The 137,225-nt window shown below is 47.6% G+C and overlaps 2 protein-coding genes across 3 annotated transcripts; one reads left to right on the plus strand and one right to left on the minus strand.

Moving 5' to 3' along the window:
* The first annotated feature begins 49,171 nt into the window (after positions 1–49,171).
* FABP6 (fatty acid binding protein 6) lies at positions 49,172–63,376 on the plus strand. Of its 2 annotated transcripts, XM_082379903.1 has the most exons (4): positions 49,172–52,618; positions 53,748–53,923; positions 55,885–55,974; positions 58,466–63,376. In XM_082379903.1, the coding sequence occupies exons 1-4, from the start codon at positions 52,552–52,554 to the stop codon at positions 58,517–58,519; spliced, it is 387 nt and encodes a 128-aa protein (XP_082236029.1). In that variant the 5' UTR covers positions 49,172–52,551; the 3' UTR covers positions 58,520–63,376. The 2 variants fall into 2 exon arrangements, with proteins under 2 accessions (XP_082236029.1, XP_082236028.1); XM_082379902.1 differs by lacking the exon at positions 58,466–63,376 and having other exon boundaries at positions 55,885–57,187.
* A 23-nt stretch (positions 63,377–63,399) lies between these two features.
* On the minus strand, positions 63,400–121,087 carry CCNJL (cyclin J like). The gene is given in 9 exon segments (XM_082379894.1): positions 63,400–67,029; positions 68,549–68,708; positions 70,289–70,591; positions 91,326–91,539; positions 120,229–120,343; positions 120,722–120,735; positions 120,737–120,819; positions 120,822–120,864; positions 120,866–121,087. Coding segments are annotated over 9 exon segments (1,473 nt in total). The 5' UTR covers positions 120,983–121,087; the 3' UTR covers positions 63,400–66,605.
* Between the last annotated feature and the right edge of the window lie 16,138 nt (positions 121,088–137,225).

Genomic DNA, 137,225 nt, shown 5'->3' on the forward strand with positions numbered 1-137,225 from the left:
CAAGGAGAAGTTTAAACTCGCGGCAGCTGGCTGGAGGGAAGCTTGGTCCTCCGAGAACGCTCTCTGTACCAGCCACATCTTTTCACGCTCCATCTCTTGCCTGGTGTCATTGTCTCCCTGACATCTATCCTCACCTGAAATTGTTCATGTGTATACTCATTGGTTTTATTCTTTCCCCTTCCTCCACCAGAAAGTAACTCTGACCCACTCTGGCTCAGCAGCTAGGGCTGGATCTAGCACATTAATGGCATTTAGTAAACGTTTGTGGAATAAATGACCCTCAAGAGTTACTCTGGGGTTAGATCAAGCCTCGTTTCTTCAAATTGCCATACAACACATGGGCACTTTAGGTAAATTATTTCAGTAACTGTTGAGAAGTCATCAGCCTAAGAGAGATACATTTAGCTGTGTGGACCAGAAGTAGTTCATATCTCCAAGGCCTAGACAAGGAGAGGAAATAAAATGAAGGCCTCTGGTACCAGTCCCTCCTTTGCTGGAACCCAGTGTCCAGGTAACGTGGGAGAAGCACTGGGGTTCTGAGGGTAGAGGTGGGAAGAAGATGGTTGTGAGGAGGGTAAGGCTGAGTGGGGGGAATCAGATAACCCAGAGTGGGGATTGGCTTTTCTAGGATTCTGACTCTTGGCTGTGCAGTACGTTGCAGAGTTGGGTACTTAGAAATCACTGTATTGAACCAGGACATCATAGTAGTGAAATACATAGGCTCGGGTTCCAAACCTAGGTTCATCCCTTACCTCCTGTGTGATCTTGTCACCGCAGAACCAGTCCCACACTGGTCCTATTCTGGTTCTAACAAGACATTGAGCTGTTTTTCAGAGACGACAGAACAAAACCGCAAGTCATGCAGCCAAAGCCTGTGCAGAGGAGAAAATTTTGACCTCAAACAAATTCGTCCCCTTCCCCCATCCCCCCACCCCCTCAAGAAGCCAAAGGACCTGCGACATGACCAGAACTTGAATGACGGAACCGAGAAGGGAAGGATCCATTGTCCAGGAAGATCTGGTGCTGAAGCCCCTTTCCGACAACTTTTACCCTAAATGCCCAAGTTTCAGAGCCCTCCAATCAGAACCTGCCTGGCCAGAGCTTCAACATACCAACCCTCCTCCCCTAATTCATAAAAGTTTGACAGAACCCCAGATGGGGAGACAGATTTCAGCTGTGCCTCCTGTCCCCTTGCCGGCCAACCTCGCAATAAAGTTCTTTCTTTTCTCAAATGCCGGTGCCATAGTATCGGCTTCTATGCACGTAGGGCAGTAAGCCCTTTGCTCAGTAACAATCTGGAGTCAGGTTTGTTTCCTCTCTGGGTTTCAGCGTCCTCATCTGTGAAATGGGATGATAATAATACAAGGTACTTTAAAAAGTTATCCCCTGGTTAAATGAGATCAGTCACCCAACAGTTAGCGTACTGTGCTACTGAATACATTTCTAGTCCCAAGATGGGGTCACTGCCACCTGGGGTGCCAAGTCAGCAAACCAAAACTTAGATAACATTCATGTCCCAGCAAACGCTGCACCTGACCAGAAACACAGTATACCAAGGCAGCCAATCCCCAAAAGCCAAGCTAACTCTGGGCTCTATACTTATTTCCTTGTTCCTTATTCATTTGCTAATTTCCTCTTCCTTGTTCCTTATTCTTTATCCTATAAAAGCTTCCTGCCTTCTGTCCCATTTCGCAATTCTTTGGAACCTTGGGAACCGAGACTGCCTGCTTCATGAAGTGTTAAATAAAGTGTTTGCATCACCTGAACTGTCCTCTTTTTTTTTTTAAATATTGATTTATTTATTTGGCTGCACTGAGTCTTTGGTGCAGCATGCGGGATCTTCATTGCCACGTGCGGGATCTTTAGTTGCGGCATTCAAACTCTTAGTCGCGGCATGCGAGGTCTAGTTCCTTGACCAGGGATCGAACCCGGGCCCCCCCTGCATTGGGAGCGCAGAGTCTTAGCCACTGAACGACCAGGGAAGTCCCTGAATTGTCTTCTTTACTCATTTTTAACAGCACTCAGCACAGAGGAGCAGCAGAATCATTCTTAGCTATATTTTCATTCAGATGAAATGTTGAGATCTCGTGTAGAGACATGACTCCAGTTGGTGGCAGAGCTTAGAACTCACTGCTCTCGGTTCATGCTCTGTCCTCTATCTGTGGGGGCTGCCATCTCTTGTCCCCAGGGCCTTGGGTCTAAGAGGGGAGCCTGAATATGTAAAAAATAAATCTCAGGAAACTACAAGGATGACAAATGAGGCTTAGTATGTGTAGTCAAGTAGGCCCATGCCTTGTGATATTAGGATCTTCAGAAAGAATCCCCTATCCAGAATGATGGTAACGAATACAGTTTATTGAGTGCTTTCTCATATGTACCAGACATAGTCTGAGTGCCTAACATGATTATGTTATTTATTCTCCAGAGCAACACTAGGAAGTAGGAGCTGTCATGACTCCCATTTTATAGATGTGGAAATTAAGACTATAAGAAGTTTAACTGGTTCAAGGCCATATTAAGAAAGTTCTAGGGAATTCCCTGGAGGTCCAGTAGTTAGGATTCCGTGCTTTCACTGCCGAGGGCCCTGGTTCAATCCCTGGTCAGGGAACTAAGATTCCACAAGCCGCACGGTATGACCAAAAAAAAAATAAAGATAAATAAAAATTTTTAAAAATTAAAAATAAGAAAGTTCTAAGTGGAACTATGTGGCATTCCCTCCTCGCCCCACCACAGGTTGACATTCCAGTATTAAAGAGTCCTGCCTAAGGATCACAGCATCTATTTTTTTTACCGCCAGGGATCATAGCATCTTATACGCTATACTTGGTATAGTATATAAGACTATACTAAGCCCTGGCAGTTATGTACATATTCAAAATGTATGAATCTGTTCACAGTAGAATCTCAGAGGTGACAGGAGTATTAGCAATAATAACAGCTAATACTATGTCAACTATTGTTGTAAGTTCATGTAAACTTTAAAAGCAAGACTACAAAGTAGGAACCATTATTATTCTTGTCTAACAGAGGCATAGAGAGGTTAAGAACATGGCCACTGGAACGGCGTGGCTTATGGTCAATAAGTGGAGCAGGGAGCTGAACCCAAGCAAGCCACAGGCAATCTTGTGTCTGCACTTTGCCCTGTTCTGCCTCTTGGTAAATGACCTGTCTAGTTGCTTGATAACCTGTTGGTAGGTTGTTTGTAGGCTCAGGTGACCCTTTGTGAATCTGAAAAAAAAAAAGCCATAAATACTCTCTTCAGACACATAACTCTCTGTGATTTTAGGGGCTTCCCAAAGCCTCTGTCTGATATGTATCAGAAAACCTCCAAAAAGTAACCTCATTTCAATCCAGACCCTCTACCTCTAATCTCCCCATAACACCCTCCATCATTGTCCTTTAGCCTGGCTCTACCATTTCCAAGAGTGGGAATGTCCTACCTCCCAGGCAGCTCATTCTTCAATCAGCAAGATTCAATAGAAACTTCTCCCCTCTGGTGAGAAGATGTTGCCTCCCAGAGCCTGCTGCACAGAGCCTGGAGCCTTGGAGAGCAAGTCAGCTTCCAGCTCCCAGACAGCTCTTCAGATGACAGCTCTGGGTCCATCCCATCCCAGCCCTGCTTCCTGGAAAGCTTCTGATAGGCAGGGAGCCCAGGCCTCTCATCTAGTTGCTTGTCCCCCTCTTGAAGCAAGAGAAGTAGAGATGAGGGTAATGCTGCTTCACAAAGGATGTCCTTGTCCCTGCTGAGAGCAGGTATGGATGGAAGGAGCCTAAAGAGGCCTCCTGATCCAAGAAGTGCAGGTGTGGATACCCTTCTGCTGGCTTGCTGTGCACCCTTGGTCAGAGGCTGGACTACATGTTTCTGGGCCCAGGTTAGTCTTTGTGCAAAACTAGGGTGGGGGGGTGATTAGATTGAGGTTGCAAACCCAAAAGCTCATTGAGGTCAAGCTAATGATAGAAATATCTAGGAATATTCATTTGCTCTACAAAGAAGAAGGTTCTCTTCTGAACCTTCTTCAAAGAAGAAGGCCACTCTCTTTTTCTATTTCTGATGGAGCCCTGGAGGCAAACTATCTAAAGTAATAAAGACAAAACTGCCAGCGGTGAAGAAAATGGCAACGAGCACTTGGTCTCAGTGGAGGGGACCAAAGGGGACTGTCGCCCACTTCCTGTCTGCAGGGGCGGCTGTGGGATGCCGACTCTTTGTCTATAGGAGTGTCTGACACTCAGCATCACCAATGTGGACACACAGACCTGCTGATAGCAAATCTTACCTACTTTTTTTTTTTTTTTTAAATAAATTTAATTATTTATTTATTTTTTGGGCTGTGTTGGGTCTTCGTTGCTGCGCACGGGCTTTCTCTAGTTGCGGCGAGCGGGGGCTACTCTTCGTTGTGGTGCACGCGCTTCTCATTGTGGTGGCTTCTCTTGTTGCAGAGCAGGGCTCTAGGTGCTCAGGCTTCAGTAGTTGTGGCTCATGGGCTCAGTAGTTGTGGCTCACGGGCTCTAGAGCTCAGGCTCAGTAGTTGTGGCTCACGGGCTTAGTTGCTCTGCAGCATGTGGGATCTTCCTGGACCAGGGCTCGAACCTGTGTCCCCTGCATTGGCAGGCGGATTCTTAACCACTGCGCCCCCAGGGAAGTCCCTTACCCACTTTCTAAAGAAGCCAGACACATGAATTTTTATGTGAAACTCCCAATTTTTAGAACGTTGGCTCAAATTTTTCTTAAACAGTGGGAGGGCCAGATACATGTTCTGAACTGTGATCCACCGGTTTGCAATCTCTGGAGCCGGTGTTTTGTTTTTTTGTTTTTTTTTTAATGTTGAGTTTCTTTAGGAGTTTTTGTTTAAATTCCTCTACTTTTTTTTTTTTTAATTTATTTATTTATTATTTATGGGTGTGTTGGGTCTTCGTTTCTGTGCGAGGGCTTTCTCTAGTTGCGGCAAGTGGGGGCCACTCCTCATCGCGGTGCGCGGGCCTCTCATTATCGCGGCCTCTCTTGTTGCGGAGCACATGGAGCCGGTGTTTTTAAAGCTCCCTTTCTGCTGGAACATTCTGTGCAGGGAGAAGTGAAGAGAGCAGGAGGACAGGAAAGAAGGAAAGATGGCAGGAGCCGCAGGGGAATCTCTCTGAGACCTGGTTTGGCCTCTGCTGAGCCTCTGAACCTCTGCTAGTTCAGCAGAGGGGAGCGGGAGGGGGAGGAGGAGAAGGAGAGGAAGGCCTGGCCTTTCTAGGCTGGGAGGCTGTGTTCAGTAAACCACCGTTTCCTATTGTTTTCAGCTCTCACTTGGGAGAAGCATAATGGCCCCAGGCCTCAGGAGTGTCTGAGCAGGTCTGAACAGGAGGCTCAGGTCTGTGGCTGGAGAGGCGGTGCCCTGGCTCCCAGGGCTGATGGAGAGGGGGAGGGGAGCGGGCACTCAGCATCCTAGGCCAGAGGCGGGCCCTGGGCCTCAGCCTCAGGCTGGACTGCTGCCTGCTCCCTGGCTTGCTTCTAGCTCCCAAGGAGCCCCGGATATCTTTCCAACTGGGCCTCTGTGTCAAGAAGGGAGTTTACAGCCCATGGTTAGCATGGCTGACCGCCAGCCTGGCAGATGGCCAGAGCCCAGAGCACACTGGGAAGAAGCATAAACAAGGCCCCTGGTGGGCAGCTGTGACTCAGAATCTTCCAGGAGAACAGAAGTAAGCAGGGAGGAGGAACACCAGGGGGACCCTTCCCCTGACCTCTCAGGCTCCCTGGGCTCCGGCATCAGCCAGGGACGGGATGCTGCTCCCTGAGGCACCCGGCAAGCAGCTGTCACGAAAGGGCTGCAGGAGTTCACTTTTAAGGGGCCTTTCAACCTTCTGAGGCTGTGAGTCCATGACTACGCTTCAGCTTTTCTCACACTCTAGGTGTCTCTCTGTATAGAGGACATCTGTGCCTTCCCCTCGCCTGGAATCCACTTCGCCCGTTTTGTCAGAGGCACCCTAGTCATCCTTCCGGAAACCATCTCTCCTCCACTCTCAGTCCATGTGGATCAGGTGAGGCTAACCTGGCCTCTCTACCTGCCTGGCTCCAGGACGGGCATATGTGCCAGGCCAGGCCTGGCTGATCAGCCGACTTCTACCTCTGCTGGGTCCCATGAGACCACCCTAAGGAATCTGGCTGGAACTCCTGGGAAAAGAGACACTGTCAGCAATCAGCTTCCTGCACATCTGGAGGTGCTGGAGACCATCTGGCCATGACACCGGAGGAGCTTCCTTGAGGACGACGCCATCACAGAAGGAGACCCCATGGAAAGAGAGGGAGAGAAAGAGACGGAGAGAGAGGGGACCAGATAGATGGATGCATTGATGTGTATAAGAGAGAGATACAGACCTGAGACTTGATGAAACGGTTAAAGCCCCTGGATCCAGCTTTAACTGATGAAGTATTGGATCCCTGGACTTTTCAGTGAACCAGTCAAGAATATGCCACTGTGGCATAAAAATTACTTTGAGCAGAAGGCATTTGAGTTCCTGATATTTTTTATCTGCTTAAAAGCATAGCTTCTCAAAAGAACTCAATTGTGCTAAATCCCTCCCTGGGGAGCAACAAGGGAAGATTGACTAGAGACTAGAATTACCCACCTAAACAGACACTGTCATAAAGTGATCATATCTCCCATCTAGTCTCCTAAGGGCCCATTTCTCTTTCCTCATAGTAATTTGTTTTCCTGTAACTGCCCTTCTCCCTCCTCCCCTTCCCCTATTAAGATGGTATATAGGGACTTCCCTGGTGGTCCAGTGGGTAGGACTCCACACTCCCAATGCAGGGGCTCTGGGTTCGATCCCTGGTTGGGGAACTAGATCCCACATGCATGTCGCGACTAGAGTCCACACGCTGCACTAAGAGTCCGCATGCCACAACTAAGAATCTGCATGCTGCAACTAAGACCCAGTGCAGCCAAAATAAATTAAAAAAAAAAAAAAAAAAAAGATGGTATATAAACCCCAAATTCTTTTTTTTTTTTGGTCGCACTGGGTCTTTGTTGCTGCTCACGGGCTTTCTCTAGTTATGGCAAGCGGGGGCTACTCTTCGTTGCGGTGCGTGGGCTTCTCATTGTGGTGGCTTCTCTTGTTGCGGAGCACAGGCTCTAGGTGCGTGGGCTTCAGTAGATGCGGCGTGCGGGCTCAGTAGTTGTGATGCACGGACTTAGTTGCTCCGTAGCATGTGGGATCTTCCCAGACCAGGGCTCAAACCCGTGTCCCTGCACTGGCAGGTGGATTCTTAACCACTGTGCCACCAGGCAAGTCCCTAAACCCCAAATTCTAACCACCTCCTTGAGTCACATTTTTCTGTAAACTTCTGTATATTATGTGATTAAACCTATCTTTTTTTCTTACTAATCTGTCTGTTGTTGGTTTAATCCACAGGCCCCCATTTACATAACCTAAGAGGGCAGAAGAAAAGTTTTTCCTCTCTTACATCAGTTATATAAGCAAAAAAAAAAAAAAAAAATCTACCTCTGACATCAGCTTCCAGGACTCCAACATTCCACACGAGATTATATAATTATATTATGTAATTATACAGTAAATCTGTGATTTACTCTATAATTTGCTTAAGGAGTAAATTCTACTTTACCCACTTTTTTTTTAGGACATAGAGAAGCCAGCAATAACCCAGGCCTCTGAAATCCTGCCCTGGTTGACTGAAACTAGAGGAATTTGCCCAAGAAGCCTCAAGGATCCTGGCTGCATTCCTGCCCTGCCTCCACGCCCAGCATACACCCTAGACAGCCCTGGTCAGTGCCGAGACCTGCAAAAGAGAATGTCACAGGTCCCAGTGGTGCCCTTTATTCACTCATTTGCTAATTGAACACATATTTACGGAGCACCAACTGTGTTCAGAAACGATGTTCTTATCCTCAGAGATCTTAGAATTTGGTGAGGAAGACAGACCAGTAAGAAGAATTTCATCAGAATGTGATGACTGCTATGCTAGAAATAAACACAGAGGAGGGACCTCTAGACTGCAGAGAGTGGCAGGCATGTCATAGAAACTTCCTGAAGGAAGTGACCCTTGAGATGAGTTCCACAGGATGAGAAGGAGTCAGCCGGATAGGGGATAGAGGAAATGCTTTCCAGGCAGGCAGAAGGAGCAGCATGAGATACAAACTCCAGGGGATGGGAGAGGCTGCGGCCTGTCAGTGGGAGTGACTGGGGTAGAGACGGAGTGGGGGGAGGTGCAGAGGATTCCCATCAGGGAGCAGGGCCTGTTTGACAAGCTGGCTTTGATGAGGACTGCTTCCTGCGCGCATACGATCGCACAGATGGCTCAGACCCGAACCTGAGGCCAGGGCAAAGCCTGACTCATGCCGCAGAGGAAAAAACAAACTGGAGGAGCCCCAGCCAGGGCCCCAGGTCAAGGGTGTGCAACAGAGCCCTGCCCACAGAGACAGCCTGGACCTCCCTATTGGAAATGAGTGAAGGCAGGGCCCAGAGCCTCACCTTCCATCTCCTCTCCCACTCCCGATTCCTCCCTTTCCCACGCGTGTCCTTGAGCTCTGCAGGGTCTGTAAGGATGGGAGAGATCATGGGTAAAAGTAGGTACTTTTGAAGTCAGGCAATCCTGGGCCCCAGTCCTAGCTGTGTCATGAAGCGTGGCCTTCTTCCTCAACCTCTCTGTGTCTGTCTCCTTGTCTGCAAAATAAAGCTAGTAATAGTACAGATTCAATAAAGGAATGCCGATCTGGTGGCACAGTCATGCATTCATTCATTTACTCTTTCTTTTTCTGTTGTCTCTTAGCATCCCCTTCTTCGGGGATCCACACCACTCTATGTGTTTTGTTAAGATTTTCAGGGGACTTCCCTGGTTGTCCAGTGGCTAAGACTCCGCACTTCCAATGCAGGGGGCGCGGGTTCGATCCCTGGTCGGGCAACTAGATCCCACATGCCGCAACTAAGAGTTCGCATGCCGCAACTAAAGATTCCACATGCCGCAACGATAAATAAGTAAATAAATAAACATTAAAAAAAAAAGACTGTTGGTCACAGAGCCTTGGCCTCTTCCAGGCCACAGGGATGGGGCGCGGACTATGTCCAGCCAGTCATGCTATCCCCTTCTTGGCAACAGTGACTGGTCCCTAGGGTGGACCTGAGATTCAAGCAGGCCAACCAGAGTCTGGAGTTCTCTTCCCCGGTGTTACTGAGCTGGAAGAATATGAGTTTGGAGAGAGAGCGCATCTACCTGTGGGTGACGTCACTTCTTACAAGGAAATAGAGCCAAGATAACAATGATGACGATAATGATGATGATGACGATGATGATGACATCACCATGCTTTGCTTGAAGCCAAATCTGTTCCTGAACTTCCCAGTCTGAAGAACATATTCATTCACATTTTCCTTAAGCCAATCTAGTTTGGTTTCCTTTATATGCAGCTCCAAGACTCTTAAAGCCAGTTGGCATGTGAAACCCTGACCACAATATCTGTCCCCATAGGAAGAGCTCAGTGAACTGTCACTACAATGAAGTGGGTGAAAATATCTTAAGCTCCTTCACCATCACCCCCTTCACTCCCAGAACACAGTCTCAGCCCTTACCTTCTGGCCTGGGGAACAGGCTACTAGCTGTGTTGGCTTCCCATCTGCAAGAATGGCCTGGGGGTGAGGGATATGGTGACAGGCAGGCCAAACACCCAGTGCCCACCAGTTAGCATGGGAGCTGCAGCAGCCCCGCCGAGGTCCCCAGCTGCCCACTGAATGTGATTTGGATCGACTGCCTGGTACAGTGGCCATCAGCTGGAGTCCCACTGGCCTGGTCTGCATCCCGTCACTACAGAAGTGTGTCTCAGTCACTTTATCTTTCTGGGCTTCTGTTTTCTTTTCTATAAAACTGGCACAATAAAAGCCCCTGTCGCTCAGAGAAGTTGTGAGGACTAAATGAGAAAAAATTAATAACAAGCCTAGTATTGACAGTATGCTCGATATATTCCAGGCATTGTTCTAACCACTTTACAAACTATTAGTCCAATTGACCTCTACAGTAAGCCAAGGGGATAGGTACTATTATTATTCCCACTTTACAGATGAAGAAACTGAGGCTCAGAGAGGTTAATAACATGCCCAGGGTCTCAAAACTAGGAAGGGGTAGAGCTGGGATTTGAATCCAGGTATTCTGACCTGAGTCCACATCAGTAGGGGTCCAGGCAGGATCAAAACCCATGCCAGAGGGTTGAAGAGAAGGAATTTAATAGGGGCAACTAGTTAGAGAGGGGCTAAAAGAGATGAAAACCAAGGAAAGATGGGGCAACCTAGAGGTTAACAACTGTAGGAAATCACTGTTTCCCCAGGGCTGATGGGACAAAGGGAGGAGTCAGTGTCACTGCAGCCCAAGGAGAGCCTTGGCTGCCTGCTAGGAGCTAGGGCATTGGAGGAAGGGGCCATCCTCTGGAGTCACTGCCAGAGGCTGCAGGAGTGGCGGTGCCAGGGGTAGGGGATGGGGTGGATGCATCCCAACTTCTCCCCACCCCCTGCTCTCTAATCTGCTGGCACCTCCCATTGGCCAAACTGAAAAGGAAGCCAGTGGGCAGGGGAGCCTGGGAAACATAGTCCAGCCCCCTAGATGTGAGCCCAGCGGAGGAACGGCAGGGTATGGGTCTGAGAGCAAACAGTAAATGACCTGCATACCCACCATGCCATACAGCCTTTTCATCAGAATGCAGGGCACATAAGGGCAAGTGCACCCATAAATGGGAATTGTGAGGACAAGAATTTAGGTCTCTGACTCCTGGTTCAATGTTGTGTCTGGTACAGGAGCAGAACCCAACAGTTACCGGCATCCTGTGACACTGAAAAGCAGAGGAAGGGGCAACTGGGGCTCCTGATGGTGCCTCCTGTTCTTGGCCTTTGCGCATCTGGAAGCTTCCACAGACGGCCCTACGCAGCAGAGTGCAGATCCGCAACAAGAAGCAAGCACTGTTTTTCTCTTTAAAGGGTATGAGAGCAACCTGAATATCCCCAGCAACTGCTTTGGGATCTGAGAGAAACAGATGCAGCTGCTGCTGAAAAACAGGAGGCAAATACGTGGGGTGAGGTGCCCTTCAGCTCCCCAAGCCCTCCTTTTGCAAAGGCCGTCATCTCTGTCCCTGCGGAGTTCCCTCATTCCCCTCACCCCTGTAGGCCCCATATAACCTCGGTGAGTAGCTGGGAAGCAGCTGCCACCTGCTGCCCTGGAAGCCGGCAGGATCCCACAGGTGACAGCATGAGCAAGGGCAGAAGGTCCAAGCCAGAGCACAAGAGATGTGGAGTTGAGCAGGTCCTGCCAGGATGGAGTAGAGATGGTCATGGGAACCCTTCCCTTTGACCAGAATTCTGCCTCTAGGGATTTATCACAGAGATAATCTTACACAAGCGCATAAAGACTTCTGGACAAGGCTATTCACTGCAGTGTGGGTTATGATTCGCAGAAGACTAGGAAAAAAAAGCCAATCGGAGGTGATATGATTAAGCAAATAATGGTGTACTTCAACAATGGAACACTCTGTGCACCTACAAGGAATGAAACATCTACATATGCTGAAACAGGCTGATCTTCCAGACAGGCTGTTAAGTAAAAAGGGCAAGGGTCAGAACAGTGTGTCTAATATGCTGGGGCGGAGCCAGGGGTCGGGGAAGAAATGTTCTTATGTGTATTTATGCAAGCACCTCTTGCTATCCAAATCTATTTGGTTTCTGAATTCAGATAGCAGGGGTTCAAAGCAAGGGATGCTACATCATTGGAATATTTGACTCCTGTCTTTCATTTCCGATAGCAAATAGCAAGAGTTCATTAGTAAACAGTTCATCCAAGAGGCTATCTGAATCTATTTTGTTCCTGAGTTGGAATAGCGTTTGGATAACCACAGTAGACAGTAGGGATATCTGTCTATGTAAAGCTCTCACCCTGTGTACGTGTGTATTTTCTCTCTGGGAAGATACACAGGGAATTGGTTAGCAGTGGTTGCTGCTAGGGAAGGTAATTCAGCCCTGGGAGAATGGGGTAGAAGTGAGACTTATGTTTCAGTTCACACATATGTTGTGGTGGTTTTAATACATGGCCCCGCAATTCTTTAAGAGGTGGGATCTATGTCCTGTCCTGTTCCATCTGAGGGGCTTTGCATCTGCTTAGACCAGTGAAGAATGGTGGAAGTGATACTACATGACTTTGAAGGTTAGGTCATACAAGGTCATGCAGCTAGATCTGGGACACTGTCACTCAGACCCCGGCCACCATGATGGGACAAGTCTAAGGCACGTGGAGAGGCCCTGTGCAGGCACTGTGGTCCACAGTGCCACCTGGGCTCCAGCTCCAGCTAACATCATATGCAGCCATGTGAGTGAGCCATCTTGAAGTTCAGCCCCCATCAAGCACTCAAATGACTGCACCCTCAGCTGCCATGTGACCACATCAATGCCAGAGACCCCAAGTGAGAACCACCCATATGAACCAAGTCAGCAACAGAACTGCAAGAGACAATAATACATTGTTGCTTCAAGCCACTGAGTTTTGGCGTAGTTCTTTGTATGTGAATATTAACTGGACCATATATATCATCACACATATTACCTATTCAAAATTAAGAATATCAGGCTTCCCTGGTGGTGCAGTGGTTAAGAATCCGCCTGCCAATGCAGGGGACACGGGTTCGATCCCTGGTCCTGGAAGATCCCACATGCCACGGAGCAACTAAGCCCGTGTGCCACAACTACTGAGCCTGTGCTCTAGAGCCCGCCAGCCACAACTACTGAGCCCACATGCCACAACTACCGAAGCCCATGCACCTAGAGCCCATGCTCCGCAACAAGAGAAGCCACTGCAACGAGAAGCCTGCGCACCGCAACGAAGAGTAGCCCCCACTCGCCGCAACTAGAGAAAGCCCGCGCACAGCAACGGAGACCCAACGCAGCCAAAAATAATAAATAAATTAAATAAATAAATTTAAAAAAAAATTAAGAATATCTTCCTTGTAAACATACAGGGGTGGTGCTAAATGTTAAATGTACAGTATCTCATTTATTCCTCACAAGTTCACCGTAGTTATCTCCATTTCACAGATGAGAAAACTGAAGCTCTGAGGGGTTCTCTGGTTACCTGCCTAAGATCACACCTCACAAAAAGCAGCCCTAGGATGAGAAACCAGGAGGCCTCTCAGTCCCAGGGTAACTGTCCCTCCCGGGACCCTGCTCTCACTCCTACCCACTGCAGGCCTCACCTTCTCCAGTGAGGGGTTGGGAAGAGGTGAGGGGTGGAAACTCACAGCCCACAGGGGCCTGGTCAGTAACACAGAGGGGTGAAGTGGGCGTGGCAGGCTCAGCTCTGGTAAAACCAGCTCAGAGTTGCCAGATCGTTGGATTTTTTGAATAGACTCCAGAAATCAGATTTTTACGTGCAGTTTATTTCTGCTTTAATGTTGGCACCTAGTTATACGTGTGTGTGTATCGTTATTTTTGTTTTTTTCATTGTGTAGACTGACAGGCAAAACAAAAACAAAAGCCTGCGGATTTGCCTCTCTCGACTAGAAGATCTCCAAGGAGTCTTTGGCACAGACATTCTGACTTTCTGCAGAGCCTCTCCGGGGAGGCAGCGCAATTCCAATCCCAGGAGGCTCAGATCTGAGAAAGGAGAGGGGTGGTGAAGACGGAGACGCCCCAGCCTCTCCAGCCGTGGGGAGGGGAGGCAGGGGGTGCCGGGAAGCGAGGCCACAGGGACCCACAGCAGTGCTGGAGGGCAGCTGAGCCTGTGGCCAAGCAGCCGCCATCAGCTGCCCGCCTTCCCTGAGCTGTCGGTCTGCTCCCCGGGGCCGCGGAAGGCAGCCAGGGCACCGGGGGAGACTGAATTTCCATTGCAATGGGAAAGCACCTCCGCCCGCCCACACCAGCCATTTTCTCCACCTTTTCTGCTCACCCCACTGCTTTTCCAACAGGAACCCTGCCCCCACCTCTTCCCCATCGACCCTTCTTAGCGGAGGGGGGGATGGATCCCGACCTCAGCTGTCTCCCTGGGCCTCTCCCTCCCCACTCCCCACTCCCCAGTGTCTTCGATTCCCTCCTGAGCTTGCGGCCCATTCCATTTTCAACTGACTTGTCTTCCTCTGAGATCCAGCCTGGCAGAGCGGCGTGAAGTGATTGATGAGCTAGGGAGCTCTGGCTGGCAGGCGGGTGGGCAGCCAGCCCGAGACGCGGCTCTCACAAGACAGCCCGGCCGCCCAGGGAGAGCCCCCAGCTACCGGGGTGCTCCCTGAGGTCCCCCCGCCACCACCCAGGTTGACATGGCAGCCGCTCTGGACAAAGCAGATCACCACAAGGGCCACTGGGTACAGTACCTGGCACACAGCAGTCCCTGAGGCAATGAGAGCGCTCTATTCTCCACTCCAAAAACAGACCCAAGACGATGAAGACAGTGAGCGTCTTAAAGCTGGGAATGTTCTCATTCAGCCATGCCTCTCAGTCCAGGTGTTTATAATTTGTACACTCATTCATTCATGCAGCCTGAGCCTTTGCTATGAGGATCAGCACTTCATTCTAATTGCTAGTGTGGTCTTGGGGCACAGGGTGCTTTGAATCCAGGCTCCATCGCCTCCTAGCTCCGCAAACTTGGGCTCGTCACTTCACCTCTCTAAGCTGCAGCTTCTCTCTCAGGGTTGCTGCCGTGAGATTGTTAGATAATACAGAAAAAGTGCTTAGGACAGACCCTGGCATATAAAGGAGATCAAGACATGTTTTCAATTGGGGCTTCCCTGGTGGCGCAATGCTTAAGAATCTGCCTGCCAATGCAGGGGACATGGGTCCGAGCCCTGGTCGGGGAAGATCCCACATGCCTCAGAGCCACTAAGCCCGTGCACAACTACTGAGCCTGCGCTCTAGAGCCCACTAGCCACAACTACTGAGCCCATGTGCCACAACAACTGAAGCCTGTGCGCCTAGAGCCCGTGCTCCACAACAAGAGAAGCCACCACAATGAGAAGCCCACGCACTGCAACAAAGAGTAGCCCCCGATCTCCGCAACTAGAGAAAGCCCGCCTGCAGCAACGAAGACCCAATGCAGCCAAAAATAAATAAATAAAAACAACAAAAAAGAAATGTTTTCAATAAACAGCAAATAAATGAGGGCCTACCACGTGCCAGGTTCTGGGGCTCCAGCTCTGAGCAAGGCAGATAAGATCCCTGCTCTCATGCAGTTCACCTTGGAGAGAGTCTGGAAGACCAACAATAAACAAATAACTGAACGGACAAACAGGAAATAGCAGGTAGAGCTAACAGGGCATAGGATGGAGAATGGCAAGGAACGATGGTGATGGGGGGGATGGCCTGAAGGCCCCTCCATGGAGGTGACACTGGAGTTGAGTTGGGACGAGGAGGACAGGTGAAAATCTGGGGAGACAGCATTTTAGGCAGAGGGAACAGCACATGTAAAGCTCCTGAGGCAGGAGCAAAGCTTGGAATATGTAAGAATCAGAAAAAGGAGAGAGGGGCCCACATGGCCAGAAGAGCAAAAAAGAGAATGTAGGAGATGAGCTTGGAGACCTAGAAAAGGCCAGAGCAGCAAGGACGTGTAGGTCAGGATGATGGTTTTATTTTAAGCACAGTGAAGTGACTATGCTTTTGTTTCTGTTTTGCTTTTCAGTCTTCACAATTTAAAAAAAGAAAATGTCACAACTAAATAGCCCGCATGCCGCAACGAAGATCCCGCGTGCCGCAACTAAGACCCGGCACAGCCAAAATAAGTAAAAATAAACAAATAAATAAATATTAAAAAATAATAATAAAATAAAAATTAAACAAACAAACAAACAAAAAGCATTAGTTGCCAACATTTTAAGCAGGGGAGTGGTGTGATGAGGGAATAGAAGAGGGAGCAGCTGAGACGTTCTCATGGTGACTTGGACCAGGGAGGTGGCCACGGCAGGTGCAGGATGGTCTGAGAGGTGGCAGGGACAGGTCTTTTCCTAGATTCCCAGGAGGAGAGAAACTGGACAAGGTGTCCATGATGATTCCTGGGGTTTTCATTTGAGCTGCTGGATGAATGGTGGTGCTGTTTACTGAGATGGGGCAGCTCCATAAAGCGTATTTTGTTTTATGCCATCAGTCAAGAACAGCAGGCACAGCACTTAACCAGAGGTGGTCTCTGTCCTTAGGAACTCGTGGTCTGGACGGGGAATCAAAGAAATGAGCAAGCGATGACGATTTAGCATGACAGGTACTATGACAGGGAAGGAGAGGAGGAGCACCCACCCAGACATGGGGGAGAGGCCCAGCTCCCCGAGTAAGGACCTCTGGGCCGGTGTGCTCCAGCCCTGCCCTCCAGCCTCCCTCTGCCCTCCTCCCTCACTATACTCCAGCCACACTGATCTTTCTACTCTTCTAAAAAGCCAGTTTTGGGACTTCCCTGGTGGCGCAGTGGTTAAGAATCCACCTGCCAATGCAGGGGACACGGGTTCGAGTCCTGGTCTGGGAAGATCCTACATGCCGTGGAGCAACTAAGCCCGTGCACCACAACTACTGAGCCTGCACTCTAGAGCCTGCAAGCCACAACTACTGAGCCCCCAGGCCTGGAGCCTGTGCTCTGCAACAAGAGAAGCCACCGCAATGAGAAGCCCGCGCACCGCAATGAAGAGTAGCCCCTGCTCACCGCAACTAGAGAAAGCCCGCACACAGCAATGAAGACCCAACACAGCTAAAAATAAAAATAAAAATATATAAAGTAAAAAAAAAAAAAAAAAGCCTTTTTCTTTCCTGCCTCTGAGCTGTGCACATGTGGTTGCATCTTCTCGGAGTGCCCACTTCTATCTCGGCCTGTTTCTATCCCCCTCTATGTTCATCTCAACTTAATTTTTTTTCCTGCTGAAACTGTTGAATTGACCATCTCCTCCTATAAGAATCTGTAAGGGGATAGGAACAGATTTGTGTCTTATTCACTCCTGGATCCCAAATCCTCAGCGCAGCCCTGCACACGGTAAGTACTCTATAAGTATGGGGGGACTTTCTTGGCGGTCCAATGGTTAAGACTCCACACTTCCAATGCAGGGGGCACAGGTTAGTTCCCTGGGGAACTAAGATCCTGCATGCCACATGGCGTGGCCAAAAAAGAAAGCACTCTATAAGTATGGGTTGAATGAATGAGTGAACAGATGAATGGAGGTAAGGCCTGAAAAATGAATTGAGTTTGACAGGCAAAGAGCAGGGGAGGTAAGACTAGTCCAGGCAGAGGGGATGGCTTGTGGAAAGGCCAGGAGGCAAGACAACACAGTATAATCAGAAAACCAAAAGGACTGACAGATCTGCAGCTACCTGTATTTTCTCCATGCCCTCGGCCTGGCCAGCACACAGGGCATCCTCAGTAAGCATGGAGGCCTCCCTGCTCTCTCCCGTGTGGTGAACAGAGAAACTGCAGCAGGATGGCCAGAGCCCAGGAGCTCCCGGGGTAGGGACTGTGCCTCACTCTGTGCCAGGCCCAGACCAGCACATCATAGGTTCTGGATGTTGACTGATGCTGGGAGGACATTCACACCTCAGCTACAAAAGTGATGGGACTTGATAATTCCAGAATGTTAGCTCCAACAAAGTCTTTAGAGCCCAACTTGCCCCTTGCTACCAATGAGGAAACTGAGGCCCAGAAAAGGGAATGGATTTGTGCAAGCTCACACAGCAAGTCAGCGAGATGGGAGCCCAGATGTCCTGGCTGCTGGTGCAGAGCCTCTCCCACCCTGTCCCCACTTCTACCTGTCCCCCTCCTTCCCTCTCCAGCCTTCTGCCTTTCCAGATGTTAGAAACCAGCAGATTGGAGCCAACAGAAAATCCCTGAGTGCCTTTTACCAGGGTGAAGGCATTGTGTTACAGGGAGGGCAGATGGGGAGACCCATTAGCAAGCAAACACTGAGTTCCTGTGGGTTCCATTAGTGCTTCTAATTATCCCATTAGCACCCACTGGAAACGGGAAGCACAGAGACCCCCAGAGGGGATGAGTAATGGAGTAAGCCAGCTTTGATAAGGCCAAGGGAGCAGAGTTGGAGAGACAGAGAAGGGGTCTTTCCTCTTTCCTTAGAAGGAGACTTTCCTTGGAGAGGGTGCCAGGTACTGTCAGGGATGAAGAAGACCAGGCAGGACTCAGAAGCATGGCATTTCAGAGCTGGAGGGAGCCAGCTGAGCTGACCCTTTGTACAGATATGAAAACTGAACAACAGAGAGGAAGAATGTGTCTCTGAGTCACTCATGGAGAACCCAGGATGCCTGGCCCTCACACTACATTACAGGACTCAAGCGTGCTACAGGAATTATGGCTAAAAATACAACCAACCATTATTGGAGCACCAAGGTAACTGCTTTACATATTTATCTTATTCTCACAGCAATCCTGGGAGGCAGGTACTATTACCTCAAAACTGAGGCTCAGAGTGATTGAGTAACTGCCCCTAATCACACAGTTAATACGTGGAAGAGCCAATATTCAGACCCAGGCAGACTGATCACCAAATTCTCATCTTCATCATCATGCCATCTTGCGGAGCAGCAGAAAGAGACAGAACCACCATTTGATACATTGTCTGCAGAGCCCTTCACTCCGTCATGCTTTTTATTTTAAGCACTTGAAGATGATACTATTGTCCTATTTTACAAGTGGAAAACCCAAGGCACAGTGAGGCCAAGGAGCCCACCTAATGTCACACACACAGATACTGTCAGAATCAGGGTGCAAACCCGTCGATCTCACTTCATCGCCAAGGCTCTGGGCCACTCCACTGCATGAGTGTGAGGACAATTACTCTAGGACAACCGTGTAAATGTGCCTACCTCTCTGCTTGGCCTCCAGACTGATCCTTCTACTTACTCGGGGAACCACTGAATGAAACCGCCTGCCCTGGCCAGGCACCATAGTAAGCACTTGTATGAATTATCTTAAACAGGCGGTCCTGGGAAGGAATGCGGAACTAACGAGCCACCACCAACCGGAAGAATTTGGGAAAGGTCAAAAGGAGAGAGGAGACTCCAGTCCATATGCCCTACCAACCTCCCAGAATCCTTCTCGCTGGAATCCATCTTGGCTGAGTGATGCGTGCACCACCAGGAAGAACCCCGAGTCAGAGTGACTGGCCAGAGACAAGCCGGAAACTAACCCCATTACCATAAAACCTGAGACTGCAAGCCACACGGCAGAGCAGTTCTCCTGGGTTTCCTTACCCTGTTGCTCTCCACCCGGGCCCCCTTCCCAATAAAGCGTCTTGCTTTGTCAGCACGTGTAGCTCCTCGGACAATTCATTTCCAAGTGTTAGGCCCACTCTCAGGCCCTGGAAGGGGTCCCCCTTCCTGCAACATACTTGTTCATCTATTCATTCACTCAGACAACAAATGTAATATTGCGTGCCTGCTGTGTCTGCCAGGCCCTTGCTTACGAGACCAGTGGGATTCCAGCACTTGTGCAGCTACCATTCTACTTGGGGGGCAGGAAAGACAGATAGCAATTCCAACAGGGTAGGGATGAGCATTGGGTGTCATGGCATCACCTAGTCCTAGGGGACAGAGAAGGTCGAGCTGAGTCTTGTAGGCCAATTAAGCATTGTCCATGCAGAGAGGAGCTAGAAGCAGCCCACACAGAGGCCCAGAGGTATAAGAGAGCCCCAATTCCAGTAAAAGCTGGGTGCGAGCTTTTACTGGAGGAGCCAGGTGGAACTGGAGAATCAAGAAGTGGCTGGAGTGTGGACTTCACCCCCAAGACAATGGGGAACCACTGTAGGATATTACATGTATCATGAAGATTTGCATTTAGAAAGCCTGACTCTGGAAGAAGGATGTGATGGGCTGGGGGTAGATGCCTGGAGGTGGGTTTGGTGATGGAGTTTCCAAAGATAAGGAGGACTAGGGTGATTGATTTGATCCAGGAGTGAGAGGCAGGGAAGTGGCCTGTTACTGACTAGGATGACAGGAGAATCAGGGTGGGGGTTGGGAGGATGAGAGACAAGTTCCTTAGACCTGCTGAGTATGAGATGCCTAAGGGCGTCCAAAAGACTCTGTCTAGAGCATGCCTGGACTTACTGGCCTGGATTTCAGGCCTACTGGTCTTAAGATTTTGCATAGAACTGACTCCAGACCATCTTACCCTGTGCCTCAATTTCCTCATCTGGGGACTTCCCTGGTGGTCCAGTGGGGAAGACTCCTGCTCCCAATGCAGGGGGTCTGGGTTCAATCCCTGGTCAGGGAACTAGGTCCCACATGCATGCCGCAACTAAGAGTCCACAAGCCGCAACTAAGAAGTCCGCATGCTGCAACTAAGAAGTCTGCGTGCCGCAATGAAAGATCCCATGTGCCGTAACTAAGACTCGGCACAGCCAAAATAAATAAATTAATTAATTTTTAAAAATTAAAAAAAATTTTCCTCATCAGTACAATGGGTAATAACATGATCTCATAGAGTTGTGAAGATTAAAAGGATACAAAATATATAATTAATGTATAAAGCATTTGACACAGTCCCTGGTACATGGGGATGCTTCATAAAGGTTAGTTGAATACATATATGAATGGATGATTCTTTGGGCTGTGGCTGCTAGAAGTTATTTGGGAAGAAAGAGTTGATTTAAAAATTCGTGGACCTTATTCATACACCATGATCAGGTGGGATTTATCCCAGGGACGCAAGGATTTTTCAATATCTGCAAATCAATTAGTGTGATACACCACATTAACAAATTGAAGAATAAAAACCATATGATCGGGCTTCCCTGGTGGCGCAGTGGTTGAGAATCTGCCTGCCAATGCAGGGGACACAGGTTCAAGCCCTGGTCTGGGAAGATCCCACATGCCACGGAGCAACTAAGCCCGTGTGCCACAATTACTGAGCCTGCGCATCTGGAGCCTGTGCTCCGCAACAAGAGGCCGCGATAGTGAGAGGCCCGCGCATCGCGATGAAGAGTGGCCCCCGCTCGCCGCAACTAGAGAAAGCCCTCACACAGAAACAAAGACCCAACACAGCCAATAAATAAATAAATAAGTAAATAAAGTGAAATTCTTTAAAAAAAAACCCCCCAAAAAAAAACCATATGATCATCTCAATAGATGCAGAAAAGGCTTTGACAAAATTCAATACTCATTTATGATAAAAACTCTCTAGAAAGTGGGCATAGAGGGAACCTACCTCAACATAATAAACGCCATATATGACAAACCCACAGCTAACATCATTCTCAATGGTGAAAAGCTGAAAGCATTTCCTTTAAGACCAGGAACAAGACAAGGATGTTCACTCTCACCACCTTTATTCAACATAGTTTTGGAAGTCCTAGCCATGGCAATCAGAGAAGAAAAAGAAATAAAAGGAATCCAAACTGGAAAAGAAGAAGTAAAACTGTCACTGTTTGCAGATGACATGATACTATATATAGAAGATCCTAAAGATGCTACCATTAAACTACTAGAACTCATCAATGAATCTGGTAAAGTTGCAGGATACAAAGTTAATGCACAGAAATCTCTTGCATTACTATACACTAACAATGAAAGATCAGAAAGAGAAGTTAAGGAAACAGTCCCATTCACCACTGCAACAAAAAGAATAAAATACCTAGGAATGAACCTACCTAAGGAGGCAAAAGACCTGTACTCAGAAAACTATAAGACGCTGATGAAAGAAATCAAAGATGGCACAAACAGATGGAGAGATATACCATGTTCTTGAATTGGAAGAATCAATACTGTGAAAATGACTATATTACCCAAGGCAATCTAAAGATTCAATACAATCCCCATCAAATTACCAATGGCATTTTTCACAGAACTAAAACAAAAAAATTTTTAAATTTGTATGGAAACACAAAAGACCCCAAATAGCCAAAGCAATCCTGAGAAAGAAAAATGGTGCTGGAGGAGCAGGCTTCCTGACTTCAGACTACACTACAAAACTACAGTCATCAAAACAGTATGGTGTTGGCACAAAAACAGAAATATAGATCAATGGAACAGGATAGAAAGCCCAGAAATAAACCCATGCACCTATGGCCAATTAATCTATGACAAAGGAGGCAAGAATATACAGTGGAGAAACGACAGTCTCTTCAACAAGTGGTGCTAGGAAAACTGGACAGCTGCATGTAAAAGAATGAAGTTAGAACATTCTCTAACACCATACACAAAAATAAACTCAAAATGGATTAAGGATCTAAATGTAAGACCAGATACTATAAAACTCATAGAGGAAAACATAGGCAGAACACTCTTTGACATATCTTTATGGATCCACCTCCTAGAGTAATGAAAATAACAAAAATAAACAAATGGGACCTAATGAAACTTAAAAGCTTTTGCACAGCAAAGGAAACCATAAACAAAATGAAAAGACAACCACAGATTGGGAGAAAATATTTGCAAATGATGTGACTGACAAGGGATTAGTCTCCAAAATTTATAAACAGCTCATGCGGCTTAATATCATTAAAACCAATCATCAAACAACCCAACCCAAAAATGGGCAGAAGACCTAAATAGACATTTCTCCAAAAAAGACATACATGTGGCCAAGAGGCACATGAAAAGATGTTCAACATCGCTAATTATTAGAGAAATGCAAATCAAAACTACAATGAGATACCACCTCACTCCAGTCAAAATGGCTATCATCAAAAAATCCACAAACGGGACTTCCCTGGTGGCACAATGGTTAAGAATCTGCCTGCCAATGCAGGGGACATGGGTTCAAGCCCTGGTCCGGGAAGATCCCACATGCTGTGGAGCAACTAAGCCCGTGTGCCACAACTACTGAGCCTCTGCTCTAGAGCCCACAAGCCACAACTACTGAAGCCCGCACACCTAGAGATTGTGCTCCACAACAAGAGAAGCCACCACAATGAGAAGCCTGTGCACCGCAACGAAGAGTAGCCCCCACTCGCCGCAACTAGAGAAAAGAAAGCCCGTGCACAGCAACAAAGACCCAATGCAGCCAAAAATATATAAATAAATTTATAAAAAAAAAAATCCACAAACAATAAATGCTGGAGAGAGTGTGGAGAGGAGGGAACCCTCTTACACTGTTGGTGGGAATGTAAATTGGTACAGCCACTGTGGAGAACAGTATGGAGGTTCCTTAAAAAACTAAAAATAGGGAATTCCCTGGTGGTCCAATGGTTAGGACTCTGTGCTTTCACTGCAGAGGGCCTAGGTTCAGGGAACTAAGATTCCACAAGCTGCACGGTGCAGCCAAAAAACAAAAAGGAAAAAAAACCCTCTAAAAATAGAGCTACCATATGATCCTGCAATCCCACTCCTGGGCATATATTTGGAGAAAAATATGGTCTGAAAGGATACATGCACCCCAATGTTCATTGCAGCACTGTTTACAATAGCCAAGACATGGAAGCAACCTAAATGTCCATCAACAGAGGAATGGATAAAGAAGATGTGGTAGGGCTGCCCTGGTGGCGCAGTGGTTAAGAATCCGCCTGCCAGTGCAGGGGACATGGGTTCGAGCCCTGGTCTGGGAAGATCCCACATGCCACGGAGCAACTAAGCCCAAACGCCACAACTACTGAGCCTGCACTCCAGAGCCCACGAGCCACAACTACTGAAGTCCACACACCTAGAGCCTGTGCTCCACAAGAGAAGCCACCACAATGAGAAGCCCACGCACCACAATGAACAGTAGCCCCCGCTTGCCGCAACTAGAGAAAGCCCACGCACAGCAACAAAGACCCAATGCAGGCAAAAATTAATTAATTAATTAAGAAAAAAAAAAAAGACATGGTACATATATACAATGGAATATTACTCAGCCATTAAAAAGAATGAAATAATGCCATTTGTAGCAACATGGATGGACATAGAGATTGTCATACTGAGTGAAATAAGTCAAACAGAGAAAGAGAAATATTGTATGATATCGCTTATATGCGGAATCTAAGAAGAAATGATACAAATGAACTTATTAACAAAACAGAAACAGACTCACAAACTTTGAAAACAAACTTATGGTTACCAAAGGGAAAAGGTGGTAGGGGAAGGATAAATTAGGGGTTTGGGATTAACATATACACACTATTATATATAAAATAGATAATCAACAAGGACCTACTGTATAGCACAGGGAACTCTACTCAATATTCTGTAATAACCTGTATGGGAAAAGAATCTGAAAAAGAATGGATGTGTGTGTGTGTGTGTGTGTGTGTGTGTGTGTATATATATATATATATATATATATATATACATATATATATATATAAAAAACTGAATCACTTTGCTGTACACCTGAAACTAACACAATATTGTAAATCAACTATACTCAATATAAAATAGAAATTAAATTTTTAAGAAAGGGAAAAAATTAAAATTAAAATTCATGGACATTTTTCCTCCTTCTTCAGTATTCAGGGCTGGGTTGGAGGGTAGGGGAGAAGTATAGTAATGCCAATGTTAACCTGGAAATGACTGGGTTAAGAGAGGGGATGGTTCCATCTTCCATCCTCACCCCTACCCTGGAGAGACACACACACACACCTCTAGGTATTGAATAATTATAAACCTATAAAACTGGGGGGAATGGTGGGGGGGTGGTGGTGGTGGTTGGAGGACATTAGAGTCCTTATAAAGGAGGTTCCAGAGAGATCCTTGTCTGCCATGGTGGCGCCCTGATCTCTGACTTCCAGCCTCCAGAACAGGGTGTAAAGCTTTGGGACATTGTTTTGGGAGGAAAGGAATAGCCAGACCTTTTCTGTGCTCTCTCTCAATGGAGCTGGGGATCTTTCTGCAGGAAAGCACTTTTTAAGCTAGGGAGTAGAGAAAAGAGCTCAAGGTAGAGCTCAGAATTGAGCGCATTCATTCATTCATTCACTCATTCATCCATTCATTCAACTAATTAAGTGGTTCTCAACCAGGGGTGATTTTGCCCCTTGGTGAACAGTTGTCAATACCTGGAGACATTTTTGGGTGTCATAACTGGTGGGGAGGGGGAGGTGTGCTATTGGTATTGAGTGGGAAGAGGCCAGGGATGCTGCTAAATATCCCCAAATGCACAAGATAATCCCCACAACAAAGAATTTTCCGACCCAAAATGTCAATAGTGTGGCACTGGAGAAATTCTGATCTAGTTAGTACTTACTGAGAGCCTATTGTATGCCTACTAGGAAGAGGAGACAGTCAACTTTACTACCAGGTAGGGGAGACACACACTAAATTTATCAGGTGATGATAAGTGTTATCAGGAAAACGTGAGAGATGCTGGGGGCTGCAGCACAGGGAAGGGACCTTGACTTTTCTTTTTCTTCTTCTTTTCTTTTATTTATTCATTTTTTGGCTGCATTGGATCTTCGTTGCTGCACACGGGCTTTCTCTAGTTGAGGCGAGCAGGGGCTACTCTTTGTTGAGGTGCACAGGCTTCTCATTGTGGTGGCTTCTCTTGTTGTGGAGCATGGGCTCTAGGCCCATGGGTTTCAGCAGTTGCAGCATGTGCGCTCAGTAGTTGTGGCTCACAGGCTCTAGAGCACAGGCTCAGTAGTTGTGGCGCACGGGCTTTGTTGCTCCGCGGCACGTGGGATCTTCCCGGACCAGGGCTCGAACCCGTGTCCCCTGTACTGGCAGGCAGATTCTTAACCACTGCACCACCAGGGAAGTCCCACCTTGACTTTTCAACTGCAAAGAGCTGGAGGAATGCAACTGCTAGGGCAAAGGCCCTAAAGGCTGTGGAGAATCTGGTTTCATTTATTCTGAAACTACTACTGAAGTGCTTCCTGTGTGTTAGGCACTGTCCCAGGTGCAGAGCATAGATCACAAGGCAATACAGATACAAATTCCTTCCCTCTTTGACAGCGCAGGCTCCGGCCCCTAAGGAGACTAAAACAATGAGGAAAAGTGCCTCCTGTGGGCACTGAGGTGACTGAAACAAATATGGGAGGTGAGGGAGTGAGCTTCCCAGGAAGCAATGACCACCAGTGCAATGGTCCTGTGGTGGGAGTGCGAGCATGTGGAGGGAACGGGGAAGGCCAGTGTGGCTGACTGGAGTAGCAGGAGATGAGTCAGAAAAGGTCTATGGTCTGAACGTTTGTGTTCTCCCCAAATTTATATGTTAAAATCACCCAAGGTGAAGGTATTAGTGAAACAGGAGGGAAGGGGGCAGGGCACAACCTTTAAAAGAATGACATAGCCATAGGACATGACAAAAACTGGTTAGAACCAACTAAGTCCAAGATGGCAGATGAGTCAACTTCCAGTAGACCCTGAGCTTCATTACAGGCTCACTGTAACACATCAGCACTCTAAATGACACACCCACAGGCACCATGACAGTCCCAAGGCCGACCAAAGATGGTAAAAAATTGGGCGGTGGCCCAATTCCTGGAAATCCCCATCCCTTCCCCAAAATATTGATAGTTGGAATAATCCTCCCACTCATTAGCCTATGAAATTACTCACCCCTACAAAAACTGACAACCCCATACCCTGGGGCCTCTCTCGTCTTCTGAGATGGCCCACACTCTGTCTGCGGAGTGCATTTCTCCCTAAATAAATCCACTTCTTATCTATCGCTCTGTCCCTCACTGAATTCTTTCTGTGATGAGATATCAAGAACCTGAGCTTCATTAAGTCCTGAGGCCAGGTGTGTGATCTCAATTAATAGACTGTGGGATTAAAAGACCGTGGGTTCAAGTCCCAATCTGAGTTCCACGGTTTCATTAGGAGGTGGGGCCTTTGAGAGGTGATTAGGTCAGAAGGGCTCTCATGGGATTAGTGCCCTTATAAGGGAGGCTCCAGAGAGTTCCTTGTCCCCCATGGTGGCACCCTGACCTCTGACTTTCAGCCTCCAGAACTATAAGAAATAAATTTCTGCTGTTTATAAGCCAGTAGTCAGTCTGTAGTATTTGGTTACAGCAGCCCTAACAGACTAAGACAAGAGGTCATGGGGCCCAGATCATTGGGCCTTGTAGGTCACCATAGCAATGTAAGCAGATAGGGTAGGGGGAACCCGGAGAAAGAGAACCAGGCATGGCTTTCTTGACATAAAAGAAGCCATTTTTGGCCTAAGCCACTTTGTAATCTATGCCTGGCCACGTGAAGCTTGCCCTTGAACAGGTCTCAGTAATCAGTGATCTTAAGGGAAGCGAGGGAATGCAGGAACAAAGGAAAAGCAAACAAGAAACAATAGTTCAGTGAAAAAACAGTGTCCTAGTTCCTCCTCAAGGGATATACGTAACAATTTAATACAGTCTTTGAGTTCTGCAGGAACTAAGGCCTGCACCCAGGTGAAGGACGGAATGATGATGTTGACCCACATGACTTCAATCAACTAAAGCTTGGACTTTTATCAATCGTGGCCCCAATTCTACACTGAATTCTCCTCTGCTTAGGCCCCTTCATGAATATGCATGTACCCTTAGCTTAAAACTTCCCCAAGTTTGCTGTTTGGGGGAGACACTATTTTAGGAAAGATCCCCAGTGTTATTACTTGCTGCGAGTAATAAATCTTTCCTTTTCCCAATCTTTGGCTTGGTTGTATCTTTTTCTGACACCCACCAAAAGGCGAACCCAGTTTTCGGGTAACAACAGGATTAAAGGAGAAGATGTCTGACCAGTAAGAGCTGCCTGTGAGAAGCTTGTAGAAAAGAGTAACAAGAGGGGTTGTGGGCTGTCTAGACTGGCAGTAATAAGTCCACAGGAAGCAATGTGGAAGGAGAGGGGAGGAGAAATGGGTTGCAAAGCTCCACAAGGAGCAAGCAAGGGAGTGACCTTACCCCCTAGACCCTGATCTACAGGAGTACCTGGGAAAATTCACAGCTTCCCTTGAGGGGACAGTAAGGGAACAGGGTCCTGGGGTGGTGGGTGGGGGAGGGCAGGTTTCAGGCCAGGAAGGGGAAGAGAACGTGCAGAGAAGAGGCTGAGAATCAGCAGTTTTCTGATGAGGACTGTGGGCTCCTGACAGCACCATGGCAGGGTGGTCGCAGAAGGGGAGTCAGATTAGTTGTGCCTGGGCTTGTGGGAATCAGGGTCTCGGTGATGGAGGATAGACGCCGAGGGAAGCTCGGGCTCCTGGTGGGGAAGGATCTAACAGTTCCACAAACGGTTACTCTCACAGCTCCTATTCTGAGCCACACCTTTAATAAATGTTTGCTATTACTTCTATTATTTCTCCAGGAAGCCAGAGGAAGGAGCTTCTGAATTCCTCCGGGGCGGCCCTCCCAGTTCACCCCGGAGGAAAACAGGCTGGGGCGGGTCTCGGATTCCAGCCGCGCGGCTGGAGCCACCGCGCACCCCACGGCTGCCCTCCGGCGGCTCCTCCCGATTCCTTATCAGCCAGGAGATCCCCAACCAGGCGCAGATCATTTGCTGCTTTCAGAGCCCTAGGCAGCTGGGTGTGTCTTCCCTGCTTTGCAAAATCGGGGAGGAAAGGAAAAAAGCCTGGACGAATCTCCTGGCTCAGGTAGCCAGCTGGCTGAGCGTGGGACTCGCCTTAGAACTGGGCGGCGGCGGAGTCGGGGCAAAAGCCGCGTGCGGCACCAAGCGGAGAGCGGAGCGCGGAGGCCGAGACGCAGGCACCTCCCCTTCCCCGCCAGCTAAGGGCCTCTGCCAACCCCCGCTGCAGCCCCGGTCCTGGCCCAACTGAACGTTACAGGCCCTAGGGGCCGAGGCGCCCGCACCCAGGCCCACTGGCCCACTCCTCCCCGAGGGAGGCAGCCCCCAACCTGGCTGTTGGCCACGTGCTGAGTGGCCTTGGGCAGGTTGCCTCCAGTCTCTGGGTCTAAGCTTTTCTCATGTTAAAAGAGGACGCTGGGACTTCCCTGGTGGCGTAGTGGTTAAGAATCCGCCTGCCAATGCAGGGGCACACGGGGTCGAGCCCTGGTCCCAGATCCCACGGGCCGCGGAGCAACTAAGCCCGTGAGCCACAACTACTGAGCCCCTCTGCCACAACCACTGAAGCCCGCGCACCTAGAGCCCGTGCTCCACAACAAGAGAAGCCACCGCAATGAGAAGCTCGCACACCGCAAGGAAGAGCGGACCCTGCTCACTGCAACTAGAGAAAGCCCGCGCGCAGCAACGAAGACCCAACTCAGCCAAAAATACATAAATAAAATAAATAAATTTATAAAAAATAAATAAATAAAAGATGACGCTGGACTCAATTTCTCCAAGGTCCCTCCAGGTTGGGGCAGTCCCTGCAATGACCTACCTTCTCCGGATTTGAAACTTTTCCCTCCTCGTAGCCTTCAGGTGGACCCTGGGTTATCTCGGATGGTATTTATCCTTTCTGCATCCTTGGGGGCAGAACAGTTGCAGTGCAGCTGTGCTTCCCAGCAGAGGTCAGCATACTTTTTCTAAGAAGGGCCAGATGATAAATATTTTAGGCTTTCTAGACCAGGCGTTCTCTGTCACAACTATTCTACTCTGCCCTTGTAGCAAAAGCAGCCATGGAGGATGGTAAACTAATGAGCGGGGCTGTGTTCCCATAAGTCTTTGTTTATGGCAGCTGATTTGAATTTCTTATAATTCTCAGGTGTCAAGAAAATTTTATTCTTTTTAAATATTTTTTTCTTTCACTTAAAAACACAGAAAGTGTTCCTAACCTAGCAGGCTGCACTAAATCAGTTTGTAACCCCAGGCTTTGTAATGTGGGCTTTGGGGCTGATTCCTTCACTTTTCTGGAGCTGTTTCTCATCTGCAAAACACTGACAAACTTCAGCATGGTTGTGGGGATGATGTCAGACCACAGATGAAGCTACTACATAATTGATGTCATTCTCCATGTTGTAGCTGGTACGTGTCCCCAGCAGAAGATGGGGGCTTAGAGGTCAGGATGGTGTCTTGTTGGGTCCCACACTCCCCTCATTTCCTGAGTGCTAACTATGTGACAGGCACTATGTTAGCTGCTCAACATGCAAATCTCATTCAATCAGCTCAGGCTCAGCAGATAGAAATTGCAGGCAGATAGGGTAAGGGGTCCCGGATAAGGAGAACCAGGCATGGCTTTCTTGACATAAAAGAAGCCATTTTTGGCCTAAATCATTTTGTGATCTAAGCCTGGGGCACAAAGCTTGCCCTTGAACAGGTCTCAGTAATCAGTGACCTTAAGGGAGGTGACGGAATGCAGAACAAAGGAAAAGCAGTCAAGAAACAATAGTTCCGTGATAGAACAGTCCCAGTTCCTCCTCAAGGGGTATACATAACAATCTGATTATGTTTTTGCGTTCTGCAGGAACTAAGGCCCCCACCCAGGTGGAAGAGGGAATGATGATGTTGACCCTCCTGACTTCAATCAACTAAAGTTTGGACTGCCCAGGCCCCTTCATAAATATGCATGTGCCTTTAGCTTAAAACTTCCCCAATTCTGCTGTTGGGGAGACACTGCTTTGGGAAAAATCCCCAGTGTTCTCCTTACTTGTTTTAAGTGATGAATCCTTCCTTCTTCCTTTCTTTGGCTTGGTTGTGTCTTTTGGCTCAACACCCACCGAGAGGTGAACCCAGTTTGGGGGTAACAAGATGACATATTCCTACTTTACCGGTAAGAAGGTGAGGCTCAGAGCCCAGATTTGAACTGGGTGTTAGGTCAGCCTCCAGAACCCCTTTCTTTGTTTCCTTGTTTTTCTGTCTGATAAAACTTAGAGTTGCTTAGTCTAGCAATGTGACCTCAAACAGAATACTATTTTTCTAGATATCTGTAAACTGTTTGGTCAAAGGACAAGCTATAATTAATACCCGTTATGTGCACCTGTCATTTGCTCCCATTTTTCAGAACAGAAAACTGAGGCTTGAAGAGGTTGAGGATTGAAATCTGGGCCTGTCTGACCCCTAAACTGAGCCCTTTCAACTCTGAGAACAGTTTCCACGTAACTGGTTGCATAGGCTCCAAACCTAGGAGCCCTCTAGGTCTCCTCCCGTCCCTTCCCCCGTGCTCAATACGTTGGCAAGTTGTTTTGATTCATCCTCGAAAATATATTCTGAATCTATCATTTGGGGGAGGGAGAAGAGCTGCTTTGGGGCTACTGTGATCTTTTGAAAGTGCATATTAGAACCTTGGAAGCCTTCCTAGTTGACTTGGAATAAAATCCCAAACCTTACCTAGAGGGCCCTGGGCCATCTAGCCCATGTCTCTCCCTGTCCCCCACTCATGGCCACATTCCCTTAGCTCCAGCCTCAGTGGCTTCCTACCTTCCAGTGTAGCGAGAGACTGCAAGAGATAACGCAGGTGCCGTGCAGTCACAGGGAGATCGCCTGGTAAATGGCAGTGTGATGAGAGCGTGACTGCGATCAAGAGGACAGTCTCTTCCAGGCTCTCAACCTCAGCACTGTTGACATTTGGGGCCAGGTCATTCTTCTGTTGTGGGGGGCCGTCCTGTGCCTCGAGGGATGTTTAGCAGCATCCCTGGCCTCCACCCACTAGAGGCCGGCCCTCTTCAATTACGATAACCAAAAATGTTTCCAGATATTGCCAAAGGACCCAAGGAGACAAAACTGCCTCCAGCTGAGAATCCTGGGTCTTGGGGGAAATGTTGCAGGAGCCGAGAGGGTGGCGTGGAGGCAGCAGGAGCAGGAGGTGGATTGTGAAAGGCCGCAGAGGCTGCCTCCCCTCCTTGCAAAACTCCAGTCAGCTCCTCTGGCTCTGTCCCTGGAGACCCTTTGTCTCTGCTGGAGGCTTCCTTCCCATAAGGCTGCAGTAAACTGCGCGCGCGCGCGTGTGTGTGTGTGTGTGTGTGTGTGTGTGTGTGTGTGTGCGCGCGCGCGCGCGCACAAGAGCTGGAGAGGGAAAGGAGAGAGGGAGAAAGAGAGAGGGAGAGAGAGATTGGGAGGAGAAAGAGAGAGACTGCAGATGGAGGGGAAGAGAAAAAAGCTCTTTGAGGCTGGAAGCCCCTCTGGCCCCAGGTCCCAAGCCTCTGAACACACCAAGCTACAGCCCTGGGGGCCTCTGGCAATAGAGTCTAGGGTCCTTTGCCCCTCCTCTAAGTGACCTGAGGGAGATGACTCAGTGGCCCCATCCCCAGGCTGGAAGGGGTGGGGAGGGGGAAGAGGAGGCACCAGCCTGGTCTCCGCCATCCCCTCCCCACCCCAGACAGCCCACCGGCCGGTCCTGTCCAGCGGGCCTCTCAGGTTCAGCAGAAACTGACCCCTCCCCGCCCTGGTTCGGCAACCATCCCTCTGTATCCGGAGGCCTGGAGTCTCCCCGTGCCTGCCTCCCTGCTTCCACCCTCACCCTTCCTGTCGTTTGTGCTCCAAGAAGCAGATGGAATGACCTACTAAAATTGCAATTCAGATCACGCCACCCTGGCTCAAAGCGCTCCAGTGACTTCCTCAGCCCCCAGAATCAAATCCAAACCCCTGGCACACCTTCAAGCGTATGTGGTCCCCAGCCCCCATCTTCTACCTGAAGCTTCCCCTGCCTGCTCTCCCCAGTCCTGTGTCCTCAGCATTAAGGTGTCCCTTGCCAGACAGGCCTTCCTGCCCACCCCGCCTGAAAACAGTCTGCTCAAACTCCGGCACCTCCGCCTGTTGTGTAGTCTTCAGGGCACTTTTGACCACACGTCTTACCTTGCTTCTTTCTTGCCTGCCTCGCCTGGAATCTCGATTCCTTGCCTGTCATTAATTTCTGCATCCCCAGGGCCCATGTGGCCGGCACATAGTAGAGCTCCATAAATATTTATCGAATAGACAAACGCATGAACAATTCGATAGCCTCAAGAGCCCCTGTCCTTGCTATGGCTCCGCGTCTCATCACGGGCTTTGTGGCCTTGCGCTCAGCGGGGCTCTCAGGCAGGGACGGCTCAGCCCATGGTGTGGGGCAGCAGGCGCAAACAGGACAGCCCTGAAAAGGTGCAAAGACGTCAACAGAGGCAAATGCAAGGATGTCCCTGGTCACAGCGGGGAGGACACTTGGGGGACTTGGACATCTTTCCATGACTCTAATGATGACTCCATGGCTTCAAGAATCCTTTCCCTCCTTTTATCAGTCTCTTTGTGACCCTTTTTGAGGGCGACTCATTGTTACTATTATTAAGCTGGATTCCCTCCGCGGAAGGACACTCCCGGGAGAAGCCGCAGGCCCGCTTGGGCCCAGAGACGATCGTGGTGGAAAAGAGGAGGCCCCTCCTCCCCTGGGCCCAGCCTTCCCAGGCCAGGCTGCGGAGCGCGCCACCAGAGGGCGTCCCAGGTCACCGCATCCCCGTGCACTGGCGGCCAGAGGCGGGCAGGGCGGTGCTGGGCTCTGCTGCGTGTCCGCCTGCTGGGGCGTCCCTCCCTGTCCCTCTCTCTCTCCCATTCCGGTCTTCCTGCAAGAAGTGGGGCTGCACACGGCCTTCTCTGTGGAGGGGGCTCCACATCTCCACCCCCACCTGCAGTTAGCTCCTCTCTGATTGAGCCCCTCCCTGCGTAGTCACAGGCCACGTGACTTTCTGAGCTGGAAAAGGCTTAGTCAGGGTCTCGCTGCCTTACCTCGCTGAGGGTTAATCCAAGGCCGTGAAACACAGCGTTGAGTCTGGCTTTATATCCGCACTCTGTCACTTAAGAGTTGGACCACCTTGAGTGGGTTCCCTGACCTCTCTGAGCTCAGGCTGCAGACGTTCCAGCCTTTTAGGGCTGCGGGAGGTGACACATGCAATGTGCTTAGCACTGTGCCTGGAGAGAGCCATTATCATTATGAAAGTGGCCTGCTGAAGGCCACCTGTCAAGCTGAGGTGGCAGACCTGGGCCCAGAATCCTCAAACTCTTAGGCCCCAGCTCTTCCTGCTGTGGTGGGCAGAGGCCACCTCTGCTTGCACCCTAACTTGGGGGAGAGGTCTGTGTTACCAGCTGATGTCGCAGGACTGTCCCCATGTGCCTCATCTGTGTTTTCCTGCCATGGGCTTCTCTTGGGAATGGCTCCACCCTTCCTCCTGGCCTGGCTACACCTGAGCCCCCTTCAAACCAGCCCGGGGTGGGGAGAGGGGGAGGTGGTCTCCAACGTGTTGGGAGGCGGATCTGCCAGGATCTAGCACATACTCTGTCCCAGCTGTTCTACTTCAGGAGACTTAATCCTACAGACAACAGTAAAATAATGCACATTTTCCACTGCAGCTTTGTTTGTGATTACAATAGTTGGAAGTAACATAAACGCCCCTTCAGTAGGTGACTGGTCAAATATGGTGGAGTCATAGAATGAAACACTAGGCAGCTGTAAGAAAGAATGAGGACATCTTTGGTATCAACATGGAACACTCTTTAAGCTGTATTAAATAAAAAATCACAGCATGATAAAGGGGGGAATATATATACACATAAAAAATGTATACATATTTGTGTATATATGCATCAGATTGCTCTGAAGGACACATACAAAACTGATCATTTTGTTTACCTTACCTGGGGTGAGGGGGGATCAGGGTGGCAGGAGACCTGGGTGTGAGGGGAGATTTTTTTTTTTTTTTTTTGGCTTTGCTGTGTGGCTTGTGGGATCTTAGTTCCCCAACCAGGGATTGAATCTGGGCCCTCGGCAGTGAAAGAGCAGAGTCCTAACCACTGGACCACCGGGGAATCCCCTAGGGAGATTTTCTTTGCAGCCCCTTTTGTTACTCTTGAATATTGAAACGTGAATATGTTACCTGTTTTGAAAATTAATTTAAAAACTCTCTTTAGGGACTTCCCTGGTGGCACAGTGGTTGGGAGTCCGCCTGCCAATGCAGGGGACATGGGTTTGAGCCCTGGTCCAGGAAGATCCCACATGCCGCATAGCAACTAAGCGTGAGCCACAACTACTGAGCCTGTGCTCTAGAGCCCGCGCGCCACAACTACTGAAGCCCGTGCACCCAGAGCCCGTGCTCCGCAACAAGAGAAGCCACCGCGATGAGAAGCCCGCGCACCACAACGAAGAGTAAACGCCGCTCGCCACAACTAGAGAAAGCCCACACGCAGCAACGAAGACCCAACGCAGCCATAAAAAATAAGAAAAAAAAAACTCTCTTTAATGAAAGGAAATGGTGACCAAAGAAAAAATTATATAATACAACATAATATAATAGGATATGATATAATGTAATATATTTGGGTTGGAGAGAATCCAGCTGGCATGCTTCTTCCCTCTCTGTCCCCCTCCTTTTCACTCCTTTCACCTCTTCCTCTTCCCTCTCTTTAGGAAGCTGCCTTTTCTAGACCAGCTCACATGGTGAACTGTCTCTGAACTCATTCATTCATTCACTTGTCATTGATTTATTCACCAAATGAGCTCTGGGACAGAAGCAGGATTAAAGCAGACATAACTACTTTCTGCTATGTGTGGGGCAGAGAGGTACTGTGAACACTCAACTATCCAACAATGTCATTACACTTAGCATAAGTGTGGTGAAGGAGAGGTCACATGGCAGCACAGAAAAGGGGACCTGACCTAGCCTCTGGGCTGGAAAGGCTTTTCTGAGGAAGTGACTTTTTTTTCCCATTTATTCTTGAACAAGCTCTTATAATCACTTATGAAAGAATTCAAACACATACAGAAATAGAGAATATATTATCATGAACCCCATGCACCCATCACCCAGCTCCCACAATGAACAACATGGCTAATCTTGTTTTGCCTCTGCACCACACCCACTCCCTCACTTCACCCCCACCCAATTATTTTGAAAGAAAATCCCAGGCCTCTTATTATTTCATCTGTAAATATGTATCTCTAAAAGATAAGGACTCTTTAAAAAGAAAAATATAATCACAACACCATCATCACGCCTAAACAAAATGAACCTTTCCTTAGGAGAGGAAGTGACATTTAAGCTGAGAGCAGGCCAAGCAGGTGCAAAGGCCTGAGGCAGAGAGGGGCATATATATGGGGCTTCCCTGGCGGTCCGGTGGTTAAGACTCCGTGCTTCCAAAGCAGGGGGCACAGGTTCGATCCCTGGTCGGGGAACTAAGATCCCACATGCTGCGTGGCATAGCCAAAAAATTAAAAAGAGAGGGGCATATATATAAGTAGATTTAAGGAATAAAAAGAAGGCCCGGGTGGCCAAAGCAAAGAAGACAAGGGTGGTGGGCAGTGGCCAGACCATCTGGGGCTTTGTAAGCCGCAATAAGGAGACTGGCTTTAAACGTTATCCTCATAGCAATGAGTAAGCCCTGAAGGGCTTTAATCAATGTTGAGAGATGATCTGTGGGCAGTGAAAAAAATAATTCTAGCTGAATACCTGGCTCCTCATTGAGCCTGAACTGTGCTTTCATGTTGTGCAGGTTGAGGAGTTACTTCTCTCCTTCAAGATGTTTGGACATCTGTGTTCCTGTCTGACAGAGTGTGAACTCTGGAATCAGGCCGATTGGAGTTCAAATCCCACCTCTGCTCTTTATAAGGGGTGTGACTGTGGCGAAGTCTCTCTCCCTTTCCAAGCATCCTTTCCCTCATCTATAAAAAGACCCACAGAGTCCTTGCTTCAGAGCTCATTGTGGAGATGGAGTGAAATTCCCCAGGGGAGTCGCAGTGTCAGGCCTTTCCCTCCCTGCTTCCTGCCCCCGCCATGTTGTCTTTACTGGGAAATGCGCTGTAGAGAGTGAAAGAGAAGCCAAGGGCTCAGGGCCCACCTGGGGTAGGAGGCCTCACCCTGCCACCAGCCTTGAGCTCTGCTTCCTGGTCTCTCTGAAGTCGGGTCCTGAGGTTTACAGCCCCATGGGTGGGGCTGGGGTGGGGATCACGAAGGGAGGCAGTATGGCAGCTAAGCGTTCCTATTGGCTGTTGGAGACCAGTGGTGTCCCAAGTAGAAAACCGCAGGCTCTCCAGAATCAAAAAATGTGGCAGGTCTCCTCCTCCACTGCCAGCAGTGTGGTTTTAGTTTATGATAAGACCTGAGTCTTCTGCCTGGCTCAGGACCCAAGGCCTTCCAGTCAAGGACAAGATCCCAGTAATGATTAGCTTGTTACCCTTGGCCAGGATTTGCAGCCTCAGGAAGGCCACAGCTCCGGCAGGTCCACCCCATCAACTTTCCCTCCATGTATGCACACATACGCAGGCCCCTGGCTCAGGCGGACGCTTATTCCTGCACACATGTGCACACTTCCTTGTGTGTATATGCACTTTTCTCCACGCGTACTTACCCACCTGCCTGTGCATATATGCACATAAACAGGCATGCATGTGTAAACTGACACTTACATACACACTGCCACCTACACATAACCCACAATCCTTAAAACACACACACAGACAAAACTGCACACACTCAGATACACTCACCCTCATGTTCAAGACATACTCCTGCTGTGGTAGATCATTTCTAAAGATGGCTGTCATTAACTCTTTTCTTCTCTGCATGTGCATGCTGCCCTACCTATCAGAAGGTAAATTCCATTCCCTTCCTCTTGAATGCTTCTTGTGGAAGAAGCAACATTCTGAGATTTGTGAATCCAGGCTTTAAGAGCACTGGCAGCTTTTACTTCCCCTTGTTGGAAGGCAGCTGCCACGAAAGAAGTGCAACCATTCTGAGACTACCATGCTGTGAGGAAGCCCAAGCTATTCATATAAAGTCAGAGAGGAGCCGTGCTGATGTGCACTAACATGTCAGAAACGGGAGGGAAGCCTTCTTAGACCTTCTAGCTCAGCCTAGCTACTAGTGGAATGTAGCTTTGTGAGTGACCGCCGATGACGCCATTTGGTGCAAATGACCACCAGCCACACCCTGCCCAAATTTCTGACCCACAGAATGATGGGAAATAATAAATAAAACTTTAAATAGTTGCCTTAAGCCATTATGTTTTGGAATAGTTTGTTATGCAACAATAGGTCATTGAAACACCCATACATATTACATACTCACTTATGTTCATGTATACAAACCCATGTACACAAACATGTGTGACATGTGTGCATACATGCACATACCTTTGTACTAGGCACTTTCTTGTTTTTGGTCATGCCACGCAGCTTGCAGGATTCCCTGACCAGGGACAGAACCCAGACCCTCAGCAGTGAAAGCCCAGAGTCCTAACCACAGGAACACCAGGCGATTCCCTGTACTAGACACTATTGACTGTCTATCCAACATCCATTCCCACTTGTCTTCCTTCCTGACAGAACTCTGTCAGCTGACTACCCTTCCTCCAAGCAGCCTTGTGCTTTGAAAGGCTGAGACCATCCTCAGTTCCAGGAGAGGGATCCTGATGAGTCTAAACCAAACTTGGTGGTCTCATCCCCTCCAAGATGGGTTTAGCTTTGGCAACGTTTAGTTCTAGCCAATGAGACACGGGGGGAGGTAGGACTGGGCTTCTGGGAAAACTTCCTCATTCTAAGGAAAGTCACCCTAGAAGCAAAGATGCATTTATCAGTCGCTGGATTCTTAATGTCTGAGTGTGGGATATGGAAATGCTACAGTCATTTTGTGACCATGAGGATGCAGAATTAAGCAAAGTGGAGATGTGGACAGGCCCTTAAAGACATTGTTGATCGAGGCAATCAGTCAACTTGAGCGTCCTCCCTCCCCACGTCTGGAATTCCAGTCATGAGAGATAAAACTTATTTATTGTTTGGGGAGGGTTGTTTGTTTGTTTTTGCTTGAAGTCTAAGGCATCCAACTAATATCTACCCTCCCTTCGTAAATAAACACTCTCACATACCTGTGAACAAACAGATCCAGAGGCATACTCAGAAAGTCACAGCTGAGCACATGTGCACTCTGCTTTGCATGTATACACAAGCACATAATACTCTACTTTGCATGTATACATGTATACACAGTGATACACACCCAAACACAAAGGAAGCATATATCCTTCTACACACACAGATACAGGGGGACCTACACATACTTTGTTACACATGCATGCAATTCCTGTGTACAGTACCGCAGACATAAACGCACCTGGGCCATGTGCATTTTTGTACAGAGAAGCAGAGAGACACACACTGGTCACGTTAATATCAACATGGATTTACCTATTCCTGCCCACGTCTGAATAGCTGTAACAAACATACAGCTCTGAGGGGCTCCTTGGCTGCAGTGAGAAGCCACTGGCAGAGGCCAACAGCACCTCACCTGGGACTGACAGAAAGTTCTGGGTAGAGATAGGAAAGAGGGACTTGCAGACCAGAACATGGCCCAGGAGGCAGGAGGACAATTCCAGTGTGACCTGGATGTGCAGCCCCGTAGCCATGGTGGCTGAACTCAACACAGCACCAAGGCAGGCTGTGAGAAGCTTGTTTCCACCCTCAAAGGGGAAAGAAAACCTCCCCCCACCTGCCCAGCACCTCCTTCTACACTGACACAAAACCTATGCTGTGAGGAAGCCTAAGCTAGCTTGCCCTCCAAGGGCCTCTTCTGGCTTTCCTCATACGCAAACACTTGACCTGGACATTGCATGAAAGTGAATTTTCACCGTTTATGGCAGTGGGCACTCTAGGTAGAGAGACAAGTGTATGCAAAGGCACGGGGGTGCAAAACAGCATAGTGAGTGTGGGAGATTCCAGTGACCATGAGTCTGCAGCAGAGAGTCAGCGTGCGACAGAAAATGAGGCTGGGGAGGTGGGCAAGGGCCATGCCGGGCCCCTGGGTTCATCTCTGCACTCTGTCCACTCTGCCCTGTCCACTCACCCTGACCCCCAGTGCCAAGTGACTCTGCACTTAGGCCTTCACCTTCCATCCACTGGTCTTCTCATGCCAAACTCCTGCATCAGACTGATAAAAAAGATGTTTGGTTTCTTTTTTTTGGGCTACGCTATGTGGCTTGTGGGATCTTAGTTCCCCGATCAGGGATCAAATCCGGGCCCCTCAGCAGTGAAAGCGTGGAGTCCTAACCACTGGACCACCAGGGAAGTCCCTAAATGATGTTTTGGAAGATAAGGTAGCAATAAGCAAATTTCCTTTCTGTCTTGCATACGAGGTTATTTGGACTTTATTCTCTCAATCCCCCTTCTTGTATCTTCCCATACCCAGAGGAGTTACCAAGGAATTTTTTTTTTTTTTTTTGCCACACCATGCGGCACGTGGAACTTCCCTGACCAGGGATTGAACCCTCGCCCCCTGCAGTGGAAGTGCAGTGTCTTAACCACTGGACCACCAGGGAAGTCCTACCAAGGATATTTCTGTTAAATTAGTTTTTATTTATCATCTGATAATGTAAATTCATCTTCCAGAAATTTCCTATTTCTTTGTTTTTGAATTTTATTTTTTATACGGCAGGTTCTTATTAGTTATCTATTTTATACATATTAGTGTATATATGTCAATCCCAATCTCCCAATTCATCCCACCACCACCACCACCCCAGCTTTCCCCCCTTACGTTTGTTCTCTACATCTGTGTCTCTACAGAAATTTCCTATTTCTAAGTTTAATAAAATGCAAGTTCTAAAATAGCACATATGATACAATCTCATTTTGGGTAAAAGGTTGGCATGTATATTTACGTGTGCATCATAATAAGGTCTGGAAGGATGCATACACCAACTTGTAAACAATAGTTATATCTGAGTGATGGGATTACAGATGATCCTTATAGCTTTTTAGGCTTTTCTTCATTTTTTAGAATTTTATGCAAAAAGCATATGTTACTTTTATCAGCAGGAGAAAATGATTTCAAACCAAAAAGTCTTTAATCTACATTTTAGCCAAAAGTACGAAGTTGGTTGGAAGAAAGTGAGAATAAAGACAAAATTTCAGGGGCTTCCCTGGTGGTGCAGTGGTTGAGAATCTGCCTGCCGGCGCGGGGGACGTGGGTTCGAGCCCTGGTCGGGGAGGATCCCACATGCCATGCCGCGGAGCAGCTGGGCCCCTGTGCCACCACTGCTGAGCCTGCGCTCTGGAGACTGTGAGCCGCAACTACTGAAGCCTGTGCGCCTGGAGCCGGTGCTCTGCAGTGGGAGAGGCCACTGCAGTGAGAAGCCCGCGCACCACAACGAAGAGTAGCCCCCGCTCGCCCCAACTAGGGAAGACCTGTGCACAGCAACGAAGACCCAACACAGCCAAAAATAAATAAATTAAAAAAAAAAAAAATTTCAGGGAGAAGAGGGGAAAGGAGACATGAAATCAACTTGTGCAGAATTGGGCTTCCCTGGTGGTGCAGTGGTTGAGAATCCGCCTGCCAATGCAGGGGACACGGGTTCGAGCCCTGGTCTGGGAGGATCCCACATGCCGCAGAGCAACTGGGCCCGTGACCCACAATTACTGAGCCTGCGCGTCTGGAGCCTGTGCTCCGCAACAAGAGAGGCCGCGATAGTGAGAGGCCCGCGCACCGCGATGAAGAGTGGCCCCCGCTTGCCGCAACTAGAGAAAGCCCTCGGACAGAAACGAAGACCCAACACAGCCAAAAATAAATAAATAAATTTTAAAAAGAAAAGATGACTACTATCTTTAAGAAAAAAAAACTCTTGCAGGATGGAATCTTCCAGGTGTCTTCAGGAGCCCTGACCTACCCTTATCAAGGGAGTCTTGCAGCCCATCCTCTGAACCAAGGCCAGTCAAATAGGTGAAGGGGATCATAGAAACAGCGCCCACCTCAAGGAACGTCTGATCTAGGTGGCAGTATGAGTCACGTGCAGCAAAAGCATGCCAGGCAGTAAATGAGAGGTGAGCTGAAGAGCTGACTCACCTGGGGGTGGGAGACATCGGTTCTGTTCCCACCTCTGGCACCCAGCGACCTTGGGCAAGTCGTGTCACCTCTGTGAACCTCAGTCTCTTATTTGTCAAGGAGGTATAATGACAATAATTGGAATGCTGTGATGATCAGATGAGATAACTTACCTGTGACTGCCTTGTGAACTCTGAGGTGTGCCATAGGTCATCTTTCAACCTGCAGCAGGGCCTCTGATACAAAGGAATCCATCCCTATGATGGAAATTCAGACCCAAGCAGTAGGCAAGTGGAATAGACCATTTGGGGCAGGACCACCTTTGGATGGTCCTTAAAATCCCACCATGCAGGCTGCAGCCTGCACAGCTCTGACATTTCAGAATATCAAGTCAGGAAGGGCACTTGTGTCTTAGCTCAAGGACCCACACAGCCCATTCCTCTCTGTAGAGCAGTACACCCCAAGGAGAAAAAAATAGGAGTGGCCACTTCCTGGCCTCCTCTGAATGTCCAATCCTTTTCATAATTTAACTGCCTACTCCGGATAATTACTTTTCTCCTGCTTATGAACTTAGAGCAATAGTAGTTCCCAATAACTTAATAAGGCTAAATTATAATGAGTGTCCTGTGGAATTACACACTGCATTAACACCAAATGAGTTCATTAGAAATTCATTAGGAGTGATTCCTAGGGCTGCCACAGGAATTAATCACAGTTAGCCTGCGGCAGGAGAGGGGGCAACGAAAAACTGCACAGGAACTGGATGAAGACCTTTCGGCATTTGACTTTGGCCTGAAGCAATATTTTTAAGAGTCATGGGGTGCTTTGGTTGTAAGTTTGGAGGTGAGGTTGTTTGGATGTTGTTGGATCTACCTCCCTTGCTGGCTATGGCCCCAGCAAGGATCAGACCAGGAGATACGGGGGTATCTCCTGGCATGCCCAGTTCTGGGGTGTTGAGAAATTATAGAGAGGACTTAGGGTTCTCGCCCGCCCGGCATGCATTTCCCCTTCCTCTGTATGAGCCCTTCCATGTTCTTTCCACGTTCCTTGAAGAGCTACCCCTCCCCCTGCTGCACATGGGTCTTCATGGGACTGCCAATCAAGAGGCTCCGCCCACCCCCAGGAGTTGCATGCAACATAGCTAGGCCGATTGAACTTTGCCTCCTGGTACTTTTTTTTTTATTAGCTAGCATCTATTAAGTATTTGCTAGGTGCCAGGCCCCTTCCTAAGTACCTTCATGTACTGAGTTATCCAGTCCCCCCATGTCTCTAGGAGGCAGGTTTAATTGTTAGCCCCATTCTGCCAACCAGGAATTCCAAACAGGTTAAGTAACGTGTCCAAGTGACACAGCCAGGAATTGGTTGAGCTGGGAATTGGAGTCTCAGGTGGAGGGCTATAAGGATGGAGGGTGGTTGAAGGTGATTCACTGGATGGCAGTGCCCCATGGGGTCTGTCTCTTCCTTCCTTCTTGCTCTCTAGTGCTATGGGCTATCTGGAGGTCTGGTGGTTTAGCTTTTCCATCCCCTCCCTCTATGAGCTACCCTATACCCTCCAAGAAATCCACTCCCACTTTTTTGCTTGTCACCAAGAATCTGTGTCTGTACTTACATCTGAAAGAGCCCCAAGTCACCCAACAAGTACCTGTAAAGCCCCTTAAGACAGGCCTCGGGACTTACCTGGTGGCGCAGTGGATAAGACTCCACGGTCCCAATGCACGGGGCCTGGGTTTGATCCCTGGTCAGGGGACTAGATCCCACATGCATGCTGCAACTAAGAGTTCACATGCCACAACTAAGGAGCCCATGAGCCGCAACTAAGGAGCCCACCTGCCCCAACTAAGACCTGGTGCGACCAAATAAATAAATATTAAAAAAAAAAAAAAAAAAAAGACAGGCCTGCCCTGGCTCAGCTGACATACAGGTCACACAGAAACATAAGGCCAGTTTCCTGCCCTCCAGCTGCTTACATCTCAGATAGAAAAGTAATGGTAACGATTGAATCCCACATCCTCCTATGCAGATTCTAAGCAAAAGAGAGCCAGACTTGGGTGGGCTAGATGCGTGGAGAAAAAGGCTTCATGGAGGGCACAGCACATGACCTTTGGGGATAGTCACTGTCGTGGACACCTTTCCATCATCTGCCATCCCACAATCCCCTCTTCAAACACTGTCCCTCTCTACTCAGAACAGTTGGTCCTGATTGCTGAGGTGGTACCTCAGGACCCCATTGGTGGGGCAGAGCATCTGCACCCTGTCTCTGTTTAGAGAACTCCTCACTGCATGGACCCCACCTTCCAGTATGAGGCTGAGAAGGCCAAATACTCATCTTCTCATCACCCCTTCACGTGGCAACGAAGTGCCTGCCTGTGACTTGGGCTCCACCAATCAGACATTCTCACAAAGACATTTTCTCTGCAGCTTGCAATGCGAAGAAGCAGCGGCAAGGGCATCCATTCTGGTGGTGGTGGGGGCCACGTCCAGTGCCCAGGGGAATGGTGGCTGCAGTGCCAGTATGCAGTGCCGCCGTTGGTAAGGGCTACAAACTGCCCAGTCCAGCTTTTGGTGGTACTGGCAGTGGGATTCTCACAAAACCATTTCTGTGATGTGACTGTGGCTATGGTTCTAGCTGTTTGTCCACTCTCGTCCCTACTTGTTTTCCAAGCCTGAAAATTCTGTGATCTAATTGATATCCTCACAATAAATTTATTTTCTGCTCAAATCAGTTTCCATTGCTTGCAGTGAAGAGCTCTGCCTCCCTGCCCACAGCTGATTGGAACAGAGGTGGACACTTGACTCATGACAGACCAATCAGATTATCTCTCTCCTGACTCAGCTTCCATTGCGTGTTCTGAAGGCCCTGTGGTCTGCGAGCACATGGACAGCAGAGAAAGGATGTCTGTGGAGAATCAAGTTGAAAAAGAGAGAAGCTGAAGATGAAGAGAGGGGGAGGGGGAGAGAGAGAGAGAGAGAGATTCCTCTAGTTCCTCATGAAGCCCTCTATTTCCCCTTGGGTTCTCCGAGTTGCCCCTGCATCCTTAAAATATTAGGTTGAATTACATGAAATTGTTGTTTTTATAGGTCAAAAAGGTCAAATAGCAGCAATTATGTATGCTGCAACCTAATAAGCTCCCCTTTTGGCCTACGCTGGATCAAGTGGGTTTCTTCACTTGCAACCCAAAGGGCTTTGTCTACAACAGTCAGACATTCCATTAGCTCAGAAATAGGGAGTGGAGCAGGCAGAGACACAGAGCAGAAGCAGGAAATAAGGGTTTTCCATGTCTGGCAAAGACTGTCCCCAGTGAGAAGTCTGCCTTGCAGACCAGTGGCTACAGGACTTCCCACCTCCTCTCTGGGCACTGACTCTGAGCTCACTGTCCTCCGCTGGTTTATAATCCATGAACTTCCAGAAGATCTTCAGCCCCACCCTACTCACCTCAAATAATACCACAGTTGACCCTTGAACAACAGGGGACTGAACTGCCTGCCTCCACTTATACGCAGATTTTTAAAAACAGTAAATACTATGGTACTACACAATCTGCAGTTGGTTGAATCTGCAAATGCAGAGAACCACAGATACGGGGGTGGGGTACTAAAAGTTTTTCATGGATTTTCAACTATACAGAGGGTCTGTGCCCCTAATCCCTTGCATTGTTCAACTGTATTCATGTTACTATATGATCTTGAATAATGTTTTTGTTTTTGTTTTCTCCACATGGTGGTGTTTCCTAGTCACGTGTGCACTTTTCCCTACCTAACCTAACTATCCAATAACAGGGGACTGGTTGAAGAAGTTGTGATATATCCATACAGTGGATTGCTCTATGGCCATTAAAGTGATGGCTGGGGCTGGGGTGAGCAGGCGGGCAGTGGGAGTGATGTAGAAGACTTGATAAGGGTAGTTGGCATGGAGAATGGCGTTGAGAACCACCCACTGATGAAGGGGAGTACCACTGAGCTGTTCAAAACCTGGCTGAGGGCGGACCATGAATTTGTGGTGATGTGCACCCCCCGACCCCATGCCTTTTCTTCTGGTTGTAGCCAGCAGTCCTGGAGATGGGAGGTGGAAAGACACTTTTTTTTTTTTGGTCCAAAGATGGGACCTGGGAAGTCAAGGTGGCCAAAGGACACTGAGGATCCTAGCAAAAGAAGTGAAGCATCCATGGGCTGGATAGGAAAGGAAGTGAGGCTAAGAGTAGGGGATGAACTGGGGGAAAGGGGATGAGCTGTGAGGCTAGGAGATTCATTCAATGGGTGTGGGGACAGTTTTCTATTCTGCTGCATATCTTCCTTCCCTAACACAGCCAGCTGCTCAGTAAATGTATTTTCAATGAATGAATATGTGGGTTATAACTCTGACATTAGAGCCAGAGACTGGCATTCTGCTTTTCGTCAGAGAACCAGCGGTATCCATAGTGGTGGCAAGTACCACTTCAGGTCAGAGAAAACTGAGTTCAAATCCAAACTGCATCAACAAGCTGTGTGACCTCGAACAAGTCACCTAACCTTTCTGAGTCTAGGCTTTCTTTTCGGTAAATAGGGATAATGACAGCTTTCTTGGAAATTTGTTGCAGGGATTGAATGAGATGCCATGTGTCGAGCACTTAGCACAGTGTCTGGCACTTTGGGATCCCTTGCTAAGTACTGCAGGAGGAATAATGGTCTCCAAGGGCCTGGCTGGTTCTGGAGGCTGCATCCAAATCCACTTGCTGCATTTAGTTAGAGGTCATGGGTGCAAGACCTGAAGCTAAACTGCTTCCTCAGTCAACTAACTGTGACATTTCTGAGCCTGTTTACTCATTTATACAGTGGGAATAATATCAGGACCTATCCAATAGACTGGTTGGGAAAATTGGGTGATAGTTTACGTAAAGCATTTAGCATACTGCAGGTGCACAGCAGAGGCTGGCTGCTAGGATTCCTCATTATCTGAGATGGAGAAGGCCATGGGTGGAGCTGACTTTGTTGAGGGCGGAAGAACAGGAGTTTTGGACCTGTGAAACTTTGAGATGGCATAAGACATGAAGTGCAGCTGTTAGGTGGGCAGTTGCATGTAAGTCCAGAGGGGAGGTCTGAGATGGGGAAAATATCTGGGAGTCATCAGCATACAGATGATATTTAAAGCCACAGACTGGATGACATCACCACGGAAGTGAGGGCTTACAGAAAAGACAAGACTGAGGACTGAACTCGGGGTCATCGGATGCTTTGCAATGATGGACATAATTGTCACTGCAAAGCTGGTGACCAGACACAGTGGGGCTGAAGCTGCACAGCCAGCCTGCCCCAGCAACATTTGCTTAACATGCTCTTATATACTCGGCCAGGCTCTGAAAAAAGTGCTTTACAAAAGTTAACTCGTTTAATACTCATAACAACCCTTTAAGTTAGAAGCAATTATTATCTCCATTTTGCAGATGGGAAAACTGAGACACAGGAAGATAGTTAACTTGCCCTTGCATACACAGCCAGCAAGTAGCAGAGCTAGGATTCAAACCCAGGCAGCCTGACCTCTGAGTCTCTGTCTCTTCCAATTTTAGAATTCTAATTCTAATTTCTAATTGTGGATAAACAAAGTGCCAACTGGACTTTCCAAGGGAATGCTGAATTTCTTAGTCTCTGACCCTTGAGAGCACAGCTAGGCAAATCATCCTGGAATAAACTGCCATCAGAGGTCCCACTGATACTCCAGGATCAGCCCCAATTAGCATTTTAGATTCTTGGTTGAGGAAAGAAGAGGAAGGGGGGTTTGATCAAGGAATCTGTAGGGTTGGCCAAAAAGTTCGTTGGGGTTTTTCCATAAGGTGTTATGGAAAAACCCCAACGAATTTTTGGCCAACCCAGTATAACACTGATGGATCACTTACTACACGCACGGCTCTGGGAAGTCCTGGGGTGGGGCGGTCAGGGAGAGGTCAAGGGCTCCTCTTCCAACCACGGACTCAAGCACCTGCATTTCCTACTTTCTTCACTAGTTACTCCCAGAATAATGGTTGCTGATTTGAGGCAGGAGCCAGAGTCCAGGTGGGAAGTTGGGATGGCCCAGGGGGATTAGCCTTGGGGCCATTCTTTATCTCCATGGGGTATATAGCTGCTCTATTGGTTCAACTGCCCCATAAAACCTCACTGTGATACGGAGGCAGTTTGAGTTCATTTACCCCCCTTGGAAGCTTCTCAATGAGTGTCTGAGCAAATAGGTGAACCCCAGTTGAAGAGGGAGAGAGAGAGGGTGTGGACGGGAGGACGGTTGGAGGGTAAAATTCACACATAAACTCCAGTGAAAGGGAGCACAGCTGAGTCAGGTGTCCCAGTGCCAAGGCTGTCCTTTCCCACACCCCTGCCACTCCCATCCTGCCCTTGACGCTGGCTTTGGATGAGCTACTAAGGAGAAAAAGGTTCTGACCATGCACAAGGAAGTCGATGGGAAAGGGACTTAACTGGGGGTCTGGAGAGCCCATCTGCCAGCTCCTGCCCACGTCCCCTGGCCTGGAGCTTCTCAGGGTAGCTGCAGCACAACCAGCAGGGAATTTGTCAGATGCAGATTCCAGGGCCCCACCAGGCCTACCAAATCAGCACTCCTGTGGGTCAGGGCCCAGAGGTTTCCATTTTTCACAAGCCCTCCCCTCCTGCACCCTCTGCAGTGTATGATAAAGAACACAATTGAAAAACAGTCTCACAGCCTATTCCAGACTGATCTGAACAAATAAAACAAAATCAGAGGTATCCCAGTGTCTACTAGGTGCACAGCCATAAGGAAGTATGAAATGCAGCCTCTTTCCTTAAAGGGATTATAATCTAATTGGGAGGGACTTCCCTGGCGGTCCAGTGGTTAAGACTCTGCATTTCCATTGCAGGGGGCATGGGTTCAATCCCTGGTTGGGGAACTAAGACGCACATGTCGCGAGGCCAAAAAAAAATCTAATTGAGAGATAAAAGACATACTTTGTGAAGAGTTAAATTAATGCTACCATGAATAATTCAAAACAATAGGCAGATAGGCTGGACAAACTGCCAATGAGTGGGAATAACAGTATCATTTAATGAGCACCTACAAAATACTAGATCCTATGCTAAGCCCTTTATTTATATACTCTGATTTAACCTCACTAAAATCCTGGAAGACAGGTATTTTTATCCCCATTTAATAATAAGTAAATTAAGGCTTTGGCTTATTTGCCAGTCTCTCTCACATCCGCCTTCCCTGACCCTTAAGAGGTGATCAGGGTGATGCCCCTGTTTTCCCACAGTACCCCAATGTTACAGACTTTATCTCAGTTATCACACCGTGTTACAATTGCCTGTTTACTAGGCTGGATCTCTCACAAGATTTGAGGACAGATACTTGGTAGTTCCAGAATCTAGTGAACAGTAGGTACTCAGTATTTTTTGAATGAATAAAGATTGTGTGTCTGAAGTCTCAGGGCTAATACTGTGACTCAAAAGCCCAGGTTTCCCCCTGAGCAATTACAAGCAGCTGGTATACACCTGGGGGATTCCTGTAAAGGACAATCTACAGGTTGGAGTAATCAGAGAAGACTCCCGGGAGGAGGTGGAGTTGGAAAGACAATTCAAATTTGGAAAGACGAGTGAAAAGTGAGCAGTCATTCTAGGCAGGCCAAGGCATAAAGGTGAGATTCTGCAAAGGGCACACCTCCTCCGAGCCTAGAGACCCCACGGGATTTCAGGAGACTACACCCCTTTCCCTAAGCCTCCCTAGCCTCCTTAACCATCTTACATCGAACCTACATCCCATACTTCTGTGAAATTACAGGGAGATGGCAAATGCTCTATTGTTTCCCCATGCCCAGACCGGTATGACATGTTTTTTATTAGTGGATTTCTCCATTTGGAAAGTCTCTTTTAATAATTAATGGGATAGTTTTCAGTTTCCATGAAGAAATAAAATCCACTAATGTCTATGATATACTGCTAAGTGGGGAAAAAAGCAAGACAAAACAGTGTCTTTGGATTTCATTTTTGTTAAAAAGAACAGAAAAAAAAAAAAAAGGATAAGCACAAATAAGTTTGTGTGCATGTGGGAAATGTCCAGAAGGTTATATACTGAATTAAAGCGCAACTGCTCTGGAAAAGGAGATGTAGGGGTGTGGGGCTTTCACCTTTACTTTACCCAGCTTTGAGCTTTTATCTTCTTAAACATTGAGTATGTATTAATTTTACAACTGAAAAACAAGACCCCATGGTGGGATTATAGGCAGCTTTTAGTTTATTTGTTCTTTGTTCCTCCCAAAGTATCTACTATGAACATCTGTTGCTTTTATAAACAGAAAATTAAAAACCCTTTCCTCCATAAAGATTGTTTAAAGAGGAAAGAAAGAGAATCTCAAGGTGGCACAATTCATGATGTTGGGAAGCAGGATGTTTGGGGGAAAAGAACTAAAGAAGTTCTAAATTCTGAGTTCCAAGAACTTCAGCACCCAGGCAATCTGGGGCTAAACCAATTCAGTCTCAACATGGCAAAACATATTAAGAGCTGTAAGAATGTTCCAGATCCCGTAACTTTGTAATCCCATCCTGGGGCTTTAGCTCAAGGAAATACTTTAAAAAAATTCTCTACATATAAAGAAGCTCACTGTGGCTTCTCATTTAATGGGGTAACCTGGGCTCCCCCTAAAAGTCCAACAGCAAACATTATGCAGCCATATCTAACAATAAACATGGCAGCTTAATAGAAACATGGGACTGTGTTTACAAACTAATACCGAGCAAAGAAAAAGAGAATGGAATATTGCATTATATAGTGACTATGGCTATTATATACCTGCTATAATTAGAGTTGTGGGAAAGAAAGCAAGGATGAGAGAGGAGAGAGATGAATGAAAGAGGCAGGAAGACAATAAAAAAAGTAAAAATAGTTATAGTGTTAGGGTAATGGGATTATGGAGGACTTTTGGAAATCTGTTTAAATGATGATGAAAGTTGCCTTGGTAGTAAATATGAACTATACACAGGGGCTCTGTGACTTTTAGCAAGTTACTTAACTTCTCTGAACCTCAAGTTTCCTCCTTGGCAAAATGGGGACAATAATGGCACCTACTTCATAGAGTTGTTTGGAAGATTAAATGATATAATTCATATAGAGCACTCAGCATCATGCCCAATGCATGATAAATATTCAATAAGTGTTAGCTATTATTGTCATTGTTATTTCATCATTATTATCAATGAGGGGAAATTCTCATATGCTCCAGGTGGGAGTGTAAACTGTTCTAGCCTCTGAGAAAGGCATTAGGGTATAGATATAACTTATATATAAGTTTATATATAACTTTAGATACAAAACCCCTTTGGTTCCAGGAATTGCATGTCTAGGAATTTATCCTTAGCAAATAATCTCAGTAAATAATCTGACATGTACACCAAGAGGTGTGAATGAGAATGTTTATCTCAGATTTATTTATAATAGAAAAAGACTGGGAACAACCTAAAGACCCAGCAATAGTTACATAAATTATGAAACATACATACCATAGAATATGTATGATATACCCTTATGGAATGATATACACGTGTACTTACATCATTACATACAAAAGAAGAGACAGAACAATATAATCTTATTTATAGAAGAAAGTATAGGGGTGCATTTAAAAGTCTAGAAGGATAGCTACCGACTGTTATCAAGCGCCATCTCTGCCAGAACTGTCACTTGCTCTGAATTATGAAATTTTAATATATATAATCCAGCATCAGAAAATCCACGATGAGGTGTGGGTGAGGGGAGTGTGGGTGTGCGGTTTTTTGTTTTTTTAAAGTGAGACACCTGGCTGGGGTGAGGAATTCTAAGATTGGAGATTGCAGACTGGCAAAACGTGGCAAAGCTGGTTTCATCAGTTCAGAAACCACTCAGTCCCAGGTCTGGGGGGTTAGCAACTGTGGTGAATTCTGCTTTGGATAGCAATGATGGGGATTCTTGGAGAGCCCACTCTGGAAAAGGAGACAGATGCAAAACTTTCCTTAATTAATAATAATAAGAGTGAAGGCCTTTGTAAGTGCTTCATACTTGCATGGCCAATCGCTTTGATCCAGAGAGCAGTCCCACAAAACAGGCAGGGCAGGAGTTATCACTGAGGAGATGGGAGTCCTTAATGTGAAGTGGTGCCAGAATCAGAACAGGGACAGGAAGTGGGGGCTGAATTCCTAGCCCTCCCAGTGGTGAAGCTGGAATCGAGTGAAATTCACCACGCTCCCAGCCCACGCCTGGCACATAGCAGGTCTTCAGCGCACCTGGCACTGCCTCCTCTGATCGGCTCCCTGGGCCCTCGGGCAGCTGCTTCCCTTTGCTCGCACCATCTGCACCCATCTCGTGCCTATTCTCCTTCAAGTGCTCTTTGCTGCAGACAACTCATTGTTTCCTTTCACTGTGGCCCTTCCCACCTTCATCACATTGTTCCCTCAACTTAGAATGTTATCTGCCTACATACTCAGTCTCTTCCAACCTTACCACTTCTGTAAACATCCAAATTCCTTCAAGACCTGTATTAAATGCCATCTCCTATGCAAAGCTACACCAGCCAGCTGGACACCATCGCTCCTTCCCTAGGCCCCAGGCCCCAGATCTGCATGTCTCTCGGGACACATCCCATCCTGCTTGCACAGCGGTTCTCTGCAGGTGTGTTTTGCCCCTGGACCAGACTGGAGGCTCTTTTGGGAAGGGGGTATGTCTCACTGTTTCCTCAGTGCTGGCCCCAAAATGAGGTGCCCCAGGCACTTTGGTCGATGAATGCAGGGGTGACTGAGTAAATGAGGGAAGATGGGAGCATGGATGGAGGGAGGGCTGGGCAGAGGTGGATGACACCTCAAACCCTGTGGCAGAGCTGGCCCTGGCCTTGCCCATGGCAATGGGATTCCAGCCAACGAGTCCCCAGGGTGAATAACCTCAGGTTTCTGCTGCCTGCCTACATCATAAAATTGCAAGTGCTTCCTCTTCAGGGGCGGGAAGGAGAAGTGGGGTGACTTTGGGGCTGAGCCTCAGCATCTGGGAGGGTTTATAAGCTGAGGCACCAGACCCCTCAGCACTGCAGCCCTTCCTCCTCATCCTTCTGTTCCTGAGCCTCCAGCTCGCCGCAGCATGGCCTTCACCGGCAAGTATGAGATCGAGAGTGAGAAGAACTATGACGAGTTCATGAAGCGCCTGGGTGAGTGAGCTCCTGAGAGCACCTTCCTGGGACTGGGCTGTCACGGCCAGCTCTGCACAGGGTACCCAAAATCTACGAGGCTCAGAGAAGTTGAGGGACTCGTGCAAGGTCACACAGCTAGTAATGGGTGAGGTGGAGAGCTGATGGGCTTATTCATTCAAACCTTTACTGAATGCTTGCCACACGCACGGTCAACCCACTGTTACTGATGGGGCGCCTCAGCAAGACTTGCCCAAGGTCACACTGTGCATCAGGGGCAGATGTCATTAGAGCCCCTGGGCCCGAGGATGAGATGATGAGTGGTGTCACCACATCCTGCCTGGGGAGAGGTGACCAAGGGGTGGGAGCACAGAGATCAGGTTTGACAAGCCACTCGTTCACTCAGTCACTGAGCAAACAGGGGCCTCTTACAGCGCTAGGCACTGTGGGTGGAGATCAAAGACCCCACTCTTCTGACTGTTCGATTTGCAGCACTGGTTGTGAGGAACCAAAGAGACAGTGGACTTGACAATCCTGCAGAAATCTTGGTGTGCTACCTAAGTGTGAGGCAGTGCAGTTGTCTAGCTTGAGGACAGCCCCAGGGGACCAGGGCCTACTACCTCCTGGTAGGAAACGGGCCCCAAGAGCGGGATCCGTGTGCCCTGGGGCCTTGGGAAGGCAAGAGCCCTTCTGAGTCAGTTACTGGGACTGGCCCTGAAGGAACAGTGACTTGGCTTCACCTACAACAGTCTAGATGTGGGAATCTTTATCTGTAAAACAAGAGCATTTCAAGACAGTCTTGAAGGTCTCATTCATTTTAGAAATTTGTGAGGTTGGCAAATTTCTGTTCTACTACTATCAGAAGAGCAGCTATTATTTATTCTTAACTATATGCCAGGAGTTTTACCAGACACAATCACTGTAATTTAATCCTTGCAACAGCCCTGTGAAATGGGCCTTATTATCCCCATTTTTCAGATGAAAACACTGAGGCTGGGAGAGATAGTGACTTGCCCAAGCCACATGGCTCACGACATGGGGCTTGTGCTCGACTGTCAGGCTAGCCTGCCGTAGGGGAGGCAAGCTCGTGCCCAAAGCCACAAGTCGTAGGCAGCTGTTACATGGCCACTCTGCTTGTCCCCTGGCCCAGGGCTCCCCAGCGACAGGATTGAAAAGGGTCGCAACCTCAAGATCATCTCAGAGGTGCAGCAGGACGGGCAGAACTTCACCTGGTCCCAGAACTACTCTGGGGGCCCCTCCATTACCAACAATTTCACCATTGGCAAAGAGTGCGACATGGAGACCGTGATGGGCAAGAAGTTCAAGGTGAGAGGCAGCTAGCCACCCCTCCCTACTTCCCCAGGACTCTGGCTGACTTCTTGGTCCCCACCATGTCCCCGGGGGCTGCTCCCCGAGCTGAGGCTTCTTCTCGAGTCTAGCCTCCAGCTTTAAGAGCTTGAGTTACTTGGCAATTTAGCCTCTCCTAGTTTTTAATGCTACCGCCAATAATGGACACTACAATGATAGTAAAAATTGTTAACATTTGCTGAATCCTTCACACATATATCCCAGATACTTGCTGGATCTGTCACACATCTTAATGCAGGTAAGCCCATGAGGTCACTACAATTACTGCCCCATTTTACAGATGGGGGAGTTGGGCTGAGTCATAGGATTAAATAGCTGCCTGGATCCCACAGCAGGGGCGGGCCTGCATAACCAGGCAGTCTGGTTCCAGAGAGCATAACCACATTTTTTTTAAATTAATTTATTTTATTTATTTATTTTTGGCTGCATTGGGTCTTCATTGCTGCACGCGAGCTCTCTCTAGTTGCGGCAAGCAGGGGCCACTCTTCGTTGCAGTGCACGGGCTTCTCATTGCAGTGGCTTCTCTTGTTGCGGAGCATGGGTTCTAGGCGTGCGGGCTTCGGTAGTTGTGGCCCATGGGCTTCAGCAGTTGTGGCTCGCGGGCTTTAGAGCGCAGGCTCAGTAGTTGTTGCACACAGGCTTAGTTGCTCCGCGGCATGTGGGATCTTCCCGAACCAGGGCTCGAACCCGTGTCCCCTGCATTGGCAGGTGGATTCTTAAGCGCTGCGCCACCAGGGAAGCCTCCATAACCACATATTTATGCTGCCTCTAGTGTGGCCTCGAGATTAATCGCCCAGGCCCTAGAACCAGACTCATCTGGGTTTGAAACTGCAGTCTTGGGTAGCAAAGAATTGAAAGGTGGTTGTTCGTCCCTTCCTACCCAGACTGGTCCCCCAGGTCTTCCACCCATTCCCCTCTGTAGCCTGGCCAAGAGGGTACTTTGCTCCTTCAGGCTTCCAGGCTGCCAAGGTGGAGGATACGTAGTCATAATATTCATATTCTGCCACTTGGGTATTTTAAAAATTTAACAACTTCTCACAGATGTCTTTCTGTGTCAGCACATATTGACTTGCCTCTTCTTTTTTAATGGTGGTACAGTATCCTATAGTATGGAAATGCTATCATTTACTTACCACTCCCTCATTAATAGATTTTTAGGTTATTTACCAGTGGATAATACAGGTTGGATACTTAGGTTGTTCACTATTACAAACAATGCTGCAATCAACACCCTTGGATGACACCAGCATCATTCTAATAATGATGATCATAACTGACTCCATAGTTAACAAGGGGTGCTCAACACCAAGCCAGGCACTGCTCTAAGCACTTTATATATATCATAGTAAATCATTTAATCCTCGCCATAACTCCAGGAAGTAGGTACAGTTACTACCCCTATTTTAGAGATGAGAAAACAGAGGCACAGGGACTTCCCTGGTGGCGCAGTGGTTAAGAATCTGCCTACCAATGCAGGGGACATGGGTTCGAGCCCTGGTCCAGGAAGATCCCACATGCCACGGAGCAACTAAGCCCGTGTGCAACAACTACTGAAGCCCACACGCCTAGAGCCCGTGCTCTGCAACAAGAGAAGCCACCGCAATGAGAAGCCCGCGCACCGCAACGAAGAGTAGCCCCCTCCCGCCACAACTAGAGAAAGCCCATGCGCAGCAACGAAGACCCAATGCAGTCAAAAATAAATAAATAGATAAATAAACAAACAAACAAAAACGAGGCACAGAAAGGTTCAGTGACTTGCACAGGTTATCTATATCTTTGGATATAGGTAATCAGATGTCTATAGGGCAAATTAATTCCTAAAGGGAGATTGCTGAGGCTGCAAGCAGGCCCTTCATCCCTGAGGGGCGGGCCTGTGTTTGGGGGGTGCTCTGCAACTCTGTGTTTTGCTTCTCTTCCAGGCCACTGTGCAGATGGAGGGTGGGAAGGTGGTGGTGAACTTCCCCCACTACAAGTACACCGCGGAGATCATGGATGGCAAGCTGGTGGAGGTGAGAGTCCCGCTCGTTCCCGGCAAAATCGATGAGAATGCTTTTCTGCCCCCAGCCACGGCCCCCAAGAGGTGGTCCTCTGGGCAGCTGGTTTTATGGGCAACCCCCCCGCCCAACCATGGGCCAGGCTCTGTGCTGAGCACAGGGTACACGTGACCTCATTTGACCTTCACAATCACCCTGTTAGGTAAGGATTTTTATCCCCATTTTGCAGGTGAGGAAACTGAGACACGGGATGGCTAAGTGATTGGCCGGAGGGCACAGAGCTTTTTTGACAGATCAGGGATTTGGCTCTGGGCAGTCTAACTCCAGTGCCCACACTCGGCCACCTCAGGGACACACGTCTGGACCCTTCCCAGAGTGTGAATGAAGTGGGGAGTCTGGGTGGGCCCTGCAAGGGTAGCCATCACTCCATTCCACTTCCACAAGGGACTTCAGGCCCTTGCTGCTAGATCTTTTGGTGTTGCAAGAGAAGCTGGAAATTGGCACTTCCAAGTGAAATTTCCAGTCTAGCAAATGCTGCCAACTAATTAAACATTTTTTGAAACACTGACAGGGACAACTCACACACCTGTGGACTGACCCCTCCCACACGCCATTCTCTGTAAACACAGGTTGGAGGTGCTGCCCTGGAAGGCCCGCATCTCACATCCATCTCTTCTCCCTGGGGCTCCAGAGTTTTCCCCAGGTGAAAGAAACAGTGTGAGGTTAAGAGGAAAAGGAAGGCGTTTCTGCATGTCATTCCCCCTTCGTGAGCCTGTGTCCTGGGCTAGAGTCCCCTGGGGGAGGTCTGGTCTGTCCTCCCCAAGCCTCTCCAGAAGGGAAGTGATGCGGGAAGCAGGGTTTGCCTCTCCCTGTCCTCTCTCTCTGTCTCTCAATCTCTCCCTTGTTTCCTTGTCTTCCTCATCTCAAGCCCAGTCTAGAGAAAAGGAGCACGTGGCCCAAGAGGCTCAGTGCCCTCCCATTACTCCCATTTTACAGAGAAGCCATAGAGTCTCAGAGACACAAGTAACTTGCCCAAGGCCACACAGCTATTTTGTGGTGGAAGCAGATCGCATCAGCTGACTTCTAAATTCTCTCTCTGCTCTTCCTAGGCCAATAGGTCTTCTTCCTCCCCTTCATTTTAGTTAAAAAAAAAAAAAAATCTAAAAATAAATAGATGTACAGTGTTTTAAAAATATATCTATGTGTATGTGTGTGTGTATATATATACACACACATATATATACATACATACATATATATATATATATACACGTGCGTGTGTGTGACATAAGTGACTATACATTTTTTTCTGGATGGAAATTGACCTCTTGGAGAATCTGATGAAAGCTAGAGGCAAAGCTCCCCAGCCTGTGAGGAGTGCAGGGAGAACACAGGGCAGGAGAATGGAGCACATTTGTGCCCAACTGAACTGATCCTCCCAAATGGAACAAACCCGCTTCCTAATTCCTAGAGGCGCCTGACCATGGAGCCTATATGGTGTGAGCAGAGCCCAGAGTTCAGGGCCATTATACACACATACGCACACGCACGCACACACGTAGGCAGGCGCAGGCATGCACACACACAAATGCACACGCACACAGACTAGGCACCAGAGACAAGCCGTCTTGGTTGCAGATCTCCCATCTCTGGAGGCCCAGTATCATTCTGGATACCTCCCTTCTTCTCCACCAACATGGGTGCTTTTTGCGAGCACCCCTCCTCCCGTCTCCACCCACCACCAGCACCCCTCCTCTCATCACCTCTCCTCCAGACCGTGCCCCAGCCTCCTCCCCGGCCTCCCCCTCCACTTCATCTTCCATCCATCCCATATGCAAATCACACATCACTTCCCACAGCTGCCCTCTGACAAAACTGCTTCCACCAAACTCCATTTGCCACCCGCCCCTCCTCACAAGAAAGCTGCTTTCCTCTGCTGGGGATCTGGACCAACTGATGCTATGCACACATCCCAACACAGCGTGTCTTGGCCTTGAGCCCAGGGCACCACACACAGTGGGCCTTGGCTGAACAGTATCCTCTTGCAGCCTCTTCCATGAAAGCTTACACTTCCTGAGGACAGGAACTGTACCTTCCCATCACCGAGCACAGGGGCCCCATAAATGCTAAATGGTGCAGAGGGTGAGCATGGCCCCTCAGCCTTAGAGGGGTGACTGATTTCTCTAACCTTCAGTTTTCTCACCTGTACAAAGGGAAAAGCTCGGTGTCGTGGGGATGTGCCTGGCATGGGTGAACTGAAATGGACAGACGGGTGGAAGGTTATCCCACGAAAAGCCATATCACGCCAACATCTGTTAGCACTTTGGCCACATAGAGTCCACACAATGAGTCCTGTAACAAACTGGGAAACTGAGGCCCAGAGAAGCAGTGCAGCAGGCTCACTCCCACTCAGGGCTGGGACTGGAGGCTGGTCTACCTTCTCTGGGCCCCATGGTCACCGTGGGGCCCCTGCACTGACACCCCCTGTTCCTGCTGCTTCTTCCAGGTCTCCACCGTTGAAGGTGTGTCCTACGAGCGCGTGAGCAAGAGGCTGGCCTGAGCTAGTAGGCAGGGCTCCGCGGGGGCCGCAAAGCCACCGATAAAGCTGATGTAACAACAGACATTCTGCTCGTTCCAGAACCTCTGTCTTTGTTCTCTGGCGTCTTGGGGCAGTTCTGGCTGGTGGGGGTGGGAAACCCCTGACGATGGCTACACAGGCCACACCTCGGCCCTGAGATCTCTGTGGGACCTGTGTCATGGCAGAGGGAGACGGGTATGGACGGAAGACCCCTGGCCCCGGGGAGAGGGCAAAGGCGGCGCTCAGCATGTACGGCGGGCACACTTCTGGGGACCCCTCGCCCCAGCCTGCCACCCACACTCTGCGTGGAGACCATCCTTTCAAGAGACAGACATCACCTCGGAGGGGTGGCACACTGACTCTCAGATGGGCCACAGGAAGGTGTATCAGAAGGGGGCGGGCGGGACTGGCATTTCCGGGGAAGGGCCTCCCCGCTGCTGGGCCCCGAGGCTGCACGGACACTGGGATGCACCTGCCAGGGCTTAGCCAGGGAAGGTATTTCAGCCGTGGCTCTCCGCCAATCTGCTGTGGAGTCGTTCCTTTGGGTCTCAGTTTACCTGCTGGTACAAGAGGGGGCCAGGAGGACCAATGAGGGACTGAGGAGAAACGGGAGTCTACGAGATGGCAAAGGGCTTATGGGAGTGCCAGGCAGGAAGCGAGCTGTCAGAGTAGGGCGTAGACAGGGGGGCCTGGGAGAAACTTGGAGAAGCTGCGGTGGGCTGGGAAAGGTGGTCAGAAGGGTCACTCTGATCCCCTGGTAGGTGCCTGGAGCCCTGCATCAGGAAGGATTCTGAGGCAGCATCTGGACTGAGCAGACATCCCTGCCTGATTACGGCGTCTGTCCGGGGCATGGAAGAGGAGGAGGGAGGTCTGCCTGTCCCGTGGCTAGATAATCTCTAATCCTGATGGGCTTTTTTTCATTCTCCTCTCTCCTTGGGAGTGTTCCCCATCTGGGTACCACCCTAACTTCTATTTTATTACTTTTTTTGGCCGTGCCATGCAGCATGCAGAATCTTTAGTTCCTGACCAGGGATCCAACCTGTGCCCCCTGCAGTGGAAGCGTGGAGTCTTAACCACTGGACAGTCAGGGAAGTCCCCACCCTGACTTCTTTTTACCCCATATTTTTCTCTATGGCAACTCACTTATTTTTACTACAATGGAAACTTTATATCACTTCTATACATGGAAAGCCAACATCATTTGCCATAAATAGACTAAGACTATTAAAAAAAGTCAAAGCTGGACAATGTTGACTTCTAGCTGGGTTCTGCTGCCAAAGCCATGACTCTGAGGCCCCCCTTAGTGAAAAGGGTAAGAACCTTACAAGAGCCAGTAGTATCAAATGGGAAACTCTCTCCTTCCCTAATCAAAAATCCTGCAGGACTCCTTGAAAAGAGAAGAATGCACTCACTATAAGAGCTGAATTATCTAAGTGTCCATCAGTGGATGAACGGATAAAGAAGATGTCTCTCTCTCTCTCTCTCTCTCTCTCACACACACACACACACACTGGAATACTATTCACCCATAAAAAAAGAATGAAATCCTGCCATTTGTGACAACACAGATGGACCTTGAAGGTATTATGTTACGTGAAGTAAGTCAGATGGAGAAAGACAAATATCGTATGATTTCAAAATAAAACAAAACAAACTCATAGATGCAGAGAACAGATTAGTGATTACCAGAAGGGAAGGAGGTTAGCAAGGGGTGGGTGAAATGGTTAAGGGGGTCAACTGTATGGTGGTCATGGATGGTACCTAAACTTGTGGTGGTGATCACTTTTCAGTATATACAAATATACTGCAAAGTATATACAAATATACTAAGTATACAAATATACTGCAAAGTTGAATTATAATACTGTATACCAGAAACATATACTACAAAGAGAGTTGAATGATCTAAATTATCTTGAATACACAAGTCCCACCTATGGGGTATTAGAAATAAGGTTTGCCCGACACCTTGCAAAGGATCTGGCACACAGCAGGTGCTTAATGAGTGCTACCTGACCTCAGGTCCTTGCAGCCTGTGTAACCTATGGCCTTTCACTCTCAGGGGCCAGCCTCAGTTTGGACAGACAGCACAGCCCAAATCACTGGCAGCTCAGTCCTCGCCTCCCCCCACGTTGTGCCCTGAAACTTGTTGCTTTCCAAAGACAGCACTCAGCCTCCCGCACCCACCCACCAAGCCAGGACCCTGTGAATTCCATCATTTTGCCAAGACTTATTGCTAATTAAGTGAACTAGGTAAGCATTAAATTAAACTAGCAGTGTTGCTGTTTCCCCTCCAGACTGAATAATTACTCATAATGAGCTTGGATAATAAATCTCTAAATAACAGAGAGGTAACCATAATTAGGCTGAAAATTGAGAGAGAGAGAAGGAAGGGAGAAGAGTAGAAAAGAAAGAAAGAGCTGAGGGGGAAGAGAGATTGTTTATACTTTGGTAACCGATTCAAGGACAAATTCAAATACTGCAGCCAGTGTTACAGAGTCACAGATTCATGGAATAGAAGGACCTCAGAGCTCAACTAGTTTAAACTCTGTATTCCACAGATATAGAAACCAAGGCTCAGAGAGGGGAAGAAATTTGTCTAAGGTCACACAGCAGATTAATGAAGGGCTGGGCATCACTGGCTGATGGAGGCTACAGTTTCTCATTCCAGCTTATGGGGGTAAGTGGAGTAAGGTGAGATGGGGTGAAGTGTCCATGTTGCTGGCATCTTGGAAAACAGGCTTCCTCAGCCAGTAGAAAGGACAGTGGTTAAGAGGTTCGACTCTGGAGTCACATTGCCAGGGTTCAAATCCCTCTTCTACCACCTAGAAGCTGTGTCACCTTGGGGTAAGTTCATCCATTTCTCTGAGCCTCAGTTTCCTACCTTGTCAGTGGGGAAAACAACTGCACTTACCTAATAGAGTCATCATGTTACAAATTAAATACTAGCCACTGTGACCGCGACCACCATCATCTCCATTATCAGCACTGTCATTCTCAAGCCAGTGTGATGAAAGCGTTAGGAGTGCCCCCTCCACTCACCTGTAAGGCACATGGGCACGCTGCAGTATTTCTTGGCATCTTGTCTTGTCCATGTGTAAAATAGGCTAATAAGACCTTCCCTTCCTGGGTGACAGAGGAGTTGCAAGGGTAAAAGGTAAAAATCCACGCTAGTGGCCTCCATAAAGTTAGAGGTGCTTCACCATTTTGCTGTGCCGTTCAAGGTGCGGTAGCGACTCCCTGCTCAGTTCAGGTGCCCTTCACCCTGACCCTTGGAAGTCATCTCTAGCAACCATTTCCCTCCTGCCAGGCTCATCTGGTGAAATGGGGGCTTCTCAAAGCATCTTTAAAGACTACCACTAGGTGGCGTTGCACCACACACCTGTGGCCCCCAAGGATACCAAGAGGTGTTTGTATGCTGGGGGTGGGGCAGGGGGGGTGAGCAGTGAAATCCCAAGTGATTGGGCCATGGTGTGGGTGTGTGTTTCCTCTGGGGGGGGGGCAATGAGGAGGCCACCAGGCTCCTCAGTCCGGCATATCTAAGTGCAAAACTGAGTCCACACTGCTTGCCCATGGTGAGACCTTGGGCCTCTCTGAACCTCAGTATCGTCTTCTGGAAAATGGTGATAATGATGTTGTCATGAGGACAAAAGAAGAGCAGGGGAAAAAGACCATGAGGAAAGTGTCAAGTACAGGGCGTGGAACACAGTAAGTGCTCACTAAACAGGGCCCTTCTTGGAGGTTCTACGGGCGTGACTGGGAACACACTAGGTCAGAGCTTCTAGAGCAGAGAGATGTGGCCAAACCTGGCTGTTCATGTGCATCTCCTGGGGGGTCCTATTAAAAGGATAGCCCAGGCCCCACTTCAGACCTGCGGAACAGGACACTTTGGGTACGAAGACCAGGGAGATGTCACTGTTCTGAAGTGCTCCCCAGCCAGCTGTGACCTTGGAGACCATTCCAGTCCCAACCCTCCCATTTTGCAGATGAAAAAACTGAGATCTAGAACAGGGGACTGACCGGCCCTTGTCCACACAGCTAGGGAGTAGCAGAAGGTCTGACTCCAGTATATACTGCCTGCTGTGGCTCTGGTAAGGGCAGGGCCTGAAACATTGGTCTGAGCTGGGCCAGGAGATGGCTGACCACTTGAGTTCTTTCTCCTTTAAAGCTAGAGCTGGGATGGGGGGCGGTGAAGCTCTGGCGCTCATCTGGGCCCCTCCTCAAAAGGGAGAGGCCCACTCATCTACAATATTTGTCACAGAACTCACTGCTGAATAATGATGCCCCATATTCCATTCTTTCTTATCATAAACGTGAAGTGCAGCCCAGGCTGACAGCTTTCTCACCTTACAAATGAGAAGACAAGTTCAGAGTGGAGAAGAAGCTTTTCTCAAGGTCATCTAGCTAAGAGCAGACAGACTCGCACCTTCCACCTCTCGGACTAACGTTCTTGTCCATACGCTAGAAGCTGCAAGCTTCCAGCCTAAGAACCACCTTAACCTGCAGTGTGTTTTATTGGTTTTCTATTGCATTGCAATTAAAAAAAAATTTTTTTTAAATCACGAAAAATTAGATTTCCTAGCAAGTGCAGATTTCCAGTTTCTCTGAAAATCTGAAGTTGTGGCAACATAAGGCTTACATCCCTGAAAGGCTGTAATTAGCCAGAGCTGAACAGAAGCCACACCCCCTACAGGGGACACACTGGTTTCATCAGTCCCCATCACCTCACGCTGTCTCAGTCATCCAGCTGATTCACTCACTATGTTACCTGCCTGGTCCTGGTGGGCCTTTGGATTTGAGACGCCTGCCAAACGCTATGGCCTTTCTGCTGAAATTCGTCACAAATGGCTTCCCTGAGGAACAGAGAATGAGGTTAATGAGGTTGGTAAGATTCTTTCCCAGGAAGTTGGTGCCAGGGATGACCAGAGGCAGCCCAGAGGTGGGGTCCCTCCCAGGGGATGCTCTGGGGAAGCCCCAAGCCTGGTCCCAGATCTTCACCTTCACAGATGGGGCTGGGGGAACCCCTCCCACATCAGAGCCTGTTGGGGGCAGGCAGATGGAGCCGTAAATCACGTTAGCCTGTGGCAGCTGTGCAAAAGCTATGTTTCTGTACTCTTGTCTGCTGCTGAGCACACTCTGAGAACCCCCTTGACCCCATCAATCAGCAGCACGAATGCCTGGCCACTCTTCTGCGAACCCATATGCATTATTCTGTCATGTTTTCTTCACCAGGTGAGCAGGATGGCCAGTTGGAGCCTTGCACTTATTCAAAACTCGACTGAGGCATCTCAGGGAAGCGGGGCAGCTCCAGGCTGCCTGGGTTTGAATTGTGCCTCCTTCCTTCACCACACTGTCTTTAGGCAAAGAACTTCTCTGTGGCCCTGTTTTCTGATCTGTAAGGTACAGCTGCCTTGTAGGGTTACTAGGATGATTATAGGAAATAATATGAGCAAATTCCTTAGCAGAGTGCTTTATAAACAGCAAACGCTTAATAAACGTCAGCTGGGTGATTAGTGCCACGATCACCAGGCAGCTATATATTCTATTGGCTGCAGGTGGTTTAGGGCACAGCCATCAAACCCAGTAAACAAACTAACAAGATCATTCCAGATGATTTAACAGCTATGATGAAAACAAAAGGGTTAAGGAAAGAGACCTGGGGGATGACAGAGACCTCTTTGGAAGGTGACCTTGTGGGCTGAGGTTTTTCAACCACGGCACAGCGGTCGTTTGGGGCCAGTCCATTCTTTAGTGTGAGGGCTGTCCTGTGCATTGTAGGATGTTGAGCAACATCCCTGGCTTCTACCCACTGAATGCCAACCACGTCCCTCTCCCAGTTGTGATGACCAAAAATATGTCCAGACATTGCCAAAAGTCCCCTGGAGGGCACAAATGAGCCCTGCTGAGAATCACTGATATAAGGGATTAAGAGAGAGGAGCATTCAGATGACAGAATAGATGGCTTTGGAGAGATGGACTTTGAACCCAGAGGGTATGAGGAAGTGGAACCGTAACCCTGACCCTAATCCAGGCATTTGTGATGTTTAGCCTATTTCCTTAAACTAAATCACTCTCACTACCTCCATAATGGGTTCTGTTTTTCTGGAGAACCCCACCCGATTCAGAGCTGGGATGTCAAGCCTCACTCACTCCCGCTGCCCAGCCCATGTCCCAGGGAGGCCCAGCTCCAGCTCAGAGGGCAAGAGCCCATCTTGCTGTCACCAAGCCCACAACCTCTTGGCACCAGTGTGGGTGCCCATCCCCAGAGGCTGACGTGGGAGAGGGAGGAAGGGCTGGCTGAGAGAAGGCCAGGAAGAGAACCCAGAGAGAGGCCACGAGCAGGTGATGTGTTTATTGCAGGACCACTTTTTTTAGGGGCTGGGCTGGCTGTGAGGTTCTACTGGGGGGGTGACGACACGGACGGATGGACCCTCCCAAGCGCCCAGCCCCAGACAAGACAAACACAGTAACTTGGAATCCAAACCAGTTGCACATAAATAGAAGGAGGTTGGCAAAAGAAAAAGAGAAAACAACAAATGAATGTGCACTTTCCTATCTATGCTGGTGTGACAAAGTGGCCCCGCGCCGCCCGCGTCCAGGCGCTTCTTTACTCAGCTTCCATGCTGAGGCTCCCATCTGCTCTGAAAACCGCCTTCAGATTCGACTCCTGGCAGTCCCCCTGCCAGTCTCCTAGACTGGCAACCAAGTCAAGAGAACTAAGATGGGTTCTTCTCAAAAAAAAAAACAAACCCAAAACCGCTTCCGTGGTTCTCTGCACCTCCCAGTCCTAGGGGGTGAATAATGTGACCTCTGACCCTAAACCAACCAAAAAATAAAACACGCTGAGCACAAGCCGTGAGTCAGAATAAAAACATATTGCACATGCTTCCAAGAGTCTTCCTGAGAGCCCTCTCACTGCAGAGACCCAAATACTGGCTTTTGATCCATCCTGTCACTGGCTGTCAGTCGTGTAACAGACCCTGCACGCCCCCAAATCCCCAAAGCCAGTTGGCATCAGGCATACATCCCACATTATGAGCCTCTGCTCTGAGCCAAACTTGAGGCTGAGGCTGGGTTTAACCTCAAGCAGGAGATGCATGCGGTGGAAGGAGGTGAGCGGTGCTGGGTTTAAATCTTTGTCTACTTTTCAACAACCTTTCTCCTCTGGGTGGTTATCGAAGTTCTACAGGTGAACAGAGCATCCAAGACGTGGAATCTTCCGGAACCGAGAAGCCTGGAAAGTGGTTCTCCCCAACCATACGCTTTTGCAAAGGGAGCTCTGTGGTTTACCACAGGTCTGCCCCAAGCCGGGTTAAAAACCTACAGCCCTCGCGTGGGACAGGCAGTGTGGCGATCACCATCATTTTTCTCCTAAGGACTTTTCAAGTATCACAAAATCCCTGATACAGCATGTAAACAAGACATCTTACTGAACAGAAAGCTAGGTCACTTCGGGAAGCAGCAGCATGTGAAATATCTAGAAGGCTGAAGAGGGTTTTAGGTTCCACAACAAAGCAACAAGACAGCTGCCCACTGTGCCTCGGAAGGCAGACGCTCGGTCATGAACACACACACAGGCCCCTGTGGATGGAGCCAGGGGAAGAAAAGCACCCCAGATAGCATCTACCGGGGGTCTGGAGACACATCAGGCTGCCCCCTTTTCAGTGGTGTAGCTGCCATCGGCAAAGAATAAAGGAGTCTTTGATGCTAAAACCTGGACGTGCTCGTGAACTGCTGGTCTGCATCCAGTCCCCAGTCTCCTGGCCTCTTCCCAGGTCTTTCTCGACCTGCTGGGCCCCTCTCCAGGGGGTGGCCACCGAGCCGTCCCCTTGCATCCCAGCCACACGTGGAAGACGTTTTCCAGAGCAATGCTCTTGCGTGAGGTATGTCACTGCCTGTTTTGCCCTGGGTCGGTTTTATTTAAAAAGAGCATGTACCCTCTCCGTTCAAGGGTCCTGAGGCTCTGCGGGGACAGCCTCCCAGGCGCCTCACTGGGCTGAGCTCCCTTCGTCAGCGCCCTCTTCCTCTGCCCAGATCTCCAAGGCCTCCCTGCGTGGCTAAAGGTGCCCTATCTGTCAAAACAGCCCGCAGGGAACGCGTGGCTCCCGCTGAAGTAGCTGCTCCCGTAGGTGGCGGCGAGGCAGTGTCTGGGCTCAGCTGCAATGGCCATGTGCATGCTGAGGGACGCGGGCAGCGGCACGGGACACACGTCCAGGGGCTGGAGGGTGGGGTACAGGGCATGGAGGGATGAGCCGCTGCCCCCTGAGAGCAGGGTCCCCGGGTGGTGGGCCTGCAGCGAGTCCCGATAGGCCACGCACAGGTCCTGCACGGGGGTCTGGAACTGGGCCAGGGCCATCGCTGTCGGCTGGCCGAGGCCGGGGTAGGCGGGTGGCTGGAACAGCACCTGGGTGGGGGCTGGGGGCGTGCCGGGCACCATCGCCAAGGCCTGGCTCTTGACCGCGACGGCATCCTTGAGGATGTTGTCGTAAGCTCTGAAAGGAAAGGACTTGGGTGAGACTTGGGAGGTCAGAGGCTCCAGCACGAGACACCTGCCTTGCTGAGGGGGATGCCAGGAGACCCATGTGCTGTGACTGCTGGGCCTCTCCCAGCCTGGGCTCACTGCCTGAAGCACTGCCTCAGCTGTTCTCTGACTAACCTCAGGCCTCAGATCTCAGCTTGGATCTGCTTCCTACAAAAACCCTCTTCTGACCCCTCAAGACTAGCCTAGCTGTCCCCGCAGCCCCTCTGCACTGCCCCACCTTGGCGGTCAACACCGCAGGTGATAACTTCCGCTCACTACCTGGTTCCTTGTGCAGAGTTCGAGCTTCGAGAGGGAGCACCCATCTGCTTTTACTCATCACTGCATCCCCGCGCTGGGCACAGCGCCTGCCCTGAGAGGACAGAGCTCCCGGAGCTTAGGTGAGCACAACCTCTGCCTTCAAGGCACTTCCAGCCAGCTCCATCCCCGGCTAAGCTAGCAGATTTCAAGCAGGTTGCCCCCAGGGACCTAAGTGTCTCCATCTGAAAAGGGGGATGGAACAGGTTTTTTGCCATCTCAAAAGAAAAAAAAAAAAAAGCTTCCCGTAGTAAATCTTTTTGGGAAAACAAATCAATTAGAGGCTTCGGTAAGAAAGGAACAGGTGGAAGCTGCAGCAGGTCTGAGCAGGGAGCTACCCCAGAGGGACAGCCTTGGGGAAGAGGCAGGGCTGGTGGTTCAGTACCCAGGGGCGCCCATCCTCACTCAGGCTAGAACGTGTTCTCCGGCTTTGGGCACCTTCTAAAAGGCACAGATTCTAAAATAAGGGTTAGGGAGCAGGACTGATTCCAGAGGAATGGGACAAAGGCAGCTGCACCAGGAGGCTGAGAGGCAGCTCTTCAGGGGCCTGGCCCCGTGGTCAGTGGGGCCAGCATCCAGGAGATGCCACCAGCCGTTGGGTGGAAGAGAGACCAGGTGCAGCCAGGCGAGGGCTTTCTGTCCTCTCTGTCCTCCCTGCAGTCACTACTGAGCTCTTTTGCTTCCGATATCAGTTTCAGGGTGTTCTATGACGCCTTTAAAAGCATCCTCTCTGAAACACTGAACACTTCCTCCCCAAGATTCCCAAGGACCCTTGCAAGGAGTCTGTGGCCTCTTACGTGAAGCCACTCTGGGCGTAGCTGGCTAAGAGTCAGCTTTGTGGCCATGTCTGAGAAAAGCAGCTCATGATGAGAGTGTCTCAATATAATCACCCAGAAGACTGACTGATACACTGGGTCAAAGAGCCCAGACACTCAGAAAGATGTGCACAGAGCCCTTCTTCTGCTGCACTCTTGACCTAAAAATTGCAAACCCAAAGCTACTCAAAATAGGAAAGACCAACTCCCCAAATCCCAATTCTGTCAGGAGTCACCACGGCCCACTTTCCGTGAGCCACCAGCCCACCATAAGCCTCCAGGAAATCGCCTGAAGTGGCGATTATGAGCCAGTGGAACTTCAGTATTTCCGAAACACAAAGGATCAGGAGAGGAACTTACACCAGCAGAATTTCGATGCATGTGCTGAGATGTTCCAGGGAGTAGTTTGAGATCCTCTGCAGATCTCTGGTCCAGTAGGGAGAAAGCTGAAGGCAAATCCTAGAGGCCCCAACGCAGGCTGCGGCCACCACAGAAGGCTGGAATTTGTAGAAAATATGATCTGAAAGAGAATCACGGAGAAAGAGTCAGCATCAGAAAGCCTGGTCCTGGAGTCCTGCCTTGTGCTCCCCGGGAACTGGTAGACAAATGATTAGGTCCAAGGTTGTTCACTGCTCACACACACACACATGATGAAAAATTAAAACAGCATGAATTTCCATTCTTGAATCTTAAAACACCTTGGCTCTCTCAGTCTGGGATTTCTTATGTCAGCCTAGAGCAGCAGTTTTCAAAATACCATCCCTGGCTTCCAGGGGCTGCAATGGGCTTGCTGATGGGCTACAAGCAGAACTGCCAAACACCTGTTCCTTCCTTTGGCTGTTAGGGGTGACCGACACACTGTTTCAAAGGCTTCTTTTTGAGGTTATGACTGAAGGCTACTTAGTAACAAAGCCTGGCCCTCAGTAGGCACTCACTAACAATCTGTTGAAAGAACTAATGAATGAATGAATGCCTGTAAGTGTTTGATATTCTTAACTAAAATTGGAACTTGACTTATGTTTACTGGGAAATCCTCCCCACCCCCCAGCTTTACTGATGTATAATTGACAAATAAAACCTGTACATATTTACGGTGTACAGCGTGATGTTTTGGTACATGTACACACTGGGAGATGATCTGAGAAATCTTAACGTCCTACTTTGATATCTGGCAACATGGCAAAGCTGGTACTACTTATGTGCAAAGGCAAACTGTTGAAATTCCCACAATTCTCATGAAGAACGGTTGGTTATCAGCGCATTATTATGCTGTCTTAAACTGTTTATGACTTTCAATGATTTCAACATTTGCCTGTTAAAGTATGAATTAGCCAGGGTGCTATGGTTACAGACACAGTCAGAGTCAGACTCCCCAGGTTCAAATTCCAGCAATGGCCTTGGGTAAGTTACTTCAGGTCTTGAGTATCAACTAAGGAAACTGATTCGTAAAATGAGAATAGCACAAATGATTTTCATGTGAAGTCGCTGTGAAGTTCAAATGAGATAATGCATGCAGAGCACTAAAATAAGGTGCCTGGTATATAGTAAGTGCTCATTTAATGCTTGATATCACAATTGTTGATGTTGTTACTGATATTATTGATATTTGGTTTGCAGTGGGTTATCACGTGGTTGTATCAACGGTATTTCTGACCTAGTGTTGTACTTAATACCTAGATCTTTAGACACTTCAAATAAAAGTCCCCAAACAGGGTAAAAGTTTACTGCTAAAGCAGATGTAAACATAATCCTCTCTCCCACCCTACCTGTATGATGATAGCTCTTCCGGTGTGACCTACTTGTGGATTTGCATTGTGCTCCAGATTAGTGTATGAAAAACTACCAGGTGATGAGTAAATAGACAGGCTACCAGCTGCCTGCATACAAGCTGCTGCTTCTCTTCTACACGTTACTGCTAACACACACATGGTCGAATTGTCGCTCCTTCTCTGCTGATCCCTGCCAAGTGGAGTGATCTGGTGATTTGGGTGGATGGGCCCCCATCAGCAAGGACTCCCTGGGGCAGGCCTCTCAGGGCCCCTGACCCCGGCCCCCCTGGGTGGGTGGGGAAGGGCGGACAGGCCCTGACATCAGCCCCACCTTGCAGGGTGACCTCTAGGAAGTAGTGGGCGTACTCCTTGAGGCACTCTTTGGTCTTGCGGGGGCAGGTGGTGGGCCAGCTGTGGCAGTGGTGGTCCTTCTGGCTGACGGAGGCCAGGAGGTAGTAGTCGAGGAAGTGGGCGGGCGTGGGCAGGCAGAGGTTCCAGCTGAAGGCCTCCAGCAGCAGCAGCTCCGTGCTCAACAGCTCCTTCTTGGTAAGGGAGAAGTTCTGGCTGCTCAGGATCCTCGTGCTGTTTATCTGCTCCAGCTTGGGGACGTGGTCTTCCCTGTCCTCGAACTTACCTGAGGGAGAAGCAGAGGTTACTGGGACTTTTACAACACTTGCTGTAAAAGCCCACCTTAAAGTACCTGGACGGTGCTGGCAGGGAGGAGAGCAAGCCCAAAGGCTCACATTCCAGATCTGTCACACCTGGGCTCGAATCCCCGGGCCATCACTTCCAGCTGTGCTGTGTGGTCATGGAAAGGTGTCTCACCCTCTCTGTGCCTCAGTTCTTTCACATGTAAAATGGAACTTATACATCCTAAAGCTTTTGTTAGATTCAATGGGAAACCTCACACCAAATGTTCAGACCAGCATGAGGATCACAGAAGGTGCTCAACAGCAGTTAGCAACAGCAGCAAGGGCCTGGGGAGTAAGGTGGCCCTCCCATCTGGTCCTCACTAATTCAGCCTCAGGACTGGTCAGGGGGCCATTGTCACGGTGACCTTGCAAATCTGGCCCTGTCCCTCCAGACGTGGAAAAGTCCTTCAGTGGCTCCCCAGTGTCTTCAATACTGAGTTTAAACTCTGTCAATGGGTTCTTAGTTTGGATTCCCCCAGACACAGTTTGCTTGGGATGTGAGCCTAGGAAAGATCTGTAAGTAGGAGAAGACAGGAAAGGGACAAAAGCCAAAACGGCACTTGACCTTGAAGAGGTTTCTGCACCCCTATGTTCACTGCAGCATTATTCACGACAGCCAAGACAACCTAAGTGTCCCCTTTCCGACGAATGGATAAGAAAATATAGTATTTATATACAATGGGATATTATTCAGCCATAAAAGAAGGAAATCCTGCCATTTGGGACAACATGGATGGACCTTGAGGGCATTATGTTAAGTGAATAATGAGAGAGTCAGAGAAAGACAAATACTGTTATGATATCTCTTACATGTGGAATCTTAAAAAAACAAACTCAGATACAGAGAGCAGATTGGTGGTTGCCAGAGGTGGGGGGTGAGGGATGTGAAGATGGTCAGAAGGGACAAACGTCCAGTTATAAGATAAATTGGTCCTGGGGATGCAACGTCGGGCATACTGACTATACTTAACCATGTTGCATATTTGAAAGTTGCTAAAAGAGTAGATCTTAAAAGTTCTCATTGCAAGAAAAAAAGTCTAACTATGTGAGATTATGGATGTTAACTTATTGTGGTGATCATTTCGCAATATATGCATATATCAAACCACTGTACGCCTTAAACTAATGCAGTCTGCCAACTGTATCTCAATAAAACTGGAAAACAAAAAAAGTGGCGTCATGTGACTTCCAAAGCGAGGCTTTAAGAGGCCTTGCATCTTCTGCCTTTGTCCCGCCTGGAGTGCCATTCCCAGACCTCTGTGCAAGGAAGCAAGTCTAGCCTATTGGAGGTGAAGAGGCCACAAGGAGGAGAACCAAGATGCCCAGGCAACAGCCCAGCCAGCACCGACTCTCACACACGTGAATGAGGCCACCCTGGACCTTCCAGGCCAGTGGATCCTCCAGCAACTGTATGAAGGAGTCCAGGTAATACCAGCACAGGAACCATCAAGCGACCCCCATCGTTGTTGTTTTAAATCACTTAGTTTTGGGGTGATTTGTTTTGCAGGAACAGACAACTGGAATACATTCATATCAATGCACAGTGGCAAAAAGATGCGAAACCCCGCAGACAGACATGTCACACAGCCTGGGAAGTACTGAAGGAACAATGACCTCATACTGGAAGGTCCTGGAAATAATCTGCAGGAAATAAATCCACATGAAGCTAGATACAAACACACAGAAATAAAACACAAGCCCGGGGTTATCCCACTCAAGGGTCAAGGGAACCGAGGATTTCCACAGCAATGTCCCCCTGGCAGTCATCAGTTGTGGAGGGCCCTAGTGGCAGCCTCTGCTGTGGAGGGCTCCGCAGGCAGGGGGCGTGCAGCCCCCACACCCTCACTCGGGGGAACCACGCACACCTGGCTGTAGCCTCGGCCACGGAAGTTCTCTGCAGGCACCGTGCCCTCCTTGCCTACGAGCCTTCGTCTGCACAGCCCCTCTGCCCAGAGCACCCTTCCCCATCCCCTCTTCACTCCGCCAAGCTCACCCGGTCCTTCACCTCAAAGCCACTGCCCTCTGGAAACCTTCCCTGACCATGGTCCCCACGTGCTGCCCGATGCCCACATCGGATGGTGGCGGCCTTGGTCTGGTCGCCTTGGCCTCCAAGCCTAACCTCACTGGGTGCAGGACAGCTGCGGGAGCAGGTGTCGGAAGAGGCAGTGGGCGACCAAGCTGAGCTCCGAGCACACATCTGTGCCGATGAAGGGAACAGCCAACAAATCATCCACACACCTGGGCTCAACTGCCAGCGCCCCCGACCCAGTTCTCAGCAGACGCTCAGGCTCGCTGAGAGATAAGGGCGTAACCACTTCAGGCCGGCAGCCCTGCAGCAGATACAAGACATTTCTCACTAAGGCCTCAAAAGACATCACGAGAAATGAAACACTGACTCTGGGAGGCCTGCATCCTTCTTCTCGGGGAGCCAGGCGACAGTCCACTGGGTGGGCAGAGGTGGTGACGTGAAGCTCTGGTGCTTGCCACGGGGGAGCAGAGACGATGCTGACCGGTCCCGAAGCGGCTTGCAGCAAAGGAACCCAGCCTCATCTCCTTCCCGAGCCCCATCCACGGCCCCGCCGGCAGAGCACACACCTTACTCCCTTGCCTTGTACCAGGGCAACTCGGGCAGGAAAAGGTGAGGACAGTGCTGCCCCTTCCCCAAGGGGAAGAGGCTCTTGAACGCCGAAGTCCCGGGTAGGGGGGACCCTGCTGACCAGGCCTTGCTGCCTTCCGCAGCCTCAGGGCCCCTCGCCCTCCCCAAGCACTAGGTCCAGCCACACTTGGAATCTGGCCCCTCCTCCAGTGGGCGTGCTCATCCCCTCACCCCCTTATCATGTGTCCTCCAGAGCTCAGTTCAGAGGCCGCTCGGTGCCATCAACGCACTTCTCACACTCAGATTGTTTCATCTCAAATAGGAGTATCAGTGGCCAGCACCTGACCATGAATAGGTCACTAACAAGTGTGAGCCCCAGAAGGATGGGAACCATGTTCCACGTATTCAAAGGTGTGCCCCGAGGTGCCAGCACAGTCCCCGGCACACAGTAGATGCCCAATGCCTATCTGTTGAGAGAATGAATGGTTCTCTCTGGATAGCTGAATTGTAGGCCATCTGAATTGTTCTCTGATGCTCTCTGATTATCTGTATCGGCTATTTTTTTCTCCAACAATTCACTTGTTCTTTATGCAAATTAAAAAGAAAGAAAACAATATTTTTCTTGCAAAATTGTCAAGGTTTCCCTGAACCTTGGGCTGACCTGAGCCAATGCTGTTCCCAGGCACTCAATAGCTAGAGCTCTTTTCTTCCCAGAGCAGAGGGTGGCATGGTGAAGGTCACAGCTCTGGCAGAAACCTTTGCATCTGGTGCCTTTAAAATGGAGAGATCTGGCGTCAGCACCTTAACCAAGCGATCAAATGTAGCATCGCTATTGCATCGTGCCAGCGGTGGCACCAAGACCCTTCCACGGTCTTGCTGGCAGCCAGCAATCTATTCCGACCGGCAGATGTGCTCAATCAGATTAATTTCTCCCTGCCCTCAGTGCTTTTCAAACCTTTCAGAGTTCTGCCTTTTCCCCAGCCACCAGGCCCAGAAAGGATCACCCTCAAATGGAAGGGGCCATGGATTACTGAGGAATCTGATTCACCTGCTCCCTCGGCTCCCCACACTGGGGAGGCTACCTGGGGACCCACCGCACTGCAGAGCAGGGCAGAGGTGGGTCTGAATCCTCGACAAGCTGACCCTGGCCCTAAAAGCACTGAACTCCACAGGCTGTTCATTTCTTCTCTAGGAATCCGCCCCACACGGAGAAAGCATGGCTATGCAGGATGCAAAGTGCTGTAAGAAGTACCCAGCACACAGGAATGGACAGAGCTCCCATGCTGGGCCGGGCACCAGGCTTTGTGCTGGACACACACCAGATACTCCCAGGCAGGTTCTGTTCGGAGCCCCAGAGGCTCAGAGAAAAAGCTCACGCAAGCACTCAGCTCCACACCTAGGAGTGACCTCGCAGCCCCCGCTCTTAGCGAACAACACATTTCACAGCCAGCAAAGATTTTATGAGTTTCCTGGTGTTGCACGTGCCGGGCAGACGTTTCCTCCCCTCCTCCCATGACCATGAGCCGGGCAGCCCTTTGTCCCCAGCCCGCCACCACCGAGCACCGCCACTCAGCTGCTTGCTCCTTATTGACAAACGGCACAGACAACAGATGCCTGGGAGTCTCTAGGCAGGTCCCCCGGGAGGGGCGGGGGACAGAAGTCCGAGTCTTTCCAAGTCAGACAAGAGCCACAGACTGTCTTCAACTTGTTTGATGTACTTTTTATTTGGAAAAGTTTCAAATCCACAGGAAAGAAGAAAGAACTGAACAATGAACCCAGATGACCCTTCCCCAGATTCACCAACAGCTGACACGGAGCCACACAATTGCCGTGTGTGTGTGTGTGTGTGTGTGTGTGTGTGTGTGTGTGTGTTTGTGTGTGTGTGTGTGTGTGTGTGGTATATAAATATTGGTTTTGCTGGACCATTTTTTAATTAAGTTGCAGGCATGACATGCCACCCCTGGATATTTCAGCATCCATCCCTGAGGTCATTTTCCTACCTAATTGCAAGAACACCAGCATTAATGTAGTTAACATTTTCTAACATTCAATCCATATTTGACTTCCCCCAAGGGTCCCAAAAATGCCTTTATAATCTCTGTTTTTTTGATCCAGATCCAAAAGGTTACACATGGTGTCTGTTACATCTCTTTGGTCCCATTCTTTGTTTGTTTTTCATGACATGGACTCTTTGGATGAATCCAGGCCAGCTGTACAATGTCCCGTATTCTGGCTTCCCTGATTGTTTCCTCATGATCAAACGGTTTGAGCAAGAAAACTACAGAGGTGACGTTTTGTCCCTCTTAACAGATCACATCAGGAATTATACAACATCAATTTGTCCCAGCAATAGCGATGTTACATTTGATCGCTTGGTTAAGGTGCTGACGCCAGATCTCTCCATTTTAAAGGTACCATTCTCCTGTGAAACTAATAAGTCATCTGTGAGGTGCCACCTCAAGAATAAGTGAATATCCTGTTTCCCAACAGCCTTTAACTCAGTGGTTTGGGATCCACGGAGGACCCTTTCCTGAATAAATTATTACGTTGGGGTTGAAAAAAAGAATTTTTAACAATTCTGCCGTTTCATCTACATTTTTCTTTTTGGATATTCACACTGTCCCAAATTTGAACAGTGGGAGCACTGTCGACATACTAAGTTTAAAAAAAAAAAACTCCTAAGCCTATCAAAGCACTCACCCTGAATCTGGGAGGCCAGCCACATGCACGTGAGCCCGTAGTGTTGGTGGTAGTGGTGAAACATGCAAACAACGCCTCTGAGGGTGCTCTGCACACCAGCTGACTGGGCGCTCCCACACGCCCAGGGGCTGCTGCACAGACAGCCTGAGCCACACTTGGCAGGTCACAGAGTTAGTTAGTGGACGGATGACCGTGAGGCCACCAAGTGACCTAAACTCTTAACCGCAGACTAGGCCACAGTGGCCAGACACCGTAAGCCAGCAAGCCTCAGGAGTGACGCTCACACACTGGCTTTTTTTTTTTTTTTTCCTCTCTCTTTTTTTAAATGGCATTTAAAGAAATTATAGTAAAATGCACATAACAGAAAATGTACCATTTTAACCGTTTTTAACTGTACTGTTCAGGAGCATTAAGTACATTCACACTATTGTGTAACCAATCTCCAGAACTCTTTTCATCTTGCAAAACTGAAACTCTATACCCATTAAACAACTCCCTGTTTCCCTCCACCAACCCCTGATAACCACCTTTCTACTTTCTGTCTCTGTGAATTGACTAAAGACTGGCTCTTTCTTCTTCTACCTACTGTCCTGACAATCAAGCCTTAAAACAGACCAAACAGATTCCTGACTTTTCTGAAGTAGGGTCAAGAGAAGAAGTATTTTTAGTTGCTTAAAAAACAAAACAAAACAAAACAAAAACCAAAGTCTTTATTTTGGAAAAATTTTTAAATACAAAAAAAATAGAGAAAATGTTATAATGAACCCCCATGAATGCATTATGCAGCTCTAAGGCTCATCCACATTTACACTGCCTTTAGAAAAATTCTTAAACAGAAACATAAACAGCACAGAACGGGAGTCTGTAAAAAGCCAGTGTTGCCCGTTTCTCAAGCCCAGGCCCAGCGCTGCCCACTCTCTACTAGACAGGTCCCAGTTAATCCCCCCAACAGTCCCTCATGCCTGGCAAGATGCCCATTTACAGACTCATTCAGGATTACCTGCTGCCCATTCAGGAGCTAAACCTAGGCTCAGACATGAGGCCAAAGTTCCCAGGCTAAAGAGAACCAGGTTTTAATGCAATAGCTATTAAAACTATTCTTCTTTGCTAAAGAAGTACAATGCCTTTAAAAACAGTCAAAGCTGCTCTTTCTGAAGAAAGGCCTCTCTCCTATTTGAAGTCCTCCCCCCGCCCTTCATCTGAGAACGAGAAACAAAATTTGATGAGGAATTGAGACCCCATGGCTACCCTCCCCCTTCCCGCAGCTCCCTGCCCTACTCTATACGCTGCTGATGATAAAGGGAAGGGAGGGAGGCAGGTCAGAGGGTAAAGAGCTGCCCCAATGGCTCCCTGGCCCTCCAGGTGGACCTGACATCTTCTGAGCTGACTGTAGAAAAGAGCTGGGAGGTACAGGAGCTGAGGACCCAAGAGGAAAGAGAAAGCCCTGGGGGAAAGGGCTTTTCACCAGTACTTGGGAGAGAAAGCACTGGGCCCTGTAGTCCCCAGGCTGGGACAGGCTGAGTGGAGACCTTTCTGATACTAATTCTTCCTTCTTCAGATTCTTCCTTCATCGAAGGGGAGAGCAGTGGCCATTAGGTGGGGCAGAACCGGCCAGCTTTATTTACAGCTAGTCCTGAGGATATTTAATGAGGGCTGAGCATCCTGTTACCAGGGAGAACCCGGATTCTGGGGGAGGTCCTGACTGGAAACAGGCAAGAATGCTCCCCTTTTCCCTCCAAGGACTTTGAGTTCAGGCTCAAGTGCTAGTTCTCCATCCTTCCTGCTGTTATGACCTGCATGACTTTGGGCAATCTCTTGGAAACCCACACCCCAAAGGGTGGTTGGGAGGGCTCAAGGAGATAGTAGGTATGTGACTGGCACAGGACCCAGGGCATAGGAAGCGCTCCATAAATGGTAGCAGATGCTGCTATTATTTACTGAACATTGTTATTTATTCCTTGCACGCCAGACCTGTGATCTTTCTTCTGAAGCCCTATTAGTTGGGTAGAGATGAACTAGAGTTGGCAGCCGATGCTACAGACATTTTCTTACAGGCTCTGAAAAAGGGGTGGAAATAAGTCCAACCAAAGGCTCCCCCAGCTCCACCAATTCCACTGGCTGGGCTGTGAGGGATCCCCAGAGAGGACGCTAGAGTGGCCCCAGCTTCCTTCCCCTGGATTGTGACCTTGAATTCCACCCTCCTGCTGGTGGTTCCAAGGTTCACAGAGAGAGAGGCCAAGGGCAGTGTGGGGTCCAAGGCCTTTCCCGGATGGGTCTTCCCCACAGGGGTGGGACTTTCCCAGGTGTCCCAGCTGGTTAACAAGAAGCAGGGAATCCACACACTAGGATGTGAGCCCCGGAGGGCAGGGAGTTTCACACTTGGTTCCCCTCTGCATCTCAGGCTCCACGCACAGCACAGCAGGCATCAAGCAATGCAGGGCAGTCCCGAGGGAGGGGCAGCCTCCATGGACCACGCTTGTTACGCCCTTGACAAGTGAACTCAGTGCATTCTGGGAACAACCCCAGGGGCTGGGAGTGTTTTCCACATGGAATCAGAAGCTCAGAAAGGTTAAGTGAGTTGCCCCAATCACCCAGCTGTGAAGGGCGAGAGCAAAATGAGAAGTCTGGCTGGCTACTTATTCCATGAGGATGGGGACTACATCTGTCTTGCAGAACATTATAGATCCCCTTCACCTAGCACAGCAGCCAGCACAAATTCAATACTTAATAGGTTTTTTTTAAACAAATACATAAATGGCTCCAAAGTCCAGAGCTTTCTATACCACAAGCAGGAAATCTCAGATACAATCACGAAGATCCCTGCAATTCCAGAAAGTCTCCATAGTGAGTTTATCTACCTGGACGCAGGAATTCCCATGGATGTGAGTGTCAGGTCAGCTGCAGCCTCCCCATCTAACCACCATGTTCTCTACAAGTACTCATCTTCATCAATCCTCCTACTTATTCCAGAGCCTTTCCACTAAAGATTTGTATGATCAACAAGACTCAGTTTTTATTTCCAATGGCAGAACTGAAGTTGAAGAGTACATCTCCAACAGGAATACTTTCTGTAATAAAGAACAGCCTCCCCTAGAGAGTGTGGAGAACAGGGAGCCCTCTTACACTGTTGGTGGGAATGTAAGTTGGTGCAGCCACTGTGGAAAACGATATGGAGGTTCCTCAGAAAACTAAAAACAGAGCTACCATATGATCCAGCAATCCCACTCCTGGGCATATATCCGGAGAAAAACATGGTCCAAAAGGATACATGCACCCGTGTCCAGAGCAGCACTATTTACAATAGCCAGGACATGGAAGCAACAGAATGTCCATTGAAAGATGAAAGGATAAAGAAGATATAGTACATATACACAATGGAATATTACTCAGCCATTAAAAAGACTGAAATGCCATTTGCAGCTACATGGACGGACCTAGAGATTACCATACTAAGTGAAGTAAGTCAGAAAGAGAAAGACAAATACCGTATGATATCACTTATATGTGGAACCTAAAATAAGACACAAATGAACTTATCTATGAAACAGAAACAGAATCACTAACATCTGTTCTCTAACAGATTGGTGATTGCCAAGGGAGACTGGTGGGGGAGGGATGGAGTGGGAAGTGGGGTTAGCAGATATAAGCTTTTATATATAGAATGGATAAACAACAAAGTCCTACAGTATAGCACAGAGAACTATATTCAATATCCTGTGATAAACCATAACGGAAAAGAAAATATTAAAAAAAGAATGTGTATATATATATATATATATATATATATATATATATATATATATAACTGATTCATTTCTTTGTAAAGCAGTAATTAACACAACACTGTAAATCAACACTACTTCAATTTTTAAAAATTAAAAAAAAAAAAGCTCTTTGGATTTTTGTAGTTATTGAGGCCAGAAGGTTGCTTCCTACTCGTCCCCAAAGGGGCATGCTCATATGTCCAGCAGACAAGTGTCTTTCCGAGGAACCAGGGGAGACAGATTTTGAGCAATCTGATGGAGAAGCCAGGAAGCTACTCTGGGGACGGCACCCTCCGAAAGGCTGTCTGACTTTGCGATGCAGCACGAAGAGGCAGAGCAAGCACGGTGCCAAGGGTCACCCTGGGTTCTCCAGAGGCTCAGCCACTCACCGGCTGTGTGGTCTGGGGCGAGTCTCAACCTCTGGGGCCCGTGCAATGGGAGGAACAGAAGGAGACAGAATGGTGGTGAGGATGACACAAGGGCTCGGTGTGCTCAGAACAGGGCCCAGCGCTCAACAAACATTGGAACGTGCGCCGCTTTATAAACCTCTGCTCGCTTCAGGACCAAGCATGCAGTCACAGTCACAGGTGCAATAACAGCTTAATCTGTGAACAGGATTTGAGGTGGGAGAGAGAGAAAGCCAGGGACAGAGCAAGAAAACCCTCCGGCTATAAGACAGTGCTTCGGTGGTGGTTTTCAGGGAAGGGAGGAAGCTGTGAAGACCATAGCGGGTGGGAAGCGGGGAGCATGTGTCTCCCCCACGCTATCCTGCTGCACACATGCTGTGTCCAAGAGCTCCAGCCCCTCCAGAGACCTGGAGGTTAGGAAACGTCCTGCAAAAACAAGCCTGTAATCTCAGCCAGACCTGGGTGTCAGGGAGACCCGGCATGAAGGTGAAGCTCGGCTACCTTCCCTGGTTGAGCTCCCTTCCTTCCTCAGGACACAAAGAAAGGTCCGTAAGGAATGTCTACGGTCCCTGTCACTGAAGATTCCTTCCACACACACGTACCCACTGTGTGCTGAGCCTGGGAGATGGTGGGGCCCAAGACAGATCAAGTCCCCGTCCTCACCCTGCCTTACTGAGTCTCCCTCCTTCCCCTCCTCACAGCAAGGCTGCATCTCCAGTCTCCGGCACAGAGCAGAGCTCGATAAATACTGAACGCACGAATGAATGAAAACACATTTCTGACAGGCTGACTCAGTTCCTGAGTCCAACTCTGGACCGGAGGTGAGGTTGCAGGTGGTTGCTTTCTCCAGGAGGAAACTGTAAAAACGTCTCCGAGGTCAGAGGTGGCATTCGGCCAGCTGGGTCAGACACTGGCTTCCCTTCTGGCTGCGAGGACTTCCCTGTCTCAGGATGGAGCAACTGGTGGGATGACTTCACACGGTGGCCCCAGCAATGCCCAGGCTCCTTTGTGCTCCTCTTTACAAGGGACCCAAATAATATCATTGACTGTAAAAGCAGGGGCCATGGGATGTGGCCCCTTGTCATGTACACGGCTGGCATCTGGGGCCTGGGTTACACTACAGAGTTCTCCCCTGTAATGAGGGTCACTGCTTTGCAGAATGCCCACTCCCGGCCCACCAGGGGCTGCCCTGGACTGGGCCTGACCAGGCTGCCGGCTGCAGGAAGAGCTGAGAGAGAGCTCTTCTAGGCTGTGGTGCTGAAGGCATGGATGGAGGGGTCCTGGATCCTTTGTTGTTCCAACCTCTCTGCTTGGAGAAGGGAGGAGAAAGAGGAAGAGGAGAAGGGGGAACGGAAGGGGGTAAGGGGAGGGGGAGGGAAAGGGGAGAAGGGGGAGGGGAGGGGAGTGGAAGGAGGTGGGGGAAGGGAGGGGAGGGAAGGGGGAGGGGGAGGGGAGGAGCGCAGCAATCTTGGCCCCTTCCAGACGTGAAACACTGGTACTTAGGGTCGAAGTTTTCATCCAGGTCAGCTAAAACGTGCTCTGCAGCCTCGGAAAGCAGAGGAGCCAGGCATCTCCCAGAAACCTCTCTGTTTGCTTGTTTGAGTCTTCTTGCTACAGCCAAGGAAGAAAGCGATCTGGGACCTCCCTGGTGGCACAGCGGTTAAGAATCTGCCTGCCAATGCAGGGGACACGGGTTTGAGCCCTGGTCCGGGAAGATCCCACATGACACGGAGCAGCTAAGCCCGTGCGCCACAGCTACTGGGCCTGCACTCTAGAGCCCACGAGCCACAACTACTGAAGCCCGCACGCCTAGAGCCCGTGCTCCACGACAAGAGAAGCCACTGCAATGAGAAGCCCGCGCACCGCAACAAAGAGTAGCACCCGCTCGCTGCAACTAGAGAAAAGCCTGTGCACAGCAACGAAGACCCAATGCAGCCAAAATTAAATTAAAAATTAAATAAATAAATTTATAAAAATAAATAAATAAAAGAAAGTGATCTGCTGTGGGACAAATGCTGCTGTTGTGTAGCAGCTGAGAGCAAGGACTCGGGGGCAGGGTTGGGGGGCGGTGATGGCCACCTGGGTCCCCATCCTAGCTGTGTGCCAATGGGCAAGTTACCCAAGTACTAGGCCTCGGTTTCATCCTCTGTCAACTGAGGAAAATAACAGTGCCTACTTCACAGGATTGTTCTGAGGATTAAATGAGCAAACCCACACAAAGAATTCAAAACACTGCCTGGCATAGAAACAATAAATATTAACCGTTCCATGATCACTGAGGCCAGGATCTGCCCTCCACCCCCAAATTCTGATTATAGAAAAAAATGCAGTGAGTTTGCAAGTAGTTTTTATTTTATTCTTTATATTTTTTAATATTTTCTAATTTTCCACAAGGAACAAATACCACTCTCCTGCTGAGGAAAAGCAGTTTCAACTTCTCAGAAGACAAGATGCCACTGATGGGCCCCTAGAAGCCAGAACCGGCAAAGTAACTGCCAGAGAAGGTTTCTGAATGTGGATCTGCCCTAGTCCAAGACTAGGACATAGGGAAAGGCAAGGCATGCTCCTTGAAGACCATCTTGCAAATCCACTCCTAACATGAAAATAATCTCATCTCACCACCCAGAGAGGGGACAGGCTGGTGTATTTCCTTTGGGCCTGGAAGGGGCTTTTGTTTTTGTTTTGAGGACAGTGATCTTTATTTATTTTTTTTAATTTTTAAAAAATAAATTTATTTATTTTATTTATTTATTTTACTTATTTATTTTTGGCTGTGTTGGGTCTTCATTGCTGCGCATGGGCTTTCTCTAGCTGCGGCAAGCGGGGGCTACTCTTCGTTGCGGTGCGCGAGTTTCTCATTGCGGTGGCTTCTCTTGTTGTGGAGCACGGGCTCTAGGCACACGGGCTTCAGTAGTTGTGGCTCGCGGGCTCTAGAGTGCAGGCTCACTAGTTGTGGCTCATGGGCTTAGTTGCTCCACGGCATGTGGGATCTTCCTGGACCAGGGCTCGAACCCGTGTCCCCTACATTAGCAGGCAGACTCTTTACCACTGCGCCACCGTATAGCTGATTTACAATGTTGTGTTAGTTTCAGGTGTACAGCAAAGTGAATCAGTTATACATATACACATATCCACTCTTTTTTTTTTTTAGATTCTTTTCCCATATAGGCCATTACAGAGTATTGAGTGGAGTTCCCTGTGCTCTACAGCAGGTTCTTATTAGTTATCTATTTGGAAGGGGTTTTAAAACCAACTGAAATGTGCCTTGCTTTCAGTTGGTTTTACGATCCTTTGGGTTTACGATCTTTTGGTTTTACGAAAGGTACAATCGAGACCAATGCTGACCAGGCGGTGGGTGTCCCATGGAGGGCCGGCTGCTGTGACCAGGGGAGTGAACGCCCACCACGTGGAGCCCGAGTCTCCTAGGCAAAGCAAGGAGGGCCTCTAATCTGGAAGACAGTCTCTGGGTGTGGGGAACGGGTGCCTAATGAACGACTCTGAGCTCTGCCCTCTCAGACTTCAGCACTAGCAGGAGAATGCGTATAATGCAATTCTGGCCGTAAGAGCGGAGAAGGTACTACAAGACACGAGTATTCACTACAGAGAGGGTTCAAGGCTACTGTAAATAAAAAGAAAATAAAGATGAATGCCTAGCTCCCAGCAGGCAAACTGCAGACAGTGTGAGGAGCAGACAGGGTGCCCAACGTCAATGTCCGGGTCTTTGTGTGAGCCGGGCTGTTCTCCTAACAGTAAGGACACTTGGATTTTCTCAGAAGGGCGACTGGCTTGTTCTTGGCAGGTGCCCAGAGACCTGCTGGTCATGCTTGGCTTGAAGGCTGCTTCTTTAGGACGGGGACTTGATCTGCTTTGTGCCCTACAGTCTCCCAGGCTCAGCGCATAGTAGGTACATGTGTGTGGAATGAACCATCGTCAACGAAAGGGCCTGTAGGCACCCCTACTGTTCACCCCCGTCTCCCCGGGGCTGAACACAGCATCTGGCATATAGCAGAGGTGGAATAAATGTTTTTTGACTGGTTTACCCATGCTGGGTCAAGGGCTCCTGAACACTGCATGATTAATGAACCCATGCAGCTCAAGATTCCCCCTCCCCTCAAAAAACTCCAGGCCTTGGCCAAACAGGTCTGGGCACTAGAATTGCTAAGGCAAATGGTGTGATTTCTGAATTTCCAGCCCAGCCAGCTATCCAACCGGCACATCACACAAAATCCCTCCCCCCCAAATAGTTCTAAGCCTGCCAGTCTGCAGAGATGGGAACAGGAAATGGAAAATCACCGTGTCCTCACTCACTGCGCCGTAACACTGGAGCCCCGAGCCCGGATCTGCTCAGCGTGGCCCTCACGTGACAGACCACTGTTTTCAGTCCGCCCATGCTGCGTGGCCACCGCCGAAATGTCACCGATTAGAAGATGTACCACTGATGTTGCAGCAGCTTTTTTGGAGGAAATAATAAACTATGGTCATATGAAGCACACACATCAAAGGTAAGACCTATCCTGGTTTCTGAAATGTGAAACCATGGCAGGGAGGAAACTGAGTGCTGGCCACTCTTGCATGAGAGGCAGGGAGTGTTAAATTATTTCCTGCATGGGGGCAGCCATATTTCCTCGCAGATTTGGGTTTAATTCTATACATAAATCTTACACTTTGTCTGAAGTACACCCCTGAACAAGGCCACCTGGAAAAATTGCTCCCTTTGCATCTGCTGCCTATAATTAGTGCCCCAGAGGGGTCCCAAGCATTCCTAGCTTTGGGGGGAGCTGGGGTGCCTTCCTTCATCCTTGTCCAGAAGGGAAATCCAGGAGGGATTAGGACTGCTTCTCCCCCACTTTGCTGTCAAAGAAGCTGCTTCTCAGTCATCAAAGCAGGGGGAGGGGAGGGGAGGGGAGGGATGCAGGGATGAGAGAGGGGGAGTGAGGTACTTTTCTAGGAGAAAGACAGGCCTCTCCTAGAATCTCCCCCGAGACCCAGAGGCAGTGCCTTTTTTGGTACCTGCCCTAAGAGATGAGGCTACTGATTTCTGGCTTAAGGAACCTTAAAAGCAGTTGGTCTGGGAACTCATTTCTCACCTGGACACCCTGGACAGGACAAGGCAGAAAGGCAGGATGCAAATGTACTCTCTGCTGGGAGCATAGACAGAAGCTCAAAGTGTACAGTGATGAGGGGCCAGGATGGGGGAGGGACAATGCTCCTCTTCTGATGCTGTGTTGCTCTCGTGAAGAAGCACGTGCTTCCAAAGGCTCCCACACACTAAGTTCAATTTAAGAAAAAAGGGATCTGCTCAGCTGTTGGTCAAAACCTCTGCAAGGCAATTCAGTGCTACCCACCAAAATCTTAAATGCACACACCTCTGACCAAAGCAATCCCACAGACATACCTCAGTGTGCAAATATGCAGAGGAAAGGACAGCTGTTGTCATATTGTTTAAAGCAGTAAAAAGAAAAAAAAAAAAAGATGGCAATGTAAATATCCATCGACAGAGGAGTCATTCTATAAATGTCAGTGTTTATAATATGGAGAACTCTGCAGTCAGTAAAAAGAGTAAGGTAAATCCATACAGACGGGAAAGATGTTCCCTAATGTACCATGAAGAAAACACCTATGTTATTAATCCACTTGTGCAAATGTAAGGGATTCTGATTATTCACTGTGCACACTGATCTAGTGAATACAGAACCACGCTCCTAGGGGAAGATACAGGGTTAGGTTCCTTTGAGCCTCTGATCACAACTGATCAACACAAAACCCTTTTTGTGTATTTCTGTTGACTATATTGTTGATTCATGATCATTGGACTCACAGCCAACAGCACTTACACCTTATACCTGAGCAAAGCTTACCTAACACACACATTTTCTCCTAAGGTACACACATCACAGCCTTCCCAAACGTAGGAACATGACACTGCAATTTAGCACGATGGTTAGGGCCCGTTTTACACAGCAAAAACACCAACAAGCAGAAAAATGAGAAAACATGGCACTAAACAGCAAAAAAAGGACACCTGTTATTAGTATGAGAGCTGAGAAGGCACAGCGCTGCCTTGTTTGACCTCAGCTGGGAACACGCACGCCAGATGATTCACATCTTCTGCTGCTCAGCACGTGTCCACACATGACCCGAAAAGTTCCAGGAGTATTGATTTTGGGGTTACAAATAAATTTTAGTGAGTAGGCGAATTCACAAGTGGAATCTTGGACTCATGAGGGCTGACTGTATGTTTGTATATGCACAGAACATTTCTAGAAAATACACTCGATCGATTTTGGAAAAAGATGTAAGGAACTGTTCCCAGAAGTTATCTCTGGAGAATGAGATAGGCAACAGATTTTTTATTTTATTCTTTGAATCTCATTTACAAGTGAGCATACCATTTCTAATTTTAAAACTCTACAGGAGGGAGATGGGCCTTTCTACAGGTAAGCACAGCAGAGCATAACAGACTCAACGTCGGGCTACGGGACCCTGCCCTGCAGGAGGACCCATGTGCAGAGAGGGGTCCTTCCCTTGCAGAGGCCGTGGGACCACCCTCCTGCTTGATGTTTCCCTCTCCTGGGGAGGAGGATGAGGGCTGAGATGAAGGCTAGCATTGGACTCAGGCTCACCTACAAAAATATGGAAGTCAGAACTTTATTCCAAGAAACAGATGGACCTGTCCCCCTGAGCTTTCATGGCTTTTCACAAACCAGAAGCCAGGAGCAGGACAGGGCTCACCAGCAACTCAGCACTAAGAAACCTTGCTTTCCCAGGGAGTGGGGTGGGGGTCTGGAAGCCACAATGAAAGAAAACAGAAGTTTGCAAAGAGAAAGTATGATGGAATTGGGATTAGAAAGGGAAAAAAAGAATCAAAAAAGGAGGAAGGGAGGGAATCTGGCAATTTTGTTTACGGGCAGTTTTTTTTTCTTTTTTGGCTGCACCACGTGGCATGTGGGATCTTAGTTCCCCGACCAGGGATCGAACCCGTGCCCCCTGCATTGGAAGCAAGGAGTCTTAACCACCGGACCACCAGGGAAGTCCCTTTACGGGCAGTTTATACGGCTGTTAATCTATGATTCACTACCTCCTCCCACCCCCAGAAATGAAAATAGGTTTGTTTTCCCATTATGAAAATACATAAGTACATCTAGATCTGGAAGGATACACCCCAAACTTTGGGAATGGGACTATGGATTTGGGGGGAAACAATTTTTTTACACTAAGTCCTTCTGTATCTTTTGGATGTTTTTAACAATAAAAATGTATATCATACTTTTTGTATCATCATCATAAGATCTTACATTTAAGGCCATGCTACCGTAGCAATACCACCGAGCATGCCTCTTGTCTTTCTGGTTTTCTTTCCCTCCCTCTCTCCTTCCTCAGGCCGGTCCATGCCCTGAGGCTAAGAACTCAGCAGCCAGTCATCTCTGAGCAGTGACAACCAGGCAAAAGTAAAACTCCCAAGTTTCCTTAAAAAGTTCAACATAGAATGACCATATATGACCAGCAATTCCACTCCTGGGTTACTACGCAAAAGAATTGAAAATAGATGTTCAAACTGGTACCCAAATAAATATTTACAGCAGCACTAATCCTAATAGCCAAAAGTGAAAACAACCCAAATGTCCATCAACAGATGAATGGATAAAAACAAATGTGGTCTATCCATACAACAGAGATTATTTAGCCATAACAAGGAATGAAATACTGATACATGCTACAACATGGATGAACCCTGAAAACAGAAAGTGAAAGAAACCAGACACAAAAGGTCACATGTTGTATGGTTCCTTTTCATATGAAATACCCATAATAGTCAACTCTATACAGACACAGAATAGACCGGTGGTTGCCAGGGGCTAGGGGTGGGAAGGAATGGGGAGTTACTGCTTAATGGGTACATGGGCTCCTTTTGGGGCGATGAACGTGTTCTGGATCTAGAGAGAGGTGATGGCTGCAGAACAGCGTTAATGTACCAAATGCCACGGAACCGTACACTTTACAGTGGTTAAAATGGTAGAGTCTATGTTGTGATATGAATTCTACCTCAATTGAAAAAAATAAAGCAAAATTCCAAACTGTGTGACCTTGGGCCTCTCTGAGCCTACAGGATGGTCAGATGACAGCACGATCACATAGGCTGGTTGTGAGGCTTCCAAGTGATGTGTGTGTAAAGTGCTTGGCACAGGGCTGGGCGTGTAGAAAGGGACCAGTGAGCAACGAAGCTGCCCCCGTCGGGATGACAATCATTATGTGGCACTGTGAAAGCCAGCTCACCTGCAAGTGGTGGGGTTTCTGTGTTGTCAAATTGTCCTTTTAATTAAACAACAACAACCAACAGACAGTTGGGGAGGGGTGTTATGTAAGATGAAAGACTAAAGAAGAGAGTGGCTCTTCTCTCTTTATGGTATATTTATATCTAGATTATATTTATAGTAGAATTCTCTCCTGTGTTAAGGAAGGAAATGCAGAAAACTTGGTCATAGAAAGGCAAAGTGTGGCTTTGCCAGTGGTCCCCCATGGAACAACCCACAAGCTCTTGCTTTTCTGCCCCCTTCCACAGGCTTGGAGACATGGGTCCTTGACTGGCTCCTGTTTTATGGGGGCAGAAGGGGCTATGTGTAGGTGAGAGGGCTCCACCTATGCAAAGGCCCTTATCTGGAAGCAGCTTTAAAAACCTAAGAACGGACAGGTTGCGGGCAAGAAGGACTGTCCCCCTTCTTATCTGGGAATTAATTATTTGCAACAAAATTAGCAGAACTCAGAACTTTCCTGAGGCAAGGTGAACCCCCTTGCGGCTGACAGGTCGGCCTGGGGAGAGGGGAGGGAGGAATGAATAGGATTTCAGGCTGTCATGGAAACTTTTCTTTCCTGGGGCCTCTGAGCACATGGCAGGTGTCCTGAAAAATCCGTTCCTGCCGCCCAAGGCTGGCTGCTGTCCTCAGATGTGTGGGTGAGGGCCTTTGCCTCCCCCTCTGAAAGGCCCCCTCCCTCTGCCACGGCACAGAGGCACAAAGGGGTCCCCAGCGCGCGCCTCTCATCCCAGCTCCCCAGACAGATGCCGGGAGCCTCGGTGAACCCACGGAAATCCGAGTCCCCTGCCCCCCAGGGCCCTCGAGGCAACCCACAGATCGCAGACGGCAGCAGGCCAGAGGCCACGGTGCAGACTCCAGACTCCTCGAGGGCCGCTGAAACGCGATGCCTGTCCTGCTCTCCGCAGACGGGGACGTCTCGCAAACCCCCCAGCTCCTCCCAAGACAAAACAGAGCTGCGTGCTGATTTGAGACTTTGAAGCAGTGAGCAGGCCGGACTCCCAGCAAGACAGGCTCCCCTGTATAACACGGGAAATCCAGCTGGCTCAAGGTAGAGAAAATCACAAGTCAGGAGGCTGTAAACCCAGAGCAGCCAAAGGGATTAAGATAACAGCAGGTGGCAGGTGCCAGGGTGGAAAACAAGGCAGAATTCTGAAAACTCTAAAGCCATGTGTCTGGACCTGGGTGATTGTGCTGGAGGGTCTGTAGCAGCCGGCCAGGGACAGACAAAGCCACGGGAGAAAATGCGCATGGTGGTCTCAAAGCGTCAGAGGGAATCAAGCACTGGGGAATGGGGAAGGGACCCATAAAATAAAATAGGACAATAACATATTGTAGCAGAGGATGTAAGATCTGATTGAATTTTAAGGAGAAAAGACTAGATGTCAAGGAAATGTGACTGCAGCTGGCCACTTTGGGGTGTCCCGCTCGTCTGCATGAAGGGCAACTTGGAGAAACGTGGAAGCCCAGCTCTAAGGGAAACTCTGGCTCCATTCATTTCCTTTAGCCCACAAATATTGTTTTCATTTTATTTTATTTTATTTTTTTTGGCCACACCACACGGCATGTGGGATCCTAGTTCCCCAACCAGGGATAGAACCCCCGCCCCCGGCACTGGAAGCACGAGAGTCCACAAATCTTATTTTTTGAGGCCTTACTATGTGCTCCTTTCCCTCCCTGAAACTCACTGCTTAGTGAGGGAGGTGAGTGTCAACCAAAAGTCCATGAGGCCGTGGGGCTGTACCTCAGGGATGCCTTACGTACACCCCACTCCCAAGGCGGCAGGGGAGGCTTTCTCGGGGATGTGAGTGCAGGGCCCAAGTGCCGTTTAACCAGGACCAGATGGGCAGGGGGAAGGAATGGGAAGTGCTGTGGGCAGAGGGAACAGCATGTGCAAAGATCTGTGACAGGAGGGGCTTGGCTAGAACCCAGGGATGGAAGAGGAGAAAGGCTTGTGGTCAGAGAGGCAGGACCCTGACGGACGGTCCTTCTAAGACTGTTGGTAAACCAGCGGGCAATTTTTAGTTGCAGCGTGGCATGGCAGACTGTGTTTTAAGCAGATGACCAGAGCAGCAGCATATTCATTTCCTACCTAGGCAGACAGATGGTCAAAGCCATGCCGTGTTTTGTTTTGTTTTTTAAGATTTTTTTTTTATGTGGATCATTTTTAAAGTCTTTGTTGAATTTGTTACAATATTGCTTCTGCTTTATGTTTTGGTTTTTTGGCCGTGAGGCATGCGGGATCTTAGCTCCCCGACCAGGGATCGAACCCACACCCCCTGCATTGGAAGGCAAAGTCTTAACCACTGGACCGCCAAGGAAGTCCCCATGCCGTGTTTTTAGTGACGCCTCACTGGAAGATACAAACTCCAAGAGGCCTGTGCCCAGGCCTGGAGACTACATAATGGGTCCTGCTTGGGGCCCACACAAACAGTCGCATTTCTAAACACCTCTAAGAACAGTGGTTGCTAGGGCTCCCCCATCCCCCCACCAGCAATTTCAGAAGCCCTATGTCAGAAAGCAGGTGACATGGGGTTAAGACACAGGTTCTGGCACCATGCAGTTCTGGGCTCAAATCCTGTCTGCTATAGATGAGCTGGGTGACCCAAGGCAAGTTTCTTAACCTCTCTGTGCCTCGGTGAAATGGGGGTACTAAAAGTATCTGTCTTCTAGTGTCACTGCGTGGATTCGTTAAGATCAAGCTGCTAAAATCCTCATCCCTTGGCCTGGTACATTACAGATGCTAAAGAAAATGTTGGTTATTATTACTATGGTTCGCATTCAGCTAAGGACGAACACGGAAGACGTGCCAAGACCGTGGAAATGTAGAACGATTCGGGAGCACCCGGGCTCACCAAGTGGGAGGAAACGGCACGGGGAAGGAAGTGGGTTCCACGTACTTGCGAGCAGAAGGCAGGAGACTGCCACGGCGTAGAGCTGCTTGGAGGTGGTGATGTTATAGCGATCCAGGAAGTGGTCCAGCAGGTAGACGGCCAGGTGCCGGGCGGCGGGGCAGAGCTGGCAGTGGCTGCTCAGCAGGGTTAAGATGTCGACAAAGAACCGGCGGCTCTTCAGGAGCGGGGAGTGGGCTCGGAAGGTGGGCAGCTTCAGCTCCTGGAACAGGCAGGGCAGAAGGGGGGTCAGGGCTGTCTCCCGAGAGCCTCAGAGGCCCACCTGCTGGCTGGTGAGGAAGCATCGATTCCCTCCACACCCTCTTCGTTTTCCTTCAAGTCCCAGAATGGCAGCCCCTCTATTCTAGAAACTCCTGGACCGTCTCCCACTTGCCCTCACTGAGCATAGGCTCATAAAGCGTCAAGAACATGAAGACAGAGGCAGGTGAAGGAGCGGGTCATTCCCAGCAAAAGCTCGACTATCTGAGATGCACGAGGCCATAAAACATGTAGGAGGCCTTGAGTTGGAGACCCACGTCCAAATTTTGGTTCTTCTACTCAACCAGTTTGACGGACCTTGGTCAGCCTGCCTTCACCTTCATTTCTTCCTCAACAGCTGAGGATTAAATGAAAAATGGATGTGAAGCACCTATTTTGAAAAAATTCACTGTAAAAAAGTTGTTAAAATAACAGTACAAAGAACTCCCAAATAGCCTTCACCCAGATTCATTAGTTGTTGACATTTTACGTTTTCTCTCTCTGCAGACATACACACTTTTTTCTAAAAGTAAGTTCTAGACATCAAATGTCCCACTAGGAGGTGACTTTTCCTTTGTAATTCATACACTGCCGTGTCACCTGAATTTATTTAGTCTAACACAATAAAACCAACAAGAGAAATGTCACCCAACCAAGATTTTTATGACGGAAAAATTTTTCTTGTGTATCTACCATATTTACAATTTAACCAAAGTAGACCAGACACAATTTATTTAGGAAATGTCTTAGCAACATTTTGTCAAATAGGGAAACAAAAGTGAGGAAAAACAGGAAAAGAAAAGCTGGCAGAAAGGGAATTGTAAGAGCTCACTAAGGGCAGGTTCACTGGGGGAGGAGATTAAAACAAATTGGTGTCCGTCCTCCATCTAATGCCCTCTCTTAACCCTGGGGCTTTACTTAAATAGCAACAGCTCTGCGACGAGAAGATATCTGTTCATTCACTCATTCAAGAGATATCAATTCATTCATTTCACTCAGTATCAAGTACCTCCTATACATCAGGCATTATTCTAGGTACAGGAGGTACAATCTGGAATGAGATAGACACAGACCTAAATGTAAGATTAAAACTATAAAACTCTTGGAGAAAACACAGGAGCAAATCTTCATGACTTTAGATTAGGCAATGGCTTCTTTGATCTGACATCCAAGACAGAAGGAACAAAAAAAGAAAAAAAGGCATAAGTTAGACTTCAAAATTTAAAACTTTCAAAAGATACCATCAAGAAAGTGAAAAGACAAACCACGGGATGGGAGAAAATGTTTGGAAATCATATATCAACAAGAGACTCTAATTCAGAATATATAAAGAACTCAGAACTCAGCAATAAAAAGACAAACAACCCAATTTAAAAATGGGCAAAGGACTGAATAGATATTTCTTCACAGAAGATATAGACATTGCCAATAAGCACATGAAAAGATTCTCACATTACTAATCATTAGGAAAATGCAAATCAAAAGCACAATCAGATACCACCTCACATCCATTAGAATGGCTATTATAAAAACCAAAACCAGAACAGAAAATAAACAAGTGTTAGTGAGAATGTGGACAAAATGGAACAAATTGGAAGCCTCATTACACTGCTGGTGGAAAAGTAAAATAGTGCAGCCACTGTGGAAAACGATCTGGCAGCTGCTCAAAATGTGAAACACAGAGTTACCACATGACCCAGTAATTCCAATCCTTGGTGTATACCCAAGAGATGGAAACACAGGACCACACAAAAACTTGTACTGGAATGTTGATAGCGGCATTATTCATAATAGCCCCCAAATGGAAACAACCCAAATGTCCATCAACTGATGAATGGAAAAATATGGTCTGTCCATCCCATGGAATATTATTAGGCCACAAAAACGAATGAAATACTGATATGTGTTACAACATGGATGAACCTTGAAAACATTGTTAGGTGAAAAAAATCCAGTCATAAAAGGCCACATATCCTATGATTCCCTTTATATAGAATGTCCAGTATAGGAAAATCTGTTGACCAAAACTGCCTGCCTCAGCCAGGCACAATAATAACCACTTGCACGAGTTGTCTCACAACAGGAGGTCCCGATAAGGCACACTGCCGCTGAAAACTAACCAGGAGAATTCGGGAGGGGCCAAAAGGAGGGAGGAGACGCCGGCCCATAATATGTCCTGCCAACCTCCCAGAAACCCTCACGCTGGAATCCATCTTGGCTGAGAGATGCACACGCCATCAGGAAGGACCCTAGTCAGACCAAACATGGGCACAAGCAAGATGACTGGCCAGAGACAGCCTGGAAAGCTAACCCCATCACCATAAAACCTGAGGATGTGAGCCACGTGGCACAGCAGTTCTGGGCTCCCTTATTCTGCTGTTCTCTGTCCGGGCGCCCCTTCCCAATAAAGTCTTTTGCCCTGTAAGGATACGTGTCTCCTCGGACAATTCATTTCCGAGCGTTAGACAAGAGCCCACTCTCGGGCCCTGGAAGGGGCCCCCCTTTCGGTAACAAATCCATACAAACAGAAAGCAGGTTAGCGGCTGCTGGGAGCTGGGGGCAGTTGGGGAGGTTAGTGGCGGGGGGACCTGCCAATGGATATGGGGTTTCTTTCAGGGACGATGAAAATGTTCTGAAATTAGATAGTGTGGATGGTTGCACAACTCTGTGAATACCTTAAAAGCAACTGAATGTATACTTCAAAAGGGTGAATTTTATGGTGTGACTTATATCTCAATAAAGCTGTTATAAAAAAATAAGATGGACACATCATCCACTCTCATGGAGTTTATGGCCCAGTTAGAAAGAGATGGCCATCAAAGAATAAGGCAACTGCAGAATTTCAAACCATGATCAACACTACCGAGGAAAGCTGTGGACTCTGGGAAAGCTCCTCGTCTTCCCTGAGGGAGGGGAGGTCTGCCCTCTGAAAGCGAAGCCTGGTGGAGATTTCATGCTGGGATGAAATCTGGCTTATTCCCCCAGAGCCTTGAGTCCACAACACAGCTCTCTCAGTGGCCCCAGAGCTGTGCTCAAGGAAGATGCCCAAAGCCTGAATCAATTATTTCCTGTTCCTAACATTACACATGAAGAAACTGAGTTTGACAAAGTCCTACAAACCCCAGGGCTTAACTAACTAGCAATATTAGATCTGAGACTAGAAGAATTTTAATGTATCCTTTTTCTCAACCTTTTATTTTTTTTAAATCATGGAGAAAATCTTTTTTTTAATAAACAATTTTTAATTGAAGTATAGTTGATTCACAATATTTTGTTAGTTTCAGGTGTACAGCAAAGTGATTCAGTTAATATATTTTTTTTTTCAGATTCTTTTCCACTATAGGTTATCACAAGATATTGAATATAGTCTCCTGTACTATACAGTAAACAATCCTTATTGTTTATCTATTTTATATATAGTAGTACGCATCTATTAATCCCATACTCCTGATTAATCCACCTCCCTCTCTTCCCCTTTGGTAACCATAAGTTTGTTTTCTATGTCGGTGAGTCTGTTTCTGTTTTATAAATAAATTCATTTGCGTTATTTTTTAGATTCCACATATAAGTGATATCACATATTTGTCTTTCTCTATCTGACTCACTTCACTTAATATGATAATCTCTAGGTCAGTCCATCCATGTTGCTGCAAATGGCATTATTTCATACTTGTTTACGGCTGAGTAATATTCCACTGTATATATGTACCACATCTTCTTTATCCATTCATCTGTCAGTGGACACTTGGGTTGCTTCCATGTCTTGGCTATTGTAAATAGTGCTGTTATGAACATTGGGGAGCATATACATTTTCGAGTTAGAGCTTTTGTCTTTTCTGGATATATGCTCAGGAGTGGGATTGCTGGATCATATGGCAATTATATTTTTAGTTTTTTAAGGAACCTCCATACTGTTTTCCATAGTGGCTGCACCATTTTACATACCCACCAAGTGTAGGAGGGTTCCCTTTTCTCCACATCCTCTCCAGCATTTATGATTTGTAGACTTTTTCAATCATGGAGAAAATCTTAACTTCTTTATGGAAAAGATCTGACTTCTCTGTGTATTATTCATTTTCATTGTTTGATGGATTCATGCTGCTCCTTGAAGGCAGGGGTCTGGGTCTGCTCTTGCTCATGTTTGTTTTGCCACCACCCTGGTGTGATGAGAACACAGTCGGCTGCCCGAAACTATACGGTGAAGGAGTGAAGGAAGGGAGGGGAACAGGAAGGGAGGGACTGCAGTGATGAACACCAACCACCCGGGGGCCCAGAGCAAGGTGCGGCTATCTGTGTAGAGTAGCAGGTCCTCCACGGGGACTTCAAGGAGAAGAGACCCGTCTAGCCAAATTCTGGAAGGATGTCTAGGAATTAACCTGTTGAAGAAGCGGGAAGGAAAGGAAGCTCAGCAGGAAAAACAGCACCTGCAAGGCCACACTGGGGTCCCGTCTGGGGAATCTGGAGCCCTTGGAACAGCAGGAGAGGGAGGGTATGCTTGAACAAAGCAGGCTGCGAGGGTGGGCAGGCTCCCAGCCTGTATGTCCTGCTAAGATATCCGGCCTGCCCCGAGGGCAATGGGGAGCCAGCGAAGGGTTTAGAGCAGGGCACTGACATGGGCGGCGCAGCGATGCAGGAAGATCTCTCAGCCAGGCTCGTCCTGGGCTACAGCCAGACAGCTGGTATCAGCAGCCAACGTGCGGCTGCAGCCCCTCCACGACAGGGCCCTCTCCCCACCCTCCAGCAGCCTCCACAAGCTTGCAGCCTACTTGGGCATTTCCTCTAAGCAGAGGGCTCTACGGCTCTTGACAAGAAGCAAGCAGTCACAGATCCTTGGTGTTCCATAGGCAGCAGCTGCAGGAAATTAGCCAAGCGACCTTTGGCCCAGGCCGAGCTGCCCTCATCAAGGCGGTTCAAAGGCCCCAAACACAATAAGTCAGATATGCAATGTCCTGACTTCCCTCCCGGCTCAGCTCAACCCAGCCAAGCTTCACTCCCTCCCTCTGGATTTTCCCTTGTGTCAAGAGAAACTCAAAGCAATATGCTGTAGGTCTTTCCTCTGAACACTCCCCTCGAAAAGGGCCCACTGGCTCGAGCAGATTCTCACAGGAAGACATCGGTGCATAAAAGAAAAAGCTATGGACCTTCGGAACAGGCAACAATAGCTCCGGAAGGAGTTAGCAGGTAGGGCTTCCTGGAAAAGGCTGGTCTCAAGGGTGGGCAGGCTTCTGAAAACTAGAACAGATGCCTGCGATGCTTCCCCATTTCTGCTCCTCCCTCAGACACAGGCTTAAAGGTCACTTCCTGAGAGAGGCTTTCTCTGACCCTTCATCATTCCAAATCAGGTGCCCCTTGTCTTCTCTCTTAGCACGCTGTTCTTCACGGCCAGGTATTTACTTATTTATGTGTCTTTTCCTGCTAAACACTAGCTTCAGAGAGCAGGCGCCACGTCCATCTTGCCGATACCATCTGCCCAGTGCCCAGAGCCTGGCACAGGGGCAGGTGCTCAAAAAAAATATCTGCATGAGCAAAAAGGAATGAATAGCCATCAAAAGTCATGGAGGAAACTTACATGCATATTACTAAGTGAAAGAAGTCAATCTGAAAAGGCTGCATACTATGACTCCAACTATATGACATTCTAGAAAAGGAAAAACTACGGAGAGAATGAACAAAGATCAGTGGTAGCCAGGGGTTCGGTGGGGGAGAGATGAATAGGGGAGCACAGAGGATTTTCAGGGCAGTGAAACTACTCTGTATGATACTATAATGATGGATACATGTCCAAACTCACAGAATGTGCAACACCAAGAGTGAACCCCAATGTAAACTGTGGACTTTGGGTGACAATAATGTGTCCATGTAGGTTCATTGACTGTAACCAATGGACCCCTCTGGGGGGGTTGTTGATAGTGAAGGAGGCTGTGCGTGTGTCAGGGGGCTGCAGGGGTACATGGGGAATCTCTGTACCCTCCGTTCAGTACTGCTGTGAACCGAAAACTACCCTAAAAAACAGTCAATTAAAAAAAAAAAAAAGAATGAATACAAGGACATCCCTCCCTGTTCCAAATACACCCATCCCTGCCATATATGGGGGAGCTACTTGGCACAGATTGTAAAGTTAGGCAGTTCTGGGGTGGAGTCTCACCTCCACTATTTACTAACCTTGGGCATGTGAATTCTGAACCCGTGTCCTCATGCAAAAAACGGGGGTCACAGTGCCATAATGTAAAGCATCTGGCACTTAACAGCACTCAAGCAAGCGTCAGTGGCCTTTCCCTCAAACTGGGCAATCAAATCTCAGGTAAATTGAGCTTATCTGCCTCTGTCGGGCTCTCAAAGGAAGCTGCTTTGTACGGTGGAACGAGACATTCTACCTGAGGGGTTATAGCTGGGCCTGGGGGTCTGTGCAGAAAAGGAAGCCTGCCCACTCCACGTGCTCTGCAGAGCCCCGGAACCAAAGGGAATTAGGAGCTCTGAGCCTCTGCTTTTCTCCTGCACCTCAGAGCAGGGCGATTCTTTGGCAAATGAACAACAATGCGGGATGCCAGCATGCCTACCCTGTTGAGTTGAGAGTCCAGCCGATTACTCCCCTAACCCAATTAGCGGGGAAAGGCATTCATTACAAGGTCTTTGCTCTAAGGATCGCATTCCTCCCCAAGCACTCTTGACCTAAGTCAGCTCCGGGTGCATGAAGCCAGACCCTCCGCTGAGTGCTGAGCGGCCTGGATTCCAGAAACCAAAGAGCAGCCTGCTGAGAGGCGGCTCAGGAAGCTCTCCGGGATTAGGCAGGCACTTGGCAGGCACGCAGCAGCTGGCGCGGGCGGAAAGGGGGCAGGAACCAGTCAGGCAGGGTGACTTTGCTCGAGCTGGGGCCAGGGGCAGCATCAGTGTGGCCGGCACAAAAGCTGCGGGGAGGGCACTGAGAGGAGGGGCGGAGGGGCGGAGGGGCGGGCAGAAGCTTCCTGAAACTCTTCCTCCCCAGTTCTGGCTCTTTATCACCTGAGCCAGACGGGAGAGCACCTGTGCCTCAGGTACATCTAGAGGCGGGAGCACAGGGACAGATGGCCGTGATAGGGTGAACGCAGGGGGATCCACCTTCAAAAAAACCCTGCTCTTGTTATCTCAGTAGTTTACCGTATTTTTAAAAATAATAACAGTGGACTAGGAAAAAAACTATTTAGATGTACACCAAAATGTTACAGTGGTCATCTCAGAGGGCTGGGATCCCGCATGATTTTTACTTTCACGCTTTTCAGCACTGCCCAGATTTTTAAAAAACATTCACTGTAAAAAAAAACCCATTCGCTTTATTATTTCCATTACTGTGTTTCCAGTTTGAAGAAAATGGAGAGAGGGACTAGATACCCACTGTATTAAGGCCCAGCTCAAACCTCATCCCCGAGGATTCCCTGGCAACCCTGCATCATCGCTTTGACACAATCAGCTCTTTAATAATAGCATCCCCCCTGCCAGCGCCGGGCTAAACATCCCACTTCATCCTCGCAAGATGCAAAGACCCCACCAAGGCACTACCCAGAAGTAGTGTTTTTCTTTGTTTCTTCTTTTTACTAATTATAAATTATGTGCTCACTGATAAATTTTCGAAAGTAAAAAAGAATAACTAATATCACTGATAATCCCTGGTGCAGCGAGAAGTACTACTGAGCTTCACATGGATTCTTTGGATGTTTCTCTGTGCAAACTTTCACAGAGCAGAGGACCCTCATCTACAAGCACGTCCCTTTCACAGGAATCTGTGGTTTCAATGGCTGCCTGGAGTTTCACTGTGAGGTTGTGCTGTGACTTAAGCAGACCCCGATTCTGGACATTCGGGCTGTATCTCCTGTCTTCCCTCGGGTGTCGTCTGAGAGGCCTTTCTTGACCCGCCTCTGCTGCAGCATCCCTACAATCAGCAGTTACTGCTGACTCAAGTGTTCATCTGCCGCCCCCCCTGCCCCTACCACCCACAATGTGATCTCCGGGAGGGAGGGAGCCACCTCTTTCCAGGTCTTGCTTGTACCCCTGGTACCCAGCACACAGTTAGCGTGAATGAATATCTGTTGAATGAGTGCATGAATGTATGAATGAATGAATGGAGTGTTCTGTCATGAACACAGGTGCGACCCAAGCAAACACCAACTGGGGGATCTTCCCTCCACCTGGGGCCTTCTCTAACCTCCTCCCCCAAGTCTCCCTTACCTGGTCCTGCACCTTTCCCTGGGGTAACCAACGGGGTGGGGGAACGGCCCCCGAGTGGGAAACCCCAGGGATACCAGAGGTGTCATTTTGGGGGAGAGGAAGGCGGTGGGTGTCAAGACAGGCTTGAGTCCTTTGGAAACACTTTCCTTGCTGCCTAAGAGCTCTGCCTGAGGCTGTCAAAGCAGAAAGAGGACTACCTGAGAGGTGCGGGGCTCCAAGAGAGGCCAGGGACAAGTGAATCATGACCCATATGAAGCCCCAAACCGAGCTACACACAGAGGCAGCAGGGCCGCCTGTAGAGGCTTTGAAGGATTCCATGCTTCCCCCTCCCCTCCCCCCAGCACAGAGGCGCTGACCTTGGCAGAGATAGGCAAACCCTCCGCACCTGTGCTGGGCTCAGATGTGCGTGGGAGCGTGGGCAAGGCCAGCCCCAAGTGCACTTCAACAGACCCTGAGCCCATAGTCAGGACCCCAGCCCATCACTGTTGCAGGAGAGATGGGGAAGAAAATTCAGTGTGTGCCCCTCACACACAGCCTCTGCCGGCATTTTAAGGCTAACCTCAGAGGGCTATGAAGGTCTTGTGCACTGTGAAAGTTCAGCCAGTCACCCCTGGTTTCTCATATTAGGGGAGAAAGGGAAGTCTTCATTTGACCCCTCGGTGTCCTGCACTGTTACTTTCTAATTGACTGTTAACCCACTCTTTCTTCCGATCTCTGCTTAAAAGTCACTTCTGAAAAGTGTTCCCTGGTCATGCCCCTGTCAGTCTCCGAGCATCCAGGACTTTCCATCCATCCATCCATCTCTCCCTCCCTCCACCCATCCAAGCACCATCTTCTTCACCCCTGACTGGGCATCACGAGGGCAGGGACTGCATTCATCTTGTTCGGCTCTGTGGCCCCAGCGCCTGACACAAAAGAGATACTCAATACTTACCCAAATCTCCAAATTTGGGGAACCGCAAATACTTGAAATGAAAAGGTAAGAAAAAATGAGTTGCTCCTGATCTTAGGTTGAATACAACTATTCATCTAGTTGAGCAATTCCAACTACTCACAAAGCCCCGGGCAGCCAAGTGCTGGGTGCCCTGCCTTGAGGAGTCCAGGGACCGGGCCCAAGATTAAATCTCCTGCCCCTGTCCCATCTCTTATATATATATATATATGTATATATTTATAACTTTGGCAGCTCCCAGTTCTCCGTAAACCACAGACCTGGTTCCTCCTTGGTTACCCTCTGTTGCTACTGGATAGACTGAGGCACATGTCACCCCAAGGCAAGGACAGAGCTTTCTCTTTCCCCTGGAATTCAGCTCCCTGAGTTTTATACCTCCCCTCTGGTCTTCATGGGTATCTGGACTTGCTCATTATGATGAATGTATCATATTTATAATTTGAAAATATGTATGTATCATATTTATAATTTGAAAGCTTATATGTATGTATATTATACATACCATTTTATATATATGTATCATATTTATAATTTGAAAGCTTATACGTCATTTGCCAGACACTGCATCCCATGCATTTTGTCCTCTCATCCTCCACCAGGCCCACAAGATGGGGACCATCAGCATTCCAGTATTCCAGACAAGGATGGCTCAGAGAGGCTAAGTAACCTGCTGAAGGCCACCTAGTTAATAAAGGACGGATCTGAATCTGGGCTTTCTGACTCCATGATCTTAACACTATGTTTTGGGGTCCCCATGGGATAGTTCACGTTTGTGTTTTCCTTCCAAAGTAATGTTATAGTTAACTGATTATATCTCATCACTACAGAAATTTTAGAAAATACGATGAATACAAATAAAATTTAAATCACCAGCAATCTCTCCACCAGGAGATAACTGTGAGTATGTATGAGTGTCGATATATGCCCTTCTGACACCGTTTCTCTGCACACAGATACCTCCGGCAATTTAACCCAATTTAGGCTCTCCATCCCAACACCCACCCTCTTGACATGGGCCCAGGCAGAGGTACTGCCACTAACAATAGTACCCAGGAGACTGAGGCACAGAAGTTCAGTGGCCAAGGCCACATTCCAGGTTAGTGGCAAATCCTGGCTTGGACATCAGAGGAGCTGGCCGAGCCCGGGGTGTGACATTGCTTTGAGTGTGACAACTGCTTCATACGGCCCAAGGTGCAGAGCATGGCTGAGCTGCTGCTCTCCCACACCAGCCGCTGAAAGAAAACCACTCTGGATCTCCTCCCGTGCTTCCCACCGTGCTCATCCTCCCTGCTGCCAACGGCTACCTCCCGAGGGAGGCTGGGCCTCCGGGCTCTGGGCCAGCGGCTTGGGAAACAGCTCCAGGGGTTCAGTCGGCCTGAGAACAAAGAGCCGCAAGACGTGAAGAAACACCACGGGTAACCAAGGTGACCAACAGGAAGTGGAGACTTGCAAAGTGAAAGGGAAAAAGAGAGGGGAGGGGGTGGGTTGGTTCTTCAGAGGCCTCAGGAGGACACACCACAGACCTGGGAGGCCCTGCAAAGCCGGAGGATCACTCACCCTCCCTTCCCCTCTCGCCCGATTGCTCCATAAACCCCGAGGAGACGTTTTCCGTAAAGAATCAACTTCTCTGCGGGAACATTATTTCAACATTCTCGAGAGGGTGGCTTGCAGTACATGAAGCCAACAATGCCGGTGACATCCTCTCCTGCTGATATCTGGCCTGCAGCTTCCTTCCAGCAGAGAGAAAGGTCACCCCCAGCCACCCCATCTCTCACGGGCCCCCTGAACTCTGCAAATGGCAGGAAGGCCAGCTCCAAACACACCTCCTCATTCCCAGAACCGAAAACACCCACAACCTTTCTATTAAATGCCCCCAGAGTTCTTCCATTCAGCAGCTTCCTGATATGACCACGTCCCACACCTTCTCGACTGGGGGTGCCCCTCATTCTCCCACACCCTCCATCACCTAGGGGTAGGGGTCATGATGTGCCCCCTTCTACGGTGGTTCTCTGCAACAGGTCCAACCCTTGACTCTCTCCTCCCGTGCCTTTGGGTCACCGTTCCTAAGCTGCGGCCTCAAAAGCTCTTCACTCCACACTTCCAGCTCCCCTCCCCAATTTCCAGATTCATTCTGATGGATTCTCCTGGGCACCCGGACCCTACTGTGCAGCCCAAAATGAGTCAGTTAGGGGAACCACCACCACTAACCCCCAGTCACTCCAGCTGGGACTCCGGTCCCTTGCTGACCTGCGTTTCTGCAACTGTGGTCCGTTGATCACAGGCTCTGGAATCTCCTGGGGATCTACTGAAACATGGAGGCTGCCCCCCGCTACTGAGTTGGATAGCGTTTCACCCAGATTCACGTCCACCGAAACCTCAGAATGTGACCTTATTTGGAAACAGTCTTTACACATGCAATCAGGTTAAAATGAGGTCATGTTGGATTAGTATAGAGCCTAATCCAATGACTGGTGTCCTTATACGAAGAGAAAACAGAGACGCACAAACATACAGAGGGAAGACTAGGCAAAGACAGACACACGTAGAGGGCCAGGTGAGGATGGAAGCAGAGAATGGAGGGATGCAGCTACACGCCAAGGAACGCCAAGGATGGCCGGCAACCACCAGATGTTGGAAGAAACAAGGAAGGATCCTCCCTGCGAGCCTTTGGAGGGGTCACGGCCCTGCAGACACCTTGATTTCAAACTTCGGGCCTCTAGAACTGTGAGGGAATAAATTTCTGTTGTTTTAAGTCACCCAGTTTGAGGCAGCCCTAGGAATCTATTACACTCCCCATTTCCTGACTTACTGAATCAGACTTCCTGGGATGGAGTTGGGCACCTAAATATGCTTTACAAGCACTTCATGTGAGCCTGGTGCTTGACTATAAGCTCCGTGAAGACAGACAATTTTGTTTTGTTCATCACTTATATCCCCAGTAGCTAGCAGTGTGTGGCATGTGGTCGGCTGCTAAAAAACATGTGTTGAATGCAAGAATGAACCTGCGCCGATGTGCAAGAACTACTAGTGCCTTGCTTGGTCAGGACATTAAGGCAACTTTAATTATCCAATAAGATAATGTGCAACAAACATTCAACAATGTCTGGCACACTGTGCCCAATAAACACCTACTCCCTTAATTTAGAGGGCAGTGGGAGTCTTGAAAGATTACACAGAAACTAGCAATTGCTGGAAGGAGCTTTCTAAGAACACTGTTCACCGTGAAAAAGGCCAATCCCTCAGCTATGGAAAATCTCTTTGTCCCAACAAGTAAGAAACATGAAATCTTTCACTGTTTGTTAACTGGTCCTTTTGACCCTATTTCCTAAAACTCTCAAGTCTCCCCACTTCCTGCCCTGGTTCAGAAGCCATCTCCTTGGATCATTACCAACACCCAGGTCTCCAAGGCCAAGGTCATTTTCCAGTGATTCAGCCCTCGCTCCTCACAGCTCTCCGTGTGTCTCAGGATAAGTGTAAACATCTACGGAGACCTGCATCCCAGAGCCAATGCTCCCGGCCCATCTCCCCCTCCTCCCCTACTCACCAGACCGCCCCTGGCAGGTCACTGATGTGTGACTATCACACGCGGCCCTGAGCCCTGGTAGATGAACTTCCTCCACATCTCACCTTGTCTTGGAAGCTCTTCACACTTCCCTAGGCAATGGGGTGTCACGGCTGGTACAGTGGTTAAGAGTCTTTGGAGCCAGGTTGCCTGGGTTCAAATCTTGGCTCTGCCATCTACCTGCTGTATGACCTTGGGTAAGTTATCTCACTCTCTAAACTTTGGCAGGCTCATCTGTAAAGTGGGGATAAAATGAGGATAATTTAGTACTTACCAGAGGGGGTTGCCGGAGGATTTAGATAACAGGAGGGAACTTACGTCAAGCACACAACAAGTGCCCATTAACGGGGAATAGCCTTGCTACATTTCACTGGCTATTACTACCATTAACAAATAGAATGGCCAGAAGTGGTTTGAGATGATTATCCTCAGCTGTGCTAAGAACACCGCACCCCCCCCCCCAACCCCCAGGACCGGAGTGGGGCTTGGGGCTGTGGTATTTCCTGGTAGAGCCTCTTAGGGTCTGCAGGTCATACACAGGGTTCAGTAAATGACTGCCTAATGGAGAAGCCGTCTGCCAACAAGCCACGGGGATGGTCCAAGGAAATGAGCCAGAACTCTGCCTTCCCAGATTCATGGCCAGGCCACCTGTGGCCACCTGGCTTCCTCCCTCCTGATCCAAATGTTGAATCCCCTTCACCCGAAACAGGCTTCCAGGGAGGATTCCTACCTGGGAAGGTGTCGCTAGTGGTTTGACACAAGTTCCCCCAGAAACCGCTTTATGGCCCATCTTAAAAGTAACCATGCAAAATAAACCCTGAAATATTAAGGGATAATGGAATATTATGTCTGCATCTTGGTCCAAGAGGGGAAAAAAACCGCCTGACAGGAAAAAGGGGATGATAAGGCAAATGTGTTGAAGTGTTTACAATTGTGTACTGTGCTGGCAACTCTGCTAAGTTTGATAATACTTCAAAACAGAAAGTTAACACAAAAGAAGAGACCAACAAGAGATTTCCACTCAGAGCCAACAGCTGCGTACCACTCGCCCCAGGGTCGCCCCGCCGCTGAGGGGAAGTCCCTGTGACACATCGCTGCCTTCAAGGCTGCGTGTGACTCCTCTGCTTTTTCAAAGTCAGACTCCGGACAGCAGACCGCGAGGTTTTAAGGTCCCAGCTCCCCCACTTAATGGGGGACACCTTGGCGAAGTGCTGAAGCCCTTGGAGGTTGTTTCTCTCCCAGTAGATGGAGTTACTGGCAGCCGTGCTACTTACCCCACCAGACAGTGAGGTCCAGGAAGGCGACGTGTGTGGGCTGTAAGGCACAGACCCCAGACCAGGCATCCGTGTTGAGCACGCACCAAGGGGCTTGCGGCTACTCTGCTCAGAACTGGGGCAACACAGCCCCAGCCTGCTCTCACGCACCTGCCGTCTAGAGAGGGAGCCAGATCCAAATGGAACAGTCCCACTAAGAAGTGTACAATTACAAGTCATGCTGGGTGCTGAAGGAATAATCGAGGGTAGTCTGAGAACGTCACAGGGGTGCAGACTGACCTTGTGTGGGAGTGGGAGAAGGTTCCTCTGAGGAAGTGATGTTTGACAGCCAACGAGAGAACAAGGAGATTGCAACATACTCTAGTCCCACAGAGTAGGGAAGTATCCAAGCCAAACTGTTAACAGTGAACGCGAGTTAAGGATACCATGAGGAAGTAATAGGCCAAATTAAGAACAGGGGGTGTCCCTCAGGACAAATGACCTGGTTTCTCCAAAACCCAATGGCATGAAGAAAACAATTTTAAGGAGCTGGGGGACAGGGAAACCATTACAGAATAAAAGAGTAATTTTTTAAAACCTACTGAATAGAAGATATTTGCAAATGATATATGACTGATAAGAGGTTAATATCCAACATATATAAACAGCTCATACAACTCAACATCAAAAAAACAAAACAATCCGATTAAAAAATGGGCAGAACTGAACAGACATTTTTCCAAAGAGGAAATGAATATGGCCAACAAGCACATGAAAAGACACTCAACATCACTAACCATCAGGGAAATGTAAATGAAAACCACAACGAGATGGATTATCACCTCACACCTGTAGAATGGCCATCATCAAAAGAGCACAAATAACAAATGTTGGCAAGAATGTGGAGAAAAAAGAACCCACCTACATTGTTTGTGGGAATGCAAATTGGTGCAGCCACTGTGGAGAACAGTATGAGATTTCCCAAAAAACTAAAACCAGAACTACCATATGACCCAGCAATTCCACTCCTGGGTATATATCTGGAAAAAAACCCCAAACAAACCAGAAACACTAATTCAGAAAGATACAGGTACCTCCATGTTCATAGCAGTGTTATTTACAATTGCCAAGGTATGGGAGCAACCTAAGTGTCCTTCAACAGATGAATGGATAAAGAAGATGTGGTACATATATACAACGGAATACTACTCAGCCATAAAAAAGAATGAAATTTTGCCGTTTGCAGCAACATGGCTGGACTTGGAGGGCATTACACTAAGTGAAATAAGTCAGACAGAGAAAGACAAATACTGTATGATATCATATGTGGAACCTAAAAAATACAACAAACTAGTGAATATAACAAAAAAGAAGCAGACTTACAGATATAGAGAACAAACTAGTGGTTACCAGTGGGGAGAAGGAAAGGGGGTGGGACAATATAGAAGCAGGGGATTTAAAAAAAGGGTTATTACAGGATTATATGAAATCATGTATGTGAAACTTTTGAAAATTATAAAGCACTACAGAATTTAAAGAAACTTACATTCAATTAAAAAAGTATAATGCATGGATCTTATCTGGATTGCGATTTTGAACAATGCAACTATAAATGCCATTTCTGAGACAGCTGTGAGAACTGAATTATGGACTGAGCAATAGATTATTAATGAATGATGGTGAGTTTTGTAATAATGGCATAGTTGTTATGTCAAAAAAAAAGAGGCTTTTATTGCTTAGTAGATATTTATGGGTGAAATGACATGCTGTCTGGGGAAGATGAAACAGGTACTGAAGCTGGGTAGAGGGTACATGGGGATTCATTCCACTTTTCTTTCTACTTTTGTGTATCTTTTTAAGTTTCTATAACAAAAAGGAAAACACAGTGGTTCACTCCAAAGAGTCAGGAGTACTGAGTTACTTGGATTTTTTTTTTTACAAGGATCAGGAAATCAATTGTTATTAAGCATAAAGTTATCTACCTCATCATATTTGATAACTCCACCTATTTTAGTGTATGCATGAACCACAGTGAAACCAATTCCCCTCTGATGGGCATTTAGGTTTTCTCCAAGTTTTCCTTAACAATAACTGAATCCATCCAATTCCTGATGCTTTTCTCTGTTCTTATGATCCTCCTCACTCCTCCTTATCATCCCAACCCACCCACCCAAGTCACTGGATGACCATTTTCGGACTAAGTAAATAGCTGGTGCTACCAGGGGAGATGTCCCTACCACAAAGAAGGCCCAGGTCCTGGTACCATCTGCTCCAGTGACCTGCAAGGGAGCCAGTGCCGCAGGACAATTCAAATTCCGCCTCAAGATTCAAGTTTCCAAGTAACTGCCACTTGGGGGTAGAGGGAAGCACACACTGCAACAGTGGGGCTCAGAGGGAGCCTGGGGAGTTTTCTGGCCAGGGCCGAAGGTCAGCAGCCCTCACCCAGCCTCACACAGGTCTCAGGCTGGTTCCCTGCTGCATATGGGCCTCCCCAGATCCTGGGGATTCAGAGTTCTGTACCCCTTCCTTTCCATCCGTTAGTGCCTTTCCCATTCTGGGTTCCTGATTCTTTTAAACACAGCCAAGAGACACCATTTTGACCTACTGAAATGGTATGGACTTTTTTTTTTTTTTAATAAGTTTATTTATTTTATTTATTTATTTTTGGCTGCGTTGGGTCTTCGTTGCTGCGTGTGGGCTTTCTCTAGTTGCGGTGAGCGGGGGCTGCTCTTCGTTGCGGTGCGCAGGCTTCTCACTGAGGTGGCTTCTCTTGTTGCAGAGCATGGGCTCTAGGCGCACGGGCTTCAGTAGTTGTGGCTCACGGGCTCTAGAGCGCAGGCTCAGTAGTTGTGGCACACGGGCTTAGTTGCTCTGCGGCATGTGGGATCTTCCCGGACCAGGGCTTGAACCCGTGTCCCCTGCACTGGCAGGTGGATTCTTAACCGCTGAGCCACCAGGGAAGCCCGGCATGGACTTTTTTTTTTTTTAAAGGCTAATATCCAGGGTTAGCAAAGTTACTGGGAAGCTGACACCCTCCCACACCACTGGTGCAAGTGCAGGCTGGTGCAACTTTTGATAATTTATTAACTGGTGAAACTCAAAGTTCTTAAAATCACACCCCAAGACCAGCAATTCCATTTTAGGCATTTATTCTCATGAGCACGCTCGCAGACAGAAGAATAGGATCACCACTGCAGTGCTGTGTAAAATCAAATGGTACAGGAGAAATGACCCAAAAGACCATCAAGAGGGGGACGAATGAACAAATTATGTAATATACATACTGTGGAATATTACTCAGCAATAAAAAATAAACTCCTAATAGATACAACATAGGTGAATCTCAAAAGTGTTCTCAAAAGTGAATCTCAAAAGTGAATCTCTAAGCTAAAAAAGGCAGACAGAAAAGAGCACATACATGTAACTCCATTTATATGACACTCTGGAAAACACAAACTAATCCACACAGACAAGCAGATCAGTGATTGCCTGGGGCTGGGAGTGTGATGGGGTGAGTGACTGAGAAAAGGTACCTGGGAACTTTCTAGGTTGACGGCAATGTTCTATATCTTGACTATGGTGGTAGTTACATGAGTATATACCTTTGTCAAAACTCACTGTATACTCAAAACTGCATACGCACTTAAGATCTGTACATTGTATTGTATATAAATTAACTTCAATTAAAAAAATGAATAAGCAGCTCCATCTAAGTGTCCAACAAAGAAATGAGTTAAATCATGGTATATCCATACAATAAAACATTACGCATGATACTGCAGAAGAATAGTTAATGACATAGAAAGTTACTTAGTATATGCAGTTAAGAAAAAAATTGTTATGAAACTATAATATACTATGATAACATTTATATAAAATAAAATGTATATATTTGGATAAAAAAATTACCAAAAAGAAATATTTCGTTCATTCATTCAACACAAATATATTGAGCATCTACACTATAGCTTTATTGTTACAATGAGCAGAAAAGACCAAAAAAAAATCCCTTCTCGTCATTGAGCTTCTGTTTGGTGGTTTCATAAAAAATATTTAAATTATTAAAATGTAAACATTTAAAAAAATCAAATGGTACAGGGAAGTGTGTAAATGCTACTACCACTTGTGTTAGAACACACACACTTGGTTTGTTCATGCAGAGAACTCTGGAAGGATTCATGAGAAATTGGGATCAGTGGTACCTTTCAGGGAGGAAAACTAGAGCCCCTTCACCATCCACCCTTTCATATAACCTGGGCTTTTTTCTTTTTACCATGTTCTTATATTGTCTATTCTAAATAAACACAATCGTTTCTAATTTTTTGCTAAAGTCCAATAATCAGGAATTGGGTGGAGAAGAATGATATGGAAATGTGAGCATGACATACTACAAAATCAACAAAGTGTTTTGAGAAAAGATATTTTCCATTTTTACTAAAAAAAACTCCGAAATAAAAATGTATTGTGATGACAGGCACACAAAGGAACCGAAGAACCTACACCAAAATGTCAACAAATTACTTCCAAGGGGTGGGACTGTGGGGGGGAATTTTACTTTCTTCTGTGTGCTTGTATTTATTTTTGCAGTTTCCTAAACAAACAAACAAACAAACAAAAATCCCACTCTGTGTGTTTAATAACTTTAAAAAAAAATGAAGGGACTTCCCTGGCAGTCCAGGGGTTATAACAGATTCCATGCTTCCACTGCAGGGGGCGTGGGTTCGATCCCTGGTCAAGGAACTAGGATCCTGCAAGTCGGGCGGCATGGCCAAAAAAAAAAAAAGAGAAAAAAAAAGAGAGAGAAAATAACAGACCAAAATTGTCACCTCTTTCTGCCAGGTTCCCTCAGAGAGAACTGTTGGCTACACTCCCTTTACCCAGGGGGCTATGTGGTTTAGGAAGACAAAGAACAAGTCAAGGGCAAGGGCACAGGGCCAAGCCAAAGCCTTAACTGTCCTCCCCTCACTTAGGGAGCACAGGCTTTTCCAACCAACCAGGGTGCCCACCAAGACCCTTCCAGAGGCCCTGGAGACTGATGGAGGACACCCATTTTCTCCCAGGATACCTGGGAGGCAGGGGGCAGGGATCACTCTCCTGGTTTATAGATGAAAGGAAGGCTCCAAGATAATCTGCTTCTTCCACAGATCAGGTGCAGAGACCAAGTCTCAGCTGAGTGTTGAGGGCACACTGAACACTTCCTTATCCTAAGGCGTGTAGGACTCGAGAGAAAACGCCAAGTTCTGATTCAGTCTTGTCCCCAGCTTCCTACAGAACACAGGTGAGGCAGTGGAGTCAGGGCGTCTCCAAGCTAGATGCCACTTTGAATGACATCTCATTCCACCTACAAACCCCATTTCTCAACCCACCTTCCATCCTCTGTTTGCACACACCTTGGGAGCAGCCCAGATCTTCTCTTCAGGATGCACGCAGGAAACTCCTGCTCATACTAAAAGCCTCACCATTACCTCCAGGAAGGGGCCCTGAGGGCCGGCTGCTTAGGGTCTCACTTAAGGATCATCACCATGTCAGTACCTAAGGGTTTGTCAAAACCAGCATGTGGGTCTGAAAGGCCTGAGTAACACATTCCTGGAAGGAAGCTGGGCAGACACATCCCAGTGTCTGGAACACTTTCTTATGGGTGGATCTGGGTGTGCCTCACGATTTGGGAAGAACTGTTCCCTGGGGGTGTAGAAACCCAGAGGGAGGAGAAGGGAATAGAAAAACCAGTTAGGAGGTGACCTAGCCAAATGGCTGAGCGTGGACCTGGGTCACCACCTTCTATGAGGAGACTGATGTTCAGCCTTGCAGTGGGGAAATTCAAGAAATTTAAGGGGAGGAGTGAGAAGAGAGTATTGATGTTGGAAAAGAGACATAAAAGAATGTGCAAGCTTTAGGGGTCACTAGAAAATGGTGCGGTTTTAACCCAGGTGAAGGACAGATGAGGGATGAGATTCTACCACATGCAGCTGTCAGAGTTCGGGCAAGAGAGGAAGGCCCCACAGCATCTCTCCCTTTCCCCAGTCAGGGGGAATAGGAACAGCCTACCAAGTACACCCCAGGGCAGGCAACAGCAGAGGCCAAATCACTTCAAGGTGAGAAGGACCATGCACAGGTGAGGCACCAGGACCCACCAGGACCAAACAAGGGGGGCCCTGGCCGGGCAGTCAGGCTTCTCAGAATGGTTTAGGGAGAACCTAGCTCTTGGAGAGCCATTGTACCACAAACTAAAATACAGAGCCTACAGTATCATGGAGGGCAGAGCCTCAATTGTTCCCTGCCTTGTACTTCCATTCTTTGCTAAAATGGATGTTTTTCTCCCCAAATTTATGTTCAGGCTCTGAGACAATCAGGGATTTGATCTCAAGAGAGTGATTGACACCCTCTGAGTCTTGTAGTTTCCATCTATAACAAGGGGTCAATCCCAGCACCGGGGCAGATATGAGGAGTGAGATAATACACAGGGGCGTGCTTGGCACACTGCCTGAAATATGGGAAGTGCTCAATAAATAGTAGCCACTAACATCATCCTCACTAAGCATCATTTTTGTTGTTGGTGTTTTAGGTCTTTGTATAAATTCAGTCCCAAATCAGTAAAAATGTCCTTTATCACTCCATTGGTTCAAAAAAACATGGTCTCACACAGCTAAAGACCTTTAAGTGTGCAAGGAGCTGGCTTCAGTAGGGAAAACACATTTGGTGGCTGGTTGCTCTGCAGATCTCAAATCTGGGGCGATGGGGAAGACCCCTAAGGTACCAGGCGACTCCGATCCTGGGAGAAGACGAATGCCCGATGGAGGAGAAGCGAGCCTTGGGTACGTGGGCTCCCCAGAGCCCCAGAAGATAAAGCTAACAGGTCATGCCAAGCAGGGCTTGTCAACGTGTCTTCGGGATGGTGGGGTACTCTTTCCCCAAGTACCCCCCCCAAACCCCTATATTCAGAAAGTCTTTCACATACCCAAGAAGCCTTAAATCACAGTGATTGATGAGGGTCCTTAAACACACTCTTTGCTTCACTAATATAAGCACTTCTTCCTAACTGGAGGGACAATTATGTGAAAAATGGACATAAGTCAAAAGGAGACCAGAGCAAGTTCTATCTATTGTGCTGCTCATAAAATTCAGGAAGGAAAATGGAACTTCCCGACATAAGTGTGGGAGGAATGATCTAGACTTCTATTATCCGGGCTTAACCTGTAGTTCTTTTCCTAAGATCCTGAGGCTGGACTTCGGTCCAGGTCAGTAGATCTGCCCTTGTGGGAAATTCCTTTTCTAGCCCCTCCCCTATTCCTCTCCTCCCCCCACATTATCCAAGGAGAGAACGAGACTGTCTACTATCTAAGTCTGTAGGAGGCCAGGAGGCAGCCTCCCACCGGTCCTGTGCCTGGCACTGCAACTGCCCACACAGGCTGCCCCAGCCAGGCCAGGGGCACCTCCTGGGACATGCCCAAGACCCAACGGAGGGTCCCTGGGAAGCATTCCTGCACCACCGTTCAACGTGCCCCCGCAAGTCCATCTGAGCCTCGTCCTTCCATTCTGTGCTCCCCCATTGACTGTGTCTGCAGCAGGTGAGGGGGGTGGACACCCCTTGTCCTCCCTCCACACCTCACACTGGTCTGGGAATCCCGAGATATCACACATACCTCATGCCTGCAAGGGGCTCACAATCTAGTGAGTAGGACAAGTTACTACACAGGTGACGAGGACAATGAGAGAAGCATGAGGTTGGGGCCAGGACACATGGGGGAAGGGAGAGAGGCTTGAAGGACCAGGAAGTTGGCCCTCAAGCTGACAGCCATCCCATGACCTAATTTCATCATGTGTACCCAGAACCTGCTAATTTTAAACTTGGGTGGATGCATCTTTTGGCAAAAAAAAAAAAAAAAAAAAAAAGTGGCTGTCAGTCTAATCTGAACACTCCTTGCGGCATACAGCTGGTTACTAGAAAAACATCACCAACAGCCTCATTGTCACCACCAGCATGGTGGGCATGATCTGCTCCTCCCCCCACGTTCAGTGAAGAAGTTCAAGGGCACAGGTGTGATGAGGAAGAATCCCCTGACTCCCCTGTACTGGTTGGTACCCCCAGCCCCAGCAGAAAAGTAGTCAAAGGAGGGGGGCTCGAGCTCTGCTCCAGCAGAAGCAGTAAGGCCAGGTAGGATGATCAAAGGAGTAATTTAATATTTGAAAACGATGTGACCCACAAGGTCTTAATTTCCAAAATATACAAACAGTTCATACAACTCAATAACAGAAAAAACAAACAACCCAATCAAAAATTGGGCAGAAGACCTAAACAGACATTTCTCCAAAGAAGACATACAGATGGCCAACAGGCACATGAAAAGATGCTCAACATTGCTAATGATTAGAGAAATGAAAATCAAAACTACAATGAGGTATTACCTCATACTGGTCAGAACGGCTGCCATTAAAGTCTACAAATAATAAATACTGGAGAGAATATGGATAAAAGGGAACCCTCCTACACTGTTGGTGGGAATGTAAGTTGGTGCAGCCACTAAGGAAAACAGTATGCAGTATGGAGGTTCCTTAAAAAAAGAAAAATAGAGTCGCCATATGACCCAGCAATCCCACTCCTGGGCATATATCTGGAGAAAAACATGGTCCGAAAGGGTATATGCACCCCAATGTTCACAGCAGCTCTATTTACAATAGCCAAGACATGGAAGCAACCTAAATGTCCATCAACAGAGGAATGGATAAAGAAGTGGTACATATACACAATGGAATATTACTCAGCCATTAAAAAGAATGAAATAATGCCATTTGCAGCAACATGGATGGACCTAGAGATTATCACACTAACTAAAGTAAGTCAGAAAGAGAAAGACAAATACCATATGATATCACTTACATGCGGAATCTAAAATATGATACAAGTTAACTTATTTACAAAACAGAAACAGACTCATAGATGTAAAAAACAAACTTATGGTTACCAAAGGGAAAAGGTGGGTGGGAAGGGATAAATTAGGAGTTCAGGCTTAACATATACACACTACTACATATAAAATAGATAAACAAGGACCTAGTGTAGAGCACAGGGAATTATATTATCATTTTTTTTTTTTTTTTGGCTGCACCACGTGGCATGCGGGATGTTAGTTCCCCGACCAGGGATTGAACCCACACCCCCTGCAGTGGAAGTGTGGAGTCTTAACCACTGGACCACCAGGGAAGTCCCTCAATATCTTGTAATAAACCATAGTGGAAGAGAATACGAAAAAGTATATATATATATATAAAACTGAATCACTTGGTGTACACAGGAAACTAACATAACATTGTAAATCAACTATACTTCAATAAAATAAATAAATAAATAGGAGTGCTTTAAGGTTGAGCACCGGATAAAGGGGGCCTGCACAGAGAGGAAAGGGAGCCATCTCTCCATAGCAACTTGGGCGGGAGGAGGGTTCCACCCTCCCATTCACTAGTCAGAAAGCCTTCCCGGGCGGGGCTGGGTAGAAGATCTTGCTGATGGGGTCTAGTTCCTGTGTCCTACCCCTCAGCAGGCACATGACTTCTGGCCCACTGCTGCCCTTCCCAGCCTCAGCCCCAACACCATCCAAAGGTCCAGCGCTGCCTTTCTTACGAAGACCCTGTCATACTTGCAAACCCCTCAGAGGGTGGTCACAAACTCCAAGCCTTACCCTAACCACGCATGTCACAGAAGGGGCTGTCGGCCTCCCCCCGAGTGGTCGTTAAGTGGAAAAGCATAGAAAAGCGCAGCACCTGTCAAGTAGCTGCCACGTGCCTCACACGGCTCTCAGGTTCTCTCACTGAATCCTAACATTCCTAGAAAACATTTCCCCCAGTTTACAGAAGAGGAAATTAAAGAAGATTCACTCGTCTCATCATTCTGCAGAGGTGTCTCTGTTCCGCACACTGCGGCCCCGCACTGAACAAGACAAACACAGGCTTGTTCTTGTGGAGCGTACATTCTCGTGTGGGGGAAAAGATAATAAGCAAACAGAAAATAATCCCAGATACTGGTTAAACGCTATATAGAAAACAAAACAGGATGATTCGATTGAGGGACACAGAGGAACAGTTATAGAGAAAAGGAGACTCCAGATAGAGGGAACAACAGCCCGTGCAAAGGCCCTGAGGCATGAAGGAGCTTGACTTATTCAAGGAAGAGAAAGGAGGTCAGAATGGGATGGGGTAGGAGACAGGCAGGAGAGCAGGCCAGGGCTGGACTGTGTCAGGTAACAGAGGTGGTGATAAGGACTGGAAATTGTAACTGCAATGGGATGACGGCAGAGGTCTTTAAACAGGGAAGTGACACAATCTAAGTTCTGCCTGTTGTGGGAAGAATGAACAATGGGGGCCATGTTTAAAGAGGTTTAGAGAGGCTAAATAAGCAGCTCAAGGTTTCACTGCCATTAGTAGCTTGCATTCAACACCAAGGTTTGTTTCCCCAGTGTCACATTTTATATACTGTAGTATAACACTATACTGGAATCTCATATCTGACAAAGGGGGAGCTCCCACTATCTCTGTCATTCCAGGCTTGCTTCCTGCACCAGTCAAGTGAGGATAACTGCTCCTGGTTCTATGATGACAATTCAACAGCATAGATGGAAACACACTTTGTATTCATCTGGCAGCATTCAACAAACAAAGAGTATGACATTATAAGCAAGGAAAGCCAGTATGGAGAAAAGGGAACCCTCCTACACTGTTGGTGGGAATGTAAATTGGTACAGCCACTATGGAAAACAGTATGGAGGTTCCTCAAAAAACTTAAACTAGAGTTGCCACATGGTCGAGCAATCCCACTCCTGGGCATATATCCAGAGAAAATTCTAATTTGAAAAGATACGTGCAGTACTTCCCTGGTGGCTCAGTGGTTAAGAATCTGCCTGCCAATGCAAGGGACACGGGTTTGATCCCTGGTCCGGGAAGATCCCACATGCCACGGAGCAACTAAGCCCATGCGCCACAACTACTGAGCCTGCGCCCTAGAGCCCACAAGCCACAACTACTGAAGCCAGCGCACCTAGAGCCCACGCTCCTCAACAAAAGAAGCCACCACAATGAGAAGCCCGCGCACAGCAAAGATGAGTAGCCCCGCTTGCAGCAACTAGAGAAAGCCCGTGCACAGCCACGAAGACCCAACGCAGCCACAAATAAAATATTAATTAATTAATTAATTTAAAAAAAAAGAAATGAACAGAAAAGACACATGCACCCCAATGTTCACAGCAGCACTGTTTACAATAGCCAAGACAAGGAAGCAACCTAAATGTCCACCAACAGATGAATGGATGAAGAAGATGTGATATATATATACAATGGAATACTACTTGGCCATAAAAAGGAATGAAATAATGTCACTTGCAGCAACATGGATGAACCTAGAGATTATAATACTAAATGAAATAAGTCAGAAAGAGAAAGACAAATACCATATGATATCACTTATAATTGGAATCTAAAATATGATATAAATGAACTTATTTACAAAACAGAAACAGACTCAGAGACACAGAGAACAAACTTACGGTTACCAAAGGGGGAAGAGGGTGGGGAAAGGATAAATTAGGAGTTTGGAATTAGCAGATGCAAACTATTACCTATAGCGTGGATTAACAACAAGGTCCTACTATATAGCACAGGGAACTATATTCAGTATCTTGTAACAAACCATAACAGAAAAGAATATGAAAAAGAATATGTATATGTATGTATAACTGAATCACTTTGCTGTACACCAGAAACTAACACAACATTGTAAATCAACTATACTTCAATTAAAAAAAAAAGAAACCCAGGATTTACCCTAATAAGACCAGCTTCAAGTCACAGGTGACCCCGAGTATCAACCCGAGTGAGTTTTTTATCTCTAACCTGTAAAACCTGGACAAACCCGTCCTCCTTCAAGGTAGGCAGCCCAACAGTGAACTAACACAGAATTATGGCATGGGTGAGGCACAATTAACGGGGAACTGCCTGCCCTGCTCCTTTGAGTGGCTGGAGGAGAGGTTAGAACAATCTTGCTTATATACAAAAGGTTGAGGGTTCTCAGGTAGTTGAGCTGGTTGAGTTTATACTGCTCTCAGAAATCCTTCCTGCTAGAAAGGACCAATGAGGTCAAAGCCATTCCTCCTAAGCTATGAGCAGAACTGACAACCACTCGAGCCTACAATGAACAAGGAAGCCCAATTTCCACGGCAGGCCTCACTAATTTATTTAGCCACCACCTCCAGAAGAGGACCAAGACCTTACAGCCTGGTCCACCATCCCACTGCCCCAGCTTTTTTTTTTTTTTTTCACACCCACACACACTGTATTTTATTTTTACAAGGGATAAATAGACTGACATTAAGCATTGTACATGGATGACCACAACAAAAGCAACAATGATTGCAATTACCAAACATGAAACACACTCATACTATGTCATAATATTGACATTCAGTCCAGTAATCCTCCACTGTAGCAGCTCCTTTACTTTGCAGTGAAAATTGATTTGTATATTCTTTGCCTCTGAGTCCTTGTTGCCCCAGCTTTTTAATTGAACCACCAAGACCTGGATTTCTTCTCCAGATGCCTAAAATGTGCTTGCACCTTGGGCCATTCTGTGCTGGGAAGAAGACCAAGGGAAGCAGAGGAAAGCCACAGCCGGGACAAGCAATGCAAGACGGAGATAGACTAGGTATAGGAAAAAAGAAAAAATAATTTTACTAGAAGACAGCTGCCCCCTAATGAGGAAAAAACCCTGAATAGCTGGTGACTTTTTAAGCAGAACTCCATAGACATTGGGTGCAAGTGCACTGGATATGAGACCTGTTTGTGTAGGGAGCCAGGTAACCCACTAAGAAGACCTCTCTCTCCCTGTACTGGGTTGAATGGTGTCCCCCCAGAATTCATGTCTACCCAGAACCTAAAAATGTGGTCTTATTTGGAAATAGGGTCTTTTCAGATGTAATCAGTTAAATTAAGATGAGGTCACACTGGATTAAAGTAGCCCCTATTCCAATGACAGGTGTCCTTACAAGGAGAGAAAATAGATACAGATAGAACACCACGTGACAACAGAGACAGAGATGGGAGTGATGCCTCACGAGCCAAGGAAAGCCAAGGAGTAGCAAGGCCTTGCCAACATCTTGATTTTGGACTTCTAGCCTCCAGAACTGTGAGAGAGCATATTTTTATTGTTTAAGTCCCCAGGTTTATGGTACTTTGTCCCAGCAGCCCTAGGAAACCAATACTCACCTTTATTTCACACCTGTTCCTCAAACCACCCTTCCCAGTCTCAGCCCAGGGGCAGGAGACAAGACACACAGGCCACGTCTCTAACCCACCTGGACTCTTCCACCTTCCCGGAGCCCATCAGCACTTCTCCCTTTGAGGTGAGGGGAAAGCAGAGATCACGTTTCAGCTGCCTCCACCTTCTGCCACCAGCGGCAAACTGGCAGGGGAGTGTTTGTTGTCTCCCCACATTCTCTTAGTTTTGTAGTCTCTCCTTTATTTATTTATTTATTTATTTAATTATTATTTTTAAACATCTTTATCGGAGTATAATTGCTTTACAATGGTGTGTTAGTTTCTGCTGTATAACAAAGTGAATCAGCTATACATATACATATATCCCCATATCCCCTCCCTCTTGCGTCTCCCTCCCGCCCTCCCTAGCCCACCCCTCTAGGTGGTCACAAAGCACCGAGCTGATCTCTCTGTGCTATTTGGCTGCTTCCCACTAGCTATCTATTTTACATTTGGTAATGTATATATGTCGATGTTACTATCACTTCGCCCCAGCTTCCCCCTCCTCGCCATGTCCTCAAGCCCATTCTCTATGTCTGTGTCTTTATTCCCGTCCTGCCCCTAGGTTCATCAGAACCATTTTTTCTTTTTTTTTTTTAGATTCCATATATACGTGTTAGCATACAGTATTTGTTTTTCTCTTTCTGACTTACTTCACTCTGTATGACAGACTCTAGGTCCATCCACCTCACTACAAATAACTCAATTTCACTTCTTTTTATGGCTGAGTAATATTCCATCGTATATATATGCCACATCTTCTTTATCCATTCATCTGTCGATTAGGTTGCTTCCAGGTCCTGGCTATTGTAAATAGTGCTGTGTAGCCTCTCCTTTAGTGTTTCTTAAATCTTATTCAGTCCCATCCTAGATATATTTGGGGTGGGGGCATTAACTACGTATGCCTTATACTATCATTTACCTAATTATTCTCTATGTAAAGTCACTACTTTCACTTAAATTTATTTTAAAAGGAACTCCTACATCATTACAATATATGGAAAATCAGCATCATTTAGCCTATGCAGAACTTGCTCCATACATATGTTTTTAAATTGCACATTAAAGTAAATACACGATAATTATTTTTTTTAAGTTCATTCATGTACCCTTTAAAATAATCTCGGGTGACAGTACTATGGGAAATACCACCTTAAGGGGTACAGTTTAGTTGTCTGAGAACTCTGGGCTCCTAAGCAGAAAAACCAATTTAAGCTCTCCAGTCTCGTTTCTCACCTCACGACTGTCCCAGGAGGAGGCTAAGAGCAGGGGGAAAGAAAAGCACCGGGAGTTCCTAGTTCCCACGCAGGGCGACCTGAGGATACGGAGTCGAGAGCGAAAGGGACTTTAAATACCCAGCCCTGCGAGTGACAAGGGCGGGGAGGGACTGACCTTCTCGCGCAGGGTGCAGTGGACGTCCGAGGCGACACGCCCTTCCCACCACGGCTCATCCATCATCGAGTCTACAGCGCCGCGATGCGAGGCTACCGGGCTCTCAGGGCGCACCCTGTGTGGACACGGGCAACTTCAGCGGCCACAGCGCGCCCCCCGGCATCCCATCCTCTCTCGTCCTCGGCCGGGGTCTCCGCCGGGCGCCCCCTCCTGTCCCGCTCAGCGGAGCTGGCGGTCGCCTCCCATCCCGGGAAGGTTGCAGTGCCCCCTCCCCTCTATTCGCGGGACCTGAGGCGACCTGGAGCTGTGCAACAACTTGCAGAATTTTTATCTTCCCTTTCGCAAAAGTTGCAGAGAAAGTTGCCGACTTCGCTAGCTCTCCAGAGGCCAGGGCTCCGGCAGCGGCCACCGGCTCGCCGTCCCCAACTCCTCCCCCGCCGCCCAGCCTTTGTCCTGCTCCCACATCCTGCCCTCCAGCCGGGACAAAACTCACGCATCCCTCTCCGGGCGTGGGGGGCTGCGGGCGCCGGGCCCCCCGGCCCAGGGCCGAGCTGGCTGTGCCCTGGGGTGCCTGCACGCGGATGGGCCCTAGCGCTGGGCGCTCCACGCTCTTGACTGCCGCCTCCGTAGCCCGGCTAGCCCCCGCCACCGCCGCGCCCCTGCGTACGCTCGGGTCCCGCCGCGGCTCGCAGCCTCGGGGCCGCCGGGGGCCTTCCTCCCTCGCCGGGGGAATTGGGGGCCGGGCCTCGCGCATGCGCCGCCGGCCCCCGCACCCCGCGGGGCGGGGGGCTGGGAACTGGAGTCTTTCTTTCGCCGGCGCTGGCTGCGTTTCCTGTCAGCCCTCCTCCCCCGCCTCGGTGGAAAGCTTCCTCTCACCTTCGCGTGGGCGCCGGGTGGCCTCCTGGGCACCCCGCGGACTCACGCGGGCAGCGCTGGGACCGCGGCGCTGAGACCGCGGCGCCACCTGCGCGCGCCACTCGTGAAAGGCGCGGGCAGGATGCCCCCAGAAAGTTCTCTCTCCCGCGTGCGCTGTTCTAGCCAACCTTTCGTCGGTTCCACCTGGCTTTTTTTTTTTAACCGGCCCTGCAATGGGGAGGTGGATTTCCCAACGGACAGTTTCCACGAAAGCGCCGGAAAATCCGCTCTTGATTATCCACGAGTCCCTGATTCTAAAGGAGGCTCAGTAAATCAACGGATATTTTTTTGTGCTCCTGCAAAGTATAAATTCTACGCCTTACATTGGGAGAAAACCAGTCTTTTTGGAGGGTCCGCTGGATGGAAGGCATTGTCTTTTTAATTGAGTTGATTGTTTTCGGAAAGGCACGCCCTTTAATCAGCTCCTCTGATGGCACAGAAGATTGATTGGGTTTTGTGATTCTTTTGGACATTCACAGATCTGTTTCAAATCCAGCTAGCAACTGGGTGACTTTTGCCATGTTCCTCAGACTCTATAAGCTTGGAACCCTCATGCGTAAATTGGGAATAAAAATTGCACCAACCTGCTGGAGATATTGTATCATTAAATAAGATACTTCATATAAAGGGATAATCGCCATGCCAAGTATAAAACAAACAACAAATAGCTGCCACTAAAGAGCCTTTGGTTTCTGACTGGTACCCAAGTACCCACCTGGAAAAAAAAATTTTAAACCAGCTTTGATAAGCTTCAATAGGTACTTAAAGAGAAGTTTTAATATAAAAAATAAAAAATAGATTTAAAAAACTAGTGTGAAAGTGAAAAGTATCTAAGAATAAACAGTAAGTGCAGGCTCTGAATAAAGAAAATTTAAAGGTTAAACATAATAAGAAAGGCTTGAAGAAATAGAAATAGGTGAAAATATCAACTTTACTCAAATTAACTCAATAAAATTCTAACGATTGTGGGTAGATGGGGGTAGGGGAGGGATGACAACACTTTTTCTAACACTCAAATGGAGGAATATCTATGACAAAAGCTAAGATTTTTATAATTTAAAAATGGGGGATTGGGCTTCCCTGGTGGCGCAGTGGTTGAGAATCTGCCTGCCAATGCAGGGGACACGGGTTCGAGCCCTGGTCTGGGAAGATCCCACATGCCACGGAGCAACTGGGCCCGTGAGCCACAATTACTGAGCCTGCGCGTCTGGAGCTTGTGCTCCGCAACAAGAGAGGCCGCGATGGTGAGAGGCCCGCGCACCGCGATGAAGAGTGGTCCCCACTTGCCGCAACTAGAGAAAGCCCTCGCACAGAAACGAAGACTCAACACAGTCATAAATAAATAAATAAATAAATAAAAGAACGTGAATTTCTTTAAAAAAAAAAAAAATGGGGGATAGATCTATATATTGCCAAATCTTGAAACATATTGCAAGGCTATAATTCAAACAGTGGTGTTGACACAAGAATGGATGGAGAAGTATCAGTGGAATAATTGAAAGTTTAGAAACATATCCTACATACTTAAAAATTAACTGTGTGATAAATGTGGCATTTCACTTTTGAGGGGAAAAGGATAAATTCTTCAATAAATTGGGCAGGGGAAATTAGTTAATTTGGGGGAAAAAAGTAAAACTAGGGATTTATTTAAACCAGCATCAAAATAAATATAAGAACTTGTCAAATGACAAAACTAAAACAATTTAGTAATGAGTTTCATGTTCTTTATTTAAGGGAAAACAATTCATGAATTGGGAGAGTGCAGTGACTCACAAGTGGTGGAACATTCTTCCCAAGGGATTTTGGGCAAAAGCGAGTTTTAGAGAGCATTAGAAGAGGCAACGAGGAAACAGGGCATGACTGGCTAGGAGGTCCTGTTTTCTAGGGTAAGGTGAGCCAGCTTTAGCTGAGTTGGAGGACTGTGATTGGTGTAGTTAGGTTTCCTAGACAGCGAGGTGTTTCCCATAAGTGCAGGCTGATTTAGGTTTAGATTTGTGATGTAGGCCAGGCCACTGGGGCAGCCTCCATTTGGTGGGTCCCAACATACAAATTAACTCTTTCAAACCCAAAGAACTACAAAGAAATATCAATATCCACCCCCTAAAAAAAAAAAAATCACAAGAGAACTAAAAGAAAACACAGGTTATTTCAGAGGAGAAGGCCTAGAGCTTAAGGCATAGGAAGAAACAAAAGGCCAGGATGAGTATATATATTTGAATAAATTTGCAAGACTTAGACATCAAATATCACCAAAAAGGAAAATGACAAATTGGAGAAAATGTTTTTAACAAATGTGGTAAAGGTTGATCTTACTATATAGACCTCTTGTAAATCAATACATATTATAAAACGCTAATACCTGAAATGCAGAAAAGGATGAACAGGCATGCATGAAACAAGAAATTCAGGGACTCCCCTGGTGGTCCAGTGGTAAAGAATCCACCTTCCAATGCAGGGGACGCAGGTTTGATCCCTGGTCTGGGAACTAAGATCCCACATGGCACGGGGCAGCTAAGCCTATGTGCCACAACTACTGAGCCCGAGCACCTCAACTAGAGAGCCGGTGTGTCGCCAACTACAGAGCCCACGCGCTCTGGAGCTCCTACACCACAACTAGAGAGAAACCCACATGCCACAACAAAGATCCCACGTGCCTCAACTAAGACCCAATGCAGCCAAAAATAATAAATAAATATATTTTTAAAAGAAAGAAGAAATTCAAATGGACAATTATCATTTTTTAAATGCTCATACTAGTAAAGACATTAAACATGTTTTAGAAACAAGGTATATCTTTGTCAAGAATTTTTAAAAACACAATACACAGGACTGACAAATATACAGTGTTGGTGGGAATATAAATTAATACCATCTTCTGAAAGACAATATCACTCAAAAACCTTAAAAATGTATCATTGTAGCCAACTATTCCACTTCTGGAAATTTATTCTAAAAAAATAAGCAGATGAGTACAGAGATTTCTTTACAAGGGGTTTCATCAACAAATGCTCTTTTATCATCATGAACTATTAGAACAGGGACTGGTTAAATAATAATTTGGCTCTTACCATTTTTTAAGAGAATGAATAATGACTTGAGAAAATGTTCACAAGACATTAAGTGAAAAAGGAGATTAGATTATGATCCCAATTGTATATTACATTCACACACACACACAAAAGAAACAAAAAAAATCTGTAAAAATATTAACTGTGTAATCAGAGTGGTAGGATTATGGGTAATTCTAATTAACTTTTTATCCTAGTATAACTGAATTTTCTAAATTTTCTATAAGAAACATGCATTACTTTCACAATCAGGAAAAAAGAGTGAATGTTATTTTTAAGTAATCACACGATATATTTACTAGAGTGGGCTTCCATTGAACAACAATTCACAGTGTTGTTTTGTTTTTGGTTTTGTTTTGTTTTTTTCATAGCAGTATTATTTCTTTCTCAGGCTACACCAAAAGAGGACAGACCTTTATTATTCACTGATTTGGAGTCTTCTTTTCCTAAACTTCAGCTCTCAGTTATCTGGAGTTCTTATAGGTGAGAGGGAGACAGAATCTTGGGGTTTTTCTCCCAGGGTATTTTAAGAAGATACTAAACATCATTCGTATTCTGCAGTCCTTTTTGTATCATTCTCAGGATTCTCTCGTTTTCCCAGTGTCTCTGAAAGATAAAAACATGTTGCACTGATGTTTTTGGTAGTGAGTCCTGTCCACAGGTAGAAATGATGTTGGTGCCCTTAGCAGAAGAAGCCTCCTCTGGTGCACAGCAGGGGAACAACACAACTGGAGTTACTTCTCCCACCCACTCCATCCCCAACTAAGCTAAGAAGTATCCATTCATTTATTCATTCATTCACTCAAAAACTAAAACTGTATCAAGTGCTTACTATGAGCCGACTACCACCCTCCCACTTCCAATCTCTGAAGCTCACAAGTTCGGAACCAAACATTTAGAGCAAGGCCATCCTACCTCAAACTTTACCAGGTGTAAAATGAGAAAATATATTTTTTTTCTCTGACCTTTCCAATCTTCCTCAGAGGACAAATCAATCTAATATTATAAACTGCTCCCTTTAACTTCCCTTTGCCTTTTTTTCCCCCATAGGCTATAAGCTCTCACATTAAAAATATATATTTATGGTGAGATGAACGTGTTCTCATCCTGGTCCTAGGCCTTGTTCTCCTCCCCAAGGATAAGCAGCGCCTTGTGTTTCCTTCCAGAAGTGATCCACGCACTTACCAACATGAGCACCCATGCCTTTCCCCCCTTTACACAAATGGCAGCATACGGAATGCATCCTTCTGCACCTTCTTTTTCCCTCTCGGTTGTTTCATGGCAGTGCCCGCAGAGCTGCACGGTTATCCCATAGTCCCATAGTATGGATCCATCATGATGTATGTAACCAGTCTTCTTTTGCTGGATACTTAGGTTGTTTCCAGCCTTTTGCTGCCACAACCACACTGCAGTGAATATCCTGGGTGGCAGGATGATCAGTGACATAAATTCTTCGGGCACTCAGCTTTACAGGTCCTAAGCTGAGGCAAAGACTTTGAGTAGTATTTCCTTAGGGTCTTAATGGTTTGCATTGCTCCATTCAGGACCAAAGGCATGAAGCCTGGCTCAGTTTATAGGGACAGAAGGAAGACCTCTGGGCTATAAACTATGAGACATAATCCTTGTTTACCACTTTGGTCTTTAACCAAAAACCAAGCCAACCCCTTTAAACTTTCTAGCTCTGTGCTCTACATAGTCTAAAGGACATTGGCCAAATCCTTTATGATCCTTGATTAGAAATTCTTGAGATATATTTCTACAGATTAGGTCTGAGACCCCAGCAGGAAGAATTTTAAAAAGCAGCATTTTGCAAGCAAAACTCAAAACCTAGGATTACTTATAAAGCTGGTCCATACTACTTTTTTCAATTAAAAAAATAGTATGAGGGGACTTCGCTGGTGGCTCACTGGTTAAGAATCCGTCTGCCAATGCAGGGGACACGGGTTTGAGCCCTGGTCCGGGAAGATCCCACATGCCTTGCAGCAACTAAGCCCATGCGCCACAACTACTGAGCCTGCGCTCTAGAGCCTGTGAGCCACAACTACTGAGCCCACGTGCCAAAAATACTGAAGCCTGTGCACCCTAGAGCCCAAGCGCCCCAACAAGAGAAGCCACCGCAATGAAAGCCCGCGCACCACAACAAACAGCAGCCCCTGCTCGCCGCAACTAGAGAAAGCCAGGCGCAGCAATGAAGACCAAATGCAGCCAAAAATAAAATAAATAAATTTTAAAAAATAGTATGAGATCAAAAAGGCACAAAAGGAATAAGAAAAAAATAAATTTCCTTCTCACTGGGCCAGTTCCTGGGTTGAGTTGTACAGCCTCAAGCTCAGGAGGGCCTTGTGCTTGATTTTAATGTTCTACTGTCACCACCCTGAAATTCTTAAGAGTTTTGTCTTTGAACCCGTGTTCCGTAAACGAAGTGCAGGAGGACAGAGGAGCATGCACATGAGCAGATGACATCTGTGACACAGGTGTCTGCTGCTCCTTGCTGCCCCATGAGCATGGAATTCTAGTGGACCTCCTAGGCCTGGGAGTTCAGTGAAATCCAAAGAAGTAGAAGGTAAGCGTGTTACCTCTATATCTGGGGGGCAGGAGGAACCGACAACCCTGAGAGGCTATACTTTCCACTGCGCTAGACTTGCTTTGAATGCAAAAAGAAGGTGTGACCATTTCCTAAAGTCTGCTGTAAACAAAATACCACAAACTGGGTGGTTTAAAACAACAGAAATTTATTCTCTCACAATTCTGGAGGCTAGAACTCTGAAATCAAGGTGTCAGGGGGCTATGCTCCCTCTGAGACTCTGGGTAGAACCCTTCCTTGCCTCTTTGAGCTTCTGGTGGTGGCCGTCAATCCGTGGCTTGCGGCTGCATCACTCCACTCTCTGCCCCTATCTTCACGACATTCTTATGAGGACAGTAGTCAGCCATCTAGGATTAAGGGCTCACCCCACTCCAGTAGGATCTCATCTTAACTAACTATATCTGGAACGACCCTATGTCCAAATAAAATATTAGGACTTCAACATATCTGGGGGGGAGGACACAATTCAACCCATAACAGAAGGCAATAACATTCTGAGAAATATGAATGACCCAGGAAGCCTATCATAGCCTTTCTTACTGGTGTTGCGTCCGTGTATTAAGCTACCATGTATCATGACACAGAAGGAAAGGAAAAGGTGGGGCAACCTGTCATTCCTTTTCCTTTCCTCTCTTCCTGGCTCATGAATGAGCCAGAGGTAGAGAGTATTGATAAGATGTGCACATCTCAAGAAGTTCATTGCAACAGTATTCACAATAGCCAAGACATGGCTAAGTGCCCATTGATGGATGAATGAATAAAGAAATTGTAGTATATATACACAATGGAATATTATTCAGCCTTAAAAAAGAAGGGAATCCTGTCATGTATAACAACATGGATGAACCTGCAAGGCATTAAGCTGAGTGAAATAAGCCAAACACAAAAAGACAAGTACTGCATGGTATCACTTACACGTGGAAGCTAAAAGACTCGAATTCATAGAAGCGGATAGTAGAACAGTGGTTACCAGGGGTGGGGAGCTGGGGAAAACGGGAAGATGTTGGTCAAAGGGTACAAAGTTGCAGTCCTGTAAGATGGATAGGTTCTGGGGATCTAATGCACAGCATAGTGTCTATAGATAGTAAAACTGCATTGTAGGGACTTCCCTGGTGGTCCAGTGGATAAGACTCCATGCTTCCAAGGCAGGGGGCACAGGTTACATCCCTGGCCAGGGAACTAGGATTCCACAAGTGGGGCGGCCAAAAAAAAAAAAAACAACAACAACAAAAACAAAAAACAGGTAACTGTGTACAATGATGGGGTGATGGATATGTTAATTAGCTCAACTGTAGTAATCATTTCTCTATGTATATGTATATCAAAACACATGTTGTACACCTTAAATGTATACAATTTTTATTAGAAAACAAAACCAAAAAAAAACCCCAAAACAAAAGCAAAAAGGAGTGAAATAAAAAGTTGCATTAGTTGTGTATAGCATTTCCACTGCTATTTTATAAACTAAATACATATGAACATACAAACTGTGAAATATGAACTGTGTGATTTCAGGGATCCTGCATATGAGTTAAATACTTTTACTTTTGCATTGAAAAGTGTCAGTGCACAATATAAAGATGAATGATAAAACTCACAGTAATATTTAACTTTTTCTTTTCTTTTCTTTTTTTTTAAATCTTTGGTCATGCCATGTGGCTTGTAGGATCTTAGTTCCCCGACCAGGAACTGAACCCACGCCTTGGGCTTTGGCAGTGAAAGCACAGAGTCCTAATCACTGGACTGCCAGGGAATTCCCAATTTTTCTTTACTTAGAACATTAAATAGCAAATAAAACAATGACAAGTTGAGAGATGGCAGAAGAAAGGAAAAAAACTTTATATTTTAATAACTTTAACAGCACTTTTCCCTGCTTTTTGAACAAGGAGCTCCATGTTTTCATTGAGCACTGGGCCCTGCAAATGGAGCTAGCCCAGCTCCCACCTCTGGTCCCTCTGAACTCTACCCCAGAGGAAGCCCATTGCTATGGTCTGAATGTTTGTGTCCCCACCATCTCCCAAGTTCATATGTTGATATCCTAACACCCCAAGGTGATGCTATTAGGAGGTGGGGGCTTTGGGAGACGATTAGGTCATGAGGGTGGTGCCTTATAAAAGAGACCCTGGAGGGACCCCTGGCCCCTTCCACCATGTTGAGGACACAGCGGGAAGGTGCTGGCTATGAACCAGGAGGAGTGCTTTCACTAGAATGTGACCAGGCTGGCACCTTGTTCTTTGTGTTCCCAGCCTCCAGGACTTCTGAGAAATAAATTCCTCTTGTTTATAAGTGACCCAGTCTGTGGTATTTTGTTACAGTAGCCTGAATGGACTAAGACACCCCTTTATGTTTCCTCCTAAAGATATTCTATACCTTATGATTCTTAATCTGAACTCACCCATCCCCCTCCATGGGCAATCCTTGGGGCAAAAATTTCCCCTTCTCCCCACCATTACAATTTACCCTCACACCATTTAGGCTCCTTGAAGACAAGGACAGTGCCTTATGTAAAGGAGGTGGTCAATACAGTTTTCCTGAATTAATAGATAAATGAGGGACATATGGATAGCAGAGCTAATGGAGTCTGAAGGAATCAGCTGGCTCAGACTTCAGCTTGGTAAGGCATTATCCCCAGTTTTCACATGAGACTCAGAAAGTTGTAAGACCCTGGACACTTATGCTCTCTGGTAGTAAAAAGGAGGAACTATTGTTTCCTTAAAAGACTGTTGTGACTATGAAAAGAAGAAAGGTGCGTGGAAGCACAAGCTGCTCTCTAATATGTGTCACTCATAACAAAACATGCCAGAACATTCCTAGGACATTGCTTTTATTTTTTAATATTTATTTATTTATTTGGCTGTGCCAGGTCTTAGTTGCCATGTGCGGGATCTTCATTGCGGTACACAGGATCTAGTTCCCCGACCAGGGATCGAACCCGGGCCCCCTGAATATGAAGGGTGGAGTCTTAACCACTGGACCGCCAGGGAAGTCCCAGGACATTGCTCTTTAGAGCCTAAAACAAGTGCTGTGTAAACTCACTGTGGGGAGTTGGCAAGCAGCTCTTCTTCCACAGGGCTCAGTTTCTCCTCTGTCAAAGGAGGGGATGGGATTAGATCCCCAGGGTGGGAAACAAACCCAGGGGGACCAAGGGGTCAGGAAGACAACGTGAGAGAATCTTGCTGGGTGGAAGAACGCTCTCACAGCCCTCCTGTGTAACTTCCCTACCCCCACTCCCCACTCTGAAGGAGACACAGGGATAAAGAAGTACTCTTCTCTGTGAGGAAGACAACAGCACAAGTGTGATGTTCAAGGGCCATGCAACCGAGGTGCCGGGGGACAATAGGGAGTGGTGAAGATTGCGGTGAACCAGACAGCTCATGGCGCATCCCAAGTGAGGCGACCACTGTTCCGCTCTGATTGTTCCAGCTCCAGAGTTTGGGTCCATTATTCCCAGTTTGTTAGATTTCTCAAAGAAAGAGGAAACCGAGATATCTCCTGATTTTTAAGATGCTGGCTTTTTTTCCCTTTCCTTTTCTTCTTCTTCTTCTTTTAAATGCTTATGGCCACCCTCAGCGTCAGACCCGTTTTGTGAACACTGGACTAGGTGTGTGACAAAGGAGCATTCCAGCCTGACTAGGAGTCCGTGGGGAACAATGGAACAAGAGCCTAAGACTCCCCAGACTCCAGGAGGAAATAAAAGCAGCCATTAACTTAAAAGCCCCTCAGTCTGCCAGACACCCCTCCCCTGACAGACAATGAACAGGAAGGAAACTGAGACTGGACAGTAAAAAGCAACCAGACAAGCCTGCTGGGGCCTGCTGGTAGGACCCTCAAGCTGAGGAGGTCCTGACCGCCAGCAGCCGGCTGCCGATTTCCTCAGGCCATGGGATGCCAAGAGGTCACCTTCTATGAGGGGCTTCCAAAGCTTGCAGGTGCGCAGAGACCCAGGCTTGAAGAGCCAAGAATTAGGGCAGCAGCTGCTCAGCTCGGGGGGCCTGAGGCTGGGGGTTAGGGGAGGGCGCTGGGCCATCTTCTATTTGGCATTTTTGGATTACACAGGTATCACTCTCCTTGTAACACTATTAAAACTTGATTAAAATATGTTGAAGATCCTGAACAACCCCACTCTCCTACCACCATTAGGCAACCATGTGATATCAATGTGATGGTATCTGGGGCTGGGCACATGGAAGGTGGGGATCAAGAGAGACCAGGTCGGAGGCTCCAGGTGGAAGCAGTGGAGGAGGTGAGAAGGGGCCAGACTCTGAGCATATTTGGAAGTTAGAGCCGACAGGATCTGCTGATGGAACAGATGTGGAGTGTGAAAGAGGGGAATCAAGATGACCCCAGGGTTTTAGGTCTGAGCACCTGAAGGTGGTAGTTCTCATTTCCTGAGACCTTAATCCCATGACCCAGGACATTTTTGAAGTCTTGCCTTCCCCCAACCCTGGCCTCTCTACCTCCCGCCAGCTCAGTGGTTAAATCAGGGCTCTGAGAGAGACTGCCCAGACTGCAATCTTGACCTTGCTTCTTTCTAGTTGATGATCTCAGGCAACTTACTTAACCCCAGATCCTTCATTTGTAGAATGGGGATAATAAGGGGTAGCTCCTTTATAGAGTTATATGAAGATCAAATCATATCATGCCTGGTATGCAGAGGGCACTGAGTGTGAGCCCAAATTACTATATAATCATGGAGTTGTAATCACCTGAATGCAGTTTTGTATCCTGCTGCTTCTAAGCCCCAAATTATCTCATGAGCATTTTTCATGAGATATCTCAAAAATATCTTTCAAAAATATTTTCAGGGAGTTCTCTGGTGGCCTAGTGGTTAGGATTCTGGGCTTTCACTCAGTGGCCCGGGTTCAATCCCTGGTCAGGGAACTGAGATCCTGCAAGCTGTGCAGTGAGGTAAAAAAAAAAAGATAGTAATAATATTTTCAGTGGCTGCATAATATTCTATCATGTTGCTAAATCATTTATTTAACCAGTCTTTTATTGTTGGATATTTTAAAATACGACTGAGAGTTATTGGTAACACATTGTGTTTTTTCTGTGCATTATAAATAAAATCCTAAAAACATACTTTTTAAAAAAAATTTTTTAAATTTTTATTGGGGTATAATTGATTTACAATGTTGTGTTAGTTTCAGGTGTACAGCAAATTTTAAGTGCTTTACATGTAATAAATCATTTTTTCCTCATAACAATCCTATAAGGTACAACCATCATCATCCCCATTTTCAAGATGAGAGCATGGAGGAACAGCAAGGTCAAGATCACAAAATTAAGTGGAAGAATTAGAACAGAACCCAGTTTGGCAGTTTGGCTCCAGAATCCACATTCAGAACCACTACACCAGCCTCTCAGGTCCACTAACTTCCTACGGCTGCTAATACCCAGCCATTATATCATATTGAAGTAGGCTGGACCTTCTCAGATCAGACCAGGCAGCAGATGCACCTGGAGGGCTTGTTAAGTGGATGGCTGGCCCCACTCCCTGGGTTTCTGAATCCCTGACAAGAAGGGGTGGGCCGATCATTTGCATTCCCAGCAATGCCCAGATGATGCTACTGTGCTGGTCTGGGGATCCGACCCGTGAGGACCAATCCCAAGTCCATTCCCCCCTCTCTGTCATAAGCCACCACTTCATGCCTTTTCCCAGCCTCCAACACTTTGTCCCCATCCTCACTCTTGACTGATGACCTCCCTTCTACCTCACTGAGAAAACAGAAGCTGTCAGAAGGGAACTTCCACAAGCTGCCCCAGCATATTTCCTCACCTTCCTGCTGCCCTCCCTCCTGTTATTACAGATGAAATGTCTCTCTACTGGATCATTCCCACCAGTATACAAACATGCTATAACTTCTCCCAGCTTAAAAGAAAAAACTACTTTAAATCCCACGCTTAGTTACCTCTCTCTGCTTTACAACCGAGCTTCTCAAAACAGTGGTCTCTACTCACTGTCTCCAATTATTCACCTGGTGTCTCTTTTTATTTTGTAAGAAAATTTTGTGATAAAATACATAACGTAAAATGTGCCCTTTCAACCATCCTTTCAACCATTTTAAGGTGTATAATTTAGTGGCATTAATTACTTTCACCCTGTTGTGCAACCATCACCACTGTTTTCAAATTTGTTCCTATATATAGGAAATGCCAAAGAATCCAGGAGAAAGCTACTAGAGCTAATAGCCAAGTTCATCAAGGTTGCAGCTGCCTATTGTCTCTCGAATGATCCCCAACCATGTTTTCTATTTCTCCTCCCAAACTTCTCTTTCCAAAATCTCCTCTGAGCTCCATCTCGCTAAAGCCAATGGTCAACCCTCGATCCTAATTTAATTTTTCCTACTGCATCATCTGATATGATTGATCGTTTCTTCCTTTCTGTAACAGTATCTTCACTTGGTGCTACAGACTGAAGTTGTGTCTCCCACTCCCAAATTCATATGTTGAAACCTGATCCCTGATAGTATGGTATTTGGAGGTGGGGCTCATGAATGGGATTAGTGTCCTTATAGAAGAGACCCCAGAGAACATCGTTGCCCCTCCACCATGTGAGGACACAGCAAGAAGACGGCTATCTATGAACCAGGAAGTGGTCTCTTACCAGACACCAAATCTGCCAGCATCCTGATCCTAGTTTCCCACCTCCAGAACTATGAAGTATAAATTTCTGTTGTTTATAAGATACCCGCTCTATGGCACTTTTTTTTTTTTTTGCCCACGTGACATGCGGGATCTTAGCTCCCAGACCAGGGATGAACTCGTGCCCCCTGCAGTGGAAGAGCAGAGTCCTAACCGCTGGACCGTGTATGGCACTTTGTTATAGCAGCCCAAATGGCCTAAGACACTTGGCTTCCAGCCCCACGGTCCCTTGATTCTCTCCTACCTCTGTAGGAGAGAGGGAATGAGACCAAAGAGGCAGAGGTTGGGGCAATGCAGCCACAGGTCAAGGAATTGCCATCAGCCTCCAGAAGCTAAAAGATACAAAGAATAGATTCTTCCCTAGAGCCTTCAGAGGAAACATGGCCCTGCCGACACTTAGAGCTCAGACTTCTGGTTTCCAAAACTGTGAGAGAATCAATTTCTGTTGTTTTAAACCACCAAGTACGTGGTAACCTGTTACAGCAGCCCTAGGAAACTAATAGAGCTGTCTAGTAGACATCTCCAACTCAACATGTCCAAAAACAGACTCTTGGTTTATTCACCTCCCACTGCCACCCATGAACCTGCCCCACCCACAGTATTTCCCATCTCAGTAAAGGACAATTTCAGCCTTAAAGTCACTCAGGCAAAAACCTTGGTGTCCCTATTGAGCCTTCACTTTCTATCACATCCAAATCATTGGCAAACCCTGTTGGCTGTACCTTCAAAAATAGCCAAAGTCAGATCACTTATAACCTCCTTCCTCGCAACCACGTGGGTCCAAGCCACCAGCATCTCTTGCTTGGATTATGACAATCATCTCCTGTCTCCCTGATTTTGTCCTTGCCCTTTAAACTCTTCTCAAAATAGTAGCCAGAGTGATGCTGTTAGAATCTAAGTCAGACTTTGTTACTCCTTTGTTCAAAATCTTCCGATGGTTTCCCATCTCAGTCAACACAAAAGCCAAGTCCTTACAATGCCCTACAAAGGCCCTTATGATCTGGGAACCTGCAACTCCCTGACGTCACCTCCTACTACTCTTCCCCTCCATCACTTGGCTCCTTGACCAACTGTGTTGGTTCCCACCTGAGGAACTTTTCATTGAGAATGCTGGGGGTTTGGCAGGGGAGCTGATAGGATGACCAGGCTACATTTTGTGCCATTTGAGATTGTGGACATGAATTTAAAGTGAGATCAATTGACATAGTTGTTTGTTCTCTTTAACATTCAGTTGGGAATGAGTGAATGGAGAAAGAAGAGGGTTGGGTTTGGCCAGATTAAGGTTTTGCTAGGGAAGAATGATGGAGAGAGAAGAGGGAGGACAATATGGCCATTTGTATGAGGAAGTGATTATAATATTGAACCATGAAATCTAAGCTGGATAAGAAGGAATTAAGTTAGGCAATGCATATAAAGCACTTACTACAGGGCTTGGCACATTGTTAAGGCTTAAGAAGCATGAACTGCTACTATCACAAGCATTCATCTTAAGTACACTAAAAGAACTCTTAAACCTAAAAAGACCTGGCAAAATTAATAGCAGTACCACACACTATCCCAGCACTTGTGATTAAATCTCAATCCCTATAAACAAGAGATGGCTTTTAAGACAGAGCAATAAAATTCAAGATAAAGACGATACTTAACAAATATGTATGTGTCTTGGGTATAAATAAATAAAAAGTATATTTTGGACTTCACTACCACCAGAGTGATAAGTCATAATTGCTTTCCAACTCTAAGAATTTATAATGGGCAACATCCAAACATATCCTTCGATTTAAATACGTAAAGATTTGCTTACCCCTCCAAAGATTTCAGCCTGATGATATGGTGGTTTTCTCTTAGAGGTATGCTTCATCTTACAAATTGTCACTGACTTGCTTTCAGTGATACATTAATGCTGACACAGAAAATACCTTTTCATCTGTTACCCATATCTGCCAAGAGGAAAGCTGTGGTTGACGAATTGGAAGCACACAATCAAATGGATCAACTTTATCAATGTGTTCTGGGTACCCAAGGCCAAGGCCCATTTCCCGTCAAACTTAAATATTATTCAAAGATTTGGCTAAGAAAAACATACTATTTCTGTGTTCACACAAATAGAGATGTTAATGAGTAGAATGTCAAAGTCACATATATTTTAAAGATTAAAACATATCAGCAAAATTCAGGAGCTGGGCCATGGAGCAAAAAATCAGCAGATGTGTACTGTGGTAGGAGGCTCCATCTGCCAAGGTCCTGCTAATTTAGGATTAAGATGAACCCTCTGTGTCGGCACTGTGGTAGAGGGAATGTGGTAGAGGACATTTCTGAGCTAAGCACCTAGGTGGATGGGGTTGCCCGCTACTAAATGAGGGAACTGGGGTTGGAACCAAGGGTTGCATGTTCGAGTCTCTGCTTTTACACTTCTAACTGCAGGAGCCTCAATTTCATTATCTGAAATGGATGTGGTAACTCCAAATTGCCTCAGTTCTATCATTCACGTTTTGACATTTCTAGTATTGAGAATGTATCTCAAAATTAACCCATTTGAAGGGGTAGTGTTTGTCTTTAAGTGGATAAAGAATAAAGCGGAAGGCAATTCTTTTTCTGGGTGTTGATTTAAAATGTAACGAAGCAGAGAGGCCCCAGCTCATAAGGCTGTTGTGAGGATTAAGTCGGCGGAAATGAGATGTTGTAGGTAAAGCATTTAGGGGAGCGTCTGGACCTGGGGTGGAGGGGCATGGGGAGGAGGGGCAACCCTCCAATGTCCCCCTTCCCAGCCCAGAATGCTGCTAAGATTTCCATGTCACCTTATCTGCGCAAAGACCTGGCAGAGCAAGACCGAAAAAGAAGAGGGAAAACATCCCTACCCTGCTCTGCAGGGTTACTTCTTACCTATAATTTGTTCCAACTAGGTTCAAGGACTTGGATTTCTCTGATGCTGTTTCCTGCCCCCCTCCCTTTATTTTGTTAATCACTATGAATCCGATTTCAGAGCACTGTCAGATTTGGCTCACCCGTTCAACACCTCTGCAGGGGGACCTGGAGCCTGCATTTATTTCCTGTTTACATGCACAACATTTATGTAAAACCATTGTTCAAAACACTCCAGGGGCTCTCCATCTGCATGTTAAGCCCATGTCGTCGGGTCAATGGCCCTTAATGCCATCCCTGATAGCCCCGCCATTGTTTCTCTAGCCATGGGGGGCCCCTTGGCTGTACGCACGCACCCTACGAGCTGCTATCTCAGGCCTTTGCGTTTATTGTTCCCTCCGCCTGAAATGCTCCCCCTCCCCCTCAGCACCCTCAGAGAGTCGCATCTCACTATCTGAGGGTCTTTACTCAAGTGCCACCTTTGCAGTGACACCTTTTTTGAACACCTCGCTGAAGTCGTAACCCACCCCTAACAAACCCCCTATGCTCTCTCCTACTTTATTTTCTCTCCATAGTAGTTAAGACCATGCAACATACTATTTTATCTTTTTACCTGGTTTATTGCCTCTCTCTATTAGAGCATAAGTTCCATGAAGGCAGGAATCTTTCTCTATTTTGTTTGCTGCTTTATCGCCACTGTCCAGAGCAGAGCTAGCACATACAGGTACTCAGCAAGAACTAGTCTTTATGTATTTAGCGTATCCCTTCTTTAAGTTGGAACTGAAACAGGAGGGAAGGGGGCAGGGCACAACCTCTAAAAGAATGACATAGCCCTTGAGGCTACGATATAACCTGGTTAGTACCAACTAGGATCAAGATGGTGGAAGATTGGACTTCCAGTAGACCTTGAGCCTCATTATACG

Source organism: Balaenoptera borealis (assembly GCF_965194805.1).
Source record: "Balaenoptera borealis genome assembly, chromosome: 2".
Classification (NCBI taxonomy): Eukaryota; Metazoa; Chordata; class Mammalia; order Artiodactyla; family Balaenopteridae; genus Balaenoptera; species Balaenoptera borealis.

Bases quoted from the DNA above. Each gene is read 5' to 3' on its own strand.
- FABP6 (XM_082379902.1), top strand. From the start codon at position 52,552: ATGGCCTTCACCGGCAAGTATGAGATCGAGAGTGAGAAGAACTATGAC. The intron at 52,619-53,747 runs GTGAGTGAGCTC...CCCCTGGCCCAG, and splicing joins CGAGTTCATGAAGCGCCTGG to GGCTCCCCAGCGACAGGATT. The intron at 53,924-55,884 runs GTGAGAGGCAGC...CTTCTCTTCCAG, and splicing joins TGATGGGCAAGAAGTTCAAG to GCCACTGTGCAGATGGAGGG.